Source organism: Brassica rapa, chromosome A03 (genome assembly GCF_000309985.2).
Source record: "Brassica rapa cultivar Chiifu-401-42 chromosome A03, CAAS_Brap_v3.01, whole genome shotgun sequence".
Taxonomy (NCBI): Eukaryota; Viridiplantae; Streptophyta; class Magnoliopsida; order Brassicales; family Brassicaceae; genus Brassica; species Brassica rapa.
In genome coordinates this window covers 13,003,368-13,104,980 of record NC_024797.2, presented here as the reverse complement: position 1 = coordinate 13,104,980, position 101,613 = coordinate 13,003,368, and the positions used below count along the sequence as shown (strand labels likewise).

Below are 101,613 nucleotides of genomic sequence, written 5' to 3'. Positions count from 1 at the left end.
AATTATGCTATTACAAACTATAGGGCGGCTCAACAGTTAAACGTGAATCTTAATAAGACAGATAGAATTATCGGCGGTAAAATCGTATGTAATATTTCGTTATATCATATTTAAGAATCAATTAAATTACAATGTTTTCACTTGAGCATATTCTCGAGTATGATAGAGCTGGTCCGAAATCATTTACCATTCCTTCTCTTTCAAATAGAAAAACAAGATCTTTCTTTCTTTCTTTTTGGTATATTTGTTTTTTTCTTTTTTGGTTTTTGTCTTACTCCATTCTAATTCCAATAAAATATATCAAAGTAAAAAATAAAAGAAAATGCAAGTCCCCCTCTCCGAATTTCCTCGCAAGTCACTGGAATAAAACAAAATTAGTAGATTAAATTAAAACAAAGAAAGAAGGAAAAAAAAGCATCACCTCCTCCTCTTCTTCGGTGACTCTTTCTTTCTTCTTCCTTGTGCTACCGAACTTTCCGCTTATTCTCTGACCCATTTCCAACAACCACCTCTCGATTCTTCCCCCTTCCTTTTTTAATCCGCTCCCTTCACCAACCGTTATTTCTTCATTTCCTCCCCCTCTCTCCGCCGCCGTCCGCCGCGCATCGATCGTAATCCACATGCTTTCCTTCTGTTGCGTCTCTACCGTCTCCGATCACTCTCTCCCGATGCCTTTACCGGAGCAACCCGGTGTGACTCGATCCGAGCCGATCATGACTCGATCTGCTTCCCATTCCCAGAGTTATAACCATCACCGTCATCAATCCAACCGCCATCCCCTCCATAGTCTCTCCTTCAACCACCAGAGTCAACCTCCGCCCGTTGATGTGAAGATTAACGACATCGTTGGGAATGGAATCGCGGGGATATTGCATAAGTGGGTGAATTACGGGAGGGGATGGAGATCAAGGTGGTTCGTGTTGCAGGATGGTGTTCTTTCGTATTATAAAATCCATGGACCTGATAAGATCTTCCTCAGTCCTGAATCCGAAAAGGGATCAAAAGTTATCGGAGAGGAGTCTGCTCGTATGATCTCTAGCCACCACCACAACAAGCATGGTGCCAGCCATCTCCATCGCAAGCCTTTCGGAGAAGTCCATCTCAAGGTTCGATTGATTCCTCGTAATAAATTGATACAATCTAGGAGTGGAATTATTGAAGGTTTTGATGTCTGATGTGTGCAGGTTTCGTCGGTGCGGGAGAGCAGATCAGATGATAAGAGGTTTTCTATATTCACTGGCACCAAGAGGCTCCACTTGCGAGCAGATACGCGAGAGGACCGAGCAACTTGGGTTGAGGCACTGCAAGCTGTTAAAGATATGTTTCCGAGGATGTCCAACAGTGAGTTGATGGCTCCTACAAACAATTTGGCCATGTCGACTGAGAAGCTTCGGCAACGGTTGATTGATGAAGGAGTTAGTGAGTTAGCTATTCAGGACTGTGAGCAGATTATGAGGTCTGAGTTCTCTGCTCTTCAGAGCCAGTTGGTGCTTCTCAAGCAGAAGCAGTGGCTTCTCATTGACACCCTTAGGCAATTAGAGGTATGATCAACCAGAGTTTAGATTGATTGTTTTAGTTGTGTTTTGTGCTACTCAACGCTGCTAAGAAATTGCTCTTCCTGTATGATTCTATAGACAGAAAAGGTTGATCTGGAAAACACACTTGTAGATGAGAGTCAAAGGCAGGCTGTAAATGGAGGTTCCATTGATTTAAGACATGAGAAGTGCAGTGGTTAGTCGGCGAGTTTACTATTCTTTTAGCTTTGTATTTTTTTTATTCGAGTTTGCAATTGACTTGGTTCGATTTACCTCAGAAGGGACTGCCACTGAATCTGATGATGATCATGAACGAGGTGATGCAGAAACTGATGAGGAAGACAACACCTTTTTTGATACACGTGACTTCCTCTCTTCAAGTTCTTTCAAAAGTAGCGGTTCTGACTTTCGTACATCGTCGTTTTCTTCTGATGGTGATGGCGTTGGGTCATCAGAAGATGATATCGATCCTTCCATCAAGTCTATTGGATGCGACTATCCACACGTTAAAAGGAGGAAAAGCTTACCTGAGCCGGTTGAAAAGGAGAAAAGTGTGAGCCTTTGGTCAATGATCAAAGACAATATTGGCAAGGATCTTACAAAAGTTTGTCTACCTGTTTACTTCAACGAGCCACTATCTTCTCTACAAAAGTGTTTTGAGGATTTGGAATATTCATACCTTCTTGACCGAGCATTTGAATGGGGCAAAAGGGTAAAAGCTTTGTACCATTTAAAGACCCTTATGGGTAGCTTCTTGAATATTGCTCATTACGTGAAAACTTTACAGGGAAATAGCCTCATGAGGATTCTTAACGTAGCTGCTTTTGCTGTATCTGGGTACGCATCAACCGAAGGAAGAATCTGCAAACCATTTAACCCATTGCTAGGTGAAACATACGAGGCAGACTATCCAGACAAAGGCCTTCGATTTTTCTCCGAAAAGGTTTCAGTTCACAACTTGTAATTACTCATTAGCAATTGCTATTCAGACTTCTTATTTGATTTGGTTTCAGGTCAGTCACCACCCTATGGTTGTGGCATGCCATTGCGATGGCACGGGATGGAAATTCTGGGCAGACAGCAATCTGAAGAGTAAATTTTGGGGTCGGTCAATTCAGCTTGATCCTGTTGGTGTATTGACTTTGCAATTTGATGATGGAGAAATCCTTCAGTGGAGTAAGGTACCAATCAAATATCCATTTTAATATGTTCTTTGTTCATTAATATAACGATTTGAACTTTTAGGTAACTACATCAATATACAATCTTATACTTGGCAAACTGTACTGTGATCACTACGGTACAATGCGTATTGAGGGCAGTGCTGAATACTCTTGTAAACTTAAATTCAAAGAACAGTCCATCATAGACCGGAATCCTCACCAGGTACCTACCTACTTTCAACATGTTACCACTTGATGAATGCGTTCACGTGTTATATTTAGGAGTGAGCATTCGGTTGTTCATTTTCACAGGTTCATGGTATAGTTCAAGATAAGAGTGGGAAGACAGTGGCAACGATGTTTGGGAAATGGGATGAGAGCATGCACTATGTCACTGGTGATTGTTCTGGGAAAGGGAAATTGAGCGAAGATATGTCAGGAGCTCAACTTCTATGGAAACGGAGCAAGCCTCCTGGAAACCCAACAAAGTATAATCTGACACGTTTTGCAATGACGCTGAATGAGCTTACGCCCGGGCTAAAGGTGAATGGCGCAGATGATTATGTTTGTTATTTTCATAAATTGTTTCTTGTAGTGAGACATTGAGACCATGAATGAGATATGGATGTAGGAGAAGCTGCCACCAACAGATTCAAGGCTGCGACCGGACCAGAGGTATCTGGAGAATGGAGAGTTTGAAATGGCCAACGAAGAGAAGTTGCGGCTCGAACAGCGACAACGTCAGGTAATACAAGTCTCTCACTACGGATACCAAATATAACAAGTGCGGTTTGGTTTTCAGTTCGGTTTTGAATACAAGGAAAGTAATAAAAACAAAATTAATTTCTTCGTTAATTTGAATTAGTATGTTTTGGAGGATTAAGAAGAAAGGCTAAAATGTTTCAAGTTTATTTTTAAAGGCTAGTTCTTTAAAAAAAAAATAATAAGATACACCATTTTCATATTTAAGTTCTATATTTTACAGTCAAGGTTTCGTTATGGACTATCTGTTAATTTATAATAATATATACTATTTTGTTAATTCGTATAAAATATGCCCATCTTATATTTTTAAGATAATAATTAAAATCTGGGTTTTGTATATACTTGTAGTCTTAACTTTTAAAATGATGTTCATACGGTTGCACTATTTTGTCCGTATTTCATTCAGTTTTTATAATCACATCAAAACTCACATCTGGCCCGTGCGTGTCACAGGCTAGGAAGATGCAGGAGAGAGGATGGAAGCCGAAGTGGTTCACGAAAGAGGAAGGAAGCGAGGCTTACCGATACAAAGGAGGGTACTGGGAAGCCCGCGAGAGCGGATCATGGGAAGACTGTCCAGATATCTTTGGTCACATCGATTCCGAACAACAAACTGAGTAAATAACATGAGCTTCAGTTCTTTTCTCATCGATTCTTAAATCACAAAATCTTAACCTCCTATCGTTTTTTTTTTCCATTTAGAGTTTTTTTTTTCATGGGCTTTCTTTTTCATCTCGTTATCTTTACTCACAAGTTTGCGTTACAAGTGTTTTTACTTGTTATTTTTTTGTAATCAAAGAAAAAGTTCGATTAATATACAAATTTGTTCAATCCTTGTAAATGGAGGAATATGCTGTAAATCTTATTTGGGCTTTATATTGAATAAGCAAAAGGCAGAAAGCTACCTTGCCGGATATCCGCAAGAGGTAACAATGCTAACAGGAGTCCTCTCGTCTTTAGATATTTAAATTATTTTTTGATCAAAAAAAAAAAGATATTTAAATTATTCTTTTTGTTTCTGACAAAAATTTCCGATTCCTTGATTTAATTGTGATTTGTCCGACTTCGCTTAACGTTTAAGGGGTTTTCCCATATGGGCATGATCAAAAGTTTCGTTTAAAAGTAAAATGATTGTTTTGTTGATTTTTTTTGTATCTTTAGAATAACTAGATAATTACCCGCGCTACGCTGCGGTCTTTTTTATAATTTTTTTTTGTTAATGTGATTAGTTTTTATTTTATTAAATTAAATAGTTTTCACATATTGCAAAAATAACATTTTTTAAAACATAAATGTATATTAACATTCACGTCATAACTATTGTTGTAGAAACTAACTAAAAGGTTTTGCTTTGATGTTCCAAATTTTGGGTCATTTAAATTAACAAAGAGGTCTGAACTATAAACCCAACTATTTTGAGTTTGGTTTTGTAGTATTTTATGTTTATATAATCCTACTATATAAAAGCTACTAATTTTGAGGCTTCTTAGGAGTGCCACATAGGATAAAATATTCTCTACCAATCAAACTGCCACGTCATCGCGAATGTTTAGATGATGGATCTCGAACCATCCAAACCCGTCAAAATAGCCAGCCCATTGTATAACTTATAGCTTCCTTTTCTTTAGCCAACTTGCCTCAGACATCTCCAGCGACTCCAAATCTGTTCGTCTACCCAACTTCACCGGTATAACTTCTACGACTACAACAATGACACTTCAATGCTCCATTATAACTCATCAAGTGAAGACTCTTTGTACCTCTCCACATCCCTCTTCTCAATCTCTTGCTCAGTTCCTTAAATTTGATTTGTCACAAAAAGTTAGTGCATCATATAGTTTTTGAAATTCAAATAATACTAGGTGTTTTTCTGCACCATGTACAATGATAAATTTTTTTAAAGTTAAATTATATTTAAAATGAAATTTATTAATATTATATATTTTATTATTTTTGACTAATATTTAATATAAAGTTGACTATTTTTGAGACTATAATGTTTGCTATTGTGATCAACACCTTTTTGCAGTACTCTGTTTGTATCTTTTTTTATTAGTCATCTTTCTGTTATTTTTTTCTTTTTGGTAAAATGATTAAAAAAAAGACTGAAGCTAAAATTAATCTGATTAAAAAAAAGACTGAAGCTAAAATTAATATTTTTGTTCTTTATCATTCACGTTATCTTCAAAGTTAATAACATAGCCAACGTAAATGATCGACGTTGAGATTTCAGCTTTTCTGATTTTTACTATTCTAATGTTCAATATAATTTGAATATTCTCTTTGTTTTATAACATAATAATGGTTTAAAAATATTTTTTTTTCACTATATAAATTGTTTTTATATTTCAATGTAACTTTATATTTATTAGATATTGTGTAGCCAATTAAATTATGTAAATTACTGTGTAATTGATTAAATTTATATATTAAATAACAGATTTCTAAAGTAATAACTTTTAAATATTACATATTTTAATTAAAATTGATTACATTTTGAAACATATAGAGTAATCTATAAACTAACTCTATATAGATATGAAGACAAAATTGTAAACTGATCTCATCTTGAATTTCTCTCATTCTGTACATTCTTAATTGGGAGGAGATAATCAACATCTAATTTTATGTTACTCTCAGTATATTAGAAATAGTCGAACCATAAATCAATTAAGGATGATGTAAGGAAGACATAAAGATGTATTTCCAGTTATCACAAATATAAAATCAATTGGCAATAACTTAATTATGTCCAGCGTAGGACAACATAGAAGACTTTCCATACCTTCTAATATTATAATATTTCACTATATTATTGGTTAAATCAGTTTTTTCTAGCACAAATACTCACTCAATTCTTAGAGTTTAAGCTTTTCTATCTGATGATATTAGTAGTTTGATCCAAAAAAAAGAAGAAACGGTCGAACTGTACATTATAATTAGAGAAAGAAAACAAGCAAAAATCAACCGAAGACTTTTAAGGTATATGAAACAAAAATTGGAAATATCAATTCTCTGTATTTAAAGAATAATGCAATAAAATTGTAAAAATACAAAATAAAACAAAAAAATACACAGATTGAAAGATTTAGTAAAATAAAATCATAATATAATTTCTATAATTTATAGTACTCAGCTACACTAAAAAATCTAAATTTACAACATACACAGTTTTATTTACATCTTGAAACCTATTATATAATTAAAATGATTCTAAAAAAAGTGCCATCACAAAGAGTTAAAAAATATACAATAAAATATAATACATAACGTTAAAAATACATTATCACTGATCACTAAAAAATCATGTTAGTAGTAATAAAAATGAGATGACAACATATTTATTAAAACCATAGAACGACACGCAATAAGGTGTTATTAAATATACAAATTACAAATTAAATATGCTCAACGCAAACACACATAAAAATGAGATTAAATATATTATATTCTTGATAATTTTAAAATTACTTAAAAAGAATCTAAATTATTAAAAAAATAATATACAAATAAAACTAAAGCAATATTTTGTAACGTAAAGATAAATGAATAAAATATATAGTATGTTAATAAAATAGATTTTAGATTTTAAAGACTTCTAATTCATGTAATATTACAAAATTCAAAATTTGTTTATTACAATTAATATTTTACATTAGATATATTAAAATAATATTCTAGATCGATATTCAATTGTCAGTTTTCAACTATTACACGTAAAAAAATATTATTAAGTATGCTTTTTTTTAAAAGGAGGTTTTATATTTTAAGTAGGTTATTGGAGTACTTTTTCTTTTCGTAAATTTATTCGAGATGAGATTCCGATCTTTTAAACTAAGATAATTTGTGTTCTATACATAATTATATTTTTTTTACATAACTCTAAAATCTCGGACTTGATTTTTCATATTTTCTTAGTTAATTATGTTACATATAATAGAAATATTTACTTCAAACTAAAAATATAAAAAAAAATCAAATTTAAAAATTAGTTATATATAATTTAATATAGAAAAATTTGCATACAAATAAAAATGATAAATGTAATAAATTTAAATATATTATCTGCGCGTAGCGCAGAGAAAGGATCTAGTGTCTGTAAATTTTGGAAGGTAATCGAACATAACTTACGAAAATTTAAGTAAACACTTTTGGCTGTCACTTGAAATATCAAATTTCAAATATTTACATGAACTCATAAAATAAAATGTACTAATTTTAGCTTGACTCACAAGTAACAACTACAATGACATCATGTTTCTGGTAGAGAAATGTACTCTTTTAGTTATCCAAAACTCCACTATAGAGTTCTTCTTCGTCACTGTAACATAAAGAGATATATATTGATTTTTTTAAAAAGTTTTTGTCTTGACATGAGTTTACGTTTAATGTCACCCACTTCTTCTTATAGTGATGTTCCTCTGTTCTTTTCGCAAATTATATACTGTGATGGCTTCGAGGTGTCAATGTCTTTGAACCTCCCAAAACCATAGCTCTCACAAATACTTTTGCTTTTACCTTGCAGAGAAGAAAACACTTTCATCTTGTGTTTCAAAGAAAATTTTTTTTATGTTGTTTATCTCCTTCTCGATCTTGACCGTCTTTTGTGAAATAATCTCTATAACAAACTCTAACTTCAGAATGAAAATCCCATCTCGTAATTCGACTCTCAGCCAGAAATGTGGATAGTTTGTATATATGTATACGTATATATTGATTTGAACTCCTACATCGATTCCAACTTCCACTTTTTGTTTCTCTGCTAAGTGTTTGTGATTTTCTGGGAGATGGCATCGGACGATCGTGAGGCTGTCTTCTCTCTTGAATCGCCTGAGCTGGAGGAAGACAGCAGCGCCGGCGGCGGCGGAGGAGAGATTGATTCCGACGAAGAAGCTGTTATGCCTGAGCCAAACGCGCCCGACGAAGACGACGATCACGAGTACGAAGAAGATCTGAATTCTCCCTTGGTTTCCGCGACGGCCAAGTCCTCTGCGGCAACAGTCATCGTCATCGTCGATCTCCTTTCACAGCCAGAAATGTGGGGTTTCGACATTAGAAAGGCTATTGGCAGTGATATGAACGAAGAAACACAATGGCAATGACGTGTATAAATGAAATGTTCTCATTAGTTTTCTAGTTTTTTCAGTTTATGACATGTCAATCCCTTAGACATTTTAAAAGCTGAGGTGTCATGTTCTGTAGAGAACCTTACTCCATTATTGTGTTGATTTAGTAAGATCAGAGTTTCTCTTACTTGGGAGACCGTTGTATTCAGTATCCAAGATTTTCAAAAGGTTATATTTTGGTGGCAAAAGAATGCTTCGGCTTCCTGCTCAATCAGATTGGGGATGCAGAAGAGGTTTTTGATATGGAGGATGATCAGCTGGATGATATTAATACAAACCAGGAAGCGCAGGAGGACCAGGTGACTAGGAAGGAAATTTGAATGGTGGGAAACGCAAGAAAAAGGTGACTGGTGGAAAAACTCATGTCCAAGCAGCCAAACAAGAATGGTGAAAAGGGACCATTACCTCCAAAGAAGGCTACTTCCAAGATAAAAACCTAGTCAGGAATAGAGAAGTGGAAGTGGCTTAATAGTTTTTTTTTTTTAATTTCATAAATAAGATAAAGCCTAGTTAGGAATAAAGTTCATTGGCTTTTCTTTGTTTATCAAATTGCATTGTTTGCAAGGTCCCTGAATAATGAATTCATGTTGAGGTTTTATCTCCAGTCATTTGTCTCTATTTTCTTTCTGGTCATTGGTATTGAGGATATGGAGTGTTGCACAAGATATTACAAATATTCTAACCTTGAATCATTTCTAAGTGGCTTCATAGCATAAACTATTTAGGTGTGGTTATTTTTAATTTTCGTGGGAAGTAGAGAGCTCCTAACCTGAATCAGATGCGGCTAGTTGTCTGACCCTCACGGTGAAAGGGTTTACTACGTAACAGGTCAATCTATATTTTGAGGTTACATAACAACTTGGTACCACCTGTTACTACATGGTTATTGCATTTTCTCAGGTTTTCTTATGCTTTCAAAAGTAACGGATACAAGGGTTCTCGTAAATGGTTTTCCGATATCTTGTTGACGATAAGGGATGTTATACTTAGCTCTATCTAGTTACTGGGCTTGGTGGATTGTAAGGTTATTAAGAGTTTATAAGGTTAGTAGGTTACTATAATCTGGTCTTCTATCTGGTACCGTATGGTTTGGAGTCATCCTAAAAACAAAGGAAATCTTATGAGACAAAGCATGCAAAGTTTTGAATTGTGTCATGTTCAGTTTTCACATAATCACATTGACTTAATCTTACTATCTCTGTTTGTACAGGTCCATCACAAACTTTAAAGGTCTCAGGAATATGCACAATGCGTGCCAGACATATATGTTGGGTTTTCAGAGTCTCAGGAATAGAGGGGAGCAAGATTACACGGAAAGTGTTCGCAAAACTTGGGCCCTTCACGTTTAATAGTTATGAGGTTGTACAGAGTCTGGATTCTAAATATGGTACGGAGGAGGATTGTCAATGTATCTATTTCATGTTTAACAAGATTCTAGATTACAAGGCTCCGTGCTTAGCAATATAAGAGATCCTGGTCTCTTCCAGCGTCCTACGCTTTCGAAATGAAGCATTTCCTGCTGGATCCCCGAATGGTCCAGGCCGGGGTGCTCCGGATAACCTTTAAGAAGTGACGTCCTGATCTTCACACCACCCGAAAATCTGCTGTGAAGGTACGATTTCGGTCGAGCAAAGAGCACGAGTCCAAACATGAATTCGGAAGAAAAAGGGGAAAGTGTACAATTAATCCAGGAAGCAAGTCTCTTTTCTTTGAGCAGGACAAGGGTCTTCTTCTCCTGCATAAACTTTTAGATTTTAGGATACAGAAAGATCTAACCTAGATTTCGACTATAGTCTGACCGGTTGACACACATCGGTTGCGGTTGCGAGATTTTACGGATGTGGATTGTTGTGATTCTAACGTTAATAAGCGATTTGTATGACTTGTATAGCCGTCAGAAATTTGTGCGTTTGCAAAATATTTTTTACTGATTGATTATGATATATTATAACGGTTTAATAATAAATTACCAATATTAATCTATTCTAACATAATAAAAATATCAAAAACATACTATTATGATATAATATAACAATTATTAATTGAATATAACAATTATAATAATAATTAATTAAATACAATAATTATAATAATTATCAATAATTATTATAATTAATAACAATATTACGTTATGTATTTATTTTGTAGTTTAAATGAAGGTTATAATGTTAATAAGATTTATTTTGAAGATTTATATTAGAACTTTTTTTAAAAATATTTTGTTTCGTTTATGTATGTATATATTATATATATGTATATATATAGATGTTTAAAAATTATAGTGAATAATTTTTCGTTTAAAGTTCTTACAAAATAAATTATGATACAGTTAGTGAATTTAAATTAAAATTTAAAATTTATATATATATTTTTATTTATAATATTTTATTTTTAAAATTTAAATTAATTTATCCATCTGCAGCCGTAAAAGCTAGCGAGAACCAACTTTTGATTTTAAAAGGTTTAAAACAGCTTATAGAGTTTTTGTCGTTGCTTCAAAACGCCAACAAGAACTACAAACCCCAAAAGATGTTTTTGTAGGTGGTAGCGAAAAAACCAGCCAGACCCTATGATAATCGATAAAAAGACTTCTAAACCCTAGTAAAGGAGGATGGCAAACTATTCACTTTCGATTATAGAAAACGACAGCTAGAACTAGTGTTTACAAATCATTATTGCTGGGCTTATATCTTGACAAAGCATGGGAAACCTTATAAGAGAGTCAAGGCTGACTTCATCAATGTCGATCGGGACATGACCCCGAGCTTACAATAAAGCTGCAAGGTCGAAAGCCCTCACAAAGACAAATAAATCGGTCTCTTGGGAATATTCTCTGATCCTAACCAACAAAGCCTAATATCTTGGAACCAATAACAAACCAATTTGGATATCACGGCAACAGGCGGAGAGAGGAGCGACTATTAAAAAGGAGAAGATCAAGAGAGAACAGAGATTCTGAACCCTGGATACACGATACACACACGACCTCAACCTCGACCTCTGACTCTCAATACTTTTTTCTTAGCTCTTATCATTTTTATTACATTCATTGTAACCTTTGTATTTCAATCAATCTTTATTAATAAAGTCCACTTTTTGTCAACCGGAATCTGATTATATTGTTGTGTTCTGAGGACATCATTGTCCAAATTATTTCTTCCATAATCTTTATAAACAAACTACCAAATACCTAGTGTGATTTTTAAGATCTACACCAATGATTTTATAATTAATTCTTTGCCACTTCTCGTAAGAAAAAAATGTGTCTTAGAGCCACCAAAACTTTCCAGTATTCCTAAATAGTTTTTCATTCCCTCGATGGTAGTGGTCCACGGTAACTGTTGAACTTCTATTTGTATGGCTTCTGGGACCTTATACCCAAATTGGATGGAAGATTTCATAAAACTAATTTGTTGTCTTGATACGCTTTCATAATCCTTAAGAATCCTCAAAATAACCTCGTAATCTCGGCTATTTGCTTTGCAAAAAAAAAAAGCCTATCGCTGCAAATAATAAGTGAGAGAGCACTCAACTTCCTCTGGCTATCTTCAAGCCTGTTAAATGTTTTTCTTTTTATTACTTCTGGATGCTTGCAATTAGTGCTTACTTACATACAATAAACAAATTGGGTGTTAAAGGATTACATTGTCTTAATCATATGTCATTTTGGTTTTTCATTTATGAGTACTTTGTACTTAAGAGAGGAGATACACGCCATCATCAAAGATACCCATTTAGAGGAGAAACCCATCTTCAGCAACAATTTTTGTATAGAGAGTTATTCTATCCCGATCGTAAACCTTGTTCATATCCATTTTGATCGCTAAAAACTTTGTTTTTCCAGGAATTATTTTTTCTGAGTCCATAAAACATTTCATAAACTATAAGAATATTATCTGGAATCAATCTCTTTGAAACGAAGTCAGACTGAGTCTTTCGATAATATTGGTATAGTCATTAATGATCTTTTATGTAGAATAAAAATTTATATATTATACAAAAGACATAAGGAGAAAATGATAGCGTGTTAAATTTAGTAAAATTATTTGTCAACTAATAAATGACAAGTTTTTAAATGGTGAAGAACATAGAAAGTGTCATAATAGTGTGTTAACGGTTGATTATGGTATAATTATTTGTAAAAATTATTAAATGGAACTATGGAAATATAATTAAAAGTAAATAAAATGACGATAATTTTTTTCGATTAACCAAGGGTGTCCAGCGGTGACATGTTAGCTCGGTTCACCAGACGTGAGAGTTAGAAACTTACATCACCTGGCCATATGACGGACACTAGCAATTTTGTACTAGATAGAAAACGATGCCTGCCCTAGACCAACAAGACGCCTTTTCGTCCAATGGAAATTACTAGACCAAAACAATGTAGTTGAATGACGATAATTTCATATCAGTTCTTCGCCAGTACGTTATTGTTATTTCATTATAACAACTCATGAATTTCTCGTTTTTTAGTAAATCATTCTACCTGACTATTTTCCAGATTAACTCGATAAAATATCAAATGATTTTGCATTTTGTTGTTTTCTTTACGTGAGCAGTTTTCTCTAAGTAAATTTTTTACTAATACTAGTTCAATAGGGTAGGATAGGAAGTGGGCCACTGAGTCTATGCATACAAGAAGATGGACACAAATATTTATATGGTAATAATATAAACAGATAAAAAGAATAGTTAATGCAATAAATAAAATAAGAGAGCAACAGTAAAGGACAGTCCTTGGGACTAGACTAAGTGGAAGTGATGAGGGGTCTGCGAAGAGGAGGCAGTCTCTAAAAGCTCTTTTCTTTTCTTCGTATGGTAACTTTCAAATCCCAGTTTGTTAGTATCTCTGTCGTCACTTAATAATTGACCCTTCTTCTTTTTCGTCTCCTTAAATCTAACCCCATTCTATAATTTACACTCATGTCTTGTGTTGTCTCGTTGGTCTTGATTACTACTTATAGAAGTAATCAAACATGAGTTTTTTGTTCCTACCCTTTTTCTCCATTTTTACGTCAATCTTCATTATTAATTTATAACCATTCTATACTTAAAACACAACAATATTTTTGACCGTTAGATGAATTGCTCTTAAAAGGACTACGTCCTTGTCCGTTCTGTCGGCCAAACTCAAAAATATAGCTGATTGAGTGAGCTTTTCAGGAAATATTAATTAATGTTTAATCAATAAGCCAAAACATTCTCTAATTAGTAGTAATTATTATAGGTCTTATGCATTAATAAAAAAATCATTATAACCGTGCGTTCTCGTACTATTCTCATACCCTAAATCGTTATTATCGGAGAATAATTTTCTATACATCTATGCTTTGGAAAATGTAAAATTTTAGACAACAGAAAATAACATTTTGTAACAAAAATAATTTTATTAGAACAACGAAGTACTGTTTCTAAATAGATGTAGTAATAATTTTGTTATACGAGGATATGGGGAAAATATCATAAAAATACTTCTATTCATTTTTGGTAGAAAATATATTTTTATCAATGACATTCGAATTTTGGATACATATTTTTTTCATGCATTTTGCATAAACTGTTTGAATATCTACAACAACTTCAACTATGCGTGGTATATAAAATGTTATGTTTAAAATATATTTCTCGTATCAAACACAAAATTAACAAAATATGCATATGAAATTATCTCATTTTCTCAGTAAAAATCATTGAGTTGGTGAAAGGCAAAACAACATTTACTGTTTGAAAATAACAATAAAAGCGAAAAGACATTTGACCTAAATTCTTGTATACGCCTTTATGAAAATTTATTCATATTAATTTTTATTAGTGAATATATAAATCTACATATCTTACTATATTTTAACTTTCATATTGTTTTTGCTTTAGCTAATATGTAACTAACAAGGAACAATAATAGCATATTTTGTTTCAAAGTATATGTGTTTCATATATGTTTTTCAAAGTGTTTTAACTTTCATATATGTGTTTCAAAGTTTTTAAAATTTTACGACGCTAAAAATAATAGCATATTTTGTCATTTGTTTTGAATCATAATATATAAATTTAATCTATAGAATCGAATATGGTAACTCCCTAATTCTATTTGAATGCTTAAAACATTTATTTTGAAAGATTCTAACAAATATTAAAAATATGGAATAATATAAAAGACGAGAAATTATGAAAATTTCATCAAAAGTTTTAAAAACATGTTTTTGAAATGGTATACTTTCTTTTCTAGTATTAATTTTAATTATATGATCAAATTATATAAAATAATAAATTTTAGTCTTTAAATTTTATGTCGAGAACCTAATTGCAATATAGGTGTTTTTAGTACTATAAGAAAAAGAAGGTGGACTTTAAGTAAATGCAAAGTAAAAGGTAGGTTTAGCTTCTCTTTCACATCAATAAATAAAATGCTTAGCAGCTGTATGGATCGAAATTATGGACTAATAAAAGATAACTAAAATATGTGAATTACATGTTTCCACGAGATTGTTTATTCAAATATTGCATCACAAGACAAACAGCATCATGGCTTTGTTTTCATGTCGGTTTATAGTTGATCCATCTTTTCTGTTTTATAAACTAATGGTCTTTCATATAGTATGTCGTAAGTGGTAGCCATGCATCGCTTGTCCACCTTGATTATTTCATTTGATTAGTAAACATTGCTTAATAGTTGAATCGTGGAAAAAAAATAGTTAGGCTATGAAAAAAAATTAATTAAACTGCGGATTTTTTTTTAAAATTACGGAATGATAATATATTAATTAAAATAGTTTGTATGATATTTACTATATTATAAGGAAAAGAAAACACCAAAGTTAAACTAATTATTACAAAATGTGAAAATAACTAAAACTTGCTAAAAATACTTTACTTTTTATTATAAATATTTAGCTTATTTTTCAATACATTTTTAATAATAGATTGACATCTTATAATATTATAAAAAAAATCATAATATAGTTTTTTTACAACATAACTATTTAAAAAAATTATTACTATTTATTTACAAGTTTAAAATGATATTATCATATAATTTAGTAATGTGAAAGTGTTGATTTTGTAAATAATCTACTAAAACACATTTTGTTACTTAATAAATTTTTTCTTTGTATTTTTGCGTCTTTTTCTCCATTCCATAACTTTTGTTGATTGGCAAAAATCATACGGAATCAAGTTTAAATCACTATTCTGCCATTCTACAAAGTTACCAATCATGGTCATTGTTCAGTGGTAACAACCTATCAACATGGAAAAAAACACATCTATAGTTTCTCTTTTTTTTTTCATTTGTTACGTCGTTCAGTTCTATTTTAGTCCTACTGTAATGTTTATAAAATAAGAAATTTTTTTTGTTTGAACCATACAAGGGAGAAGTTGTTAAAAGAGAAAAATGTTAACCTGCTTAATATTCTTGATAATTTTACAACAACTTTATTTTAAACTTCCAAATGGTAACAATGGATTGAGCGGTATGGGATAAACGGTACAATTGCGGTGCCGTTCTAACAGTTATAAAAACGTATAAATATATGGTATATGTAAAGGTTTTTTGTTACTGTTAACTGTGGTGCGATGCGGGACGGACTAAAACATTTGAAGCCTAAGTATGTTGTCTAGTTAACACAAAAGTAATAAAATTATACTGTAGATGTTCTATCACCAAAATCTGTAGGATGCTACCTAATTATCATATATGAACATTTATTTGGTAAGCCCAATATATGGCTCCGAATGATAACAGCGGATTGAGCGATTGAGACAAAAGTTATAAAAACGTATAGATATATGGTAGATGTAAAAAAATTTGTTACTGTTAACTGCGGTGCGCTGTGGGGGAGGAGTAAAACATTCAAAAATATCATTTCTTCGTTCTGCCATTTCACAAGATTAACAATCATGCCATTGTTTAGTGGTAACGACCCATCAATAAAAAAAACAACCCATTAATAGTTTCTCTAGTTTTTTTTTTCATTTTGTTACATCGTTCAGTAATAATACTCTTCTACCATATCATGTCATTTGTGGCCTCTATTTATATCTATTTTAGTCCTACTGTAATAATATTTATAAAATAGAAAATTTGCTTGTTTGAACCATATAAGAGAGAAGTTTTTAAAAGAAAAAAAATGTTAAACTATCTGCATTACCAAACTGCTTCGATATTTTTGATACTTTTTCAATAACTTCATTTTAAGTATGTCTAGTTAACACAAAACTAGTATATTTATACTGCAGATGTTCTATCACCAAATTCTGTAGGACGCTACCTAACTATTGTATTTGAACATATATTTGAACCCGGTATATGTAACCTATAAACTAGCTTATAAAGTTAAGATGGTTTACGTATGATTTCTCAAAATATAATGCTTTAGCCTGCAGTATGCTGATATTTTATGATAAATAGCATTTGAGATGAAGCACGAATGGAACAAAACATCACATTTGAGCATTGCAAGAAGAAACCAAAAGAGGAGGGGTAGAGCCAAGAGTTAAAAAAAAAAAGAGGAAATGTATTAAACGAGAAAACCCAAGACCATCATTTCTTGAACTGTTTACATTCCTCATGAACATATAACATAACATACATATTATATATTAGACACAGACGATGTCAACTCCATTTATAAACCAAGCAAGAGCATGAGCTTCCATCGAAGTCTAGCCCAAGGCACAGTTTACCTCTTCAACTAGTGCCGGAAAAAACGATCCCACCAAAAGAGTCTTGGATTCCCATTCGTTAATTTGTCTATTTTTATAAATAATGGTTTCCAAATAACTTTTTATTATAATAAATGATTTTGAATTGATGATGATGTGAATAGAGTTCTGACAAAAGATGGGGTCCGTCTATAAATGTCCCATCTCTCCTTTTGTAGCGCGCATCTCTCGGGGGACTTGTATTTTCTGTCTGGCCCAATGCTCTCTCTCTCTCCCTCTCTCGCACATGCAAATCAGCAACGACAACAGTGAAAGTTTTTGCTTTAATTTTTTTTTTGTCAACCAGTGAAACAGCTAAACCCATCCTTTTTTTTCTGTTTGCTAACATGTAATTTTATAAAGGGTATTCAAACATGTTGTTTTTTTTTTTTTACAAAGGGTTTATTCAAACATGTTGTTACTTAATGGGTTTGGTTAAAAATCTTTCTTTATGATTAGTGATCTTTTGATGGTAAAACACCTTATCGTTTGTATTGTCCTTTTATAAATCATGTATAAAACAGTTGCAAAAATAATAATAACAAATCAGGTATAAAATATATCAAAGGAAAATAGACAACTGAAAAGAGAAATGGTAAAAGAACTATCAAGTAAAATAGGAAAATGAAACTCATAAATCAATAGCATCTTCCTACAAATCTAGAAAAGTTCAAAGCACAATTATGTTTGGTTTAATTTTAGAGTATTGTTTTAAACAATAGCTCCAAATAATTTAAAGCAGTACAAGTTTTTAATAAGAGAAAATGCTAAATTTTAAAACTAATAAATTAAATAAATTTTATTAATTAAAATTTTAGATGTATTTTTGCAATATACAATAAACTATTTATTTTTGATTTATTATAATATTTTGATTGTATTTATAAATAAAACATAAAAACCCTATAACTCTTATCAGTCCGTTACTTTCATTACTATAAATTTATTGATTATTGTTTTGATTTATTTTTACCAATTTTTATTAATTTGGATAAACCTTTTGGAAAATATATTTACAAAATATCTGATATAATATTTTTAAAAATATAACCGAAATATTTTTTTTTTCAATTTTCTTAGAATTGTTTTTTCAAAAAATCTATGGAAACGTTTTTTTGCGCAATTAACAAAGCCATAATGCATTTAAATAAGCCAAAATTATATTTTTGGTATTGTAATATTTGTATTAAAAAAAATAGAACTTTTCATTGATTCACGTTGCTCTCAATTTGGTAAAAAAACATTAAAATTTATACTTCGTTCAACATACCACTCAACGAATTTGAAAGCCTTTGCTTTGATCAAAATGCATATATAAAAAGATTTATGTTTGAATAAAATGAGTAAATCTATTTTTTTCCAAGTAACACTTCTCATGATTGTCATCACATTCTTTCATGCATATAAATGCATTTTAGAAAAAACTGATAGTTTTATAAGCAAATGAAATATTACCACATGACTATATACCTAAAAGTAATGTATTGAAAATTACAAAAATGGTATGTTATGCAATTGAAAACATATTAAAACATCATCAAATATACGGGTTCCATATCCGACGCATTTTCTCGGTTGTCAAAATTTTATCGAAATTTTTACATTTTTCAGTACACTTATTCTTTTCTTTTTGACATCCAATACACTTATTCTTCTTATAAATGTTTGGTTATAAGGTGATCTATTATTTGTGTAATTACCAGTCATTTTTATATTTCTTATAAATATATTTAGATCATATTAACAATGTATCTTCTTCTTTTTTGTCATCTGATTATATTAAACATAAGGTGGAATTAAAAAACATAAGGTGGAATGGAATCATTACAACACCAACAGAACAAGTATCCGTGATATTAACAATAATGTATCTTCCTAAGCCTTCACTCAAAAAAAAAACAATGTATCTTCCTAATCGAACAAAAGAACAAGTCGGGAGAAAAAGTAGTTTTTTATGGTGACAATTTACATAAGAATCTGGACCATAAAACCTACAAGCAGACAGATGATGATTATATACAGAACATATGAACGCACGTGGGCTGCACCAGAGGAAACAGTAATAGGTAGAATCAGTCTTTTTTTTTTTTAATTTCAATTCACTGCCAAATTGTTGTCACTGTTAATCGTTGAAAAAACCTTTCAACACACTCACACTGCCTCCTTTTCCTTTACTTTGTTCCCAGTCATTAACAATTACTTACTTTACTTGCCACATTTTAGATTCTTTTTGGCCATTTATTACTGGCAGTTCTTACTTCTTGCAATATGAGTCATATGACCGATTGATAATGTGTCCTTCATTTCTAGGTTCAACTTGCTTTCCATTTTCTTTTACTTCCATAACATTTGACCAAATAATAGAAAAGACATATTTAAAATTCTTAAATATATTCTTCTTCTTCTTTTGTGTTTGAACTGACTAGTGACTACTGTGAACAACTTTTGCTTCATGTCCCCATTACGATTGACAGGTAGACATACTTATTTTCGGGAATGAGCGGCTTGCATCGATTAATCCTACAAGCCTTTCAACATTAAGAATGAGTTATACCCATAAGATTATCTATATCATAGAACGAAGGCAAATACTAGATTGTTAGAAACTTGTTTCTCTACCATAATTCTTTAAACCAGAATACCAGATTCTGTTCCTTAGTTTCAGTAGTCTTGGCAAAGACCAAAGGGGCTTTTGCGGACGGCCTACATATACTAAAAATATACGTTTTGTAATTCTGGACTGCTAGAGATACGCTTGTTCATGTTAATGAGATTAAATTGGTTGGCACAACTGAATAGAAGTTAATATTCTGTTAAGGAGAGAATCTGGTCGCCCATCTTGTTTTTCAAAAGATCTAAGTTTCATGAAAGGCCTTTTATTATTTAATGTTTCAGCACATCATAGCGAATTTAATTAAAAGCATCTAATAGTGAAAACTTAAATTAAATTAAGGTTATAAAAGGAAAAAAACAATTTGAACGCTAAACCTGCCGAATGGAGCTACTGTCTATGCTAAAACGGGCGTTTGAATATCTGATATTTAGGTTTGGATTAGTTTTAAAGATTTTTAGGTTTTTAATAACATGTTCATTTGGATTTTTTAAAATCATCAGATACATTTCTGGTTTTTTGGGTTGAGTTGGGATTGAGTTTTACTCAGTATCCGAATTCAAAAAAAAGAAACTGATAAAAACTAACTTAACTATCCAAATATATTCAAAATGTTTAAATAACTAAATTAACCAAAAACCACTGTAACATAACTATTTTTACTTTCTAAATACTTGTAAATACCCAAATTACCTAATGTTAAATAAAAAGGATTAATGAGTTTAGTTAACATTGGATTTTCAGATACTAATTCATCAAAATTGGTATCCAATATGACTGATAGCCAAAGACCAGTCCATAAAACCTATGTCTATGTATAGTAATACTTCTTAAACTCTTTTAAGTCGTGTTTTTGTAGAAATCAGAGATGGTTGGCAACTTGGCATCTCCTCTGATAGAGATGGCCTTAGGGTATTTGAACAAATCCGGTGAAGGAATAATTATAAAAATTTCGATGAGCGGATGTTTTTAATTAAGATCCCTAGGATTTTCGCTTCTTTCTTTTTGTATAAAATATTTCGCACTCTATAGATTTCATGAATCATGAAATAGAGTAATATATATCTTGAGATGAATATATATCTTGAGATAAATATAAAATTGATTGTTGACCGTGGAACAGAACAAGTGTTGAAAGAAGTGTTTGTAGCATGGTCTTATCATAGAGCCAATAGTTGAAACTGATAGAACTTCGTGTAACACCCAGTGAAGCATATTTATAATTTCTTTAAATCTTTATCTTCTCTGTTTCTTGTGCAATCTTCTATCCGAAAACGAGTACAATATAATCTCTCTCCACCGATGTAATACGAATATCAAATCAGAAATTAATCATTTGATCATATTCTCAAAACATCTAAATTTATTTTACAAATTGCTTACAAATATCTGCACATAACCAATCTGTTACATAAATAGATCTTCTTGTAGGGGTAGGGTTAACAAATATTTTTTTCTTTTTCTTTTCTCCAAAATGTATCGGTACTGATATAGCCGCGGAGACCTGGTTCATCAAAACACTGACGGTACATCTTAATTCTAGAGTTTAACCAAATTATATATCATAGAGTAACAAACTTAGTTTTTGACCCAAAAGAAGAGAAAAAACTTTCAATTTTCTAATACAGAATAAGCTATGAGAGGGAAACAGAAGAGAAAGTAGGAAAGAAGGGAAGCCTTTGCCTTATCTCTTGTCCATTCTCTCTTACCTTTATTTTAATTTTCAAATATTTATTATTGCCACCAAAGCAAACGACGTCTTGTCAATCTACTCAACCCACCCAACTTCTTAATTATTGTTAACATCTCTCTCCTCTTTCTCTCTCACCTTTTTATAATTTCTTCTCTTCCATGTCACTTTTTGACGAATTCTATTTACCTAGTTCGTTTTTTCTTCCTCAAAATATCTCGTTTTCAATTTATTTGTTTTGTTGGGTGCAACTTCACCTCACAATTTTTTTTATGAAGCACCTTTCTGATTCGTAGATATGAGTCGTCTAGTCATGTGGATTTGATTTGGTTAACGTCTAACATCGACCTTTGATTGAAATAAGAACAAAAGAAAGAATACATACATCCCCTTCATCTTGCACCCATCCCTTTATTTTCTAGGGTTTTTTTTTATTACATTAGTTTTTTATATTTTCTTTCTCTCTCTCTCTCTCTCTCTCTCTCTCTCTCTCTCTCTCTCTCTCTCTCTCAAATTTTATTCATCTGGGTATGGAAGAATATCAACATGAAAGCAGATCCACTCCTCATAGAGTAAGTTTCTTGTACTCTCCAATCTCTTCTTCCAACAAAAATGATAACACCACCACCAACAACAATAATACCAATTATGGTTCTGGTTACAATAATACTAATAACAATAATCATCAACAACACATGTTGTTCCCACATATGAGCTCTCTTCTTCCTCAAACGACTGAGAATTGCTTCCGATCCGATCATGATCAGCCAACCAACGCATCTGTTAAATCAGAAGCAAGCTCCTCAAGAATCAATCACTACTCTATGTTGATGAAAGCCATCCACAATACTCAAGAAGCTAACAACAACAACAACAACAATGATATGGAATCCATGAAAGCTAAGATCATCGCTCATCCTCACTACTCCACCCTCCTACACGCCTACTTGGACTGCCAGAAGGTTATATAGATTTAGCACTGGATTTCGTTTTATTTTTGTTGTAGTAATATATAAAATACCACTCTTGTTTGTTTAAATTAACGAGATGATATGCGTAAATATGTTCACGGGTTGCATATACAGATTGGAGCACCACCTGAAGTGGTTGATAAAATTACGGCGGCAAGACAAGAATTCGAGGCGAGGCAGCAGCGGCCAACAGCGTCCGTAACTGCGCTGTCTAGAGACCCCGAATTGGATCAATTCATGGTAAATTAATTATCAAACTGAATTATAGTGGGTCGTTTCTTCAAGTGTATATGTTAAGTCTTTATTTTTGTTTGTATCGTAAATTTTATCAACAGGAAGCATACTGTGATATGCTGGTTAAATATCGAGAGGAGCTAACACGGCCCATTGAAGAAGCAATGGAGTATATACGTCGTATTGAATCTCAGATTAGCATGTTGTGTCAGGGTCCCATTCACATCCTCAACAATCCTGGTAAATGTCATAAAACTCACAAATACATATACATGCATATACCCACATGTAACCATTGAATGTAGAAAAGAAAATATAATGCCAAGGTAGGGCTCATGATGAATTTCAAGAGCAACATTGGCGCGTATTTCTTTGGTTCCCGGGAAAGTTTTGTACCAATTAGATTATGATAAGGCGACCAAAAAATAATTATGATTATATTTGGTTAAAATTTTTCATCTAAACATTCAAGTGTTAATTAAGATCATAAAATATAATAGTTAATATGATAGAAATTCGTAGGCTGCAGACAGATGTGCACATTTGTTCTTGTTTTCCCTATTGTGGAATCCATCCAAAGAGGGTGGGGCTTTTTTTTGGTTTCTTACTTTTAACCCGGCCCAAAGTACTACTGTCACAACACTTTTTGTTGTTCACTATGAAAAAAAATACAAATAGGTATTCTCAATTCCAGTATGCAAAATGTTTCAAATTTTCATAAAAAAGTCAGTACGACTAAATTGCTCGTGAATTCTGAATCAAAATATAAGACTGATGAAAATCTAAAATTTGAAACAGATGGGAAAAGTGAAGGAATGGAATCATCAGACGAAGAGCAAGATAATAACAACAGTGGAGGGGAAGCAGAATTACCGGAAATAGACCCGAGGGCGGAAGATCGGGAACTCAAGAATCACTTGCTGAAGAAATACAGTGGATACTTGAGCAGTCTAAAGCAAGAACTGTCCAAGAAAAAAAAGAAAGGTAAACTTCCCAAAGAAGCAAGGCAGAAGCTTCTCACGTGGTGGGAATTGCATTACAAGTGGCCGTATCCTTCTGTACGTATAATTTTACTCTCATCTCTCTATGCTTTCAGTCTTTTAAAATATACACTATATAAATACTAGAACCAGTCTTTTGGAAAACAATGTAGATGCTGGGAATCTCCAATTTGCCCTGATTTTCTCTAAAGGGCCTTCCTAATTAGGCCGATTAGGCTCTTTGCAGGGATCATTTGTAGATGCTAGGCTCTTTGCAGAGATCATTTGTGTTCAAACCTTTATGCGTTTCCATATTTCATAACATATGTATATATACATATATCAAACACGTTTACAAATATATTGCTGATAAGCATTTTTATCTTTTACTAAATTTTGAAATAATTTTGAAGTTTAAGTCCGTGGATCTATAGTTATCTAAATTTTGAAATAATTTTGAAGTTTAAGTCCGTGGATCTATAGTTATAGTTTATCAGCTTCAGGAAATAAAACAAATAAAACTGAATGTGGTGATGGCGAAGGTCTTTAATATTGGTATACATATTTACCACAAAAAAAATGATATATTATATAGAATGGCTGTTTGTTGTTAAAAAATACTGGTATTTTTTTTGGTAAATATGATACCATTTCCAATGAACACCAAAAATGATACCAGCCCACCAAATTTGTTGTAATGTAAAAAGTATTATACCAAATTAACAATATTCATTACACCAAATATTAAAATAATATATTTTTTTATTTTTTATTTAATAATAGATAGATTAGTTTTTTACTTAGTTATAACTTATAGTTAAAATGAGTATATCATAATATCTTGTATTTTTAATCTGTATTTTTACATTACTAAAACATTAAACTATTATTTTATTTTATATTTTAATTAATAATATAATTAAATGAGTATTATCAATTATATTAAATGGTAACAAAATAAAAATGATCTTCATTTTAAATGCATAAATTTTTAATTTTTACAAATATTTTAAATAAAATAAATAATAAAGTATACACATTAACTAAAAGAAAAATAGCTTATATAAAAATAAAATTACCAAATATTAATAAATAAATATATATATATATATAAAAACTAAATGTGATACATATAATTAGTCAATTATAAACAACTAATGTATTAAATTACTAAAACTAAAAAGTTGATAATATAAAATATTAGTTTGGTGTAGAATTTGGTGTGATGGTTGGACATGAAAAATAAAGTTTAACCCTTAAACACCAATTTGGTGTAATTTCAACACCAGTTTTAGTGTTATGGTTGGAGATACCCTAATAGAACCATGCTTCGTGCTTTGAAAAAAAAAGCAGTCGTCTAAAGCTACAATAAAAAAATTGGAGGAAATATTTTGTTTCAAATTAGGTTATGTATTTACACAGATATTTGTTTGGATTCTTGTCTGAGAAGTGCATGGCATTACATTTTGTGTTACAAAAGAAGTTGAATGATCTGAGTATCATATTTATTGAAAGCGTGTTGGTATATGTGTGTTGCTAAAAAGTTCTATAAGAAAATTAGATAAATTTGCTTTAAAATTTCCATAGTATATCACTATTTTGTATGTTCGGAAACCTTGATCATATGTATACTTTTCCCTTATAACGAGGGCCTTAATATTCTTTAGTCATCTAGATTGTTCGAAGCAGCAGACTGTAATTTATAACCTCGTCTGACTATCATCTACCTTTTTTATAGAACATCTACCTTTTCTTTTATTGAAACTAATATCGTCTAGCTTTTGTGATTAAATCTACCGTTTTTAAACAATGAACAATACTAAAAAAGTGATGATATGGATATGGTTCTGATTTGTGTTGTGTGGCAGGAATCAGAGAAGGTGGCGTTGGCGGAATCAACGGGGTTAGATCAGAAACAGATCAACAATTGGTTCATAAACCAAAGAAAACGTCACTGGAAACCGTCCGAAGACATGCAGTTCATGGTGATGGATGGTCTACAGCACCCGCACCACGCAGCTCTATACATGGATGGTCATTACATGGGCGATGGCCCTTATCGTCTTGGACCATAAGAGACCGCATGCAGATATCCAGAAGGGTTAGCCATATAATAACAACCTTTTGTTGCCTCTCTCGTTTACAGTTCATGATTTCAACTTTCCTTCACAAGTTTGCTACCTATAGCTTTATTTTCTTACCCGTATTTAATGTCTTATATCGTTCAAGGGGTTTGAGACTTCCTAGTCATTTTCACTTTTTATTTTTATTTTTCATAATGTTTTATTTATAATATGTGTTCTAATAATGTGTGAAAAGGTATGTTTTTTTATGAATTTTCTTGATCCGTTTACATCTCTTTATGAAATGTGTGTAAGAGAAAACGTTACATCCTTCAATAATAGGGAGTTTGTTTTCTTGTCATCTGTCCCTACCTTGGTGTTATCAGCTTTTCCTCAATAATAGGGAGTTTGTTTTCCTGGCATCTGTCCCTCGTGACAGCATGAAAGAAACCAGATTTACGATCGTCACATTGGAGCCACTGAATTCGACTCGGCTGTTTCCAATATTCTTCCTCATCGAGATAGGCCTGTTCAAGTAATCGGGAGATGGATGAGATACACTCCGGGTCTGGAACAGGGGCAGAGAGAGAGAGAGAGAGAGAGCTTCCTCTAAGACGTCTTGGGTAGATTTGATCACTTCAATACTAGATTCTTCTCCTTCGTCCACTCGATGATTTTGCCTCTGACCCTGTTTGTTTTGGAGATGACTGATTCGGGCTCTGAGCAAGGCCAGTGAGATTGAACCAATTCTCGGATTTTTTTTTTTTTTGCGCAATCTTCTATCAAACCAAAATGTGCCTCTCTTTTGCTTAATTGCTTGACCGAACATGTGAGAAGGAATCTATGATCAGATCCCTCAAACCGGAGATAGACACTACAGTCGAAGGGAACAACTCTGACCATGCACAATTTGTCATGGCTCTGTCAAGAGATTTGGTTGTAGGATCTAAACATAAATAGTCCATGCAATGAAAGTTGATTTATTTGAATATTGTTTGAGTTCAAGGACTATTCTTCATAAACCCTGAAAAATTGTTTATCTACGATTTTTATTTACTGCGAATTTCTCCATAGTTTACAACCTCTTTATTTTCTGCCTTTTTATTGTGTTCTATTTACTTGTTTGGATTAATTCAATAACTGAATTTTATTGTGTAAACCAGAGTTTTTGTGGATTTGATCCTTAAATACTGCAATGCACTTCTGAAATTGCAGAGTAGCTTAATAGGGTAGTTTTGAGCATATCAAACGTATTCACACTGCTTTCACACCGCGATATCACGCCTCAGTTATGCTGTTGCTTTAAGATCTATACCATGAAAAGTGTACACCACTTTTAATGTCTAATGAAATAAACATATTCACAGATCTCCCATCTACGGAGAACGCGATTCAGTTTGCAGGGTTCACCCATCCATGAATTTTCTATTCACGACTTTCTCATCATCCACGATCTCACCACCCGAAATAAGTCTCTCAGAAAATGTTGTCTACTTTCAACTAGCTAATATGTTATTTTGATGTAAATCCTTAAACGAGGTGGATTTCTTTTTAAAAAATACGTCGTCCAATCGTATCTAACTTTTTATACTCACTCAGGGGCGGACGTACGTGGTGGTCTACGGGTTCACGTTCCCCGGTCTACATTTTCAAAAAAAGAATTATATACAGTAGGACTTCTATAAATTAATACTCGAAAAATTAATAATCTCTATAAATTAATAAATTTCGCTGGTCCCAACTTGGACCAGTTTAAAATTTGACACAAATCAATAAAATAATATTTAGAAAATTCTATGTAAATATATGGTCCCACTAAAATTATAAATTAATAATTTATATGTATACATATTTTATATAAGTAAGAACCGTTATTATATGGTTTGTTTTATATTCACAATGGAATTATCTTTATATTTTCTTAACACTTAATATATTTTGATGAGATTTAGTAATATTCTATCCAAAACCACATAAAATAATAAAATTAATATGAATATCAAAGAGTTGTTAATTTGAAGGATCTTGGAGATCCGTGAAGATGAAAGAGTTGTTAATTTGAAGGATCTTGGAGATCTTGTATGTATGATGGTAGAGGCAAATAAACATCTTTCACATCCTCAGGTTTCTCGGCTTTTAAAACTAGTTTTGACTTTACTTGTTGTCATTACTACAGTTGAAAGATGTTTTTCTGCAATGAAAATTGTGAAGACTATCTTGCAGAAGCAGATAAGTGATCGGTTTCTAAATGATTGTATTGTTTGTTTTGTTGAAAAATAATTATTTGAGAAAATAACAAATGATGCTGTGGTAAAAAAATTCCAGAAAATGGAATAGCATAGGATAAATTTTTAAGGTATTTAAAAAAAAATATTTTATAAATGAGTTTAGTTATAACTAATATTATACTTATAACTAAGCATTATAAATAGTCTCTTCCACCGGGAATTGAATCCGGGTGGCGGTAGTTATAACCATAACCCTTTTACCACTAAGCCAACTCAATGTTAGTCTCCGTCAAAATTTCATAATCCATAACTCAGTTGTCCACAACCTATATGCCCACCAAAAGCATGCCCACAACCTATTCAACAATACACTCAATCATATACACGGTCCGCAATACGTGTTTCACGATCCACAATATCTTATCTATAATAAGTTATTTGTAAAATTTAAATTTGAGATTTAAAAATAAAATGAAAATATTAAAATGTCAATAAACATATGAATATCAAAAAAACAATATTGACCAAAAAGATCAAAAAATGTAATTTTCAGTTTCATCAAAAATTCGTTTATATAGCTTATAAATTAAAATAATTAAAAACAAATGAAAAGCTATAATAAATAATAATATAAAATTATGCAAAATGATTTTATTTTTTATGTGTTAAGAAAATCTTTTGATCATAACTAAAGGCAATTTGGGTCAATAATTATCTTTAAAAATATATTGTTTTTTTGGTAAAAAAAATTTATTACAGCTAAAGACGAAATAAAAGTGTGCCAATTGGCCAAAATGTGCCTTTATGTAAAAGGATCGTACAAAAATCTGGTACAGTGTCTCCTGTACGTTCGATTTACCTTAATTTCAGGAAATGAATCAACAGAGGTTTCCTTTGAAATAAAAGAAGTGATATTATTCCATGTTACAGTATTACATGAATATTAAAGAATAAAAGAATACACAAAAGAACAAAACACAAATAGGATTTTCATTCAATCCTCGCATAAAAAGAACAGTACTTTTTTCTTATTTTGTAGCGCTAAACTCCACAATGGCATGTGCCAGATCTGGAGTGAAAAACCATATTAAAAAGAAACAGAAAATTTGGAAAGCAATCGAGAAATCTTGGAGAAAAAATCATCAACGTTCTGATTCACATTGAACAGAGGATAGCTTGGAGACCCATTTGTTGATAAGTGATCTTCTCCTTGAATCCCACATTGTTCTCTTTTGTTTACCATGATTAGTATTCATCACCATGGCCTCTACAAAACCGTGTACACGGTCCATAGCAACCCCGAGTGTTTGGTCTGACATATTGGCAAAACAAACTCTGAACCAACCAGGCTCATCAGAGTGACAAGATGAGCCTGGAGAGATGTTTAGACCGACTTCACATACAATCTTTGTCCATAAAGAGTGTTCGGCCTCGAACGTGTTGGATTTCAAGAGGTGTCTTAAATCAACCCAACAGAACAAACCCCCATTGCTCTTCAAACAACCGATCCCGGCTTTCTTCAAACCCGAAACCAACCTGTCTCTTCTCTCTCTCAGCCTCTTCCTGTTCACCTCCAAGTACTTGGTCGTGAATCTTTCGTCAGACAGCAAGTTGGCTAGCAGATGCTGAGTTTGGGAAGAAATGAGTCCAAAACTGGACATTTTGGTCGCCGCTGACACCACTTTCTCATTGTTTGAGTAAATCAAGCCTACGCGAAATCCAGGGAGGCCTAGATCCTTAGACAAACTGTAAACAACATGAATTTTTTCATCCAAATCCATGTTCTTATCCTTGGCCACTTCTAGTACGCTGGTGAACTCAGGAGAGTCAAACACCGTCCCCGAGTAGATCTCATCGCTCACCATATGGATTTTCTTGGCGGATGTGAAGGTGAGAAGAAGATCAAGCTCGCCACGGGTGGTGGAAGTTCCAAGAGGGTTTGAAGGATTCGTTATGAGAACTCCTTTAACATTTAGATTAAGTTTGTGAGCTCGTTCGTACGCGTCTTCCAACGCTTCCTTTGTTATCTTGTACCCATTTGAGCTTACACAATGGATCGGAACAATCTCTACTCCTGTCCGCCACTTGAGATCTCTATCAAACCTTCAAACGATAAAGCCAACAAACAAATTTAGTTTGCCTTTCTTGTAACCAACGGTAATGAATTTGAAAACGTTAGTATAAACGTACCCTGGATAATAAGGTGCAGGGATAAGAAAGGCATCTCCTGGATTAGCGAGGCAGAACATTAGAGTCTCGTTAGCCGAGGTTGAGCCAGCTGTGAGCACCATCTTGTTTGCATTGAATTTCACTTTGCTCCCTCTGATTTTTTCCATGAATTTAGCCATGGCCTGTCGTATCAAAGCATATATACTTATTGTCATCGTCGTACAGTAAAACTTGGATTATACACTCTGAATAAATCAGAGAAGTTAGTATTACTTACATCTTTGAAAGCCGGCAAGCCATGGTAATCTTGGAACAGAGCTAAATGTTTAAAAACTGACTCTTCGTTTTTCTTCAAACCCAAGACTTCGGGGTGATCGTCAAGCCACGACTCTATCAGGTCGAATGAAAGCTGCATAAACAAAGGTTATACACCAACCAATGAGCGGGAATTAATCAAAGAAGTTTTAGAGTTTTTTTTCATAGTAGTTTAGTTTTGTACTATTAGTTAAGGATTCATACAAACCTGGTTTTCAGCAAGACCCATTTGAACGATCCCACTAGGGTTAAGTGTTTCGTGGAAAGGATTCTTCTCGTATTCTTGCCATCCAAGAAAGTAGGATGAGTCTTGTCCGTGAGATTCGTTGATAACTTTGCTTGACAACATTCTTAGATGTTATAAATCGGTGATCAATATATATGTAAGAAGGACAAGTACTTAGACTTGTAAGTTGTAGCAGAGAGAGAGGGAAAGAGAATTATTAGAGTGAAAGTTTTGATATATATAAAATGTGAGCCCTGATGAGGAACAAGCACTAAGAATGGGTGTATATATAATGCAGAGGATAGTCTACAAGGAGACATTGCTCCGACATTATTAGCTATAGTGAGTGACGGTGTTGATTCTTTTGACTAAAACACACACGTACGTAATATTTATTAATTTTGACCCACACGCACGCACACATTTATTTTTAATTTAATGCTCATAATCTTTATTGTTCGGAAGTATCATTTCCTTTGTTGTGTTCCTTCACTTCCTATGAGTTTCCGTTGTACTTGTCGTTCTCTGTATTTTCGTTTTAAAAGTTTTTATTTTGGACAGTGGACAGCAAGGAAATAAACAATAACCAGAGGTGTATCATGTTCAAGAGAAAGCATATTTTATCATACAATATACCAATTTGTAAATTTGTTTAACAAGATTCTTGTAACGACTCATTAATCTCGGTATAGTAATTAAAATTCATCTCCATTGGAAGAAATCCTATTTTTTTATTTAAACAGATTAAAAACGAGAATAAAGTCCACTAGAGACGTTTTAGGAGAAGAGAAAAATTGCTGATTCAAACAGAGAATTTTGAAACTTAACTTTCAAGGCAATTCATAGATCTAGCTATACCCGAAAGGGGAGAATCATTTGAAGTTATGGTTTAAGAATTATGTTTGTTTCTTCCAAACTCATTTCTGAGATTGGATTCACAAACAGTAAACTTTAACTAAGATTTTTTTATAGGTGCGGAAGAATCCAGAATGTGATCTTAGTATCAATAAAAATATCTCGCTCTCATATTTTGAAATCATCTTCATGATCGATAAACCGAGGTATGTTTAGAAATCATGACGGTTTTAGTTTTTGTCTCGATTATGTTTTGAATTTGGAAACCCTATATCTATTTTTCTAATTAAGAAACCTTTATTCTATTATGGAAAACTTCTTAATGGTACCATTGTAATATATCTATTTTTAAAAAAAAAATCATTTCAAGACTAGTTCCATTTATGGAAATTTTTTCATTTTAGAAAAAATACCTATTTTGGGGAGTTTATATTTAAAAAGAGTTACAATTTTTGAAAATATTATTTTAGATAACTAGAAATCTAACATCTTCCATCCATCGTTCCAACCATGGGTAAATATGAGAGATATTCTCGTAATTTCTTGTACATAGTTTTGGAGTTAAAATTGGTATGGTTTAGTTGAAATATATCCAATATTTGTGGATTAAGTCTTTTTGGAGTCTTCGTATACTTATAGTATGTTTTCTGCTTAAACTGAAAATAGGATTTTAGAGAGTTCAACATTGCTTGCTTTAATGGATAATTATAGTTGGGTTATGAGACGAGTATAAATGTTAGCTAGATACAGAGATGTACTTATGTATGTCAGACTGAGACGAGTGTGATGAATGATGCGGCCAGCTAAGTTGACATGTTGAGCTGTAGCGTAGAGGTCGATAAAACGTCTTCAGTTGGTGAATGTGGGCATAAAATTCAATACATGAATCTTCCATAACGGAAGCTTCTATTGGGGAGGGGAGGGGAAGAGGGGAGGGGAGGGAGGGGGGGGGGGGGGGGGGGGGGGGGGGGGGGGGGTACTTATCTCCTAAATAGGAACTTTGTTTGGTTTTTGGTCGCATTAGGTTTTCTATTTGCTACATTAGTTTAAAGTTAAAATTATATCTATTTAAAGTGTTATGTCCAAGTCTATGGACTTCTGAACTAACATCTTATATCTCACAGGGTGATTCTATTGTTACTCATCCTCTTTCTTACCATTTGAAATAATACTGATGAGTATATAATATTTGGATCGATTGGTCCTACTGTACATTTTTATTTTGTTCTTATTGGGGATTTGGATGATATGATGTGATCTGAGATAAACATTAGAATAAGTGGTGCATACCGTTTCTGAGAGATCATGAAACGAGTGTTAATATTCTCGTAACTTATCGCAGAAACAAATCGTTTGGAAACACAAACTTTATATTATTGTTTGTTCTTTTTAGAATTCTTTTAACTTGTATTAATAAATAAGTTATATAAACTTTATTCTTTTTAGTTATATAAATAAGTTGTATTTATATAACTTAATCGTTTTAGAAATTAATAAAATGTATATAAATACAACTAATACAAAGTTATTTTAACAAAATACACTCAAAGTCGACAAAACAACATGATTACAATATATGATATTAACTCAATAAAACTTATTATGATTTGATTTGTATTAACTCCATCAAATACATCCTTGTGTATAATAGCCTTGTAAATATACAACAAGAATTGAATTTACGAGTGTGATTATAAGTTATAAATTTTGGTCAAAACTATAATCCAATAAAGCGTAAATAAAGAGCCTATAAATAAGAAACAAAGCAAGAACATTGTTAATGTGTGAAGTATGGATCAAAGTCAAGAATGAAACTCATATCTACATAGAATAAACGGCATGATGGAAACCTATTTGGTACACCAGATGTCAACTCTGAATGAACTAAAAACTTATTCAAGACTTTTAGTTTTTTTTCAAGCCCATGTCATTTCTTCTCATGTCGATTAGTATGATATTATTTAATTTGGGACGAACAATCAAAGCTCGTATAGATTTGGTTTTAGACTCCTTTCAAAAAGGTATAATACTAATCAGAATTATGCATCCTTTTAAGTACTAGATGTCAACTCTGAATGAACTAAAAACTTATTCAAGATTTTTAGGTTTTTTCAAGCGCATGTCTAATTTTTCTCAGGTCGATTAGTATGATATTGTTTAATTTTAGACGAACAATCAAAGCTCGTATAAATTTGGTTTTAGGCTTCTTTCCAAAATGTATAGTACTAATCAGAGTTATGCATCGCATAAATTTGGTTTTGAACTCTTTTTCAAAATGTCTCGTACTAATCAAAGCTAGACATCTTTTATATAATAGACATTATTTATCTAAATTTCTAATATGAGACCTTGTTTGCATTCACTTCAAATATGAGTCATCAAGCGATTTGACCAAAAAAATTTAAACATACCAAATACAGTGCCATTAAATGTAAAAATCAAGAAGAGAAACATAAATAACATAAATAGGAGGGACCAATTCGAGACAGTTTACAATTCTACACACATTCTAGTCACTTTTCATATATACTCCCCATATTGTAGGGATTTGTAAAACCGTATGAAGTCTTCAATATAAAAACTAATTCCCATCATCAGTTTATTTCCATTCATTTTTTCATCTCACTCTCAAGCTAAAACTCTTCCAGCTTATTAAGGGAAAACTAACCCCATGTCTCACTTAACCGCATTTAGGAACACAATTAGGGGAGCTCAGTTTAGTGAGTATGAGAAGGAATTTGGGTTGTGCAATTTAATTGCCGAGCATCTCTCAAGATCCGTTCTTGATAGATAAAACGATATATCTATAGCTGCTCATTGAAAGTGTTTATGAAGTCATAGTAAAGAACATACAATAAATAAAATACAATTTTTTCGATATTCATTAAAATAAGAAAGCAAAAACAACTAATTTGCTAACACGTAAATTAAGAGTGATCTTCTTGAAATACCACCCTTCTATATTATAAGAATTCTCTAAGATAGCTTAATCTTAAGATAAAACTCACTCTAGAACTTAGATTTCAATCTTTCAAATCTTTGGAAGTATGTCACCAAATACATCAACAGCTAACTCACATCAATCACACAACCACAAACCTCTTTCAGTTTTTTATTCTCCAAGATTCGCTTTTCATCATAAAAAAAATCATCTTTATATAGCAAACCTATACTTGCACTTCAAGTTCACCCAAGGAAATTTTTCTTAAAGTAATATTTTCCCTTTTACTTTTTTTCCCTACAAGCAAACTTCTATTTCACTTAAAGTAAATTTCCATTTGTCTTCAAACAAATATAGCCTAATTTTTCCAAGCTTAACATTTCGCACACATCACAATACATAAATTCCAACACAACCCACGTGTCCGCATCTGTACTACCTCTTGTACCACTTCGTGATTTGATACAAATACTCCAGAAATATATATATCTTCAATTTCCCTTTTTTAACTATGTATGTGCGCTTATCATTGCTTCCTTGAAAATCATATCTCCAATCTCACCATATAAGACACATCATGGTTCAAAACCATGGATGAAATCTCATTGTACCATCACCATAACAATCAAATCTTCTAGATCACATATTCATGAGTCTCATCCCTTCATGTTTTGCTCCTTGAACAAACTAGAAACCATCACGAACATGTCCTTGAACTTCACAAGAATAACATATTGGACCTTGAAACCCCATATCATAAACTTGCTCCACCCGATTGTCCTCCCTCAATAGCTTGATACAGTTTAGCCTAATATGCCCAATAACACCACAATTATGACAAAAATTTCGTTGAGATGCACTCAAGTCAGAAAATTCTCTGTAGCACTCGTTGTGGCAGTACTCGTATTAGTCCAGTCTTTACATCATTTGCAGTCTTCACATCAGTTGTACTCCCTGCAGAAACCTTAACCATTAGCTTTGTAGAGGATGCATCTATAGTCTTTGCTTTTCCTGCTAACACAAAGACACCTTTAGCTTTTGAAGATTCTCCTTTGAATCCAAGACCATACTAAATCGTCCTCCTCTTCTTCTTTCAATTTTTTCAACAACTTGACCTTTTAACTTGACATTTCTTCTTAGTCACCACTAAATTCTCCTCAACAAGCTTGAACAATTCTCATACAAATTTTGATAGTTTTTTTGTCAACTGCCCATTTAAAACTAGATCAAGTGTCGGTTAGACGAGCCGATTTTCTGGAGAGCACCTTCATATGTCTGCGTTTAATCTATATGGAAGAAAATATAGCTTCTGGTTCTGGCTTCGCTCGCTAACGCGTCCGTCCGACCATTCGTGCTCCGAGGAATGTGAATAAGGCTCACATCCTCGAAGTCCTCATGTAGTCTATAGAACACCTCCATCTCCATCGCGAATGTTGGCCAATCCATCGAATTCGTAGTTATATCCAATAGGTTCGAGCAGTCCGTCTCGAAACGTATCGATGTTACCCTCATGTCTCTCATACGTAAGGCTGCCCAAAATATCCTCCTTGCTGGACTGGAAATGGATTGAACTATTCAAGTATTCTTTGGACCGAATTCTTCAAGTGGACGATCTTCTATATCTGTTGTCTTCTTATTGATGTTAAACTGGTCGAACTGGCTGATAAATTCGTATAGACTGGGTAGATGGGTCGGCTGAGTACGGTTAACCTATATGAACCGGTTGAAGCTTTCTCTCAAATCCATTGTTTTGGACCGGATTCTTAGATCTTGTTTCATAGTTAGGATTTGGGTAGTCGGATTAGGGCCAGTTTCTGATCTTGCATCAGATATGATTTAAACTTCGGCATGATGGTGGTAATACAACGTTGAATAATGATTATAAGCTCGATATAAATAAACTTTGGCATGTATAATTAACTATTTAATTAATTTTTATAACCTATATATCATTGTTAGTATTCCGTTAATAATATAAAATATAATGGAAACTCTAAAAATAGTATAAATATAATGAAACTAATTTGTTTAGATTAATATATAAAATGTGAACTTTTTCATGAAATAATTTAAAAATTGTAATTTTTTTTTTAAACAGTTGATATTGAACCGAGTCACCAATTTTAAAGAGTTTAATCAGTTCCATCACATAAATCAGAATTCACATTATGTATCAAAAAGTAAGCTTCGTCAAATATTTTTCATCATATTATCTTTTGAACCTGTGATACAGAACCATCATATTATCCTATAAAAAAACTGTTTTGTCCACGCTCCATCAATATAGCACCAGTTAAATATTTTAACTTACTTTTGAAATTTTTTTTATTTTTTTTAAAATAATCATTAAAAATTATTTTGAATTAAATATTAAATTAAACTCGAAAGAAAAATGGTTCTTTTTTTTACAAGGAATGCATCATTTAATCTGAAAAAATTTAAGCTTGATCGCTGACAATTTCCTGAGATGTTTTTCTATGATATAGCTTGAAGCCACAGTTGAAAACCTTCAACATATCGCCTATCTGCGATCGTTTGCAACCTTGTGCGCATTTGTTCGTCAATGAGGCAGATCAGGTTACACCGGGGAGTGGGTGTGTCGCCATAAAGGCGACAATTTCGCTATCTCCATAGAATGTATATGGCGGTCTGAAACACATAGTACTCGAGGAAGCCTTTTGTATTGGACTGCGGCTGTTGAGAATTGAATTGACTGATTCACTTGTATAAATCTAAAATTTATACGAAAAATAAATATAAAATTTATATTTTTCCATGATCTGTGTTTCCACTTCGATATAATTTAAAAAAAACATCTAATTTATGCTTTATTAATCTTTAATTCATGTCAGATGTTTTTTTTTCTAAAACCATTCTACCCTAAAAATTTGAGTCAAAATTTACACCCTAAAGACAATCACGTGTATCTAGAGAGTTGATGATATACAGCAGAGAACTAAAACGACCAAGTACCTACGGAATAAGGAAAATCTACAAAGCATTTATACGTGTCCACTTAATTTAATAGCCATATCAATATCCATCATACAGACAGACGGTTGTCTTATCTTCTTTTACGTTGACTATTTTAAATAGAACTTTTTCCGTTTTGTATATAATTATTTCTTATTTAATAAAATTAAATATTTCAACTAAAAAGAATCTCAATGCCTCAAAGATTCCATCAACATTTTTATATAAAATTTGGCATATTATTTAATAATATGTTTGTGATATCGCTGTACAATCAAATTCTAAAATACATTGTTGAAAATGAAAACATACAAAATAACAAGAACAAAGATACAATATCAAAATAATTAAAAAAAAAAAGAAAAACGAAACAAAATTCATTGGTATAGTTTTGCAGAATATTTTATTAAAGGTTAGTGAAGTTTTTTTGTTCCGGCTGAAGTCAATGTGTTATTTAAAGGCAAAATTTCTAATATTCAAAATGAAGCTTATGTCTGAAAATATAGAGATCCTAATGGTATTGTTCCTTCTAAAGATAAGTATCATTATTTGATATTCGCCTTATACTCATAACTTGACCCGTACTTGTACTGAAAAATTGAATACTTGTCCTTGACAAGACAAGTAACAAGTCAAAATTTTTTACTACTTGTAAAGACAAAGCAAAAATCGCATCATTTTATTTTTTTGGTAATTGCCTTATTACTTGTTACTCATTTTATGAAATACTCGTTACTTGCTAAATAGTACTTGTTACTTGCAATTTAAGATTCATCATATTATCATGTACGTTTGGTTTGCATTTAAGAACTTTTTTTTGCAGGAACAAAACGTTTTTTGGTTTTGCAGGAGCAAAACATGACCAAGAAATCGACAAAAAAATTTTTTGGAGCATCAAAATAAAATGGAAGAACAAAATAGAGGAACAATGAGTTTCATATGATCTTTCAATATTTCAAAGGTTATTTTCATTTTTGTCTACAACTTTGAAAATTTATGTGACTTTTAGATGTTAAAATTTTAGAATATGTGTCTTTTTTTGTATGTAGTCAAGAAATAATTATTTGGTTTAACAAATAACAAGGTAAGGCAAATTACTTGCAAGTATCAATTTTTTTTTCCAAGTACTTGTTTCAAGTAAGTCAAATATCGAGTAATAAAAAAAATTACTCAAACAAACAAAGTCAACTACCAAAGTAATCAAGAATCGGCAACAACTTAGCGGATTACTAAGAATTTAGCAGATATAAACATGTACCTTACTGCCTTGGAATGATTGGACCATAGCTAGATTAGTTAATCCTAAGGGTATAATTGTATTTTACTCTTCATTAAAAGTGAGAGTAAAAGTGGTTAGTGTAAACATGAAAAGTGGTACTATGAATGTGGTATTTGTGTCAATTTTCCATTTTCCAAAGTCTTTCAAACTAAAAATTAATTTTATTTTCTATTATTTTATTTTTATTCATTAGAGATTCATTAAAAATAATGATGTTGATGGTTTTGGAGTGCATTTAACGTAATTTAAAAACTTTATGTTAGGAAACTGGTTTTTATTTTTAGATGCACTAATCAGGAAATGATTGACTATTTTTATCACTTGAACAATAAACTATCTTACGTTTGGGTTTTTCTTGTTTGATAACCATATTCGGATATGTATTGTTATTATCTTTAACTTCCTTTTGCAAATTTGGTGAATAGTTTTACAGAAAAAAAGTTTTTTTTTTTTGAATTTCTATATTTTACAAAAATTTCTATATTATGTTGCTAAAGAAAAAAGAATGTATATATTATTATTTATATATTATTTCTAAATCATGTTTCAGTTTTTTTTAATATTAGAAGATTCTTATTTTGTTTTACTTTTAAAGCTTCAACGAACCAGATCACAGCAACATCTAGAATGCAAGAAAGAGGTGACTGTATTCACCAATAAAACAAATATGTTTTTTTTGTTTGCTTAACGCATAAACGCGTATGGTATGGTTCGTTTTCATGCATTTAAAGTAATAAATTAATCTTATGTTTGGTGTTTTTTGCCAAATAAAAAGCCTGGCAAAGGAATCTGATCTCAAAAATGAATTATATATAGAGTAACCATATACTTTTGTAACAAAATAAAAACTTTTTAAAATAATATAATAAACTAAGGAGATTTAAGGAAAAGTCGTACGTGGGTCGAATCTTATCGATCCTCAACAACCAGATAGGCTTTTAGCTTTAACCTGTCTCACTCACATCTGCTCAGACGCGGTACTTGCTTCTCAATAACGACAACTATTTATAGCCAATAAAGAAAAAACAATTGTTTAGCAAAAAACAAAACATGATATAAAGGATAAAGGATAGTGCCGACATATATATAGATATATACTATTATTGTAGGTGGCGGCTATCTACTTTCTGTGCCAAAAAATCATTATAGAATATCTAGATGATACCCAGAGAAATTATCTGGACCTGATGGTATTACTGTGTTGTTTTATCAAAGTTTTGGGAAATAGTCAAATGCGACCTGACTCGTATGGTCAGTGATTTTATTTTCCATGGATTAATAATCACGCTCAAACTTAGGGTCCAAAGGATAACCGCAGAATTAGTAAAATAAGCATTGCCAAATTGAAGTGCTTGCGTTTAACTGCGGGTTCATGCGGTTTTGATATAAAAAAGTGTGGTTTTGAGAAAATAGTAGTTCGGTTTTGTTAAAAAGTAATGTAAAACAAGTGAATTAAAGTGATTTCATTAAAAAATGTGATGAATAATGTTTGATTGATATAAAAGTATTTTACGGTATAAATAAATATACTAATATTAATTACTTTGAATGATTAAAATATAATTTTAAAAGCAAAATGTAGTATCTAACAAAATCAAAGTATATTTATAATGTATATACAAATCAAGAATAAAAATTAACACTTTACTTAAACACATTTATTTCCTGTTTCAAAATCAAGAAAATATTACATATCTTAAAATACAACTAGATTTTGATCCGCGTTTTAAAAGCGCGGGATTATTTCGTATAAATATTATATTTTATAACATATTTATTTTATTACATATATGTGCATTTAATTTTTTTTAATAATGTGTTGTTGTTGAAATTCTGTTAAAGTGAATTATTATTTTTTCATTTGTAAAACTTATTTTATTATAAACTTAATACAACAATCTACAATTGATATTCTCCAAATTTGTTATTTGTTATAATTAATAACTCTTTTTATAATGTATTTCCAATATAAAACATGACAAAAGATGTATTACTCTGTTTAACCTTTAAATTATTAAAAATAAAAATAAAATCAATGCAAACCGAGTTAAATAACATATCATTCTAATTCGATTATTATATAGTTATACGTATATGACGTTTAACCTTATTAATGTACACATTATATGTCGACTAAATCTTTTCTAAAGAAAAACATATCGACAAAATTTACAATCAATCCTAAAACAAGATATCTCAAACGACTTTCAGCTAAATTATTATAGGTTCCATATATCAAAAAAAAAAAATTTCTTTCGTAACAAAAATCACTAACCATAGTTAAAAAAATACCAAAGGTTTACATCTATTATTTAAATTATATATTATATATATTTTTAAACTTCTTTATATTATTTTGATAGCTTATTAAAAGGTCAAATAATATGTTTTTGCAATTTTAAATACGATTTAAAATAAAAAAATAAACACCACGTTATACAAACTATCAATTTTTAAAGGAGGTTTCGCAAAAATGACTCAAAATAAAAAGTCAAATGCAAAACTAATCCATAATTTAAAAAAAAAAATTCATTTGTCATATTCACCTCATAAGTTCATATTATTACATTTTTGAAAATGTTTTTTTATTCAATCATCCTCATTTTCCTCTTTTGTTTACAATATTGTCATTATCATCAATACACCAACCACCATAAACAACCAATTTCAAGCTGTAAATGCATTTAAAATAAACATATACACCTTCATATTTTTATTCTTATTTCTTACACACAAACCAATTCCTTTCACTTCCTCTCTCATTTCATCCAAAATCTCAACTTTTTTTATTTCAAAATTTATTAGCTTATTAAAGTTATTCAAGTTCATGATTCTTGGTCAAGATTGAGTGGATAACTTTCATTATAAAGTTATATGACATGAACCTCACCAGATTTAAGAATGATCTTTAAATTATTTTTCAGATATGTTCGTGTATAAGACTTTCGTAAAAGTCTTTTCCGCTGAAAAGACTTCTACGAAAGACTTCTACGAAAGACTTCTAATTTTTTTGTTAACAAAAAAGCTCACAAATAGGAAAATAATCAAAGAGGTTTCACTAAAGACGTAAAATATCATTTTACTTTTGATATTTAAATACATATAATTATTTAAATCAATAAAAATAATTATTTTTCTAGTAACATGTTTTTGAATCGATATTTATTTTTCAAAATTTGTTTTTCAAAAATTTATTTAGAATCGGAATATTATTATTGAAACTATTTAAAAAAAGTTATTTTGAAATTTTAAAATTTATTTATTTAGTTAAAAAAAATCTAAACTCCACCCTCAAATATAAACTTTAAATATATATTAGTTAATCTTACGGGTGTCTATTTACCCTTTAATAAAAGAATTATTAAAATTTGTTTGGTCATTTTCCTCCTTGGAAGCTTTTTTGGTGAAAAAACTTAAAAATAAGCATCATATGTAATTTCTCTTTTAGAAAAGATATGCTGAAATATCAAAACTTCATATCCCATGTATATTAATTGAGAAACATTACAATATTTTTTTGTAGCCACATGTCACAATGAGAATGAAATTTAGAATTCTTAGAAAAATAGGTTGGTTCATCTTAACTTATATTATATTTTTTTTAACTAACTATTAAATTGATAAATAATATAAAAAGAAAATTTTCGCACTTTTCTTAAATAAAAGCTACGTATTACCTAATATGATTAACGTATATATGACAAATAATGATTGTGAATAATAAATATTTGATAACAATTTTTTGTATCTTAGCTATTTTTTGTTTAATCTTATATTATTAAATTTTGTGATCAATGGTTTAATTTTTTTTGTGATCAAATGGTTTATTTTTGTTTTGTAATAACAAGATAGAAATGATCATAAATCGTATGAATATGCGTCTCATTTAATAGACATTCATATTGTATATTAAAAATACATAAATATGTTAATTTCTAAATTTGTATTGAAAAAATATCGAAACCTTTAATATTTTAATTTTAAAATTTGCATTGAAAAATTCACACATTAGAAATTTTGTGTTTATCATATGAGTATTAATTTTTAATAATAAATATTTATACCAAATAAAATAAACAAAATGGTTTTTTGATTTATTTACCGAAAAAATATCGTAAATAAACAAGAGGTATTGTTTGATTTGTATGATTAATCTAATTTAATTATATACATAATATGTAAACGAACATAAATATATAATAATATATAAAAATTATTTTTATATATAACGTTTATTCCGTGCAATCGCGCGGATCTTAACTTAGTTATATATAGACGTCAAACCTCAAACGTTAAATTCAAATTTTATCATTTATACTTTGAACAAAAGTAGAATGTGTTTTTTACGCTGTGTATTGCAAAAGCGCCGAAGCCAATGGTGTGAAAGTTATTCCCTACGGAGGACACACCATCGAACCCCATACAAGGAATGTTTGCTGGAAAAAACAAATAAACTTGAAAAACAGAGGACTTAAAAAACCAGAGGCAGCCGAAGAAGGACCCTCCCAGTTCCACAGCACCACCAGGCACCAAACACAATGTAATCAGATAGAGACTCCCGCCAGCTAGAGTCCTTAAGAAGAAGGAGATAGAACATATGCTGGAGCCACACCAACAATTCTTAGACGCGAGGAGCTTCATTCTGTAACATCTGAAGGAGCCAACTAGGACCCCCATGAACAACGTAAGAAGACAGACGAACATCCCTCATGACATTCCTCGCTATTTCATCAGCCACTCGATTTTTGAGCACATGAACTCTCTTTAAACTCCATCTGCCAAACGCTGGGAGCAATTGCAAAATCGGGTCGATAATCTCATGGAACCATGAAAACTGAGAGGGATACAACAAAGCCTCCTTTACTAAGATTCAAAGATGATATCTATCTTGGTACCGCATTGAGCTTAGACTCTCCATGGTCCAAATATAGGCATACAGCTCAGCTTCCAATTGCGATCTCACACCCACATAAGCTCGATCGATCGATGACTATGACACACCGTTCTACCTTGGTGGTCCCTCAAAATCCAGGCAGCACCACTATATGACTGGTGGTGATTATGAGCTCTGATGTTTGGAATCACTAGATGGAGAATATTTAAGAACACCGAAGAAACTACCTAGGGGAAGACGAATAGCTAGCATATGACAAATTGTCTCAACTGCCATCAAACACTGAACGCACGTTGATTCCACATTGATACCCTTATTGTAATCATCCCGATAAGGCCCTCCATAACTAAAATTGTTTATTACTAAAAAAAAGTTCTTTAAATTGAAAATGTCAAAATCTTGTAGGCCCAGAGCCATGGATTAAAAAATTGAGTTATAAAAAGGAAACAATGTTCATTTTGGGGGAAGTAAAAGCCTAATAAGAGCCCAATAAAGTCTCGCCTATCAAAATCTGGAAATGGTTCATCGAGTTTGGTCTTGTTTGTACAAAACATCCTTCGAGTTGGAAAGATTGCAAACAGCGAAGAATTGATTCCCAAACGGGAAGAGGAGGAGCAAACGAATTTTCCCTGAGGATGCTGCTAGGAGCCCCAAAAAGGATTCTATAAATTGAAAAATGGGGGGAGAAGATTCTGAACGCGATAAAGATGGTAAGTGGAAACCTCCGCCGCAGAAGGCCGACTTAAAGCTTTGGGGAATCCTCGCCTTTACTGTAATCGGCGCAACCGCCACCACTTTCGCCGTGAGTAATCATCAATTCTCTTGTCTATTTGTCGTGTCTGATGGTTGTATTGTTTGGTAGGTTCATCAGCTGCGAAGAACTTTTGATTGGGTCTATACTCAGGTGATTAAGACCAACCTTTTCTCTGTGATATCTTTCATTATTAGCTAAAAGTCATCACCTTTTTGGTTTTGCATTGGCAATATTTTTCCTTTTTTTTTTCTGTTAAAATTGATGTTCCTGACTGTCCAAGCTCCCAACTTTTTGGTTAAATTTTGGTCATTAAAGGTAGGTAGAGCACAGTCAGCAGCGCGAAAAGGGACCAGAGGCGGTTCTTTCAGAACAGCTTATCAGGAGGAAGCATGGAGAAGGTACAACAAACGGATGCAGGAGGAGTATGAGGAAGAGCTTGAGAGAGTGGTTAGTCTAATTCGACCTTTTCCTACTGAAACTCATCAATGTTTGGATTATTTATAACACTTTAAGAGCTCCCTCTTGCAGGAACGTATTAGGCGTATGCAAAGCGTTTTCAACAGGGAGAGGAACAAATTTAGAGGGGGCTTTGAGAATTGGAAGGAGAATGATCCTAATGCTCACCAATACCATCAGCAGTATCAGAGACATGATTGGTACTGGAAAGCTGAGTCTACCTTTCGAAACCAAAGGACCAATCACCAGGAGCCTCCAAAACAGAGTACTAGAGTCTATCCACTATCGCATCACTACTCTGTTTTAGGGCTCAGCAGGTAGTTTTTTCTTTCTTTCTTTTTTCTATTATAGAAACAAATTGCTCATACATGATGATATTTCTACATGGTTCTAGCTTCACACTTTATCGATGAAACTGATAGTCACTGGCAGTAATGTAAATAAGTGTGAGGGATAACAGATTAGGATCTTTGGATCATCAGTTTCTTTAGGAGCCTTAGGGCTTTGAGAAAGTTGAAAGTCCTCTTTGAGTCACTTTTGGTTTTGTTCTTGATTCGGTTCTGTTTCTGTTTCTTCTTAGTTTTGGTTATCAACTCTGTTTAAATCTTTAGTTCTTGGTGTGCTAACTACTCAATTCTGAACATGTCGGTTGAACTTAGTTTGGGTTTCTTATGTTATAGGTCCAGGGCAACTCCATACACAGAAGCTGAGATTAAGGTAAGCATTGAAACAACTCTGATGATGCAGTAATCTTCACTTAATCTTATGCGTTGATTCGAATTCGTTGTACATTCAGAAAGCGTTCAGGGAGAAGGCGATGGAATTTCATCCAGACCAAAATCAAGATAACAAAGGTAGCATTATAGTTTAATATCTTTAACCCTACTTTGTTCTTACTGTGTGGGATTGAGTGTTTGGTCTCATCGATTCTTGCAGATGTAGCTGAAGCAAAATTCAAAGAGGTGTTACTTTCATATGAAGCTATAAAAGAGGAAAGAAAAGACAAGTAGGTGCGAGATTTTTTTTTGTTAAAGAGATCATCAATCTTTTTCCCCATACAGGCTACGAATGTCGATATATGAAACAGGTTTACTCTTGTGTGTTCGCATTATAGGTTCATTTATATAATAATCTTGTCGTTTGTGTTCGAAGCAGTTGTGCTTCTTTGTTGTAATATAACCAAACCAAGTCCAGATTAATCAAGGTGGAAATAAGGAAAACATAAAGAAAAGTGAATTTCTAGTTTCTACAGATAGTCCGTAAAACTTTGACTTTATGTTTATTGTTCTAAGATTTAGATTTTAGGTGTGGTGTAAAAAAAATTGCTCTAGTATTTTGAAAAAAAGACTAGAATAACACTAAACCAAGTTTTTGTTCTCAAAGTAGCACTCAAAACTCAAAGTCACAAAAATAAGTTTCATTAAAGAGCTAATATACACTTATACCCCTTGGGTTAATTATTAATTAATTCAAACCTTATGGTTTAGAGTTAAGGGGTGAGGTTTGGAATTAGGGTTTAAAATTTTATAAAAAATAAATATTAAAATAAAATATAAAAATTTTAAAAACAAAAATTATTTTTAAATTATAAAAAGAAAATTTGAAAAAAAAAATAAAAAAAATTCAAAATAAAAAATTTCAAAAAAAAAATTATAAAAATTTCGAATCTGAAAACATATAATCTGAAACTATAAAAAAAGTTTATTTTTTTAATTTTTATTTTATTTATTTTTATTTATTTTTGTTTGTGTATTTAATTTTAATCCAAGGGTATTAGGGATATTTTACCCTTTAATGAATGTCATTTTTGTGACTTTCTCCTTCTAGTGTCATTTTTGAGACATAAACTTCAAAAGGTGCTATTATTGACAATTGCCCTTTCCAAGCAATTCTCATTTATATTATTATCTATGTTTTTAAACAATACCAAAATGTTTCAGTTTTAATAATATATAGATTTATATTGTTATCCATGTTTTCAAACAATACCGAAATGTACTTCAATTTTAATAATATAGATAGATGTACAGTTGAGAAGCTTGTCTTTTCAATATAGCTAAATCATGTTCATTTGGGGGTATATGCTCCAAATTCCCTTTACGTTTGTTTTTTTAGAAGAAGGTTTGGTTGAACAAAAGAAAATTAATCTCCCAGAAGAAAATAGTTGATAAATCTAAAGTCAATGATAAATAAATAAACTAAGATATTGCTAACATGGGAAGCACAATAAAACTTGTAATGTTTACACGTTTTTAGACATAATTTGTTTTCTGAATACACGATGTGTTACACACCGACATTCTCGAATCAGTTTGATACAAACTTTTTCTTTCTATTTGTTTTAACAGTTACATTATATCAAAAACAGTTCTCCCAATTTTTGTATGAATATGTATAATATATTTAACTACCACATGTCAAAGAACCCGTAATTTTGTATGAATTTGTAAGCTTTATCTCCTTTAATTTTTAATGTCTCTTTTGGTTTGGCTACAGTTCTTTTATTCTTTCTCGTTTGTGGACAATTCTTTTGCAAGAAAGTTTTGAATCAGTTCAAAAAAAAAAAAAATTCAACAATAAAGGAGCATTCATCAATTTTAAAACAGCAAAAAAACCTTGGTAGAAGGGAAGCTTCATCAGACATTCACTTCTTTTTTGAAATTGCAATCAGAATAGAAAACTTTTTAAAAATATGTTTGAAGCTTATGTTTCTGTTTCGGAATCACACTTTTGTTTTTAAAACCCAGTGTTAAAAATAAGTAAAAAATATAAAATCTATGTTATTATCTTTTTACTTTATATTGAACCAAAAACTAGTAGTATTAAAATAGAAAATAACACAATATGTAAATATTAGAAAATAATACTATAAATTATCTTTGTGCATAATATTTTTTTAAGAGATCTTATATATATGTATATGTATTGAAATATAGTGTGTGAATTATCTGTGAGATGTCAAAATTAATTAATTTGATTAATTAGATCATATGTTATTATAAACTTAATCTATTAGTATTTTCACAATTATAATGTGAAGTCATCTGAAGGATGTAAAACTACTGAAAACGAATAAGTGATTTTTGTATTTTATTTGAATTATATAATTTTAGTCATATGTTTTATAAAATTATTTTTACATCTTTATATATATATATATATATATTTGGATCTATGTTTCTAACACGTATTTGCTTCCTAATTTTTTTTAAAGACATCTCGTTTTAATGCTTTTATATGATGTTGTTTCTGTGTATCCGCTTTGCATTCACCAATCATAAACCGTTTACTTTTTTTGAAAAAACGGAAAGTGATCCGGGCGTTAGGCTCGACTAATCTCCCAGGACAAACATATCTGTTAGTAATATCGAGACATGGCGTAAACACATCCTCTCAACCGAAATTGAACAAAAGAATCAATGAAACTGACTACAACCGCTAAACCATTAGCCCAACGCACCGTTGCTAATAAACTTTAAATTTTTAAAAATAAATTTAAAATTATACAACTCCTCAAATTAATAATATTCAATCATTTTGTTCATTTAATATGAGCCTTATATATATATATATATAAAGAAATTTCGTTATAACAACAGTAGAAAAGAAATCCTGAAGTTTTAGAAAAAATTGAGAAATTCCATTCAAGTATTTTTTAAGTATGTGTTTAGAACCAACCCTGATTTAGTGGCAAGTCACATGCACATTTCGTGGGCAGTAGAAATCAACCAAGTTGTGATACGCACGTTAAATTGGCCTCTAACGTTGGAATCGTCCGAAAAAAAAAAGAAAAAAAAAAACAATCGCCGTAGTCTATAATTTACTAATATAACTTATTAGAATAGAACCACATACATATTTTTTGTCAACTCCGTATTTATTTAGACTCTATATGTACATTTTTGACGCTTAACAAAGTTCAGAAGTAATTTTTATCTAACTTTTTAAAATATATGTAAAATCATAAATTTCAGAAAGTTAACAGTTTACACGAGTTCAGTTACAATGAATGGAGGATGAGAAATGTAGATTTAGGTTAAGGTATATATATATATATTTGGGTAACTTTGGGTAAAACTTTAGATTTTGGATAAAACCGATTGGATTCAGATATCCAAACTTGTTCAATACAAAACTTGACAAAACTTGACGGTTATTTAGCAATAACTGTATCTAAACTGAGCTGTTAACTTCCAGTGGAGTTGGGTTCGGTTATCGGTTATTATATCCATGCCTAATAAGAACTAGATTGAGAAGGTAGTAACAAGGAATTAAGGAGAAGGAGAAGAAACCCTTGCGAATCTATTACGTTAATTATAAATTTGACCAAAAGAATGAATGGGTGAAAAGGTTTAAAGAAAAACAAAAAAGCACTATATTCGGAGGCAAACAACTAAATGAACGGTGTAACAAGAGACTTGGTCTTTTCTTTCTCTCTCCGCCACTCATTAAAGATTTAATCACAGTAAAAAAAACAGAAAATCCAAATCTCAAATCCATTTACTTTCTATTTTTACTTTCTTCATCCCCACGGTGTCTTTGCGGATATTGTTCGATACTATTACGATATTTTTCATTTTTAGTTTTTACCAATCCTTCTTTTCCTTTCGCGTGTGATCATTAACTCGAGGTGAATCCTCCTATATCTGGTTAGTATCACACGCGGAATAATCAAAGATCGTATTCTATAATGTGTAGAGATTTAAGAGTGGTGTTTTTGGAAGAAGAAGGCCAAGAAATTTGGTAAAAGACAGCTACTGCTTTCCGTATCTTTGTTGTTTGTGTCCAAACAGGCTTTTTAATCACAACCTATCGTTATTATCCGTTTCCTTTTTTTCCCAAGAGCTAATTGATCTGGGGGAATATTAAACAATTTGACCATTGTGTGTGGTTTCTCTCAATATATTCTTTTAAAATATTGCAAAAGAACGTGTTGAGCTGTTACCACTTTCTTGTCTTGTCTCTCTCTCTCCTCGTCTTTTAAACTTCCTCATTTTTCTTTGAAACCTGTGAATCGAGTCTTTCAGGAAAGAAATAAGTTTTTTTTTTCTTCTCTTCACAGTAATACACGTGTCACTGCTTTGATCTTATTGCTGTCAATGAGATCCGATTTGTAGCTCTTTTGACATCCCATATCTCTCTCTAAAATGGCACCAAAGTTCGAATGGTGGGCGAAAGGAAACAACCGCAAAGGTACTCCGGTGGTGGTCAAAATGGAAAACCCTAACAACTGGTCAATGGTGGAGCTCGAATCACCGTCTGAGCAAGATTTTCTCGTGGAAGGCCGCCGTGAGAAATCTCGCAACAAGAACGCGAGACAGCTCACGTGGGTTCTCCTCCTCAAAGCCCACCGTGCCGCAGGCTGTCTCACCTCCCTCGGCTCAGCATTGATCGCTCTCGGAACCGCCGTGCGCCGTCGTATCGCCGCTGGCCGTACAGACACTGGGATCTCGTCCTCTTCTACTACGGCTATTGCCAAATCGAAACCGAGGTTCTTGTATTCGTGCTTGAAAGTGTTTCTTCTGCTTTCGCTAATGCTTCTAGCTTTCGAAACGGCTGCGTATTTCAAAGGATGGCATTTCGAAACACCCAAGCTTCAGCTGCCTTATGGTTTCTTCGATTGGGTTTACACTCACTGGGTCCTGCTCCGTGTTGGCTACCTTGCTCCTCCGCTTCAGTTTCTAGCTAACGCTTGCATCGTCCTCTTCCTTATTCAAAGCCTGGACCGGCTCATCCTCTGCCTAGGCTGTTTCTGGATCCGGTTCAATAAAATCAAACCGGTTCCCAAAACCGTAATCTCCGATCTAGAAACCGGAGAGAATGGATGCTTCCTTCCCATGGTTCTTGTTCAGATTCCCATGTGTAACGAAAAAGAGGTAACCACGAAAACAATTTTGTAATAGAATAATCTTAAATTGATTTTTTATTTATTTATTTGATGTGGACAGGTCTATCAGCAGTCGATTGCGGCTGTGTGTAACTTAGACTGGCCAAAAACGAAGATTCTGATTCAAGTTCTCGATGATTCCGATGATCCCATCACGCAGAGTTTGATCAAAGAAGAGGTTCACAAATGGCAGAAGGGAGGTGCGCGAATCGTGTACCGTCACCGTGTGAACAGAGAAGGCTACAAAGCTGGAAACCTCAAGTCTGCAATGAACTGCAGCTACGTCAAAGACTACGAGTTCGTGGCCATCTTCGACGCTGATTTTCAGCCTTTACCTGATTTCCTCAAGAAGACGATTCCTCACTTTAAGGACAACGAGGAGCTGGGACTGGTGCAGGCGAGATGGTCGTTCGTGAACAAGGAAGAGAACTTGTTGACGAGGTTGCAGAACATTAACTTGGCGTTTCACTTTGAGGTTGAGCAGCAAGTCAACAGCGTCTTCTTGAATTTCTTTGGGTTCAATGGGACAGCTGGCGTCTGGAGGATCAAGGCTTTGGAAGATTCTGGTGGTTGGCTCGAGAGAACTACCGTCGAGGATATGGACATTGCTGTTCGTGCTCACCTCCATGGCTGGAAGTTCATTTTCCTTAACGATGTTGAGGTAATTCTATCAAATATTATTATTATTTGGTTACGCCTGCGCTAATGTCATACTCTCTCTCTCAGTGCATTTGCGAGTTACCTGAATCGTATGAAGCTTACAGAAAGCAACAACACCGATGGCATTCAGGACCTATGCAACTATTTCGCCTTTGTTTGCCTGCTGTCATTAAATCAAAGGTGCCGTCAACAAACAAACCTTAAAACGAGGACATGTAGCTCTAGTGTCTGATATAGTTGTGTTTTTTTTTTTTTTTTGCAGATAAGCATAGGCAAGAAATTTAATTTGATATTCCTCTTCTTCCTCTTGAGGAAGCTCATCTTGCCCTTTTACTCCTTCACACTCTTTTGTATCATCTTGCCAATGACTATGTTTGTCCCTGAGGCTGAGCTTCCTGCTTGGGTTGTCTGCTACATACCTGCCACAATGTCTTTCCTCAACATCCTTCCCGCCCCGAAATCGTTTCCCTTTATTGTCCCCTACCTTCTCTTTGAGAACACAATGTCTGTAACCAAGTTCAACGCCATGGTCTCGGGTCTGTTTCAGCTGGGAAGTGCATACGAATGGGTTGTTACAAAGAAATCAGGGAGGTCGTCAGAGGGAGATCTGGCTGCTTTAGTCGAAAACGAAGGAGGAAAGAAAATGAAACATCAGAGAGGCGCCTCTGCACCAGCACCAGAAACAGAGGCTGAGAAGAAAGCTCAAAAGAAGAACAATAAGAAGAAGAAGAAGCACAATAGGATCTATATGAAGGAGCTGTCGCTAGCGTTTCTGTTATTAACTGCAGCAACTCGAAGTCTCTTGTCGGCTCAAGGAATCCATTTTTACTTCCTCTTGTTTCAGGGAATATCCTTCTTACTGGTTGGTCTAGATCTAATTGGAGAGCAAGTTGAATGACAGTGAAGAGATTGACTGGGTCTTAATAGTGCTTGTAGAGAAAACTTTGTAGAAGACAAGAACACAATTTCATCTGTATCACATCACTGAACATAGATCAGCTTCACAGAGGAAGGGACATGGTTATATTAACTGTTGGCAATATGTAAGCTTTATCTCCTTTAATTTTAATGTCTCTTTTGGTTTGGCTACAGTTCTTTTATTCTTTCTCCTTTGTGGACAATTCTTTTGTAAGAAAGTTTTGTTCAAGAAAGCAAATCATTTTAGATAAAACTATGATCTGATCAACCAAATCTCCTGTCGATCAACGGGATATTAACGTGCCCGTACCATATTCTGGTGTATTCTTGGCTGTTACCGCATCTCCCTTGACCATGGAACAAGTCTAACTTAGTTTCTTGAATAGCCCCTCTTCTTGTCTATCGTCATATTCCTAATCGGGGATAGTACACATCCATTTTCGAATAATGTTCTTTGAGTTATGTTGATATGTAGCTCTTCCACCAAATTTGATCTCACCTTCTCAAGTTTGTGCCCTTGTGTAGGTTTCACCCCTTTTCGAAGATAGTTAGACTCTAATACCAAATCATAAACCCTGGTTTTGTATATGTCGCATGCTGACAAATTAATCTTTTAATCCCATGAGTTATAGATATCACACTCAAATCTTAAACGCACCCGCATTCACTGAAAATGAAAAAAGGCACAATTATGAATTGTTCAGTAAAGGCGATCCTACACATGATCACCAACACAAAAGTACATACTACTAGACCATACCATTATACCAAGCATATATCATGTAAAATGTGCAATATATCAAATAAGATCAGCAGATGTATAGCTCCATTGAACCAATAATTCACGAACTACAACTAAACATCTGCTCTCATTGTATATTAGTCAATCAAACAAGAAATTTAACCGTTTTTGTTGTGCCATATATCATATATCACAGCATAATAACATCATATATTATCAGAAGTATTTACGTTCATTATTATCATGCAATATCTTATATCCTCAAAACATGTTATCATGCACCATCTTATACCATCTTATATCATTCCTCATATTATTCAACATACTAAAACTTAATTTTTACACTTGTTGAGAATTTTATTATAAATTATCAACATTTTGAAATATGTGTTTTTTAAACTGGTAAAAAAACTGTTTAAATTTACAACAAATTCTTACAAACAAAATTCACTGAAAATTTTCAATTTGTTTTCAAAGAAACATAAAAAGCTCATGGAAAATATTTCAAAAAATCATTGAAATAGTTCACGGAGAATACGTTGGTCGGAAAATTTGCCTAAAATAGGCATGTTCTCTTGTTTCTATTTGCGTAAATTGAAACTCGGGTCGGGTCGTGTCGGGTGAAATGGAGGAAACCCGAACCCGTTTTAAAAATCGGCCCCCCCCATAAGGCCCTAGGTGAAACCCTCAAACCTAAATGCTTCTTCTTCTTCTTCTTCTTCTTCTTCTTCTTCTTCGCCTCCTCTCAAGTGTACTAGCCCTACTTAGTCGGTCGCCATGCTAGAGTACCGTTGCAGCTCCGTTGATTGGAAGCCATCTCCGGTGGTAGCCCTAGCAAACAGCGCCGACGACACTCAAGTCGCGGCGGCTCGCGAGGACGGTTCTCTAGAAATCTGGCTCGTCTCCCCAGGCGCCGTCGGATGGCACTGTCAACTCGTACGTCCTCTTCCTTCCGATTAGCTCTTTAGCTAAAATCGAATTGGATTCGTGAGTTGATTTGTGTGTTTTCTTATTTTTAGACCATCCACGGCGATCCAAATTCAAGAATCTCGTCCCTTGCTTGGTGCCGTGCTGGTTCCCAAGGGCTACCTTCCGGTCGTCTCTTTTCTTCTAGCATCGATGGTTCCATCTCCGAGTGGGACCTCTTCGACTTAAAGCAGAAAGTGAACCTCTCTTAACTTAACTTCTATCATCTTTTTTAAGGTTTATCAGTTCTCCTACATTTGTGTTATATGTTTCTTTTCCTTACTGTTCAGGTTGTGCTAGATTCCATTGGAATCTCAATCTGGCAAATGGCTGTTTCCCCAACTTACTTACTCTCCATTGATAATCGGATTGAGAAGGAGGAAAGTGAGAGTGAAGATGATTCTGACTCAGAAGAAGAGTTTCATCATGACCACTCAGATAGGCTTCTTGCAGCTGCTTGTGATGATGGCAGTGTCAGGCTGTACCGTATCTCTGACTTCAACAAGTTAACATATTATAGATCATTGCCTAGAGTCAGTGGTATGAACTTCTCCACCCTTATTATAATTATTATCTCAATCCTCTCTTTTTATTTTATTTTACTTTGCTTTGTGGAAAATTATCTTCTTAGGACGTGCTTTAAGTGTTACATGGAGTCCTGATGCACAGAGGATCTTTTCCGGTAGTAGCGATGGGTGAGTATATTATATTTTCTTTATATATCCATGTTTAATTATAAAGGTGTAATTAGTAACTGTTTCTTCTGTGCCGTAGACTGATAAGATGCTGGGACGTTAACACCTGTCAAGAGGTATACAGAATTACAGTTGGTCTCGGAGGACAGGGAAGTAGCTCTGAGATATGTGTTTGGTCTCTTCTTTCTTTGAGGTACAAATTATATTATTTGGCTTTTTAACATTGTGTCTGTTTTCTTTTTTCTTATAGCTGATCTTTGGTTCTCTCATGCTTACTTTTATTAGGTGTGCAGTTCTTGTTAGTGGAGATAGTACAGGATCTGTCCAGTTTTGGGATAGTCAACATGGAACTCTTTTGGAGTCGCACTCTAATCACAAAGGTGATGTTAATTCTCTTGCAGCAGCCCCCAGCCACAATCGAGTCTTTTCTGCTGGTTCGGATGGACAGGTGAATTATATCTCAGTATAATGCAGTTCCTGTTACAACGTTTGAGTTTTAGAATATGGTTGACTTTGATATAAGATTATTATGGTGATTGTGAACAGCTGTCTTTTATGTAAATTTCTTTTGTTGACACACCTTTTGACAAATACTTTGACCAATTGTAAAGAGTTCCAGTACATGAACAGAAGAATGCTTTTCTGAAATTGATATACATATATATATATATATATATTTTTTTTTTTTTCTAATTGTGTCAACGTTCTAATTGTCTGGTCATCGTATCTGTAGGTTATTCTCTACAAGCTCTCTGGTAGTACAAACAGTTCTCAAGATTTGAAGCCTTCTTCCTCTCAGAAATGGGATTATATTGGTTATGTTAAGGCTCATACACATGACATCAGAGCTCTTACAGTTGCTGTGCCAATTAGTCGAGAAGGTCATAGTCTTTTCCGGATGCGTACTATATCTAGAAGCTTGTTGGTCTTTTTTTTGTTATTATATTATTTTCTTACTCCCATTTTTTTTTCTGCAGATCCCTTTCCGGATGATACGTTGCCAGATAAGAGTGGTGCACGTAAGCATCGCAAGAAAGGGAAGCCGGTTGACTTCACTTACCATAAATGGGCTCATTTGGGTGTTCCGATGCTTATTTCCGCTGGGGATGACGCAAAGCTTTTTGCTTATTCAATTCAGGAGTTCACTAAGTTCTCACCACATGATATTTGTCCTGCGCCTCAGAGAGTACCCATTCAAATGGTACACAAGTCGGTGTTCAATCAGACTTCTCTCCTCCTGGTTCAGGGTATTAGTGATTTAGATATTCTTAGGCTTAACCTAAGCACTGATTCTAGTGGACGTGCCTCAACAAAGCCATTGGTTCGTGTTAAAAGTAGAGATTCCAGGAAGATCATCTGCAGTGCAATCTCCAACACCGGATCACTCTTTGCTTATTCTGACCAAATTGGCCTCAGTCTGTTTGAGTTAAAGAAGAATGAAATTGCAAAGAGCCCGTGGAGTGTCAGTAGAAGACGACTTCCCACACTTCCATTTGCGCATTCCATGATTTTCAGTTCAGACTGCTCTCGATTGATATTAGCAGGACATGATAGAAGGATATATGTACGTGCCGGAGTTGTGTAATGAATTAGTTGTATTGTTTGAGTATACTCTTAACTTCTGAATCACATTTTGTTGGCAGGCTATTGACGTTAGTAATATGGAACTAGTATATACTTTTACACCATGTCGGGAGGAACATGAAGGTGAATCTCCACCTATGGAGCCTCCTATAACAAAACTTTATACCAGCTCAGATGATCAATGGCTAGCCGCTATCAATTGCTTTGGAGACATATATGTATTCAACCTCGAAACACAAAGGTGTGGACTATGTGAAGCTTTGCTGCTTAATTCTATTTATGCTACAAAGATTAATCATGCTGCTTTGACTTTGGTATTGAAGTTGAAAGTTTTATGTTGGCTTTAACTTGACAGGCAACACTGGTTCATATCAAGGCTTGATGGTGCATCTGTTACAGCTGCTGGTTTTCATCCTTGGAATAACAATGCGCTTGTGATCTCAACCTCCTCGAACCAGGTCTTTGCTTTTGATGTAGAGGCTAGACAGTTGGGCAAGTGGTCGCTTCTACACACAAACGTTCTGCCAAAGAGGTACCAGGAGTTTCCTGGGGAGGTCATTGGACTCTCATTCTCACCTTCTCCAAATTCATCGTCTGTAATAGTTTACAGTTCCAGGTACTTGTTGCATTATTTATTTAGCTTAGTCAATCGGCATGTGACTGTAACAACTTGATATCTTGTTTGCATAACAGGGCGAAGTGTTTAATCGACTTTGGGAAGCCCGTAGAAGAAGATGAAGAAAATGATTTACCAAACGGCAATCTATCTAAAAGTCTAGAAGGTAAACTTGTCAACATGGGCTTGAAATTGGGGAAAGGTACAAACCGAAAACGTCGGTTAGAGGAGTATCAGTTAGAGGGTAAGAGTAAAGGGAGAAAGAACTTTGAAATCTTACCCTCGAAACACCCAGTTTTGTTTGTGGGTCACCTCTCTAAAAACTCAATCATGGTGATAGAAAAACCGTGGATTGAAGTTGTTAAGAGTTTGGAAACTCAACCAGTGGACAGACATATTTTTGGGACTTGAAACAGAAAGATTTGTTTTGTCTGAAGAAGATGGTCACTTTTTTGTCTGGTGAAGTAGAAAGGGCTAATAGAGATGTTGAGAGTGGAGAAGTTATCTGTTTACATCTTTTTTTCGTTGTCTTTAAGTATTGATGAATCCATATGTTTTGTAATGCTGCCACAGAACATGAATTTTTGTTCAACTTAAGTTTGACTTTCTTTTGAGACTTATTGGTTCAAAAAATGAAATAGATTGCACAATCAGTTAGCATAAAGGTTGAAGTTGGCCATATTCCACCTATCAATTGTTTTTTTTTTGCTTCACAAAAATAAGCAATGCTGATATAATCCTCTTACCAATCTTTACATTTCCCAGGTGTTGTCGAGAATGTTTGACACAAGATCATCGACTCTATAACATAAGACTCAAAATCCCGTAATTTGCTTTATTGAACTTGAATGCACAATATCAATACTAGATTTATGGCTTGGTTATGCCTTGTAAAGAGTACAAACTTTCTTTTTGGCATTAACCTCAACTAAAAACTATTTAATCTGAATTCAACATGTTCGAAATGAAAACACGAATCCAAAGTGACTTATTTGAAATTCGTTTATTAAGCGATCAAATATTCTATTATAGGAAAAAAGACAGTGTGGTGGGAAAACAGCATTTCTTATGTAACATATTGCAATATGTTCAATTTATACTTTACTAGGGGCATTCCGGCGCTACGCGCCGGGTTCGTATATCTTGGTATCTAATAAGTTGAAGAAGATTTGTTTGATTAATTTGATAGAGGTTAGTGGAAGTAGTGTAGAAAGGATGCATTTGATCTATTTTAATATGTGTGTATGACGTTGTGAGAAAGAATATATTTTAGAACTATGATTATTAGCAAAAGTAAAAAAAAAAAGTATCAACGGGAATTAAAACATAGGAAACCTCATATTAAATCGAAGTGATCGGAATATCATAGATGGCTATTTCTACATATGGACAACTTATATTTCTACGAAGCCATGAAAAATGGAAACTATGGCCACAAGAAAGATAAGGTTGTTTCCATAATTGTAATTCTCGAAGCATACAGTGCACGTATTTTCTTCCACAGTTAGAGGTCTATTAGTTTTTTCAAAATCGGTGAAGATAAGGTTGATATCTAGTAAACTATGAGGTTTACGGGTCGTAGCCATGTCATATATATGTTGGGATTTTTTTCTTGTTGTATCAGTTTGTTTTAAGGACCACTTACGTCGAGTAAATGTTTTTTGTTGAGTTGACTGTTCTTTTTATTAGTAGTGTTTTTAAGTAGCTTTTAAATACGATGTTGAACTATATTAATAACTGAACCATTATTTGATTGTGGTAAAGGATTCTTATGGTGTAAAGTACCATAACAATCGTTATGTGAACTTATAATTTAAAAGTTAGAAGGAGTTGCTAAAATTTAGAGTTAAGCATAGCATATAATTAGGATTTTGTAATTTTCATTTAATCGACTATATAGTATTTTGGAAAGTATTATATCTCCAGTTTGTTATCTATATGTTTTGTATTTTTTTTTGTAGTAAAACAACAACGTATTTTAAAGTATTTAAATAACAAAAAATATTAGTAATGACAGGAATCTCTCTATAGTTTTTTTTTGTTCATGAATCAATAAATGAATGAATTGAATAAGCGATCAGAGAGTAAATATATTTTTTTTATTAAAAGACTCGACCTGGGCAAGTGATTGCTTTTTTAATTCTTTTTCTTTTCTTGCATGCTTATTGTTATTATGCTACGTAGCAATTATGATCAAAGTTCAATCTAGCTTAAATTAAATTGATATTTCTGTAAACCCTGAATATCGTATTTATTATTTTGAATATATTTCTTGATCTCCATCACACAAGTAATTAGTGAAATTCTAGAAAAAAACTTATTCAGAATATATACACGTTAACCCAATACATATTAAATTTATATTTGAGTGAAGCTAAACGTTTGACATTTCTGAACAACGTAGGACCCTCATCTAGTGATTATTACCTTTAGTTGTTATTTTCATAGTTGTTTACATTAACAAACCAATGAAATAGCAGGCAACAACACAAATAATAGGATTAAAAGATTATATATCACTAATATATAAATGCAGTTCATAGCCAGCAATCGAAAATGGTGTTTTACGCAAACAAACCAGGTAATAACAAAGAACACAAAGGATTAAAGATTATATATATATCACTAACACATTTGAAAAAATATATTTAGGATTGTGCAGCTGCAGCATCGTCAATGGAACGAAGCGCTTGGTTTGCAAAATAGCGAACATCAACATCAGGGTCCTCGCTCAGGTCCACCAAACACTGAGTATTGTTTTCTCCACCACCTACAATTTTGTTGATACAAACAAAGCTCAACAACCTGCATTATATATTCGATGCAATTGTGTTATATGTTTAATCTCTCATCTTACTGATTGGTCGACTATGGGGATGAGAGATTGCAGAAGTTTTGCAACATTGAACTTGACGTTTGGAACTCTGCAAAGATACGCACGACACGTCAAAACTAAGATGTTTTCTTGAAGAAGTTAGCAAAGTCATCTCTATTGTTATCACCTGTCTTTTGATGCCTCAGCCACCACAGGAAGAAACTTAGAGCATGTAATTTCAGATCCCATCACAGGAGCCATGAGAGATATTGCTCGTAGAACCATCATCCTATGTAGATAGTGCGGATTTGTGACCATGTCCAATACCTGTTTACATTGAAAGAACAAAAAAAAAAGGTCAATAGATGGAACATTATCTATGCAGCCCAAAGAATACCGATGATAATAAGAACAAACCTGTGGAACCAAGTGTTGCATTGCCCACTCAGGACCAAACTCTTCTGCAAAGCGCTTTAGGTTGTTTGCTGCAGCTTCACGGATAGAGTAGACCTGAAAGAGGAGAGAGGAGAACAACGTCAATATCCAGAATCACAAGTGGATGATTAATTAATACCAACATCAAAGGATTTAAGGTAAACCTTGTTTTGCAGCCATTGCATGCAAAGGGCTCCAAGCTAGTATACTGTCAACGAAATTCTTAAAATGGGATTACCATCGTTTTCCACACCTTAGTGAGTTCATCATGTGTGAAATAGCAGGCAGCAGCAACAGCATGTGTTATGGAAAGAGATAGAGGAATCTAAACCTGTTGACGAGAAGCTCCTTTTCACTGATCATGTACTCATCTTCATGTTCTGTTCCTTTCTCAATTGAATCAGCAACCTATGTCATGTTGGCGAGTCAGGATCAAGAAACACTCATGTCCACGGAAAAAAACTTAACAACTAATTCAATATGTAAATAACCATTCCACTAACCTTCCCAAACAACACCTTCCACACGGTGCTGTGTGCGAAAGAAAAAATCTCTTGGAACTTATTCATTAAATTGATTGTAAATCATTTGCATAAGTAGACGGCGCTGTTAAAGAAAAAAAATAAAAACATCAATATTCTGTAAAAACAAACACGTGAAGACAAGATGAAACAGATTTGTAGACGAACCTCAGCAGACGGACCTCTGCGGTGTTAGAGCATCGCCCGGCTATGGAAATAATTGCTGTTGGAAATCATTTGCGAAGTCGTTTGCCTTGTACTCAACATCGAAAAAATGAGAGACATTTACAGGGGAAGCTCGAACCAGTTACGGTGGAAAACGAAGAGGTATTTTTTTTTTTACAGAGTTCGGATTGACGGTTTGGTTTCGTGAATTCGGCGAGGTTGCTTCTGGAAGAAGAAGTCGACGACCAACCCTAAGCACTTTTGGTTCTCTAACGGGCCAAATGTACGGGCCAAACCAATTCCATTAAATTAAAGCCCAGCTATCTATAACACTAAAAGTCAGACGGAACCGAAGAGAAAAAACGCGAGGGCCTGGTTAGACGACACGTGTCGGCAATTGCCTCTCCTTCTATGCTGACGTAGCGCAAGGAGGAGAGAGGCAAGTCAACTTTATTGTATAAGATATGGTCGTGTTAAAACATATTTCAACTTTCAAAAATATCACATTACATACTTAATGTTTATTTTTTTTGGCTAAATCATACCTCGATCATCACATATGCTACCACATCATCTAATTTTGTTGACTTAGATGCTACGTCAGCTAATTTTGCTGACGAAAATGTATAATTTTATTTTAATATATGATGACATATATAAATACATCTTTATTTTAATATATCATCCTTCTAAATAATTTGTCATACATTTGATGACATACAAATTCATTTAAGTGAAGATTTTGCAGATGTATTTATCAAGGTGTTTCAAACTACTACTTTAAAGAGTTCATCATATTAGATTACATCATTTCAAAAATTTCAATTGATGTTCACATGAGTGAATGCTAATTCTCTACATTCTTTTTTTCTCATAAACATAATGTTTTTCATTGAATTTCTCTAGTAAGATTTTTAATGAGTTATCAATAGCATCTTTATGTTTTATAGAGTATTTTGTATAATGGACATATGAAAAGGAATGCTATCAATTTTTAGATATGGATATCTATCATGAATTATATAACAAGATTGTATATATATTTTTATTTCAATTTCAAATATTATATTTCTATATATATATATATATATTTAATTTCCTATCAAGAACACACTATGGACTTACCTCTTTCTCTTTTCAACAAAAAAAAAAAAGTTTTCATTTTATTTTTATTTTTTCCTTTCTGGCTCTAAATTTATGGATCAGAAAATTTACATCCTTACCTATACGTGAATGGTTCAATTCGGAAACATCAAACTCGGGCCAGACCAAACCAAACCAGTTTCACACCTTCTGTCTCCCTTTTGGCTGCCGCATATTCGGTTTTGAAACTTTCTGAAAGAAACTTTCACAATTCCGATTACCTTATTATCCCGAAACTCTCAGCTAATCATCTTCACATTCTATCTGAAAAAAAAATGGCACTTGCCTTGTGCGATATCCCCGAGGATCTCCAGCTCCGCATCTTATCCTTCCTCTCACCCACAGAGATCTGCAGCTTCGCCTGCACATCGAAACGCTTCGCCTCGCTTTGTCGCGAAGACCGCAAAATCTGGCACGCCGTGTGCGATCGAAGATGGGGGAAGAAGACTCAGATCCAGAAATGGGGAAACGGTCGAATCGCGTATAAGCTCCTCTACAGGACTCTGAAGCGGTTGGAGAATCTGATCGGATTCTGGCGGCTCTGCGGTCGAGCAAACCCCGCCGATTCATCGCCGCCGCTGGTTTTCTTCGAGTGGGGCTCCTCCTTCGTCTTGGGATCTAGGGTTTTGGCCATCAACGACGACACGTATCGGGTGCGGAAAACGCCGTTTCTTGTTTTGGGTATCTCATCGGAGGGGAGGACAGAGAGCTTTCTTGATCTCGATGGGAATCATAGATCTGGTGTCTCTGTGGATCTAAGCGATTTGGAGAGAAGCAGTCTCGTCCCTGTGGATGTGAATTTCATGGGGAACGGTCATATCATGGTTGAGGAGCAGAAGAGTAAAGGATCTAGCTCAGGGGATGATGACGAGAGCGAGGATGTTGTTTCGGAGATGTATACTCAGTTGGCGAATAGGACGAGTCCAGGAGGTGATAGAAGGAGAAAGAGGAAGAAGGAGAAGGAGAGACAAGCGAGGATCAAGTGGGAGCCTGAACATTTCATCAAGGTTTCTGACTTCTCGCCTACGCTTGCTAAACCATTACAAGGCTTGTGGAAGGTCTCTGCCTCCTTGGTTTCATTCATTATGTTTCTGTTCATTTCATTACAGTGATGGTAAGTTGATTAAATTGAAATCGGCAGGGTTTCTGTGAGGGAAGGAACCTGGAGTTGTATTTGGTCAAATACGATGAAGTTGGAGGTGTTATTTGCAAAAAAGTAGAGGACTTGTCTCTCTCACGGCAAACTTCTCCTGTGTTCTGGACACCCAACCATGCCTTCATCAGATCTCCGTTTTCCGTGGAAGAAGAGATGATATTGGATAGTCGGATCCGTATCACCCCTCTCCACGGAGAAGTTCATGAGCAAGTTATATCTGGAATGCTCTACATGAACTCTAGTTACGATCCGGGAGAAGGACGGGTCTGGTTGTATGAAAATGGGACTTTTGGTTTCGGGTTTCTTCGAGATCAGTTTATCACTGATCTCAAACGTGTTGCCTTAGAAGATGGTTGTCTGGCTGATGTGTTAGATGCTTAAGAATGATTTGCTTTGTTGGTTCTTGCCTTGGCCTGTGAATTATGTTGGTGGTGGATGGATATGATCAACTTCTCTGTACATACAAGACTTAGGTGACTGTTGCTTTCAAATTTAGTTTCAGACCAATTGGTTTAAACTTGGATGGTGGAATCGCCTTGTATTTATTTGTATTCTGTAGATTGTAAGTTTGCCAGGATAAAATAATTTATTTGTGGTTTTACTTCGGAGACCAGAAGTTTTTTTTATTCATGAATTCTTGCGATTGTGTTTACACTTGCCTATATATAAATTGTGATTATCCGCTTTATGATAACGAAATCACAATCCCGTCGATTTTATATTGACACTTCGAGTTCTTAAACTAATTCCAAGAATCTATAATCCTGCACTGGCTAAACCTGATCAACTCAAGTTCGAGTTCAAGTAATTCTTGTTGAGATGAGTACACCTTGTGATTTGTTATGTTTCCTCCTTTTGCAAGTTGAAGATATGAGTCATATGACTGTGCTATGGAGCCGAGTTGTCTAATTCTTTCAAAGAGTACCAAAATGTATACCATACTTTGTTCTGGTTTAGTAAATTGTATTCTTGGTTAGAGTAATTGTATATAACACCAAGGTAACCGAGTTTTGTAGGAGAAATCAATTTCACAAATTCTCTTTGTTCATAAAATGGTTGTCTTTTGACCAAAAAAAAAGAATGGTTATGTCTGTCAGTTGTAGAGCAAAGGTAATAACAACAGATTTAAGTTCTTTGTCAAAGAAAGTGTATTCACATTATGTCATCAAAGTTTAGAGTTAAGTACATGCATATATATTCCGATCTAAAGACCACACCCTAACTTCCATCGGGTTTTTGATATTGATTATTGTACCAAAGAATCATACCATTTCGTGTAGTTCCAGGTTTAGCTATCATAACAACACATAGGAAAGAATCAATCCGACTTCAAACAGCTACCTTACTATCAGAATCAAGTTGAAACCCATACAGTGAACAAAGTCTGATCATCCTTGAAAAGGGATATTAAAAAGAAAAACAATAACTGCAACATTGATTAATCTCTTTTTTGTTTGTTTGGAGCCTACAACACCAGTATTTAATTTAGGATATCTTTCTACCTTTCAATTGGCTTTCTTCTCCTTTGCTGCAGCAGCCTTCTGATACATGAGAATCTGACTCAGGATGGTTCCGTTGGTGAAGACTCCAAGAGCAAATCCCGTAAGAACTATGGACAAGTTAAGGAAAAGAACAGATTTCTATCGAGCATATAATAAAACCAAATATATGATTTAAAATGTGCAAAGGATACTGCTAACTGGGGCATTTTCCTGGATACTGGTGAAAACTCTCACTGCGAGGTAAGCAAACAAATATTAATTATTACAATACAGTTGGAAAATAGAGAAGACACACATCAAAGGAGCCCTCTTACCAATGGAACCAGCGAAGTTCATGAAGAAAGTTAAGAAACTGAGTTCTCCAGTGCTTTTGTTCTGTAAAGAGAGACAGAAAGTAATGCGAGGCATAAGCTGCAGGGTTGAAACGATTTCTTTTGTGCATAATCTATAGAAATATTTGTTGTTTATATACTATACTATGACAGTTAGCTATAAACTGACATGACTAAAAGATTATGAGCAGCTCTGGATACGTGACTGAAGCTAAAAACAGTATTCACAAGTATCTAGAAAGACTATTCCAGTATATATATATATACTCACTCTGAAGTTCTTCCATATCTGAGGGAGTCTGGCAAACAGAAATATCGCATGTTGTGAAGCCTACAATAAAGATAAACCATCAAAACGTATTCCTACACAGAGTTAAGTGAATAAAACAAAAGCCATTGTTCCTCACATAAAGAGCGTCAAAAAGCGTTGGATTAATCTGCCCAGCAAGCACAGTTGGTGCTACAGCACAATATCTATAAAGCGCTTGATATTAAGAAAATACAAAACAGAAGAAGAGTCTGAAACTCAAAGCTAGGAACATTCTTTAAAAAAGGATACAGGAGCGCTCTAAACCAAGTTGTCATAGGGACAGGTTGCGAGTAATAATAGATGCAAGCAACCAAGATTAAAGCTGCAATGATAAGGCAGCTATTAGTTACAAAACCATAAAGATGATCATTCGAGAGAGAGAAAGAGAAGGCACCTTGAATCAAAAGAAAAGCCATTTCACCAAAGGCCGAAAAGGGAAGACCTTTGTGAAGGCAATACGCGAGAGAAATTGTATAGCCAACCACTTCGAGCTCAAATGCCACAACACTAAGGCCTCGTACGCTTTTGTGGTGCACGATTTTCATTATCTACAGTATTTATTATACAACAAAAAATTGGTTATTAATCAAAAGTTTGGAGAGATTAGTAGATCTAACTGATTTGATATACCTGAGGGAGCTTGACGGTGATGGAAGCAGCGACGAGGATGTAGCCGAGGAGCTTGGAAATTAGAGGAAGAAGACAATCTTTCTCCGGGAATTCTCCGTTCCGGAGAGATCCCATCGCACAGCTCAAATCGATCCCTAGATACTCCATTTTTTTTTTTGTTCTTCCCTTCCTTCCTTGCTGATTTTGACTTTAATCTTATGTCCCAAAAAAGTTCTCTTATATACCCATCTTATAATAAATAATAAATAATAAATCATTTTTTTTTAAAATATAAATAGATCAAATTAGCTCAATATACTTAAAAGGTTGTGATACCATACAAATGGGGGAAAATAGTAACGATTGAGGAAAGAAAATTAGAAAGATATAAGGTATGAAGTGTAAATAGGAGATATTTGGTGTGTAAGAAGTACAAATTCTCTATAAAATATGACCTAAAAGCAAAAAATAATAATCTTTATAGCTTAATTCAACGGTGAATCATGGGTTCAAACACTTTCGAGTTTATGACGGTAATAATATGGTAACTAGCAACTGAATGTTATATATAAACTTATTTTTATATTATTATTTATTAGTATTTATTTACGTATTATGTATATAATTAAATTAAGGTAAAAACATAAATCAAAACAATAAATCTTGTTTATTTATGATATTTTTTTGTAAATAAATTAAAACAATCATTTTATTTAAACTAATTGTGGATTTATATTCACTGTACAATCGATTCAACATTTAATTAAACTAAATCATAATCTCGAACTGGATCCTAAAGAACCAACGATCTCAAGCATAACATTAAGCTCGGAACCTGCACCAGAACTAGATGGCAACTCGAGACACGTCAGTCTCTGGAGAGCTATTGTTGGAGGCAACTTTCACCTCGCTCCAGACCGATTCGAGAACCTGACCCGGAGTCGGCTGGACAAGAAAATAGACAGCAGACCCAAACCCATCCCAAGCAAGAAAGACGATCCATGCCGAGCTTACACAGTCAAATCCGAGGTGAAAGAGAGTCAAATCATTAAAGGAGGTCAATAAAAGTCATGATACCCGCCCGAGATCACACAACCATTATGATCTAATCTTGAAGACTTATATATAAAAGAGAGATCAAGGTCAAAATAATGGGATTCAAATTCTTCTGGAGTAATACTATATTTTCAATATGTACATGTCTTTTTTTTAGATACTTTTTGTTTTAATACTAGTTTTCTACTTGTATTATCAATCAAATACACTTGTTTATTTGAAATAATCAATATACAGTACAATCTTTTATATATTTCTTCTTATACATGTAGCGAAACTCTAAACCTAATTTCTGAAATGAATTTGGAGATCCATCAATCATTTCCTGGAAATCGCGCACAGATTTGCTTGACTTTATGTGATGAAAATGTATTTGGATACAAATAAGTGTTTTCTTGCAATTGGATCTTCCTAAAGTTTCAGACTTTTATAGCTTTCTATATTGCTTCTATGTTTCAAATAAAATGAAATAAGCTAACATTCAATGTAGTGTTGGTTTGGCATTCTCTGGATCTTAGAAAACGACCAAAACCTAACAGTCAATGTACACAAAGTATTATGTGAAACAACCGTCTATTATATAAACTGTTGAACCAAGATGTAGAAAATAAAAAAAGCAATGGACAGGCAGAAGCGAATTGTGCTCATTCATGGGCTCTGCCACGGCGCATGGTCTTGGTACAAAGTGAAACCGCAGCTGGAGGCGGCAGGGCTCTGTGTAACTGCAGTTGATCTAGCTTCGTCGGGTATAAATATGACCAGATTGGAAGAGATTCAGACTTTAGAAGATTACTGCAAACCATTGCTTGAGTTTCTGAGCTCGCTTTGCTCAGATGACGAAAAGGTGATTCTTGTTGCTCATAGCATGGGAGGAATATGCGCTGCACTTGCTGCTGACATCTTCCCTTGTAAGATTGCTGCTATTGCCTTCTTGACAGGTTTCATGCCTGACACAAGAAACCCACCTGCTTATGTGTACGAAAAGGTAGCATAAACATATGACGCTGATTTAGTATGATCTCTGGCGAATGATTCTTATATTTGACTGAAACTTGCAGTTCTTAAAAAGCATTCCACGAGAGGAATGGTTGGACACCGTGTTGGGGAAGTACGGGAAACCTGATTGTCCTCTAGATTTTGCTCTTTTGGGACCAAAGTTCATGGCCAAGAAAGTGTATCAACTCTCTCCACGTAAAGTAAGACTCCAAGCTTAATAAATAAAACTCTTCTTTTTATTCAACCTTTTTGTTGATTGTTGTCGTGCGGACTAGGATCTTGAATTGGCGAAAATGTTGGTGAGGGCAAACCCCTTCGTTACAAACAATCTGGCTGGGACAAGAAGCTTCAGTGAAGATGGATACGGATCCATTACACGTATATATATAATATCTGGAGAGAGTAATATAGTACGTGAGGATTACCAGCGTTGGATGATCAGGAACTTTCAGCCAAAAGAAGTAATGGAGATCAAAGATGCAGATCAAATGCCTATGATCTCCAGACCTCATGAAGTCTGTGCTCTTCTCTTGGAAATCGCTTGTAAATATGCATAAATAAACCTCCTGAAGTCTCTACTGTATCGACTACAGTAATAATAATTATAATAATTAATAAGCCATATGAAAATGCATCTATATGTATGATAACTAAGCAGAAGATAATTTTAGTACAAGTGGTTATATAAATAAGATCTTGTGGTAATTCTATTTCTAAATTATTAACAAATTTTGGCTTCAACTCAAGTAATATATGTGCATCAAACTTGAAATGTGATCTCTAAGATTCATTATATATACAAAACACAAGCGTAAGAGCGTCATTCAATGGTATATTAATACTGTAGAAAGGAGGTTCATGTTCTCTGCAAACGTTTAACCAATGCATAAAGACGTAGGGAGTGTTATTTTCCACAACTAACATCAGCTTCGATGACAACCAAAAGCCATATGAGAAAACAACTATATACGAGAGAACTATTAAAGTGATAATACTAATAGAAATGGTTATGAATAAAAATTTCTGAGATAATTGAATAAGAAAGAGCGAACTGCAATTTCTATTTTGTGCTCTGCTTTCTGAACTACAAACTTGAGTCGCAGTCAGTTTATGAGACACATGCAACTCAAATGTCCGTCACGATCCAAACAAGGTAATGATAAGTTATATCTAGCGAAGAAAAAGCTGATAATGTTCTGTTTTTCCACTCTCAAGCATTTCTTCATCTTCAATCACGTTTTTGTCAACTGATATATCTCTTTGAAGTAGCTAACATCGTTTTGAAGCTGTATAACAAACAACCTTTATATTGCTGCATCATCTCCAAATTTCTATCCAAAACCAATTATAAAAAAGATACAAAATTCCTATCCAAAAAGGTCTTAGTATCTAAACCAAAAATATTTATCATCCCTCAATCTTGTTCCAGTAAACTATTTTTTTTTTTTGCTAAAATTGTTCCAGTAAAATTAAGATACAGAAAAACAAAGTTTTTTTTTTCCTTCTGAAAACAAAGTTGGATATAGATAGGTCCGTAGAGCATTTGGACGCACACCAACGACACTTTAACGAATCTAGTGAAATACCAGAAATATTCATTAGACAATCACACCAACGACACTTTAACGAATCTAGTGAAGTAACTACAACTATTCAGAACCTACCCTCTGTCATAGCCTAATATATCTCTTTCTCAGAAAGTTACTCTCTTTGAGCCGTGTGGATCTCTGCTTTATCTTTTTCTCTCATACTATTGGCAGAAAGATATATAGGTACCTAAAGCTTTGTCAGTTTATACAGAACAAGCACTAATTTAAAAGTTGAATACAGAAGATGGGTTTTTAGTATACAAAGAATATGCGGAAACAAACTGTCTATGTAAGTGTTCCTCAACCAAGATGTTGAAAGTAAAGAAGGCAATGGAGAAGGAGAACCAGAAGCGGTTTGTGCTCGTCCATGGTCTTTGCCACGGCGCGTGGACTTGGTACAAACTGAAAACGCAGTTGGAGGCTGCAGGTCACTGTGTGACAGCAGTGGATCTGGCTGCTTCGGGTATAAACATGACCAGATTGGACGAGATTCAGACATTGATGGATTACTCCAAACCCTTGCTTGATATTCTGAGCTCGCTTTGCTCGGATGAAGACAAAGTGATTCTTGTTGCTCATAGCATGGGAGGCATACCCGTTGCCCTTGCTGCGGACATCTTCCCACGTAAGATTTCTGCTATTGTCTTCGTGACATCTTTCATGCCAGACACAAGAAACCCACCTGCTTATGTTCTAGAAAATGTAAGTAAAATAGATTACTTGGGTAGCACGGTTTAGATCCTTTCCAAGTGATTCTGATATCTGACTGAAATGTGCAGCTGTCCAGTACTTCACAAATGGACTGGTTGGACACTGTGACTGGATTCTACGGGACACCTGATCGTCCTCTACGGTTTTCTCTTGCGGGACCAAAGTCCATGGCCAAATATGCCTATCAGTTATCTCCGCTTGAGGTATGACTCGATGCTTTCAAGCCTGATCGGGACCAATTGCTAGTTGTTGATTGTTTTTGTGGCGTGATAGGACCTTGTACTGGCGACAATGTTGGTGAGGGTAAACCCGGTAGTTACAAACAATCTGGCAGGGACAAAAAGCTTTAGTGAGGAAAGGTACGGATCTGTTACGCGTATCTACATCATATGCGGAGAGGATAATATGATACCGGAGGATTACCAGCGTTGGATGATCAGCAATTTTCCTGTAAAAGAAGTAATGGAGATCAAAGATGCAGATCATATGGCAATGTTCTCCAAGCCTCAAGAACTATGTGCTCGTCTCGTGGAGATTGCTAATAAATATGCGTGAGATAAACCTGTGATTGTGGCTGCAAGTTAGTATAAACATTCAGCTTCCATTACAATTATAAGCCAAATGTTAGTCCGTTTTCGTTTTTACTATGATAAGGCAAATGTTAGTCCGTTTTCCACATTCACTTGTGATGTGATGTAACTATTAAAACAATACTAGATTTTAATCCTTGCTTTGAAAGTGTGTGATTATTCCCGAAGCAAATCAAATTTATTTGATTTACATTTGTATTTTGATTGTGTATGTACATTTAAATGTTACGGATGAAGCGATATATTCAGTGTTTTGAAATTCGACCCGGATCCACTATTAAACCTGCAAACCTTGTGACTTGATATGTAATCCGGTTTGATTTTTTTTTTTAAACTCTTATTTAAATATCCTATAAAACTCGCAAAAAAATACCTGGCTATTGAACCAATGGGTGACTCGATATGTAATCTGAGTTGACTTAAATTGTTATATTTTGAGAACAATTCAATTTTATTATGTTTTAATTTATATCACTTACAACTATTTATAATTACATGATTTCAATTTTTTTCTATCAAAAAATATTTTTTTCTATCAAAAAATATTTTTTTAGGCCTTTCCTTAATTCAAAGTCTACTTCATCTAAAAAACACTCACATGTATATTAAGATTTCGAAATCAGTAAATCACAATAGTAACATTTTGTCAAATCTGATATTAGTCTGACATCAGAATCAACAGAAATATTATGGAAAGTTGTTTATGCAAATTGTTGCATTCGAAAATGTGTGGGTTCTTTTTCTTCCTCGCGTTTCTTTACTCAAACTTGAAACGTATATGCTATGGACCTATGGTAATGTTATGAACAATAACTTAGATGGAAAAGGGAAAAAAAAAAAGGAAATTCAAAATCTATTCAACTTGAACAAGGATGGAGATCGAAGAAGCTTGTACGAACCGTTCCTTCTCATGCTGGGACTACCCCACCCGCAAATCGGAGGACTAATCAAACCATCATCATCGTCATCATTATCATCACCATGAACATCAGATTTTATATCAGCCAAAACCTTGAAGAAGAAGTCAACCTCGCACGGAAGAACAATGGGCCCATCACGTCTATATCCATATTCATTTTCTGCGGCTTCTAACAAGTTCTTGAACAAAGGATGGTTCAAAAGTTTCATTTTCACCACGATTCTCTGTTTCGTGGGACCAACGTAAACAGTGAAACAATTTTTCTTGATCTTTCCTATGGATTCGCTGTTCTTAGCATCCTCATGATGAGCAGAGCCATTCCAAGTCTTGCTCCTTGTGAACGAAGCCCTGGTTGAAGAGCTCGTTTGGCCAAAAGTCTTTATTTTTCTCCATGTCTTCATTATCGGACTCTCCATTATAGCATAGCACTCTTCTTATGAGGAGGTTAGAATCCAGAATCGCGAAAATGTTTATGGGTCAGGCCCCAAGTTCCATCTGACATTTGTTTTTTGTTTTTGGCTTGATAGTTATATGTTTCTTGAATATCTCATATATATAGAAGAGGTATGTTTTTTTTATCAAAGAAGAGATATGTTTACTTTGAAGAATTTGACAATTAGAAGAGGCGGCTTAACTTTTCCATTTAACCTTACTTCACCATATACGAAGTCATGGTCTAATAATTGAGCTTTTATAATATAGTTCTTGATAAATAAACATATCTTTACAAGCTTATTATTTGTGATCTGGTATGTTTGTTTTATTCAGTTTGTCAACGGAAAGGGTTTAGTCGCCTTTCCAAGGTGTATACGGGGTTTTAAAAATATATTTAAGCATTTCAAGGGAATATAAATGGTTTTGAATGATTCTCAAAGATTAGTATATACCTTGTTTTCTGTAAAATCTGTAAAATGGGGTCAAACTATTACTATATTCTCTTTTCGGCAGATAAGATTTGTTTTTTTAATTACCCTTTTTCGTTTGCCGTTGATGTTCGAGTTTGCTTCTAGTCCAAATGTCCAATTAAACAATGGCATACTCATAGTTAAAGAAGAGAGGAAATAATAAAGAGACATGTTTCCCACATTTTCCATGAAATTTATCTATAAATAACAGAAAAGTCAGCATCCGACAAATAATTAATTTTAAATAGTTTTTTTTAATTTGTTACTTTATCAGTTGACATATAAAATTACAGCAGCTACCCTAGTAAACCGCTACCAAAGATGGCAATATAAAAAAATAACTAAAATTATTTTTAACTGGTTATTCATTTGGGGAAATTTGGAAAAATACTTCGAGAAGAGAATTTATGCTGAAAACTACACCTTCATTTAACTTATTTGAAAATTACATTTTCTACTAAGTAAAATATCTAAAGTATCCATATTAGATGTTTATAATTATCTATTACTTGATTGAAAAGTATAATGATTATTTATACGTTTGAAAACCAGGAATACACACTAATCCTATTTAAATATATTTTTTTTAAATATGGTATACTTTTATTTTCAAAAGAAAAATACGAATAGACACTACCAGAACTCAACCCTAGAATGTGATATGCAAGTTCTGAGATTTTTCTTGCTAATGAAACTGGTATCTTAGCTGAATATTGATTAGCAACTAGTATTTGCCAATTACAAGACATGTGGTTTAAGGTGAATCTAGAAAGTTGAATCACTTTTATATAAAATAGTATTCCAACATAACATAGTTCTACAAAGAGTAAATTACATATTTTAGATGACGACGATGGTGTGAATCTTAGCAATCGAGCTTTAAGCAGAAAAATTGTTCTCTTTCATTATCATTAGAGACTTATTAGACCAAATTTCATTTGATCATAAATACAGGGGCCAAAAGGGTCGTTCTTGTAAATGGCAAAAATTCAAAAAAAAACACAAGAAATCACATTCCTATAATATTTTTATATAAATAATTTATATAAATAATTAAATTACTACAAAAATTTATAAATATAAAGTAATTTAATCAATTTATTAACTATTTTATAAATTATAAAATTAAAGAATAACACATATTCATGAATTTTATAAAATATTTTAAAACAAAATATTAAAGAAAGATATATAAACTAATAAATAATTTCATTCATATTTTAATTTACATATTTAAATTAGAATATTAAAAATAATTCAATATATTTATCAAGTATATATGAGATGGACGGAATGACATATATTTAGTTTATATAATAATCAAAATAAATTTTGACAAACATAAAAATCAAAAATAATTTTGTACCATAATTTAAGCTTTAAAGTATAAATAAAATTAATAGGGAATGGGTTATGTAAATGAATTATCTTATCTTTATAAAATTATGTTCATGCAAAATTTAATATAACTATCTTTACTTTTTGAAAAATAGGCTTGATAATTGTCTTCTCAGTGACCACCTCTTTGGTGCATTTTTTCGGGTTTGGCTAATAACATTTCGGGTTCGAATATGTTTTTTCCTTCCTACGAGACTCATTCTGACATTTCAGACTAAGTACAAATCAGAATTTTTTTTGTTTGGATTTGATTCAGACTTCGGGTTACAAATGTTATGAAAAAAATTCAATTATATAAAAAATTTACCAAATTATTATTCCGCACGGATAAAAATTTAGTATATATTATTCCAAGACAAATATATATGTATCGTATAGCTTATGTACAACATACAGTTATTTAAAACAAAGATCCAAATCAATCTATGAGTGATCTTACAAACGTAAAGTACATGATGTTATATCTAATGCTGGTAATATTAGATATTTTGCAGTAATTATATATAACACAAATGAGTATAAGCTTTCCCATATTTAAATAATTATTTTTCCTAAAATTAAAAATAAAATAAAGTAAGATATGACTTATATAGATTGTTGTAGATCTTGACAAAAAAAAGATTGTTGTAGATCTCTGCTTTAGACAATCTATGTTGTGCATTAGCAATATAATATATATATATATACTTGTCTTATAATAATATATACATCCTCGCAAAAACCCTGTATATATCTCTAATTGGTTTCATTTAACTTGATAAATTTTATTAAATCGAATTTTAAGAAATTAATTGATATTTTGACTTACTTCTACAGATCATAATAATAATGTGTCCAACTATTTTCAATTGGTACATTAATATCCAAGTATTACTTGCAAAATTATTTCTGAACGAATCGTTGTCTGCGCAAAATTGAAAAATAGCCAAACGTTAACAAATGGATTAAAATCGTTAGTTTTCCTATTTCAAATCTAATTTTGTGCATGCAACAATTAATTCAAGAATAATTTTGCGCAAACAACACTTGGGTATTAATTTTGCACAAACAACACTTAGCTTACTTATCATTCATGTATCATTAACTTTGATAGTAAAAGTTTATATTTAAACCATTCGTACCTACATGTTATCTATAATTATACATGTAGTTGTTTGATAAGTGAACTATCATATATACATACACATATATATTCTATTGTAATGTGTGGACACCTACACCTACTCATGAGTTGCTAAAAAACAATTTGGTTGTAAAATGACTGAGACTTGTATGCAGGTGTTTGCATTGTGTGGAGAATAAACATGTGTATATGATATAGGAAAGGGCTTTAAGCCTACTACGTGTGCAACATGATGGAGTGCATCTCGAGTGTTCCATCGTTTTTTGTTGGATCATGTGGAGACCGCGTGAGGTGGGATGATTCATCGCCGGAGGAGGCATGCGCCGTGCATTCCTGTGTGTGAAGTAAAGAATGTGGTAGCACATATTACGTGGAAACCGGGTGAGGTGGCGTTATCGTGTGAAAGTGGTGGTACGGATCACACGGGACCAAGTGAAGTTGCGTGTCGCCTTCAGGCGTGGAATTCACGGAGACCACGTGAAGTGGTGATTTCTCAAGCGAGAACATGAGAGACATGGGAGACCGCATGAGGGGGCATGATCTCATGTTGACACCGTCGAGATTCATTCTTGTTTCGTGTTGATTATTTTTGCATTACTAGATGTTTTAGGTAAAAAATTTGTTATGTTGTGTGGTGAATATTGAGTGATGATTTCGGAACTTTTAAAACTTTCCCCATTGAGGTTTTATGGAAATGCTCAACCCTCATTCTTCCCTTCCTTCTTGTAGGTTTGGTTTATATTGGTGGGTTTTTGTCAAATAGGTTGTGGAATCCTACTTCGTTGAAATACATTTTGTTTAGGCCCTTTCAGCTATGTTGGGTCCGGGTTTCACAAAAACAATCTTCCGTTTGATATAATATATATTTGTGGGAGTACGACTAAAAACTAACCAATTCGTCCACGTAATTAAAAGTAGCACACATTATTTCATATTCCAGTAAGGCTTAATACATGTCGAGCAAAGTAAACACAACAATCACACAGAGTATTCTTTGACAAATCACAAAAAGAACAATTACACAACTTAATGTACGAAGCACACTTCCAAAACGAAAATAAATAAATAAAAGACAATACAGTAACAAACTTAAACGTACTTATTCATGCAGTAACAGCAGGCATCACTCATCATCTTCAATTCTTTATCACTTGGCCTTGACATCTTTTCCATCAACTGGCGGGTTAAGCTCCTCCCACGCCTCAATCCAAGCGACCATTGCATCAGCCAATTTCTCAAAGTAAGGATCAACTTCAGTAAGCTTCTCCTTTGTCATGTTGGACAACTCCATATAGCATTTAGCGGCAGTGTCAGATTCTTTGGAGAGACGAAGATTTTGGAAGAAAGGAACCATATCTTCTTGCCAATGAAGTCCCTTGTGCTCTTTCTTTAGGTTCACGAACGGGTTACTCGCTTTGCTATGCCACACATACGGCAGACCGGTTTTGACCCCAAAGCCCAAGTGGTCACACACCACTTTAGCTGCCCAACCAGCCCACATGTCATCGTACCGGGAAATGGGCTGGCCTTCACCCATAAGGCCGAAGTACATAGCAGGTCCAATAAGTTCTCTATTGAAAGCAAGATTCATGCCACACATTGGGTACAATACACCTTTTGGGATTGTCATCACTGCATCAACATACCTGCAAGGACTATTGTAGAGTTTATATCCAAGTTATAAATACGTCATAGACTCATATACCATAATAATCAAACTGAATCGAAATATTTTTGGACATTAACCAAAACTACTAAAAATCAAGGATCTAGATTTGTATATTATGACCTGATGTTACGTTCACGAGGCTTCACGAGCTGGGTCGGGGCATCGTAATCAGGGATGTTGAGCCAAAGGCCATGAGAGATGGCGGTTGTGACGCCTTCCCTCAAACTGAAAGGGTATCCTCTCACAAAGTCAGTTCCATCTCTAAAAGGGTCATAGAGAGTGTTGAAGTAGTGTGGTGTTGAAGGTGTCTCAAGGTTCTTTATGTGTTGAGCTATCACATTGATTTCTTTCCCACTTGGATCCTTAGCCACCTTTTTTGTTTCAATGATTTCATTGAGTTGAGAAATGTGAATATAAACTTTATTCATAACGAGCGGATGGCAAAAGAGACTTACAAAGCAATCATCATCAATGGTGTAGATATACTTCTTCTTGGAAACCATGAAGCCGAAGCAACGACATCCACCATCCTTGTAGGAAATACAATTAGCTCTAGGACCAAGGATCCTGTTAATATCGTTACGGTTGTATAGCTCATAGTCATAACCCTCTGGAACTCGGATATTGATCGAAGGGTCTCCATCCTGGACAATTATCAAATGGTAATGCTTGAGAAATGGCCTCCATTGTTCAAGAAAGTCGAGGCTCCTGATCGTTGGGATCACAATATCCACATCTTCCTTTAACGGTGCGGCTTCGATAGCTTCGAGGTTGTAGCCCGCCATGTTTGGTACTTTGATAGCTCGACGACTGTTTATGAGATGATTGTTTTTGAGTGGAATGGGAGATGGTTTATATAACGGTTTTAGAAACTAAAATTACATTTACCCAAACTTTTCGACTTATAGGAAAACCGACAGTCAAAGGATTGGCACAAGTTAAACAGTGTCTACCAAATGTTCTACATGTTTTATAAATTTGTAGTTGTTTGAATATTGCGATCACTAGAAATCATATAGGTTAAATCTCGTTATCGAGAAAATTTAGTTGATCGAAGTTATGGTCTATTTCAATATTATTTTGTCCTGTTTCTTAAAAAGCATAGTTGTTTCTATACAGAACATGTAACATTTTGGGTACATAAATTAACCATTAACCAAATGGAATCAATTATAGTCATCAACCTACGTTTTTTTTTTGCCAAATGATCAACCTACGTACAATACTTAAGTTGTTAATCAGTACCTTGTACAACATAATGTTTCCGTTAAACCATCAAATGAAACTTTGTCTTTATTGTACCTTTACTGATTAACGAAAGAAACGTTGAAGGTATTCACAAACTAATATTGGAATTGCTTAAGTGAAACAACAAAGCTAAAAATCAAATCAAATCTAGATCAATATATCTTAAGAATTTTCTTTGTTTCTTGATACCACTATTTCCGTAAAGCCAGTTCCTTGAGTTGTTTTTCCCAGCTGTTTTCCTGTTTTACAGTTTCTCAAACTATTTCAGTTGATTAAATTTTAAATTGCCAATAAGTCTAGTTAATTTTTTTTTGACATTGAACGGTTATTATATTATTCAAATTTGAGGTGGTCTGGGTAATCAGATCGGAATATAACACCTAATGTAACAAAACTCTCTATGAAGAGATCTTATAGTCTTAGCTAAAGAGTCTGCAATTCCATTTTTCCTCTCGGGATATGAGATATCTTGAAGTTCAAAAAACATATATGTAGCGTCTTATCGCCTCCATTTTTGTTGTAAACTTGGCCAAGCTTAAGGCTCATTTATCATCGCAATCAGATCTTTGCAATCGTCCCAAAGCTCTGACAGGGTGAATGTTGTATCATATTCTCCATTGCCCATCGCAGTGCTTCCACTTCTGACTGTAAAGTAGTATTTCACCTTCTTAAGTTTTGCATCTCCATAAGTTGGATTTTTCCATGTTGTCTTTCCAAACTCAACCACAACCACTAAACTGCGATGTGGAAGTCCATGAACCATCCACAATACATATATTCTCCAAGCTTATGACTTGAGGTTCCTCATAGCTATGCTCATGTGGAATGGGAGGTACCATCTCATTCGCATTAAACTAGGTCTAACACTCACTTTCTGCATATCAGACTAACTCCAAAAGATCCCTGTCTATCATCCTAAATTGTTTGTCATTCCGAACCTTCCAGATATACTAAATCATCCACAAGTAAAAGTTTTGGTTCAACAATATAATTCTTCCTCCATAAAAGGTAATTCATATTGACATAAACACTCGGTAGTGGAAAGATGTTAGGATTAGACGGTGTTGTTGAGAGGGACCATGCTTGCAAAACCAAAGAACATTCAAATATGGCATAAGTAACAATTTCTTCAAGCTTCCACATCTTGGACAATAGTTATCATATCTCATCATATCAGATTTCTTGTTACAGACACTTGTCCTATAATCATTTGTCACATAAGATGATATATCTTTTGAGGTGCCAATAACTGTAGTTAGTTAACTGGCCTAAATCCAACATTTTGACAATTGAAATGAAAGTAATGACAAAAGGGCGTTGTTGCGTTACAAATCTTAAAAAACTCACGATAAGGTAGTGACTATATAGAGTTCTGAAAATGAAGGATCAACCGTAACACGAGAAGTGGGAATTCGATGTCTTTGCTTTATTATTATTTATATACTAATGATCAGAATCCACACGAAATTACTTATATGGCTCTTTCTTTTAACATACCGCATACTTTATCTGATAATCGACACGAAATCACTTAAATGGCTCTTTCTTTTAACATACTGCATCCATTGATAACGTACGCATTTGTAGTGTTATAGTATTTTCGTTTAAAGAAAAAAAAAACAGAAGCAAAAACATAAACTTTCATACTGATGTCGCTTTCTTTAAGTAATTACTAGGTGATAACCCGCGCCTTGCGCGGGGTGAATTGACTCGGTGATTTAATGTTTGACATCCAAAATAAAGTCTGTATTTGCAATATATGATTGATAAAGTAGGACTTTATAACACCGGAAGAAAGTTTCAAGAACGGTAAAAACATATTTAAACAATAAAATAAGTCTTTTATAACTTAAAAGCTCATTTATTATTAAGATGCATAATTAAAGAATTTATCATAATAGTTCTTAAGTAAGATATTGAAAGCCAAAACAAAAATATAAATGTGAATAGAATACTAATAAAACGAAAAAATCTCCAGTGTGGAGCTGCGCACCTTAGCGAGCTTGGTCATGTCTCGGTTCTAAGATACAGAGTGTACTCTGCTTCAAAGTGTTTTCGTCGAGATGAATAGTCATGTCTCTCTTCTAAGAGAAAAGAGTGGGTTATATAGTTCATACAATATATACACGTTCAAGAACCATTATGCAGTGTGGATGAAAAATGCTTAGCGAGCTCGGTGATGTATCGTTTCTAAGATTCAGAGTGTTCTCTTCTTGAAAGTGTTCATGCTGAGTTCTTCGCCGATATGAATGTTTATATCTCCCGTATAAGAGAAAAGTTAATTACGTCTTCATCTTCTCGATTCTGTGTTTCTAACTTACATGTGTTACTATCTAGTGCTTCGCAATATGCACTGACAGAGCACACCCGTATATGTTCTGAAAAGTCTTCATGATGGGAAATAATCTTTACGATGGTACGGTGATGTCGTAGCTTAAGCTTTACGTGATAACTCATTCCACGAGTGGTTTTTTTAATTTTCTAGATCAATGAAACGTTTCCAAAAATTCTGTAATAGCAAAACCAATTAAAGCAACTAATTTGTGAGAGTCTCTGTACAATGGACACGTATCATACATGGTGTGAAAGCATTAACTCCAATGCTCATCTTTTAATATATAAGGGATTTGTATGCATAAGACCACAATATTGATGTATAAATTGGTAATAATGAATCAGATTATATTTAATAGTGTTTTTATGCAAGCTGGTTACATACGTTTTGGCCGACCATGACAATATATTCGTGCGCCTCATGTATATATTGGTGAACCCAACCAATACTTTTTTACGATATATTAACAGAAAGATTACACTCATGACCCAATCTGAGCATAGTTTAGTGAATATTAGCCTTGGCCTCAGTTATATATTTACACATAAGTCTTCAAACTATGTAAAAAGAATATTTTATTAAAACTCTTATTAATTAATATTTATGGTCCCCAAAATTTCAGATTTAGTCACACTACCATTATTGTAGCAAATTGAAGTCCACATGCCAGCAAAAATAAAATTTTCAAGTTGATATCCCACATATAAATGTATCACAAAAGAGGTTCTCTCTCTAACCTTCGCATTTAGAAAAACAGTAATGGTAGGATTCAAATTATTATAACTAAAGTTCGGGTAGGATTCAAACAGTAATGGTAGGATTCTAGGTCACAACTTCTTGAAATCTCAGTCGCGAACAAATTAAGAAAGAAAAAAAACATAGAAACAAATGGAATCCGATGACATGAAAACATAGAAGTGACATGTGACTTCTTGTAACAGCAAAACTCTAATTTTCTCTCTCTCTCTCAAAACTCTGTTCTTTGCTTCCTGCAAACACACCAAAAAAAGACTTAGAAGAGTAGTTCCCAGACAACAGTTTTCATCTAATGATTACTGAAAAATCAAATTTCTTCCTTAACCATCCTTCCCTTGAATGACAAATGCTCAACACAAATTTTACATTTATCAGATTCTAGACTTGTATATGACAGTGATCAAAAGCTACTCGTTTCCATAAATTTCAACAATCACCACTCACATACAACAGATCTGAAATAAATTGAAGAAAAAGAAAGAACATACCTAAGTGGCGCCGACGATGATGTTGTTGATGGGAATAAAGATGAGCTTCACAAAGAAGCCAACGAATCCCATCACTACGAACCCTATCGCCGTACGAACTGCAACTTTCGTGAACTCTACAACGAGAAATCAAAACCATCGCTTGGGTCAATTCACAGATCCGAGATCCAGCAGAATCAATAGATTTCAAAACAAAACGAAACAATACCTTTGCGATCTGGTTTGTGGCAACGCTTAACGAGACGGATGCTATCCTTAGCGAAGTCTCTGAGAGGATCGACGACGGAATCAATGGCGTCCATAGCGATAATCGTTCGTTGCTTGCTTTTGAATTTGATGATCTGAATCTTCTCTGTGAGACACGATAACAGTGGGACTGAGTTGCCACGTAAGCATCGCACAATATATTGGGCTCTTCATCATTTTAGGGCCCAGCTCCGTTACTGGTAAGCTAGCTACCATTTTTTCTTGGTCTAGAAAGTAATAAATCATATAAACCCGTTGATGTATTGTAAAACAATTGCAAACTCAGAAAAATTATTTTAAATCAAAATCTAAACTAGCAGGCAGTTACTTTTTTTTAATACTAGACTAAGATCCGCGGCTTACGCGAAATAAATATTATTTATGAAAATTATTTTATGTATTATATGTTTTAACATATTATAAATATATATTAAATAATTAAAAGTCATAACTATTATATATATAATTAAATTGGTGCGAACATATGAATCAATTTTATTAATCCAAGCAATATTTTTTTTTATTTGATAGAATATATAGTTAAACTTAAACGATATTCACATTCATAGTATATTTTTAATATTAATGTCTATTAAATGATGGCTTATATTTCATATGATTTTTTGATCAGTTGTATCTTTTATACCAAAAGTTTCGAATTACTGATAACAAAAATTTTGTTGATTAATAGTTTTAATAATTTATAATATTTTAAAAATTAAGTTGTCAATGTTTGTTCAAAGTTTTTATAAAAATCATTTAAAGTAAATTTTGAAATTAAAATATTAATCAAAGTATATGGTTAAATCTATTTCTTCGCCTTTTTGTTAATAAATCCGAATTCTCATATAGTTTAATCTAAAACAATATATATCTAATAATCTTAATAATTAATTCAATTAAACTTTTTACTTATATGATTTTGTAATCATTTATATTATGTTATAAAAAATTTAAAACATGGATCACAAAATTTGAACGTAAGAGTTTTAAAAATTTTAGTAATTTATAGTAATTTTTTAAAATTTAAAATATAATATATACAGAAAAATCTATTTTTATTATATAATTAATGTAGTTGTTTAATTTATTTTAATAATTTAAAATTAAAAAATATGATAGAAGACACAATAATTTTTATCAAATCTTTATTATTCAAAATTATTAATTGTTATGTATACTTTAACCATGTTAAACAATTTCGTAACTTTTATTTTAAAAAATAATAAAAAACATTAGTAATAAATATATGGTTAGTTAATTTAATAAAAAACTTATTATATAAATAGATAGACTAATATATTTCTCTAATTATTTTAAAAATCATCATAATGATGACATGTAGCTACAAAAAAAAATTGAAACATAATGTTTAGTAGATGTGTTAACCACCAAATTAGAAATGATGTTTTCTTCTTTCACTTTGGTTTATTTGGAGGATTTGTAGTACGGTTTATGACTTCTCTACTAGTTTTAGTTAGTATAAACATCATTATAAATTTTGTTAGTATGGTTAGATTCGTCTATATGCATATCTGGTGTTACAAAGTAACGTATTCTTATAAGATACAGGCAAACAGTAACATATTAACATAATACACATCTAAAGTTCATCCACAAAAGCTGTGAGATACTTTTTTTTTTGTGCAACGTGAGATACCTATATGTTATACTCATTGCATCTGACTTTTTATGAATCATCACCCATATCACTCTAGCTACTCGGAATTGATTTCAAAGCGTTCGGATAGGTTCGGGGTACAGGACCCCACGTACACCCGTATTGTCCAAGATCTTCTTGTTGAGTGCATTTTCCTCGGACGTGGTCATGAACAGTAACCGGCAACCCCATTCAATTAGTTCCGGACAAAATACTTTCCAAAGATACGTCACCTTAAACCATGATGGTTCGGTCACATATCTTTGTTTCCGACACACACCGTTCACTATCTCCTTTGCACAAGCTGATACCGATGCTACCGGAAATGCTCCTACTTGAACCTTATTTAGTTTGAAAACGAGCATATTATAATGGATACAGCACATCGCTATTCAAGAATGTACATGTACATTAAGGAGTTAGCTTTGACTTACATCTCTGACGTTTTGGTCGACTACTAACTCGCCTTCAGCAGAGAAATACTTGCCTTGTGCGAGTTCAAATTGAGTATAACCAGGCGTAACGATTGTAATGTGTACGTCTCCGCCAAGCTCAATTCTCAGAGTCTCGAAGAAGTTTAGCAAAGCTGCTTTGCTCGCCTAAAATAATTATGTACAATTACTCAAAATAAACGTTAGACCAACGGGACACTTTACTAAGATATATTTTGTATAGTGACTTACATTGTAAAAGCTCATCCGTGGGGCGGTTAGCCATGCCGCAGAGGATGACATAACCACAATCTTCCCATTGCTTTGTCGAAGGTAAGGAAGCGCAGCACGAGTTGTATAAACTGATCCCCAGAAGTTAGTATCCTAATATATATTCAAATTATAGGTCAATGATCCAGCAGTTGGTTGATCTTGTAAATTACAATCATTATAACATTACCATAACTGATCTTGTCCTAGTTATTTCTTCAAAGTTCTCGAACATTGAAATCTTCGTTATTCCAGCATTATTAACAAGATGATCCACTGGAAGGTCAAAGCAAGTGTACGGTAGATTAACCAAAACAGACTACTGATTTAACATTGAGACTATATATTTAAAACGGACGTTTATAAAAAATATTTTATCTACTCTTATTGATCATATCAATATGTTGTTTTTTGTTCGAAATAGTATCTATAAAAAGGCCGGTTTTGATCGCGAAGGAAAGGTTTGACTGAATTACATCTGCCAAAATGGGAGATGGTCTCATCTACGATTCGTCTACAATCATCAGGTTTGGAGACATCAGCATGAACGGTGACAACATTGGGGGATCCAACTTCACGTGCAATCTCTGCCACTTCCTCTAGACGGTTCTTCCTTAGGGCAGTCAGAGCCAGACATGCACCTTTACTTGCGTACTCATACGCCAATCGCTGATGATAAAAATAATAATAAGTAACTCTCAAATGAATAATATTTCTTTCTTCGGTCTAAAATTTTACAATAAATTAATTAATGCATTATAACCAAACCTCGCCAATACCGGAGGAAGCACCAGTGATGAGAACCACTTTCCCATTAAGATTTTCACAGAAAATGGTAGAGAAGATAGACTGCAAAAACTTGAAGAAGATAAAAGGAGGCAAGAAGAAGCAAAGACCAAAAAAGGTGAAGAAAGGTGCAGTAAGGTTGAGGAAGTCGTTTATCAATTCCATCTTCGATCAAAACGCATTAATGATATTGACACTCAACGACCATTTACTTATGTTTTATATATAAATTCAACTATATTTTTAATAGATTTTGGCCACAACGGTGATGAGACGAAGAGAGAAGACACGCAAGATCAGGTGGTATAGAATGACAACATTGCATGGGAACGACACGACACGACACGTTGTGTCAAGGTGTGGAAAATGCACGTCGATCACTCGTACTCATTGTTTTCTTTATCTCTTTGACATCTCTAGAGGATAAGATCATGTCTTCATTCCACGAAGTTATATTGTCGTTTTGCGGAAATACATAATATTTCATTTGTTCATAAATATAAGATGTTTAGATAGAAACATACATATTAAAAAACTATTTTTTATTTAAAAAATATCAATAAAATTATAAATTAATAATATTCAACCAATTACAAATAAATTATTAAAATATTATTGAGTATACAGTTTTTAATAAAGTAAAAATTATCTTAAAAAATGAAAACATATTATATATTAGAACATCAAAATTCTATAAAACATCCTACATTTAAGAATAAAAAAAGTAAATTACAAGAACGTTGTGGGTGGATTTAATAACAAATAAAAATGCTCATACAACATATATTAATATCTAGAAACACAAAAGATTATAAAAATAGTTTTTCTTATTACTTTAGAAATTTTTCAAAACTAAAATTTTCAATGTTTCTTTTAAATTTTACAGAACAATTTTTCCATGAAATCTATATTTATATAAGAAGACAATTTCTTTTTCTGTGTGAAATATAAAACACAAACCTAATTTAGTTAGCAAATTTTCTATTTTAATTAGTTTAGATTTCTTTTTTTTTGTATCTACCTCTTAACTAATTAAACACTTATTAAATTTCATAAACTTTGAAATTACCCAACATTTAGCCCTTTAATTCCAACTTAAATTAAAAAGATCGATTTCTTGAACTCCAATTAAAAATTGTTCATTTGTTTGAAGTTAATCCTTACTAATGGCTAATCACACAAATTCAAAGTAGTGAAAAAAATATATACTCTTAACGTGTTTACAGTGGAATATCTATAGTGGTTTCAACTTAACATACAGACAAAAGACTGTAACCGTAAAAAGGCAAAAAGTAGGTGTTTTGATGAATGTTTATGTCCAAAGATCTTGTATGTCTTCTCAATGTCAACCAACTACATCTTCTACGAAAAAGTTGATGTGAAATTATGATTTGGTTATAGTAAGAAAAGCCCTTAGCTGCTTTATGCGATGATACTTCACCAGTTATGAACCAATAAATTGATTTCACAACAACAAAAAAAACTTCCATTCTGTTCGGTTAAATGATAACTTCAAGGTTTCGTTACCAAAATATAACAAAGAAAGCTGAAGAAAAATATAACAAAGGCAAGCAGTCAAAAGGAATAAGAAAAACCTCAGAAACATTACCAAAAAAAACTCGCATTAATTTCTTTCCGTAAAAGTGTTTACGGAAACTCTTTCTCAGGTTTCTCTATCGGTCCATGACTTGGTCGAAGCAGCCATGAATTACCAGTTCACCGGGAAAACCATGGTAAACCAGACTGAAGGCAGTTTTGTCCCTCCGGTAAGGGAACTATAGGTCCCAAGAAGAGACGCCACAGATCAAGAATGATCGTTACCAACATAGCAGCACCTAAAGCATCAACAGCCACACGTGACAAGTCCCACTCATCACTTGGTTTCTCTTCCATCCTACAAAACCCCACCATCAAATGAAAAGCATATGAAAAAAAAGAGTTTATGTATTCTCAAAATAAATAAAAGAACAAAAATTTGTATAAGAATGATAGATGAAGAAAAATCCAGAGATGATAACACTAAAGACCAATTTTGATACGCAACAGTCTTGGCACTATAAAGATCCAGTGCTACTATGAGATAAAAAAAATCAACAAACTAAGAATATATATATATGAAACTATATGTTTGAGGCGTTTCATTACCTGAAGAACATTGGGAAGCTGACAATGAAGTAGATGGCATAGAACAAACATCCAACTTTGTACATGGCACTTCGGTCCACAAACTCATAGTAAGGAAACTGCACATGTTTCAAAAAAAAAAACAGAATGATTTAAGTATCAAAACATAGATATGACTAGATCAGGCACGAACTAAGTTCGCAAAACGAAAGATCTAATTTTCTCTGAGACAAAATCATCTGAAGTATCAAAGAGATGACATACATTGGCAATAGCAACAGTCTCCAGGTAAGCAATGAAATAAGAAAGCGCCAGAATCCAAGCAGCCTCAAAAGACCATCTGAGAGAATCTGGTAAACCAGAAATGGAATGTCGTAGCCTTCGGAGAGTGATGTTGGACGCAACGTGGTAAAAGAGGAAGCAAGCATGCGTCATGAAGAATGTTGTGTGAGGCACCTGTTGGACACATGCCATGATGAGCTCACGGAAACAAGACAAAGGAGAACAAAGCCGAGGTTTTGCGCTTACGTTATTCATTTTCCAGGATGGGAATGTATAGGAGGCTCCAAGAACTTTGAAGAAATAGTGAGTCCAAAAGTAGTTTCCCACATAGCTGAAAATAATTATCCAGAGATTCGCCTGTGGTAATAAACAATAACTTTACTAATAAATAAAGCTATGGATGAGACTGAGACAGGGAAGAAAAAAAGCTTGCCTTAACCCAATAACGGTCTTTCCAGGGTAAGCTTCTGTCGGCCTGAAGCAAAATGCATAAACCAGACATTAGCTTATAGTTGAAGAAGCAGTGTTATCAACAAAAGGATGTACCTTTCCAACAAGTAACATGGGTATGAGGAAAGCGGGAAGAGCTGAAACCAAGGCGAGAAGCAGATACTCCAGCTCCGTGAATCTCTGTTCGTGAATATGAATAAAAGATTCCATTTTTTAATCAAAGAAAAGTGAAAGATTCCAACTTTTGATAAAAGAAGGGGGACCTCGTAGAGCTTGTAAGGAACAACGATGCCCAAGGAGAGAGTGAGCCAGAAAGGAGTGTAGAAGAGGAAGAAGAGCTCTCCCCATCTCTTGCTCGGGTTCGCTGCCAACCACAAGCTCCCTGAACTCGTTCCTATCCAAACCCATTTTATGCTAATGAGAATCGGGTAAAGAAGATGAGACGCTGAACGAGCAGATTGCGATTACCTGACATAGTAATAATCCCTGTGACGATAATGGCTCCGCCGGATCTGGAGAAAACGATGGTTGACTTAGAGAGAGAGTGCGAGTGTGAGAGAAAGGTTCCGTCTTTGTACGAGCAACCAAATAAATCCCCAACGAGGCTGCTGACGTGGTAGATGTACTCTCGTGATTTTAACGAAAACTAGATCCGCTTTCTCATTTTAAGATTTATTTAATCATTTGTCACATCATCACTCTATGGAGTATGGACCATTCTCTCAAAGTTTTTTTTTATCCTTTTTAATAGGCTTTCTATTTATATTTGAGAATAAATCAATTATATTAGACTAGGCAAAACCCGCGCTACGCCGCGGAATATTATAACACTAACTGATTTTTATAAGTCATGTTATTTCATGCTTAAACGGAACTGACTTCGAATTAAACTGTTAATTTTTTCCCAATAAAAATGAAAACAACACAGTTCGAATCATCAGACTTAAAAGCAAGATGGCTTGTCCAACTTGCTAAGTAATCGCAACTTCCTCTCTATCTTTAGAAAGCATCTTTCCAAACATAATATAATCCGTGCTTTATCCCCTTCGTCTACTTGGCTTTAACTTCATTTAATAATATAAACTACATCTTCAAAAAACTCCTAGCATTAGTGTTTCAAATGCACTTGGCAGAAGATTTATCGGCACTTCTTCTCCTATCATCCTCCTACCCTGAAGTGAAGCTTAGCTGAAGTGTTTCTGCTGTAAACATAAGTGTCTCTTCTTAAACGATATAGAAAATTTATAAATTTTAAAATGTAAAAACATTAACATATTTTATAAAATTAATGCACTTGTTTTGACTATTCGTACACCATCTTATACCAGCAATCAGATATGGTCATCACACAAATATCCCTAGCCAAATCATCAGTCTGATTTCTGATCTTTTTGAATAAATAGACATATTTTTTTTGCAAATTTGCATCATCTTGAAATGCATCAGTGTTTGGTTAGTCCATTAATAATAACAGTGTATATATGACCAAACACTAAAATTTCACAACGCATTTAAAAAAAAAACATAACTGAAATAGTGAAAATTTTAACTACTTTACTCAGAGACCTAAAGTATTTTTTTTTGTAATCCTCAGAGACCTAATGTTTTCGCCATATTCATTTCAAACATAAGACAATAAAAAGAAAGCAGAGCTCGAAATGTAATTCGTCTTTGGAGAAGAGAATTCTTCGATACTTCCTTAACATTTTCACATGTGTCACTGCATCTTTTCTCTGCAGATTCTAGAGAAAAATAAAGTTTCCTTCTCATGGACATGGGTCCCGACCACTTGTTGGAACAATCTAACATAAACCTTCAGCTTCTTAATAATATATGTTATTTGCCCAATCGTACCCTGTCGCCAAGAAAACAGTAATATAAAGAAAAAAGAACATTTTTAAGTTAAACGGCAAGACAGTTTCTTTGCAATCATCTGTAATAAAATCTTCCACAAGTTTTGGCCATCATCATCCCAATCTTACTGCTCGATGAAGACAATTTGAATGTTTTGTTCGTTGATCATTTTTCACCATGATGGATTCACTTCATTTTAATCATCTATTTTACAGTAATTTAAATCTTTGCAAAAAAGCTTGGTCATCTTCGTCTTAAACTGAGTCATTCATCTTGATTTTCTTTGACCTTGACTCGAGCCAATCATCATCTCATTTTTCTTCATTTTACTCCTGTATATCCATTAGTCTTCTTCTCCAGCTACTCTGACCAAGTCCCCACAACCAACGTTTTACATATTATTCTCTTGTCTAACCCCAAAAGCATGCATCAAACAATTTTCTCTCTGATATCACTCCTCCTTTATATTCTCAAGTCCTTCGAGGTCCTAGACATCTTAACAAATGGTTCCATGTTATTATTTGCTGTTTCCTATTTGTTCCATTTATTTCATGTTTCCTTAAAATACCAAAAGAGCATGATATGGATTGATGTATTTTAAGCCTCGTGTTAATTAAACATACTCGTGTTGGTAAATAGACTGTCATTTTGTTAAGGTTTACACGTGCATACAGTACCAAAGAACAATACCCAAGAATGGTTCAACAACATAAAACAAATCATACACTTAACCAAATATCAGTAAATCATTAATAAACTCATAATCACCAAAACAATCAAACACACAAAAGAAACCTAAAAATATTACTTACATACTAAAGAAAAAGACGCAAGAAAATCACCACAACTCTGATCTCTTACACCTGAATGTTTTGAAATATTGACATTCATGTGTATACCTATGAATGTAAATGACTAAAATATATTAATATACGACCAATTTAAAAATAGACATCACTAACCTTATTGTAACTCCCGTGATTTATGAATGCATTTTACAAAAAAAAATCGATTTTTCATGATATTTGGAAAAACGCATGTGAGCAGATTGCTATATCAGGTTGCCGTGCTCACATTATAATCTTCTCTGTTTTGTATGATGGGATGGTTTGGTAGGAAGGCAGAGTGATGAATGTTCCTGTGTAGCCATTTTGTTCCTTTATCTACAATCTTCATCAAAACAAAAGCTTGGTAGGAGAGAAGGAGAAGCAAGCACTACTCTTTATAACCTGTGAAACTATGTAACTGGAAAATTAGAGAACTTCAGGTATGGACTTAAAGCGATGACAGTACTATAAAAATAAAGATGGCCTTATGTAAAAGTCATCACAAACTAATAAAGAGTTTAAAAGAACGTGGAAGGTCGTTGTTTGGCCTGATAGAAAGGAAAAATTCAATGAGCCCAAGTCAAATACACAAATGTAAATGTTTGTCTCTCTGAAATCGATATTGACGGGTCTTAAATTCTCTAGGAATTTTTTTTTTTTTTTTGATCAAAGTTTTTCTCTAGGAATTCATGTGAATTGTATTTCATTGGTTTATATACTATTTTACTGAACAACGAATCTATATACATTGTTTAGAAGGAAGAGAAGACATTAAAGAATTGATCAAAGAAAATTTAGTGTACGTCAAACCAATACTATTTCATTCTAATCATTTGTTTGGCAAATAACAACTACCCAACAATGAGAACCTATTAAGAAACAATATTATTTCCTAAAAACAAATTTGCAGAGAAGCATCAACGTACGATGGCGTCAAACCAATACAAATCCAAACAATAATATTAATTAGCAGCAAACAGAACCATCATATTCATATTGAGAGAGACATGCAATGAGTAATAATATTAGGTTCGTTGGTTTCTGGCATAGGCTTCTTTCGCCGGAAAGGGTTGTTAACGGAGAAGAGACTTGAAAAACCAGAACTTTCGCCGGCCTCAGCCACCTCACCGGAGAAGAGAGTGGTGAAGATCCCTGATTGGGTCTGAAGTTCTTCAGCCTTTGCCTTCTTTGTTGTCTTCTTCCCCATCCTCGTTCGATTTCAAAGCGAAAGAGGAAGAGAGAGATCGATCAAATCGAAAGAGGAAAAGAGAGAGCAAAGAACCCATCTGATCAAATCTTTGACAAGTGAAAGTGATGATAGAAACGAAGAAGAAAAGGTAAAGCACAAACAAAAGTGACGTGGAGAGACAAAATGTTTCAATTGGTTTTCACAGTTTTTTCATTTATTGACATGGCAGTCTCATAAGCATTTTAAAATCTGATGTGTCATGCTTTGGAGAGAACCTTGTGCCATTATTGTGTTGATTATATATAATGAGTATGTTGAATTAAATATTCAACAGTTAATTCAAAAAAGAAAATCAACAGTTGAATAGGTGCAATGTAGATTCTATCTATTTGAATTTTGTCAACTTATTGAATATGTATAAAGTGGGATGTACAATGTTGGATTGCTTCATTTTGAACCACAAAAAAAAAGATGGAAAATGAGTCATTTTCTTTTTAATGACTCAATTGGTCACAAGTTATTACATCATTGGTTGTCTAAATTTATAAATTATATTTCATCTCAATTTTGAGATTATTTATATTATACCAAATAATACTTTTTAAACAAATTATATTAAAATTCATAATTTTATTCTTAGTAAATAAAGACTTGTTTGATTATATAATGATTTCCAGTGATACATTTGGTCTGTTACTCTATAGCAGACGACTTGCTCAATTTAGATAAAGAAGGCTTGGCACCTAATGGAGCCGACATGACAGATGGAGGAATCAAGGAGGAAGGTCACATATTAGCGGTTTTAACACTTTCCTTCTTCTTAAGGCCTGTTTGTTTCTCCATCTGGATGGACCATTTGAATGAAGATGAGAGTTTTGTTTGTTTAGGCACTAAAAGTGCAATTCATTCAGATGGATCTTTCGGATTACTTTTAGAAATTTAGGCTTAATTTTAAAGTCCATTCAGCTGAACCAATTTGGATCATTTGAATGGAGATGGTTCATTCAAAATGGTATAATGTCTATTATGCCCCTAATATAATTCACAAATTATAAACCTAAACATAATATCATTTTTGTCACAAACGAAAACTGTCAAAAACTACAAAACTACAAAAACACTTTTTCCCGTGCTAAAAACTACTTTTTCACGCCAAAACGCCAAAACGCATTTTCCCGCTAAAATTGCAAAAAAATATTTTCCCGCCAAAATTGAAAAAACGTGTTTTTCCGCAAAAACCAAAAAACAAGTTTTCATGCCAAAATCACAAAAAAAAATATTTTTGCACCAACACCCAAAAATATATTTTCGGCCAAAACACAAAAAACACGTTTTCCCAAATGTGTTTTCCAGCCAAAATTGCAAAAACGTGTTTTTCCGCCAAAACTGCAAAAATGCGTTTTCCCGCCAAAACCGCAAAAATGCGTTTTCCCGCCAAAGCCGCAAAAATGCGTTTTCCCGCCAAAACCGCAAAAATGCGTTTTCCCGCCAAAATCGCAAAAAAGTGGTTCCCTCCAAAACAACAAAAACGTTTTTTCTCGCAAAAAACGTGTTTTCCCGCCAAAACCGTAAAAACATGTTTTCCCGCTAAAATCGAAAATTTGTATATTTCCGCCAAAACCGAAAAATCTCGTTTTCCCGCCAGAACCGAAAAATCTTGTTTTCCGCCAAAACAGAAAAAAAAATGTGTTTTCTCGCTAAAACAAAAAAAACTTGTTTTCCTGCCCAAACCGCAGAAAGAAAACTCATTAATTTTAAAATAATTCTAATGTAAATATATTAAACTAAATAATTAAATGTAATATAGTTAAAATTAATATCAAACATATGATTAAATCAAGACAAGAGTATTTTGGTAATTTGTTTATTAAATTCATTTGAATGGAAATGAAAATAAAGAAACAAACATAAGATCCATTTAGATGATTCATCTAGATGAGCTATGTGGATGGACAAACAAACAATCACAAAAATCTAAATGGATCATTTGAATAGATCATACAAATGAATCATTTGGATGGAGATGACAGATGGTGAAACAAACAGCCCCTTAGTCTTCTTGGTCGCCATGTTTGATTTTTTGGGCACTAGCGGCATACAAGCCACAAACAATCTCTATTTTCTTAGGAGGCGAAGGCACATGGTTAGGAACCTCCGCGACTTCAACATAGAAACATAAAGAGTTGCAGATTCTGAAAGATCCTTGATATCTTCACTTTTCTGGACAGTAGGATACATCGAGATATCAGTAACATTCATGTTGATAGGAACAAATGGGTAATCTGAATTCGGAACTGCTTTGGCAAGTGGGCTCAATGTCCAGACTGGCTCAACAACGGTTGACGACCCTCACGCATAACAACTTCTTGAGCTTCTGGCATCAAGTTATAGGGATTTCTCGCTTGTATCTCATCTCTCTCGCCTAGGTCCTCGCCCTCTTCTCCTCTCTCTAACTCCTCTCCCTATTATCCTTTCTCTCTAGAGTCCTCGCCCTCTCTCTCTTTAAAGTCCTCGCCATTTATTTATCTCTCTTCAAGAGTCATGGCCCACATTATGTACTTAGTCATTTTAGTAAGACGAAATGTACTTGTCATTTTAGTAAAATCATATGTACCAAGAGAGTAAAAGCTGCAACTCAGATCGAAAGATTGAGATCAAAGAAATAAACCACAAAATGATATAAGGCCTAAACTCAACTTGAATATAATCAAACTCAGCAAAGTATGTGTCTGTTTACTTGGTGAGGAAGACATGATAATCATGAAATGAAAGACCGAAGGGAACGAGCAAGAAGAAATCTGATTTTCTATAATTAAACAAAAAAACATTTGTGCAACATAAAAAAATAAAATTAATATTATAAAAGCTGATTTTCTATAATTAAACAAAAAAATTTGTGCAACATAAACAAAAAAAAATCATGGGAAAGGCAGTGAGAAAGAAAAATTAAATAATATTTGTAAAAAAAAATCACATGCAATGATGAAAATGTGGGATTGGAGATGTAAGGAGAAGACTCGTTTTCAAAGTAGGGTGTCTCACCAACCCCAAGGTTGTTCTAGAGGTGGCATGTGTCGTAATTTCATGTAAAGAGAAGGGTGATATCATACGAAGGGTATTAAGAAAAGAAAAAAGGTGCCGTGGGAGATAAACGCAGCTTTGGGGCATTGGAAGCATCGAATCATCTACATGCACTCCACAGAAAACTAAATCTAATTCCTCAAGAAGACGACCAACATGGCGAAAAGCAGTGTAGACATGGAAGACATTCAGACAGTCGATCTCATGTCTGAGCTCCTCCGTCGCATGAAGTGTGCCTCTAAACCTGACAAACGTCTCGTTTTCATCGGTAATTCAATTGCCACTGTAAATCATCTCCTTGTTTGTTTCTGAATTTCGCATGAAGTTTTGGTCTAGGCTCTTTTCTTTTCTTTGTCTAGAGATCTGTGTGATGTTTGTAGCTTTTTTATGAGGAAACTAACCGGAGAGAGGGATATGGTTAGGTCCACCTGGTTCAGGAAAAGGTACGCAGTCTCCTGTCATAAAGGATGAGTTCTGCTTGTGTCATTTGTCTACCGGTGACATGCTTAGAGCTGCTGTTGCTGCTAAGTCCCCTCTTGGTGTCAAGGCGAAGGAAGCTATGGACAAGGTCAAGAAAACAAAATCTTCATTATGTTTCTATCACTATAGGTGTTAGTTTTGATTGAATCTTTGTTCCAGGGAGAGCTTGTTTCTGACGACTTGGTTGTTGGTATCATGGATGAAGCAATGAACAGACCCAAATGTCAAAAAGGTTTCATTCTTGATGGCTTCCCTAGGACCGTCACACAAGCTGAGAAGGTGTCTGTCTGATTTTCTGTTATGTGTATTTGTAAATATCTGATTCTGAGTTTTTTCTTTTTCTAAAAGCTTGATGAGATGCTTAATAGAAGAGGAGCTCAGATTGACAAAGTGCTTAATTTTGCAATCGATGATTCGGTTCTTGAAGAAAGAATTACTGGAAGGTGGATTCACCCTTCAAGTGGAAGGAGCTATCATACCAAATTCGCACCTCCTAAAGTTCCTGGAGTTGATGATGTAAGACCAAACATATCTTTCTCATTTATCATATCCTTAAACGTTTTGCAACATAATTGATATCTCTGGTAACTTCACTGTTGTTTAGGTGACTGGAGAGCCATTGATTCAACGTAAAGATGACAATGCGGATGTTCTTAGGTCAAGGCTGGATGCATTCCACAAGCAGACGCAACCGGTATGTTCCCTTAAAAAAGTATCTGAACATGAGAGGACTTTTGGAGTTTTGATTTGATGTTGTTGTTGCAGGTGATTGACTACTATGCGAAGAAGGGGAATCTTGTGAACATACCAGCAGAGAAGGCTCCGGAAGAGGTTACCAAAGTGGTGAAGAAGGTTGTGTCTGCATGAGAACTGTAATAAATTTGGCATGAGAACTGAGTTCTGAATCTCTCTTATGTTCCCTTCTTTTCTTTTCTTTTTGAATAAATCTCCTGAGGTTTTTGTTCTCCTGGAATGTCTTCTACTTGAGAGCAAACATTTTGCTGCAGCTTTTGTGCAGTGTTTTCACTAAATTGTTTGTTACCGTCTAATGAGTAAAAATAAGAAGCAAAATGAAATGAGAGTTTAATAAGGAATTTGTGAGATAAACCAAAGCGTCTTTCTATTTATTGTAAACACCAGTTCTAAAACAAAGGATAGAAAGATTTTCTTTAGTTCAAACTTAACCAAACAATAAAGATTAAGAAGCTCTCAAACGTCGACAGTGAGTTTGGCGTCAAGGTGAGTGAACTCTTGGAAGAAAGCTTTGAAGTGCTCGTAAGAATGCTTCACGTCGTCCGCAGCACACATCTCACGGATGCTATGCATCGAGAGCTGTGGAGCTCCAACATCAACCGTCCTTATCCCCACACTGCTTGCTAGGATTGGACCAATGGTTGATCCGCAACCCATATCATTACGCACCACAAAATCCTGCAAAATTTTCATGTTCATCATACTCGGTTTTAACTTAGAATATCTTCTGGATTGTTTTAACAGGCAAATCATATTCATACCTGGACAGGAAGATTATGTTTCTCTGCTATCTCTCTGAACACAAACGAAGTTACTGCATTGGTTGCGTAACGTTGATTTGCATTGTGTTTGATGACAAGCCCTCCATGCATCTTTGGTTGATGATTCTCTTCGTGTTTGTCCTACAAAATAAACGAAACAGTAATGCACTGAAGGAGAGGCATCAACTTACTTGATGTGCATGACAAGGATACAAATGATTACCATAAAGTTTGGATGTAAAGCATGAGCCATGTCAGCGGACACAAGCAAACTTTTTTGAATCGCTTTCTTGAGCACCTGTAACGATTAAACAACTGTGAGTGGCGAGCTACACTAAACAAAATCTTAATACTAGAAGGGTTGCTACCTTAGCGTCAGAGCTGAAGCAACTTGTGATGTGTGACATAGCATCAATCATGACAGGGGATCCAGCTCCTTGCGCTGAGTTGGAACCAACTTCTTCGTGATCAAATAATGCCACCATTCTTACTCCACTTTCTTCCTCTAGGTCACTTCCAGAGGACGTTGCATCTATAAGTGCCTATGTACAATGTTCAAATGTTTATTGCATTCATATGGTTACGCTTTAGATATATACATTTCAAACAGATAAATCGAGCACCCAGAAGATGTTTACTGACAAGAAACAACTATTCATCAACTCATTCAGCAGCCAAAATCTCGTATTCACGAAGACGTACCTTTAGAGAGCAAAATGACATGCAAAGATTGTCCAGCCTTCCTGAGAAAATAAATTCTTTTGCTGCACCACCTAGAATGCTTGGCTGAGTGTCACATACTTGCAGCTCAAATTCGCATATCTCATCAGGTTTACAGCACAGCGCGTTTGCAACGATCTAAGAGATTAATAAAGAGGATTAGCTGATTAAAAAAACACAACATGATCTAAAGTTCAAACTGAAAAATGTTTATAGTTTAAATGGACCTCCATTAGAAGTGGGTGATGCTTTGATTTTGAACTAGCTTCAGTACATTTCTTTCCTCCGTCCTCTTCACCACCTTCTGCTGGCACTTTATTGAGCTCCGCCTTAACAGCACAATGTAAAAAAAATTTAAAAAGACGCAAGAATTCACAACTGCTGCAAATGGTTGATATGCAGACAAAGATGCGTTATGATCTCAGGAAGTGGTTGATATGCAAACAAAGGCTTCTAAAATACTGAATGAAGCAAGTTTAACAGAGGAATTAAAGAAAGAAAGAAGTAAATGAATTATCTCAGTTAAGACATGAAAAGAGCACCTTGATAGCCGTTGCGAGTACTGGAACAAGGTGCGTCTGAGTGTTTGGCTTAAAACCTTCACTGTTCACATTCCTGTCCACAAGGCAAAACGAAACATACTTACATCAAGTTCCCCAAACAAAGTAAGTGAACTTACCGCAAACTAAAAAAAAAAAAAAGAAGTCTGCATGTAACCTGTCCAAGTGAATGGCCAAGGTAGGAATCCTCATGATAGGATCCTCAATCCTAACAAGACGATGAGAATAGGAGACAGAACCCGCCTTGTCTTCTTTGACAATAACACGTCCAGCAACAGTCAGGTCACGATCAAACCAAGTGTACCAAAGGCCACCTCCATAAGTCTGAACACCAACCTCCAAGCATCCACCTTTAGTTACCTTAGAAACAGGCTTGAGTTTAAGGCAAGGGCTATCAGTGTGTGCACCTATTATATGGAATCCGTTTCCAGCTTCATATCTGTTCACAAAGAATAAAAAAAAAACATAAATAAATCATTCATGAGAACTTTTGGTTACAATAAAAGAAAGAAAGGGATGGTACTTTTTGCCAACAGCAAAAGCAACGATGGTGGAGTAGTTCCTTGTGAAGAAATACTTTTTGCCGGCTTCGAGTTTCCAGTCATCTCTCTCGGAAAGCTGTTCATAGCCAGCGTGTCGTAGCCGCCTCTTTGACTCATCTACAACAGTTAGATCATGGTTTTAAAAGGAAGGAACAAATTAAAAGCTACGATTAATTAAGAGCCGTGCGAATCTTCCACACCACAAAAAAGGAAAGATTAGAAAGGACTTTAAAATAATCGGTGATGGTTCGGGGAGATTACCGACGGCGTGAAAAGCGGTGGGAGAGGCGTTGAGAAAGGAGAGGAAATCGGAGACGAGGGAGGTCGTACTCGCCATGGTGTGGTGTGGTGTGGATCTGCGATGGATCTCACTCACTGCTAATCTAAATGAGACCGACTCTCTCTCTCTCTCTTCAACTTAAAAACACTGAGGAGGCTGCTTGCTTACCTGATGAAACTTTTGATATTTTTAATTTATGAAAAAACTGCTTAAAATACTCTTAAGACTACTGGATTTTTTAGCCGCGCTACGCGCGGATAAGATATTATATGTATTTCTCAATTCTAAAAAAAATAATATATAATATTGTATTACATTATTTAAAGAATATAAAATAAGATTACATAACATAAATATATTTTTAAAATTTTTTTTGTGGAAATCATTATATTGTTTGATTTTTGTACTTGATTCACATATTTGCATAGTTATATATGATAGATGAATAACTATATTTTAATTATCAGTAAATAATATATATTTATTATATAATATATAAAAAATTATTTACTTTTAAAACAAATTTGTCTCATGTTGGGGACTCGGTTATAGACATATCATATTCGAAGGAGACATTTTTAAAGTTATTAATCTTCTTAACAGTCATGAAACAAATCTGAATATCGAAACAATATGTCATACGATCTCTTTGTGGAATAACTGCTCTGAAGAAATTCAATTTAGACATCAAAAAAGACTGGAAATGGATGTGCAGATGTTTTATCTAAGTCAGCTTTACAAAATACTATTCATAGTTCATATATCATTTATGTCCATCCTATTTTTTTGTCCATCATTTCTTAAACATCTTGAAATAACTGATGCTAATTAATAATAAACTTTTGGCTGGCAAAAAAAATCAATTTTGTCTAACTGATATATATGTATTTCTCAATTCTAAAAAAATAATGTATATTATTGTATTACATTATTTAAAAAATATAAAATAAGACTACCTAACATAAATATATTTTTTAAATTTTCTTTGATTGTTGTACTTGATTCACATATTTGCATAGATATTTGTGATAGATGAATAACTATATTTTTATTATCAGTAAATAATATATATATATATATTTATTATATAATATAAGGAAAATGAAATTATTTACTTTTTAAACAAAGTTGTCTCATGTTGGGGATTCGGTTATAGACATATAATATCCGAATGAGATATTTTTACAGTTATCAATCTTCTTAACAGTCAAGAAACAAATCTGAATATCAAAACAATATCTCATACGATCTCTTTGTGGAATAACTACTTTGAAAAAATTGAATTTAGGCATCAAAAAAGACTTGAAATGATGTACAGATGTGTTATCTAAGTCACCTTTACAAAGTACTATTATTCATAGTTCATATATCATTTAAGTCCATCATTTCTTAAACATCTTGAAATAACTGATGCTAATTAATAATAAACTTTTGGCTGGAAAAAAAATCAAATTTGTCTAATTATTGCTTAAATATTTTATTAATATTGTCTAAGAAGCTTTCCATTGATATCATAGTTTAATTTTTATTAGTTTTTTTTTGTTAATTTTAGAGTTTTTTGTATTTAAGATTTTTTTCATATTAAACTTATATTTCTTTCACATAATATATATATATATATATATATATGTCATAAAAATTACCATCAAATCAGTTTTACTTATTTATTATTTTGTTTTTAATGAAAATACACTTTTTAAATAATTTAATTTAAAATAAAATTATATATTAATTTGTTGTATTCTAACAATTTGATTGATTTAATTAATTTGCTTTGGTGGATAACTTAAAAAAATTTCATATGAATCGGGGAAAGCAAGCTTATGTTGTTATATTATATTTATTTGTGTATATGGAATCTATATATAATGCTAGTGTAATAAAGAAATAAAATTATTTTTTTGTAACTTCAAAAAGATACATTATTACAATTTGAAATTATTCAAAGTTGAATAAAATGGTAATTATATAAATATAATTGTTTTTTTATTTTGTTTAGTTTGATTCTCATGAAAAGAAATCAATAGGTTAAACAAATGTTTCAAAATTTGTTGTGTTATTGTTTTGTCTATAAATTACAAAATTTATTGAATCGATATATTTAATTATTGCACCCTTACATAATATTTTATTAAAACATTAGAGAATTGTGTTTTGAGTTGTTTTGTCAAAATTGTACAAAAATCTATGCTTTTTCATATTTGTCACGAAAATTTATATGTTAAACTTTCTTTTACAAAATTCTTAATTTTGTCACGAAAACAAAAATATATGTTTTTCATATTTGTCAATGTTCTCACACTTTCAAATAATATATTAGCTTAGTCACTTACTTATTTTTTTTGTACGAAACAAAGTATCGGAGTCTTGAAAGTTGAATCCATATTATTGTAAATGTACATAAGAGTTTGTGATTACATATTTAGTGATTCTTGTATATGCATCCAAGAAAGTTTCAATGGCTTAGTGGTGTCTGTCCTATATTTATGTCAAATTAACCCGGGTTCGATTCTTTCATTTGCATTGTTTTTTTTTATTTTTTACGAA

At 33.3% G+C, this 101,613-nt stretch overlaps 18 protein-coding genes across 24 annotated transcripts; 9 read left to right on the top strand and 9 right to left on the bottom strand.

The window, feature by feature from the left end:
- The first annotated feature begins 314 nt into the window (after positions 1-314).
- Positions 315-4,377, top strand: LOC103858469 (oxysterol-binding protein-related protein 1C). Of its 2 annotated transcripts, none has more exons than XM_009135835.3 (10): positions 315-1,106; positions 1,185-1,541; positions 1,635-1,731; positions 1,814-2,247; positions 2,323-2,478; positions 2,549-2,716; positions 2,781-2,921; positions 3,011-3,241; positions 3,330-3,443; positions 3,917-4,377. In XM_009135835.3, the coding sequence occupies exons 1-10, from the start codon at positions 621-623 to the stop codon at positions 4,082-4,084; spliced, it is 2,352 nt and encodes a 783-aa protein (XP_009134083.1). In that variant the 5' UTR covers positions 315-620; the 3' UTR covers positions 4,085-4,377. The 2 variants fall into 2 exon arrangements, with proteins under 2 accessions (XP_009134083.1, XP_009134085.1); XM_009135837.3 differs by having other exon boundaries at positions 621-1,106; positions 1,817-2,247.
- A 17,372-nt stretch (positions 4,378-21,749) lies between these two features.
- Positions 21,750-26,114, top strand: LOC103858468 (homeobox protein knotted-1-like 1). 2 transcript variants are annotated; one of them, XM_009135834.3, is made up of 6 exons: positions 21,750-22,165; positions 22,361-22,555; positions 22,679-22,804; positions 22,900-23,038; positions 23,597-23,856; positions 25,647-26,114. In XM_009135834.3, exons 1-6 carry the CDS (start codon positions 22,124-22,126, stop codon positions 25,851-25,853), a joined length of 969 nt encoding a protein of 322 aa, XP_009134082.1. In that variant the 5' UTR covers positions 21,750-22,123; the 3' UTR covers positions 25,854-26,114. The 2 variants fall into 2 exon arrangements, with proteins under 2 accessions (XP_009134082.1, XP_009134081.1); XM_009135833.2 differs by having other exon boundaries at positions 22,124-22,555.
- Positions 26,115-27,539: 1,425 nt separating this feature from the next.
- LOC103858466 (1-aminocyclopropane-1-carboxylate synthase 11) lies at positions 27,540-31,026 on the bottom strand. The gene is made up of 4 exons (XM_009135832.2): positions 30,762-31,026; positions 30,516-30,647; positions 30,260-30,420; positions 27,540-30,172 (listed from the first exon to the last, which is right to left on the bottom strand). Exons 1-4 carry the CDS (start codon positions 30,900-30,902, stop codon positions 29,212-29,214), a joined length of 1,395 nt encoding a protein of 464 aa, XP_009134080.1. The 5' UTR covers positions 30,903-31,026; the 3' UTR covers positions 27,540-29,211.
- Positions 31,027-44,238: 13,212 nt separating this feature from the next.
- On the top strand, positions 44,239-46,180 carry LOC103858465. Its single transcript, XM_009135831.3, has 7 exons — positions 44,239-44,523; positions 44,584-44,625; positions 44,791-44,922; positions 45,004-45,248; positions 45,612-45,648; positions 45,728-45,785; positions 45,868-46,180. Exons 1-7 carry the CDS (start codon positions 44,398-44,400, stop codon positions 45,939-45,941), a joined length of 714 nt encoding a protein of 237 aa, XP_009134079.1. The 5' UTR covers positions 44,239-44,397; the 3' UTR covers positions 45,942-46,180.
- Positions 46,181-47,460: 1,280 nt separating this feature from the next.
- On the top strand, positions 47,461-52,649 carry LOC103858463 (probable xyloglucan glycosyltransferase 12). Of its 2 annotated transcripts, XM_033288970.1 has the most exons (5): positions 47,461-49,674; positions 49,994-50,807; positions 50,880-51,479; positions 51,545-51,658; positions 51,741-52,649. In XM_033288970.1, the coding sequence occupies exons 2-5, from the start codon at positions 50,079-50,081 to the stop codon at positions 52,374-52,376; spliced, it is 2,079 nt and encodes a 692-aa protein (XP_033144861.1). In that variant the 5' UTR covers positions 47,461-49,674; positions 49,994-50,078; the 3' UTR covers positions 52,377-52,649. The 2 variants fall into 2 exon arrangements, with proteins under 2 accessions (XP_033144861.1, XP_009134078.1); XM_009135830.3 differs by having other exon boundaries at positions 47,462-50,807.
- Positions 52,650-53,915: 1,266 nt separating this feature from the next.
- LOC103858462 (WD repeat-containing protein PCN) lies at positions 53,916-57,632 on the top strand. Its single transcript, XM_009135829.3, has 11 exons — positions 53,916-54,074; positions 54,158-54,301; positions 54,395-54,644; positions 54,736-54,799; positions 54,879-54,992; positions 55,085-55,247; positions 55,533-55,680; positions 55,777-56,363; positions 56,443-56,624; positions 56,739-56,999; positions 57,077-57,632. The coding sequence occupies exons 1-11, from the start codon at positions 53,916-53,918 to the stop codon at positions 57,408-57,410; spliced, it is 2,406 nt and encodes an 801-aa protein (XP_009134077.1). The 3' UTR covers positions 57,411-57,632.
- A 1,860-nt stretch (positions 57,633-59,492) lies between these two features.
- LOC103858461 (serine/threonine-protein phosphatase 2A 65 kDa regulatory subunit A alpha isoform) lies at positions 59,493-60,815 on the bottom strand. 2 transcript variants are annotated; one of them, XM_033288972.1, is made up of 7 exons: positions 60,753-60,815; positions 60,581-60,657; positions 60,414-60,457; positions 60,232-60,324; positions 60,002-60,141; positions 59,857-59,923; positions 59,595-59,769 (listed from the first exon to the last, which is right to left on the bottom strand). In XM_033288972.1, exons 3-7 carry the CDS (start codon positions 60,432-60,434, stop codon positions 59,731-59,733), a joined length of 360 nt encoding a protein of 119 aa, XP_033144863.1. In that variant the 5' UTR covers positions 60,435-60,457; positions 60,581-60,657; positions 60,753-60,815; the 3' UTR covers positions 59,595-59,730. The 2 variants fall into 2 exon arrangements, with proteins under 2 accessions (XP_033144862.1, XP_033144863.1); XM_033288971.1 differs by lacking the exons at positions 60,581-60,657; positions 60,753-60,815 and having other exon boundaries at positions 59,493-59,769; positions 60,414-60,578.
- A 1,303-nt stretch (positions 60,816-62,118) lies between these two features.
- Positions 62,119-63,842, top strand: LOC103858460 (F-box protein At3g12350). Of its 2 annotated transcripts, none has more exons than XM_009135826.3 (2): positions 62,119-63,085; positions 63,220-63,842. In XM_009135826.3, exons 1-2 carry the CDS (start codon positions 62,354-62,356, stop codon positions 63,613-63,615), a joined length of 1,128 nt encoding a protein of 375 aa, XP_009134074.1. In that variant the 5' UTR covers positions 62,119-62,353; the 3' UTR covers positions 63,616-63,842. The 2 variants fall into 2 exon arrangements, with proteins under 2 accessions (XP_009134074.1, XP_009134072.1); XM_009135824.3 differs by having other exon boundaries at positions 62,119-63,136.
- Positions 63,843-64,548: 706 nt separating this feature from the next.
- LOC103858459 (mannose-P-dolichol utilization defect 1 protein homolog 2) lies at positions 64,549-66,233 on the bottom strand. Its single transcript, XM_009135823.3, has 8 exons — positions 66,009-66,233; positions 65,773-65,926; positions 65,628-65,700; positions 65,476-65,542; positions 65,340-65,399; positions 65,051-65,111; positions 64,928-64,969; positions 64,549-64,843 (listed from the first exon to the last, which is right to left on the bottom strand). The coding sequence occupies exons 1-8, from the start codon at positions 66,153-66,155 to the stop codon at positions 64,740-64,742; spliced, it is 708 nt and encodes a 235-aa protein (XP_009134071.1). The 5' UTR covers positions 66,156-66,233; the 3' UTR covers positions 64,549-64,739.
- Positions 66,234-66,521: 288 nt separating this feature from the next.
- On the top strand, positions 66,522-68,785 carry LOC103858458 (putative methylesterase 19). The gene is made up of 3 exons (XM_009135822.3): positions 66,522-68,028; positions 68,102-68,239; positions 68,315-68,785. Exons 1-3 carry the CDS (start codon positions 67,663-67,665, stop codon positions 68,594-68,596), a joined length of 786 nt encoding a protein of 261 aa, XP_009134070.1. The 5' UTR covers positions 66,522-67,662; the 3' UTR covers positions 68,597-68,785.
- Positions 68,786-69,283: 498 nt separating this feature from the next.
- Positions 69,284-71,127, top strand: LOC103858455 (putative methylesterase 19). Its single transcript, XM_009135820.3, has 3 exons — positions 69,284-70,330; positions 70,408-70,542; positions 70,613-71,127. Exons 1-3 carry the CDS (start codon positions 69,938-69,940, stop codon positions 70,892-70,894), a joined length of 810 nt encoding a protein of 269 aa, XP_009134068.1. The 5' UTR covers positions 69,284-69,937; the 3' UTR covers positions 70,895-71,127.
- Positions 71,128-71,775: 648 nt separating this feature from the next.
- On the bottom strand, positions 71,776-75,960 carry LOC103858456 (auxin-responsive protein SAUR71). Its single transcript, XM_033288969.1, has one exon. It carries the CDS (start codon positions 72,262-72,264, stop codon positions 71,776-71,778), a length of 489 nt encoding a protein of 162 aa, XP_033144860.1. The 5' UTR covers positions 72,265-75,960.
- Positions 75,961-76,179: 219 nt separating this feature from the next.
- On the bottom strand, positions 76,180-77,861 carry LOC103858454 (probable UDP-arabinopyranose mutase 4). 2 transcript variants are annotated; one of them, XM_009135818.3, is made up of 3 exons: positions 77,399-77,861; positions 77,064-77,314; positions 76,180-76,929 (listed from the first exon to the last, which is right to left on the bottom strand). In XM_009135818.3, exons 1-3 carry the CDS (start codon positions 77,726-77,728, stop codon positions 76,422-76,424), a joined length of 1,089 nt encoding a protein of 362 aa, XP_009134066.1. In that variant the 5' UTR covers positions 77,729-77,861; the 3' UTR covers positions 76,180-76,421. The 2 variants fall into 2 exon arrangements, with proteins under 2 accessions (XP_009134066.1, XP_009134067.1); XM_009135819.3 differs by having other exon boundaries at positions 76,180-76,920; positions 77,399-77,843.
- Positions 77,862-81,236: 3,375 nt separating this feature from the next.
- LOC103858453 (protein transport protein Sec61 subunit gamma-1) lies at positions 81,237-82,232 on the bottom strand. The gene is made up of 3 exons (XM_009135817.3): positions 81,979-82,232; positions 81,771-81,886; positions 81,237-81,515 (listed from the first exon to the last, which is right to left on the bottom strand). The coding sequence occupies exons 1-2, from the start codon at positions 82,070-82,072 to the stop codon at positions 81,771-81,773; spliced, it is 210 nt and encodes a 69-aa protein (XP_009134065.1). The 5' UTR covers positions 82,073-82,232; the 3' UTR covers positions 81,237-81,515.
- A 1,320-nt stretch (positions 82,233-83,552) lies between these two features.
- On the bottom strand, positions 83,553-85,443 carry LOC103858452 (11-beta-hydroxysteroid dehydrogenase 1A). The gene is made up of 6 exons (XM_009135816.3): positions 85,146-85,443; positions 84,854-85,046; positions 84,568-84,653; positions 84,360-84,491; positions 84,111-84,275; positions 83,553-84,017 (listed from the first exon to the last, which is right to left on the bottom strand). Exons 1-6 carry the CDS (start codon positions 85,326-85,328, stop codon positions 83,751-83,753), a joined length of 1,026 nt encoding a protein of 341 aa, XP_009134064.1. The 5' UTR covers positions 85,329-85,443; the 3' UTR covers positions 83,553-83,750.
- A 1,159-nt stretch (positions 85,444-86,602) lies between these two features.
- Positions 86,603-88,736, bottom strand: LOC103858451 (cycloeucalenol cycloisomerase). Its single transcript, XM_009135815.3, has 8 exons — positions 88,488-88,736; positions 88,283-88,413; positions 88,116-88,199; positions 88,003-88,044; positions 87,816-87,926; positions 87,552-87,743; positions 87,309-87,406; positions 86,603-87,057 (listed from the first exon to the last, which is right to left on the bottom strand). The coding sequence occupies exons 1-8, from the start codon at positions 88,492-88,494 to the stop codon at positions 86,880-86,882; spliced, it is 843 nt and encodes a 280-aa protein (XP_009134063.1). The 5' UTR covers positions 88,495-88,736; the 3' UTR covers positions 86,603-86,879.
- A 6,239-nt stretch (positions 88,737-94,975) lies between these two features.
- On the top strand, positions 94,976-96,544 carry LOC103858450 (adenylate kinase 3). Its single transcript, XM_009135814.3, has 6 exons — positions 94,976-95,238; positions 95,393-95,538; positions 95,610-95,729; positions 95,799-95,966; positions 96,055-96,144; positions 96,216-96,544. Exons 1-6 carry the CDS (start codon positions 95,127-95,129, stop codon positions 96,315-96,317), a joined length of 738 nt encoding a protein of 245 aa, XP_009134062.1. The 5' UTR covers positions 94,976-95,126; the 3' UTR covers positions 96,318-96,544.
- A 5-nt stretch (positions 96,545-96,549) lies between these two features.
- On the bottom strand, positions 96,550-99,271 carry LOC103858449 (probable aspartyl aminopeptidase). Its single transcript, XM_009135812.3, has 10 exons — positions 99,048-99,271; positions 98,768-98,903; positions 98,402-98,683; positions 98,227-98,299; positions 97,912-98,013; positions 97,667-97,822; positions 97,333-97,506; positions 97,188-97,262; positions 96,965-97,105; positions 96,550-96,881 (listed from the first exon to the last, which is right to left on the bottom strand). Exons 1-10 carry the CDS (start codon positions 99,121-99,123, stop codon positions 96,660-96,662), a joined length of 1,437 nt encoding a protein of 478 aa, XP_009134060.1. The 5' UTR covers positions 99,124-99,271; the 3' UTR covers positions 96,550-96,659.
- Positions 99,272-101,613: the final 2,342 nt, after the last annotated feature.

Bases quoted from the DNA above. Each gene is read 5' to 3' on its own strand.
- LOC103858469 (XM_009135835.3), top strand. From the start codon at position 621: ATGCTTTCCTTCTGTTGCGTCTCTACCGTCTCCGATCACTCTCTCCCG. The intron at 1,542-1,634 runs GTATGATCAACC...ATGATTCTATAG, and splicing joins ACACCCTTAGGCAATTAGAG to ACAGAAAAGGTTGATCTGGA. The intron at 3,444-3,916 runs GTAATACAAGTC...TGCGTGTCACAG, and splicing joins TCGAACAGCGACAACGTCAG to GCTAGGAAGATGCAGGAGAG.
- LOC103858468 (XM_009135833.2), top strand. From the start codon at position 22,124: ATGGAAGAATATCAACATGAAAGCAGATCCACTCCTCATAGAGTAAGT. The intron at 22,556-22,678 runs GTTATATAGATT...TTGCATATACAG, and splicing joins CCTACTTGGACTGCCAGAAG to ATTGGAGCACCACCTGAAGT. The intron at 23,039-23,596 runs GTAAATGTCATA...AATTTGAAACAG, and splicing joins TCACATCCTCAACAATCCTG to ATGGGAAAAGTGAAGGAATG.
- LOC103858466 (XM_009135832.2), bottom strand. From the start codon at position 30,902: ATGTTGTCAAGCAAAGTTATCAACGAATCTCACGGACAAGACTCATCC. The intron at 30,421-30,515 runs GTAAGTAATACT...TTGATACGACAG, and splicing joins GCTTGCCGGCTTTCAAAGAT to GCCATGGCTAAATTCATGGA. The intron at 30,173-30,259 runs GTACGTTTATAC...TATCGTTTGAAG, and splicing joins CCTGCACCTTATTATCCAGG to GTTTGATAGAGATCTCAAGT.
- LOC103858465 (XM_009135831.3), top strand. From the start codon at position 44,398: ATGGGGGGAGAAGATTCTGAACGCGATAAAGATGGTAAGTGGAAACCT. The intron at 45,249-45,611 runs GTAGTTTTTTCT...CTTATGTTATAG, and splicing joins TCTGTTTTAGGGCTCAGCAG to GTCCAGGGCAACTCCATACA. The intron at 45,649-45,727 runs GTAAGCATTGAA...TTGTACATTCAG, and splicing joins ACACAGAAGCTGAGATTAAG to AAAGCGTTCAGGGAGAAGGC.
- LOC103858463 (XM_033288970.1), top strand. From the start codon at position 50,079: ATGGCACCAAAGTTCGAATGGTGGGCGAAAGGAAACAACCGCAAAGGT. The intron at 50,808-50,879 runs GTAACCACGAAA...TGATGTGGACAG, and splicing joins CCATGTGTAACGAAAAAGAG to GTCTATCAGCAGTCGATTGC. The intron at 51,480-51,544 runs GTAATTCTATCA...TCTCTCTCTCAG, and splicing joins TTTTCCTTAACGATGTTGAG to TGCATTTGCGAGTTACCTGA.
- LOC103858462 (XM_009135829.3), top strand. From the start codon at position 53,916: ATGCTAGAGTACCGTTGCAGCTCCGTTGATTGGAAGCCATCTCCGGTG. The intron at 56,625-56,738 runs GTGTGGACTATG...TTAACTTGACAG, and splicing joins TTCAACCTCGAAACACAAAG to GCAACACTGGTTCATATCAA. The intron at 57,000-57,076 runs GTACTTGTTGCA...TTTGCATAACAG, and splicing joins GTAATAGTTTACAGTTCCAG to GGCGAAGTGTTTAATCGACT.
- LOC103858461 (XM_033288972.1), bottom strand. From the start codon at position 60,434: ATGCAATGGCTGCAAAACAAG. The intron at 60,325-60,413 runs GTTTACCTTAAA...CTCCTCTTTCAG, and splicing joins TGCAATGGCTGCAAAACAAG to GTCTACTCTATCCGTGAAGC. The intron at 60,142-60,231 runs GTTTGTTCTTAT...CAATGTAAACAG, and splicing joins TGCAACACTTGGTTCCACAG to GTATTGGACATGGTCACAAA.
- LOC103858460 (XM_009135824.3), top strand. From the start codon at position 62,354: ATGGCACTTGCCTTGTGCGATATCCCCGAGGATCTCCAGCTCCGCATC. The intron at 63,137-63,219 runs GTCTCTGCCTCC...TGAAATCGGCAG, and splicing joins CATTACAAGGCTTGTGGAAG to GGTTTCTGTGAGGGAAGGAA.
- LOC103858459 (XM_009135823.3), bottom strand. From the start codon at position 66,155: ATGGAGTATCTAGGGATCGATTTGAGCTGTGCGATGGGATCTCTCCGG. The intron at 65,701-65,772 runs GTGCCTTCTCTT...TTATCATTGCAG, and splicing joins GGCTTTTCTTTTGATTCAAG to CTTTAATCTTGGTTGCTTGC. The intron at 65,112-65,339 runs GTGAGTATATAT...CTCTCTTTACAG, and splicing joins AGATATGGAAGAACTTCAGA to AACAAAAGCACTGGAGAACT.
- LOC103858458 (XM_009135822.3), top strand. From the start codon at position 67,663: ATGGACAGGCAGAAGCGAATTGTGCTCATTCATGGGCTCTGCCACGGC. The intron at 68,029-68,101 runs GTAGCATAAACA...TGAAACTTGCAG, and splicing joins CTGCTTATGTGTACGAAAAG to TTCTTAAAAAGCATTCCACG. The intron at 68,240-68,314 runs GTAAGACTCCAA...CGTGCGGACTAG, and splicing joins ATCAACTCTCTCCACGTAAA to GATCTTGAATTGGCGAAAAT.
- LOC103858455 (XM_009135820.3), top strand. From the start codon at position 69,938: ATGTTGAAAGTAAAGAAGGCAATGGAGAAGGAGAACCAGAAGCGGTTT. The intron at 70,331-70,407 runs GTAAGTAAAATA...TGAAATGTGCAG, and splicing joins CTGCTTATGTTCTAGAAAAT to CTGTCCAGTACTTCACAAAT. The intron at 70,543-70,612 runs GTATGACTCGAT...GTGGCGTGATAG, and splicing joins ATCAGTTATCTCCGCTTGAG to GACCTTGTACTGGCGACAAT.
- LOC103858456 (XM_033288969.1), bottom strand. From the start codon at position 72,264: ATGGAGAGTCCGATAATGAAGACATGGAGAAAAATAAAGACTTTTGGC.
- LOC103858454 (XM_009135818.3), bottom strand. From the start codon at position 77,728: ATGGCGGGCTACAACCTCGAAGCTATCGAAGCCGCACCGTTAAAGGAA. The intron at 77,315-77,398 runs GTAAGTCTCTTT...GAAACAAAAAAG, and splicing joins CCATTGATGATGATTGCTTT to GTGGCTAAGGATCCAAGTGG. The intron at 76,930-77,063 runs GTCATAATATAC...ACTCTACAATAG, and splicing joins CCTCGTGAACGTAACATCAG to TCCTTGCAGGTATGTTGATG.
- LOC103858453 (XM_009135817.3), bottom strand. From the start codon at position 82,072: ATGGACGCCATTGATTCCGTCGTCGATCCTCTCAGAGACTTCGCTAAG. The intron at 81,887-81,978 runs GTATTGTTTCGT...TTCTCGTTGTAG, and splicing joins CCACAAACCAGATCGCAAAG to AGTTCACGAAAGTTGCAGTT.
- LOC103858452 (XM_009135816.3), bottom strand. From the start codon at position 85,328: ATGGAATTGATAAACGACTTCCTCAACCTTACTGCACCTTTCTTCACC. The intron at 85,047-85,145 runs GTTTGGTTATAA...TTTTATCATCAG, and splicing joins CTTCCTCCGGTATTGGCGAG to CGATTGGCGTATGAGTACGC. The intron at 84,018-84,110 runs GTAAGTCAAAGC...AAACTAAATAAG, and splicing joins TCGACCAAAACGTCAGAGAT to GTTCAAGTAGGAGCATTTCC.
- LOC103858451 (XM_009135815.3), bottom strand. The intron at 88,045-88,115 runs GTACATCCTTTT...ATTTTGCTTCAG, and splicing joins CCATGTTACTTGTTGGAAAG to GCCGACAGAAGCTTACCCTG. The intron at 87,058-87,308 runs GTAATGAAACGC...GGGGTTTTGTAG, and splicing joins AGCTTCCCAATGTTCTTCAG to GATGGAAGAGAAACCAAGTG.
- LOC103858450 (XM_009135814.3), top strand. From the start codon at position 95,127: ATGGCGAAAAGCAGTGTAGACATGGAAGACATTCAGACAGTCGATCTC. The intron at 95,730-95,798 runs GTGTCTGTCTGA...TTTTTCTAAAAG, and splicing joins CCGTCACACAAGCTGAGAAG to CTTGATGAGATGCTTAATAG. The intron at 96,145-96,215 runs GTATGTTCCCTT...TTGTTGTTGCAG, and splicing joins TCCACAAGCAGACGCAACCG to GTGATTGACTACTATGCGAA.
- LOC103858449 (XM_009135812.3), bottom strand. From the start codon at position 99,123: ATGGCGAGTACGACCTCCCTCGTCTCCGATTTCCTCTCCTTTCTCAAC. The intron at 97,823-97,911 runs GTCCATTTAAAC...TTAATCTCTTAG, and splicing joins ATCACCCACTTCTAATGGAG to ATCGTTGCAAACGCGCTGTG. The intron at 97,263-97,332 runs GTAGCAACCCTT...TAATCGTTACAG, and splicing joins GCTTCAGCTCTGACGCTAAG to GTGCTCAAGAAAGCGATTCA.